Here is a 108,895-nt window from a genome sequence, read left to right as displayed (position 1 = left end):
GGTCTCGCTGAGGGACCTTGGGCACAGCCCTCACACTGGATGGGGTTCTGGCCCCCCAGGGGCAGCCGGCTGAGGTGATGGCCAGGATGACAGGTGAGTAGACATCAACCACAGGACCAGGGGCAGCGTCCAGAAAGGCTGCTTGGCCATCCCAGGCTGTGGGCATCCCGGCTGGACCCAGAGCCTGGGAAGGACACTCAGGAAGGAACCAGAGGCCTTGACTCCACAGCCCAGTGACCTGGGGCTGGCCAGGGGCCCTGCCGGGCGGGCCAGGGCTCAGTTTGGAGGGGCCCGGCCCAGGCAGACCCCACCGGCCTCGCCTGCTGCCGAGGATCCCCTCCTCCGGGCACTGCGCCCTGGATGGGTCTGAAGGCCACACGCTCAGGACCGTAATTACATCTGCGAAATCCCTTCCCAGTGCACCGAATAACGGGTTCCCCCCAACCCCGAGAAGCCTGGAGCAGACTCAGCTCCCGATGCCTTGGGTGCCCAGTGGCCCACGTGGGCTGCCGGCCTGAAGCCCCCGCCCCCGCTCCTGCCCTGGCAGCTCCAACGGCCCCCCCAGCGCTGACCACTCCACCCGCCTTTCTCCCAGAGCAAGCTAATTACGGGGGGCAAGCAAGGGCGCCCAAGAGCACCCCGAGGGGTGGTGAGGCCTAACGAATGGTGATTGTTTAAAAGAAAGAGAACCCCTGGGGCTTAACGTGGAGCCCTCGGAACATGGGCTTGGAGGCACCCCCGGCCCAGCGAGGGGCTGCCGTCAGGAGGCCGGGCGCCCAGGAAGCAGCATCGTGCGGGTCAGTGCTTCCTGGCGACTTTGGCGGTGGGGCTGGAGGGACGAGCAGGGTGCCCCCACCTTTCCTCCCAGGACCCCGCTCTCTGGGCCTTGCGGGCTCCCAGGCCCAGGTCCACACCTCCTGCTGTCCTCACCGTCCCCTGGGAACTTGGGCTCCTCTGGGCCCGCAGGTCACCACCCCACCTGACTGCAGCCATCACGTCAGACCATGGCCCAGGTGCAGACTAAGCCTGTGAGAAGGGGGCTAGGGGCCGAGGGGCTGGACTGGGAGAGGCCGGCAGATGCCGTAGGGAGAGGCAGGCTGGCCTGTGCGGGGCTCCTTCACGAGAGCCGCTTCCTAACAGATTTGTGTCTAATGTGCAAATCAGCAAAGAGGCTGAAGTGGTCACGTTTGAAGCTGACAAGGGTGTGAAGAATCCTGGCCGGTCTAAAGTCTTTCAACCCCCAATTCTGCTGCTTGGAATCCAGTCAAAGGAAGAAGTGGGACAGAGAGGGGCAAGATGGCGGAAGAGTAAGACGCGGAGATCACCTTCCTTCCCACAGATACAGTAGAAATACATCTACACGTGGAACTGCTCGAACAGAACACCCACTGAACGCTGGCAGAAGACGTCAGACCTCCCAAAAGATTCTGAGCTGTGTGGATGAAAGGCTCTTGGTGCTCCAGCCAGGCATCAGGGCTGTGCCTCTGAGGTGAGAGAGCCAACTTCAGGACACTGGTCCACAAGAGACCTACCAGCTCCACGTAATACCAAACGGCAAAAATCTCTCAGAGATCTCCATCTCAACATCAAGACCCAGCTTCACTCAACGACCAGCAAGCTACAGGGCTGGACACCCTATGCCAAACAACTAGCAAGACAGGAACACAGCCCCATCCATTAGCAGGGAGGCTGCCTAAAATCATAAGGCCACAGACACCCCAAAACACACCACCAAACGTGGACGTGCCCACCACAAAGACAAGATTCAACCTCATCCACCAGGCAATAGTCCCCTCCACCAGGAAGCCTACACAACCCACTGAACCAACCTTACCCACTGGGGACATACCAAAAACAACGGGAACTACGAACCTGCAGCCTGTGAAAAGGAGACCCCAAACACAGTAAGATAAGCAAAATGAGACGACAGAAAAACACACAGCAGATGAAGGAGCAGGGTCAAAACACACCAGACCTAACAAATGAAGAGGAAATAGGTAGTCTACCTGAAAAAGAATTCAGAATAATGATAGTAAGGATGATCCAAAATCTTGGAAATAGAATAGACAAAATGCAAGAAACATTTAACAAGGACGTAGAAGAACTAAAGAGGAATCAAGCAATGATGAAAAACACAATAAATGAAATTAAAAATACTCTAGATGGGATCAAAAGCAGAATAACTGAGGCAGAAGAAAGGATAAGTGACCTGGAAGATAAAATGGTGGAAATAACTACTGCAGAGCAGGATAAAGAAAAAAGAATGAAAAGAACTGAGGACAGTCTCAGAGACCTCTGGGACAACATTAAACGCACCAACATTCGAATTATAGGGGTCCCAGAAGAAGAAGAGAAAAAGAAAGGGACTGAGAAAATATTTGAAGAGATTATAGTTGAAAACTTCCCTAATATGGGAAAGGAAATAGTTAATCAAGTCCTGGAAGCACAGAGAGTCCCATACAGGATAAACCCAAGGAGAAACACGCCAAGACACATATTAATCAAACTGTCAAAAATTAAATATAAGGAAAACATATTAAAGGCAGCAAGGGAAAAAAAACAAATAACACACAAGGGAATCCCCATAAGGTTAACATCTGATCTTTCAGCAGAAACTCTGCAAGCCAGAAGGGAGTGGCAGGATATACTTAAAGTGATGAAGGAGAAGAACCTACAACCAAGATTACTCTACCCAGCAAGGATCTCATTCAAATGTGATGGAGAAATTAAAACCTTTACAGACAAGCAAAACCTGAGAGAGTTCAGCACTACCAAACCAGCTTTACAACAAATGCTAAAGGAACTTCTCTAGGCAAGAAACACAAGAGAAGGAAAACACCTACAATAACAAACCCAAAACATTTAAGAAAATGGGAATAGGAACATACATATCGATAATTACCTTGAATGTAAATGGATTAAATGCTCCCACCAAAAGACACAGGCTGGCTGAATGGATACAAAAACAAGACCCATATATATGCTGTCTACAAGAGACCCACTTCAGACCTAGAGACACATACAGACTGAAAGTGAGGGGATGGAAAAAGATATTCCATGCAAATGGAAATCAAAAGAAAGCTGGAGTAGCAATTCTCATATCAGACAAAATAGACTTTAAAATAAAGACTATTACAAGAGACAAAGAAGGACACTATATAATGATCAAGGGATTGATCCAAGAGGAAGGTATAACAATTGTAAATATTTATGCACCCAACATAGGAGCACCTCAATACATAAGGCAAGTACTAACAGCCATAAAAGGGGAAATCGACAGCAACACAATCATAGTAGGGGACTTTAACACCCCACTTTCACCAATGGACAGATCATCCAAAATGAAAATAAATAAGGAAACACAAGCTTTAAATGATACATTAAACAAGATGGACTTAATTGATATTTATAGGACATTCCACCCAAAAACAACAGAATACACATTTTTCTCAAGTGCTCATGGAACATTCTCCAAGATAGATCATATCTTGGGTCACAAATCAAGCCTTGGTAAATTTAAGAAAATTGAAATCGTATCAAGTATCTTTTCCGACCACAACGCTATGAGACTAGATATCAATTACAGGAAAAGATCTGTAAAAAATACAAACACATGGAGGCTACACAATACATTACTTAATAATGAAGTGATTACTGAAGAAATCAAAGGGGAAATCAAAAAATACCTAGAAATAAATGACAATGGAGATACGACGACCCAAAACCTATGGGACGCAGCAAAAGCAGTGCTAAGAGGGAAGTTTATAGCAATACAAGCCTACCTCAAGAAACAGGAAACATCTCGAATAAACAACCTAACCTTGCACCTAAAGCAATTAGAGAAAGAAGAACAAAAAAACCCCAAAGCCAGCAGAAGGAAAGAAATTAAAAAGATCAGGTCAGAAATAAATGAAAAAGAAATGAAGGAAACAATAGCAAAAATCAATGAAACTAAAAGCTGGTTCTTTGAGAAGATAAACAAAATTGATAAACCATTAGCCAGACTCATCAAGAGAAAAAGGGAGAAGACTCAGATCAATAGAATTAGAAATGAAAAAGGAGAAATAACCACTGACACTGCAGAAATACAAAAGATCATGAGAGATTACTACAAGCAACTCTATGCCAATAAAATGGACAACCTGGAAGAAATGGACAGATTCTTAGAAATGCACAAACTGCCGAGACTGAACCAGGAAGAAATAGAAAATATGAACAGACCAATCACAAGCACTGAAATTGAAACTGTGATTAAAAACCTTCCAACAAACAAAAGCCCAGGACCAGATGGCTTCACAGGTGAATTCTATCAAACATTTAGAGAAGAGCTAACACCTATCCTTCTCAAACTCTTCCAAAATATTGCAGAGGGAGGAACACTCCCAAACTCATTCTACGAGGCCACCATCACCCTGATACCAAAACCAGACAAAGATGTCACAAAGAAAGAAAACTACAGGCCAATATCACTGATGAACATAGATGACAAAAATCCTCAACAAAATACTAGCAAACAGAATCCAACAGCACATTAAAAGGATCATACACCATGATCAAGTGGGGTTTATCCCAGGAATGCAAGGATTCTTCAATATACGCAAATCAATCAATGTGATACACCATATTAACAAATTGAAGGAGAAAAACCATATGATCATCTCAATAGATGCAGAGAAAGCTTTCGACAAAATTCTACACCCATTTATGATAAAAGCCCTGCAGAAAGTAGGCATAGAGGGAACTTTCCTCAACATAATAAAGGCCATATATGACAAACCCACAGCCAGCATTGTCCTCAATGGTGAAAAACTGAAACCATTTCCACTAAGATCAGGAACAAGACAAGGTTGCCCACTCTCACCACTATTATTCCACATAGTTTTGGAAGTGTTAGCCACAGCAATCAGAGAAGACAAAGAAATAAAAGGAATCCAAATCGGAAAAGAAGAAGTAAAGCTGTCACTATTTGCAGATGACATGATACTATACATAGAGAATCCTAAAGATGCTACCAGAAAACTCCTAGAGCTAATCAATGAATTTGGTAAAGTTGCAGGATACAAAATTAATGCACAGAAATCTCTTGCATTTCTATACACTAATGATGAAAAATCTAAAAGTGAAATTAAGAAAACACTCCCGTTTACCACTGGAACAAAAAGAATAAAATATCTAGGAATAAACCTACCTAAGGAGACAAAAGACCTGTATGCAGAAAATTATAAGACACTGATGAAAGAAATTAAAGATGATACAAATAGATGGAAAGATATACCATGTTCCTGGATTGGAAGAATCAACATTGTGAAAATGACTCTACTACCCAAAGCAATCTACAGATTCAATGCAATCCCTATCAAACTACCACTGGCATTTTTCACAGAACTAGAACAAAAAATTTCACAATTTGTATGGAAACACAAAAGACCCCGAATAGCTAAAGCAATCTTGAGAACGAAAAATGGAGCTGGGGGAATCAGGCTCCCTGACTTCAGACTATATTACAAAGCTACAGTAATCAAGACAGTTTGGTACTGGCACAAAAACAGAAATATTGATCAATGGAACAGGATAGAAAGCCCAGAGATAAACCCACGCACATATGGTCACCTTATCTTTGATAAAGGAGGCAAGCATATACAGTGGAGAAAAGACAGCCTCTTCAATAAGTGGTGCTGGGAAAATTGGACAGATACATGTAAAAGTATGAAATTAGAACACTCCCTGACACCATGCACAAAAATAAACTCAAAATGGATTAAAGACCTAACTGTAAGACCAGACACTATCAAACTCTTAGAGGAAAACATAGGCAGAACACTCTATGACATACATCACAGCAAGATTCTTTTTGACCCAGCTCCCAGAGAAATGGAAATAAGAACACAAATAAACAAATGGGACCTAATGAAACTTAAAAGCTTTTGCACAGCAAAGGAAACCATAAACAAGACCAAAAGACAACCATCAGAATGGGAGCAAATATTTGCAAATGAAGCAACTGACAAAGGATTAATCTCCAAGATTTACAAGCAGCTCATGCAGCTCAATAACAAAAAAACGAACAACCCAATCCAAAAATGGGCAGAAGACCTAAATAGACATTTCTCCAAAGAAGATATACAGATGGCCTACAGACACATGAAAGAATGCTCAACATCATTAATCATTAGAGAAATGCAATTCAAAACTACAATGAGATATCATCTCACACCGGTCAGAATGGCCATCATCAAAAAATCTAGAAACAATCAATGCTGGAGAGGGTGTGGAGGAAAGGGAACACTCTTGCACTGTTGGTGGGAATGTAAATTGATACAGCCACTATGGAGAACAGTATGGAGGTTCCTTAAAAAACTACAAATAGAACTACCATACGACCCAGCAATCCCACTACTGGGCATATACCCTGAGAAAACCATAGGTCAAAAAGATTCATGTACCAAAATGTTCATTGCAGCTCTATTTACAATAGCCAGGACATGGAAGCAACCTAAATGTCCATCGACAGATGAATGGATAAAGAAGATGTGGCACATATATACAATGGAATATTACTCAGCCATAAAAAGAAATGAAATGGAGGTATTTGTAATGAGGTGGATGGAGTTAGAGTCTGTCATACAGAGTGAAGTAAGTCAGAAAGAGAAAAACAAATACAGTATGCTAACACATATATACGGAATCTAAGGGAAAAAAAAGGCATGAAGAACCTAGTGGCAAGATGGGAATAAAGACACAGACCTACTAGAGAATGGACTTGAGGATACGGGGAGGGGGTGGGGTGAGATGTGACAGGGTAAGAGAGTGTCATGGACATATATACACTACCAAATGTAAAATAGATAGCTAGTGGGAAGCAGCCGCATAGCACAGGGAGATCAGCTCGGTGCTTTGTGACCACCTAGAGGGGTGGGATGGGGAGGGTGGGAGGGAGGGAGAAGCAAGAGGGAAGAGAAATGGGAACATATTGTATATGTATAACTGATTCACTTTGTTATAAAGCAGAAGCTAACACACCATTGTAAGGCAATTATACTTCAATAAAGATGTTTAAAAAAAAAAAAAAAAGGAAGAAGTGGAAACTCCAGCAAATGCAGGTAAAACCACTCAGACCCCTTCCCTGATACTGGAAGTCAGACACAGCCCAGCGGTGAAACGACTCGCTACCTGCAGCAGTGTCTCCTGCGGTGTTTAGAGAAGAATTATGTGAAAATTAACAAAGGGGAACCTCAACTAAAATGCAGTCGGGAGGCCAGAAGGGGAAGCTCTCAGGCAGGTGCCCCTGGGCCTCAACACAGATCCCAGCAGGCGGAGAGTCCCTTGCATCTGCGGCCAGAAGCAGATACTTCACTGCCACCAGCAGGAGGAAGGACGATGTCCCCCCGCCTGGCGGCCTCTCAGCCAATGAAAAGCCACCACATGCCTCCCAGTTCCTCCAGTAGGCTGTTTATAACAACTTGCCCTTCTCCTCTGCTTCACCAGACTTGCTTGTGGTTCACCATAGCTGCCTGTCCTGAACTTCACTTCTTTGCTGCTGCCAAACCAACCCGTTTTGCTGGTAAAATAACTGGCTGTTTTATTGTTTTCGGTGAACAACTGTTAACAGGACAAAGAAAAAGGGGCAGGATACAGACTCTGGGAGTGTGACCATGGAGCAAAGGCTTCCTCGGGCAGTGGCTGGAGGCCTGGGTCAAACTGTCCTCCATGCTGGGGTGCCTGGTCCAGGAGGGGAAGGCGCCTAGGTTCCCCTGACATCATTTCAGAATTGTTAAAACGCACTGTCTCAGATAAAATGTAAGAAAGATTCTGCTATAAAAGTTTTTTTTAAAATTTATTTATTTTATGTATTTATTTTTGGCTGCATTGGGTCTTCGTTGCTGCGCGTGGGCTTTCTCTAGTTGCAGCGAGCGGGGGCTACTCTTCATTGGGGTGCGCGGGCTTCTCATTGCAGTGGCTTCTCTTGTTGCGAAGCATGGGCTCTAGGCGCGCAGGCTTCAGTAGCTGTGGCTCGCGGGCTCTAGAGCGCAGGCTCAGTAGCTGTGGTGCACGGGCTTAGTTGCTCTGCGGCATGTGGGATCTTCCCGGACCAGGGTTTGAACCCATGTCCCCTGCATTGGAAGGTGGATTCTTAACCACTGTGCCACCAGGGAAGCCGTGCTATAAAGTTTTTGATACTTTTTATACATTTCCTTTTGAAATTACTTGACTACAAGTAACTCACTGATCACCACAAGTAACTCACTGCACTGCAGCTCACGGCCCCAGCCCCGCCTGTGCGCGCCCAGGGGTGGGCAGACACCACTGTTAATTAACTGACTGACCCTCTGGCCAAGATCTAAAGGAGAAATGTTATTAATTTTAAAATAATGTGAAGAGGGACTTCCCTAGCGGTGCAGTGGTTAAGAATCCACCTGCCAATGCAGGGGACACGGGTTCAAGCCCTAGTCCGGGAAGATTCCCACATGCCGCGGAGCAACTAAGCCCGTGAGCCACAACTACTGAGCCTGCGCTCTAGAGCCCGTGAGCCACAACTACTGAGCCCTCGTGCCACAACTACTGAAGCCGCACGCCTAGAGCCTGTGCTCCACAACAAAGAGAAGCCACCCCAGAAGAGTAGTTCCGGCTCGCCGCAATTAGAGAAAGCCCCCGTGCAGCAACGAAGACCCAACACAGCCAAAAATAAATAAATAAATAAATAAATAAATAAATAAATAAAAGAATCCGCCTGCCAATGCAGGGGACGTGGGTTCGAGCCCTGGTCCGGGAAGATCCCACATGCCGCGGAGCAACTAAGCCCGTGCACCACAACTACTGAGCCTGCACTCTAGAGCCCGTGAGCCACAACTGCTGAAGCCCACGCACAAGAGAAGTCACTGCAATGAGAAGCCTGCGCACCACAACGAAGAGTAGCCCCTGCTCGCCGCAACTAGAGAAAGCCTGTGCGCAGCAACGAAGACCCAACGCAGCCAAAAATTAAAAAAAATAATAACAATAAAAATAAAAAATAAAATTATTAAAATAATGTGAAGAAAAATATGTGAAAGTTTGACCAAAAAGTAGGCTTTAAGAGCCCATTAGCTGTACCCTTGCTCCTGAAAATATCACCTCACACCAGTTAGAATGGGCATCATCAGAAAATCTACAAACACCAAATGCTGGAGAGGGTATGGAGAAAAGGGAATCCTCTTGCACTGTTGATGGGAATGTAAATTGATACAGCCACTATTGAGAACAGTATGGAGGTTCCTTAAAAAACTAAAAATAAAATTACCATATGACCCAGCAATCCCACTCCCGGGCATATACCTAGAGAAAACCATAATTCAAAAAGACACATGCACCCCAATGTTCATTGCAGCACTATTTACAATAGTCAGGTCATGGAAGCAACCTAAATGCCCATCGACAGACGAATGGATAAAGAAGATGTGGTACATATATACAATGGAATATTACTCAGCCATAAAAAGGAATGAAATTGGGTCATTTGCTGGGACGTGGATGGATCTAGAGACTGTCATACAGAGTGAAGTAAGTCAGAAAGAGAAAAACAAATATCGTATATTAACGCATATATGTGGAACCTAGAAAAATGGTACAGATGAACCGGTTTGCAGGGCAGAAATTGAGACAGAGATGTGGAGAACAAACATATGGACACCAAGGGGGGAAAGGGGCGGGGGGGTGGTGTGATGAGTTGGGAGGTTGGGATTGACATATATACACTAATATGTATAAAATGGATAACTAATAAGGTCCTGCTCTATAAAAAAATTAAATTAAATTAAAAAATTAAAAATTAAAAATAAAATAAGCTACAAGGACATATTGCACAACACAGGGAATAAAGGCTATATTTTATAGGAACTATAAATGGAGCATAACCTTTAAAAATTGTGAATCATTATATTGCACACCTGTAACATATGATATTGCACACCAACTATACTTCAATTTAAAAAAGAAAACAATTAACACTAACATTCTGAGATTTCCTCTCTCCCGATAATTAAATCACCACAGAAAGACAGAGAGGTAATATGTGAATCTGTAGTTGAAAGAGAAGCAGGAAGAGATACATATACAAAAAAAACCAAAAAAGAGCCCATTAGCTGTACCCTTGCTCCTGAAAATTATGTTAAAAAGTAAGCGGGGAGGAGAACCGGTCTGGGCAGGTGCCCCGCTGCAGGATGATCACACCTGCAGCCCGCCGCTCACCTGGGCCGAGGTCACGCCCCCAGGCAGAGCTCCCCACAGCTTGGCCAATCAGCGCCCTCGCCAGGAGCGTGGCCTCGGGGTCCAGGTACCCCTAGAGCTCCTCCGATGCTAGGATGCTGGGAAGACAGACACTCCCTCTGTCTTTCCTCTTCTAAAGGAGGCGTGTTGAGGCTGGAATTTCTGTCCCTTGAAACGAAAACTCGGAGGGTGGCCCCTGAGGGGCTTATAGGTCCACGAACTGGTCGCCCCTCCTGGGCCGCGGTGATACGGCCCGGAAGGTACCAAGGGGAGGACGGCGGGGGTCGCCGTCTGGGCTAAAGTGGTACGCCAGAGGATACCGCGAGGGGGCGCCATCGCCCCCCATCTGGGCGGAGGTGGTACAGCCCGGAAGGTGCCAAGGGGGAAAACCGCGAGGGGCGCCAGCCGAGGTGGTACGGCCCGGAAGGTACCAAGGCTGCGGGGGTCGCCTTCGCCCCACCCCCGACTGGGCTGAAGTGGAACGGCCCGGAGAGTGCCAAGGGGATGACCACGGGGATCGCCCAGCAGCACCATCCCCGACTGGGCTGAGGTGGTACGGCCCGAAGGGTGCCAAGGGGCTGACCATGGGGGTCGCCGTCACCCAGGATAACCACCCCCGCCTGGGCTGAAGTGGTACGGCCAAGAGGGTGCCAAGGGGACGACAGCGGGGGGAATCGCCTAGCAGCGCGGCCCCTCCACCGGCTCAGCAGCGGCGGCCGAGAAGCCCAGACGCTCAGGACACTGCGGAACGAGTCCGCGGGACAGCGGGGAGCTGTGGCAGGCTTCTGGCGCGTCACTTCCAGCTCATGGCTTCCGGGGCCGGTAGTGGCACTTCCGCCCCGCTTCGCCCCGCCTCCGTCCCCGCCCCACCGCCCGCAGGGACCGGGGTGGGGGGGGGTGTCTGTTTGGGGCCCGCCCACCGGGCCCGCCCCGCAGGATTTCGCGCGGGGAGCCGCCGTCGCCGGGACGTGGGCGGGTCGCCGTGTGGAGGCGGGGGCGGCGGGGCCCCGGGTGACCGCGTCCTCCGACCCGGCGCGCGGAAACCCCGCCCGGATGCGGCTGCGGGGCCCAGTGCACGTCCCCGAGGCTGCGGGGCCCGCGCGGCGTCTGGCCCGGGGGCTTCTCGGTGGGTGAAGCGCAGAATTAAGCTGGCGGGGTGGGTCGCCTGCGGGGATCGCCCTTTGCGTCTGGGCCGAAGTCCCCCCCACCAGCCGCCTCCCTTCCCCGGCCCTCGGACCCTCTGCGGGCGCGGCCGCTGGGCCACCCCAGGGCCTTGGCACGCGCGCGCCCGGGCGTCCGACGCCGCCGAGGGGCACCGTCCCTCGCGCCTTCACGACCGGTCCGCTCCTTCAGCGACGACCACATGGAGTTCCCGCCCCGCCTCGCAGGCGTCCGCTCGGATCCCAGGCCTCCACGGCCGGCGCCGAGTTCCCGTCCCGGGTCCGCACGGCGCCTGAGGCGGGGCGGCGGGGCACGGGTGTGGCGGGGCTTGGGGGTCTCCGGAGCGGGTGGGGGGAGCCGCGCCCGTGTCGTGGGGGTGGGCTGTCAGAGGCGGGAGGGGCGACATAGGGTCGGGGGTCCTTGCGTTTTAGCCCCCCCCCACCGATGCACCCCCGAGGTGGGCATGGCCTCGGAGCGGCAGGTGCAACCGCTTCCGAAAGAACCGGGTAAAGATGCTCCGTCCAATCCGGAACCAAAGGGCGCGATCGCCCGCAAATTCATTGCAGTTGGTGTCTTTCTACGCAGGATTTTAGAAAACTGGAAATTATATAATAACTAACATCCTGCCGGGCGCTGGTCCTAGCGGACTGTTACTTTGTAAATTGGGGTGGGAAACTCCCAGTCAGGCCCAGAGCTAAGCCTTCACTGTAGTCCTCCGGTGACTTTCCTGTAGCAGGTTTTACGGGGCCTGTGGGGTCCAGGCAGTGGCCCCGCCCCACCGCCCCAAGCTCATCTTCTGAAGCCTTGAGGACCTTGCTCACCTACCGCTGCTGTAAAAAAAAGAGGAAAAAAAAAAAAAACTATTTAGAGGCAGACTCTTTGTTTAGTGGCTTAAAGTTCTTGGTTTTTTAGTAGAGTGCAATGTACTTTACCAAAAATCTTTAAACTTGTAAGTAACATTGTAAAGCAGAATAAAACAATATTAAACAGCATGAAAAGGAACATTAAGGGAGGGAATAGGAAAGTTTTTACATTAAAGAAGTCCACTTTATTTTTACAGTTTTTTTTTTAATTGAAGTACAGTTGATTTACAATGTTGTGTTAGTTTCTGGTGTACAGCAAGTGATTCAGTTATACATATACACACACATTCTTTTTCAGATTCTTTTCCATTCCATTACAGGTTATTACAAGATATTGTTTGTAGTTCCCTGTGCTATATACAGGTCCTTGTTGTTAAGAAATCCATTTTCAGTGCACATAAATTAGAAAATGAAGAGGAGCCAAAACGCAAAAAAAAAATTTGGAGGACCTGAGATTCGGCTCCCAGAGCTGACCACAGTTGGTAACTTTGCCTGTGTTCTTCTGAACCATTTGTACTTTTTAAACGGGAACGTACTGTGCAGAGGGCTTGTAACTCTGCTCTCACTTAATCTATGACATCTATTTTTGTCAAAACTTGCAGGGCTACAGTGTCCCATTATGTGACAGGGTTTGTAACAGATTTCTTATCTGACACTTCGCTAGTGTCAGCTTCTCAGTCTTAAAAACAAAGCTTTTGAACATCCTTGTATGTACAGTCTTGGGCCTTTGTTGGATTATTTCTTTAGGATAAATCCCTAGAGGTGGAATTTCTGAATTAGTGTATAAAATTTGTAGACTTTCAATACATCTTATCTAAACTGCCCTGCTGACAATTTGAACCAACCTAGATTTCCTCACCAGGCATTTGAGAACATCTTGAGTTGTTTGTTGGAGAACAGGGACTCTTGACCTCAGGCCCTAGAATTTAAGGGTCTGCAGAATTGGATGGGAAAGTTGACATCTTTATTTTCACTAACCTCCACTCAAACTTCCCTTCGGTGGTGAATGTGCCATGGTGGCCCTGGCCCCCCCCGCCGTTTCAGAGCCAGGCACCCTCCCCGCGGGTCGTGAGCCCTCGCTGCAGGGCTGGAGGAGGCTGGGCTATTCAGCCGTGGGAGGGGACTCAGCGCCTGCACGTGACAGAGGTGTCACAGGTGTGCTTCTCGCTACCTGTCGCTGACCTGGTTTCCTTTCAGTCCCACGTGTGCACCTTCTTCTGAGGACAGCTCTGGGCAGGAGTAAAGTTAAGAGTCAACCCTGGCCTGGTGAGCCCCCTACTCCGTGCCGGGTGGAAAAGGCTACGTTTCAGTTCTTGTTAGTTGTGCTATAATCTGAGAGGGTGATAAATCAGACCTTTGTCACCAGGGGCCTGGGTGGGGAGCAGTGCCCCACAAGCCCTGCGTTCAGCCCGGTCTGCCCTGTTTCCAGGCCGACCTGGAAGGTGGGGTCAGTTTTTCGTTGTCGGATTGGGGCCGCTGACCTTCGGTCTTTCGCAGGATGAGAATTGCTTCTCGTGGAGGCACCTTGAGTCACGGGGGCTGAGAAAGTAGAATGGGCGGTGGAAACACGAGCCGGAGCTGGAGAGGGCAGCTGGGGTCTCGGCGGGGCTGGGTGAGCCGGACCTGCTGGGCTCTGGGCCGCTGACCCCCGGCTGCTCCCGGCCTCCACGTGCGATGCCCAGCACAGCCGCGTGGGGCTTCTGCTCAGGATCGGCGCTGTGGCCGGTGACCAGTGGTAAGTGCTGCTGTCACGTGCTCGCCCACCATCCGGGCAGAGAGGACCTGGCCGGCCGTCAGCCGTGGCTATTGCTGGGCGTTTCTCGTCCTCACTCCTGGGCCAAGTCCACAGCACACGTTCATTCTCCGACGGGTGGACGGTCGCGCTTCCCAGCCGTCGTGATGGGCAGTCCGGCTCTGGACGCTCTCGCAGGACTTCTCTGGGGGAACCTCGAGATAGGAAGTGCTGATGTGTAGCGTGCGCAGGTGCGTAGCTCGCAAGAGGCTGCCACACCATTTCCGCAAGTGCTCGTACCAGCCGCCCCGTAGCCGTGTCTGGGGGCCTCTGGATCCACACCTTCCAGCAGCTCTGGGTGTTGTTAGACCTGATGGTTTTTGGCAGTGGGGGTGGGTGGTGTGTCCAGCTCCCTGACCGCTGGTGAGGTTGACCCCCGTGGTCGGACGTGACCCTGCCTCCCCGCATTCTCACCCTCTGTAGCCCCTCCCCTCGAGGCCGGCCTTCTAATGAGCGCCGAACAGCAAACCAGCAAACGAGAAGGGGACGAGGTTACAAAAAGACTCGGGCCTCCTCGGGCGCTTTCTCTCAGCCGCCAGCTCGTTCCAATGCGGGCCAGGTGCCCACTGCGGGCGGCCCCGCGGAGGGGTCTTCCCCCAACAGCTGGCCGGGAGCTGCGCGTGTGGACTTGGAAGCAGGCGCCCCGGCCTTCGGGTGAGGCCTCGGCCATCGTGATGGCCAACTGCCCAGCACAGCTGCTGCCAGAGTCCCAACCACAGAAGTTTGCAGGGTCGTAGGTGTGTCGTTGCTCTGCGCTGCCCGGTGTGCGGTGCCGCCTCACACGGCGCTGGAGAGCTGATACGCATCCTCTCTCGTGCTTATCGGCCGTTTGGAAACGCTCTCCGGCGCTGGTGTTTTTGCCCACATTTCCTATTAAGTTGTAGGAATTCGTTCCCTCTCCTTTGTCACGTCATAACTGTCTCCTCCAGGTTGTCGCTTTGTCATTTAGTGTGTTAATGTTACAGTACGTTATAGTGCGTTTTGATGGCACAAAAGCTCTTAGTTTAGCCAACATAGTCTGTTTTATTTATATTTTCTTTTATGGAGATTGCTTTTGGGGATTGGTTTAAGATACTCTTTTCCAGGAATTCGCTGGCGGTCCAGTGGTCAGGACTCGGCACTTTCACTGCTGGGGCCCGGGTTCAATCCCTGGTCGGGGAACTAAGATCCCGCAAGCTGTGTGGTGCGGCCAGAAAGAAAAAAGACACTCTTTTCCTACACCAGGGTCAGGAAGATATTCTCTTACATTCTCCTCTAAACGTGAGGGCTACACAGCTGCACTGCGCAGCCAGGCTGCCCAGGCTCAAGCCCTGAACTGTGGCCAGAGGCCGTTTCCCCACTTCATGTGTCTCACACGGGTGACAGCGTCCCTCCGCAAGGGTTGCTGTGAAGATTCATTGAGTTAATATGTGTGAAATGCTCGGTCAGACCCTACCTGGTTCCTAGGAAGTGCTCTGTGGATGTTGCTAATTGTTCTTATTTGTCTAGAATTGTGAGATCAGGGTCCAGTTTCTTTTCTCTGGTGTGGATAACGGCCATCCTAGTATCAGCGACAGTGGCCTCCCTTCTCCAACGAGCCACAACCCCGCTGTGTCTTGGATCAGAATTCTGCTTGTGCGGAGTCTCTGGGCCTCCGTTCCAATTTGTTTACTTGTTTCTGTGCCGATACAGCACGTGACCTGGAATCCTCCTATCTGGATAGGCGCCTCCCCTTTCTCCTCCTTCTTCAAGGAAGTTTCCTGTCTTCTCCCCTTTGTACCTCCGTCGAGTGCCCTTTGTAATTAACGCGTACCTTGTAGGGATACACTTTGAGACTAAATATTCTGTTATTTCTAAACTTTCACCCAGCCTGAGTCGACTGTTAGTGTGATCATGGGCATGGTCGCCAAGTGGAGATTTTCTAATTGCATCAGTCATCTGACTTTGTACCAGAAGGAAGAGCTTTCTCCTTTCCCCGTTTAGTGATCATGGTGGATGCGTGGCTTCTAACCCTTTGCTATTATTTACTTTCTCTCTCAAACTGCATCCCTCATGCTGGCCCCTGTGTCCTTCTGATGAGTCCCCGTCGCCCTAGGAGCCCTCCCTCTCCTTCTGGCCCAGCTCCTGCCCCAGCCCTGGAATCAGCCGTTCCTCCAAGGAGGCTGGTTCGGCCCAGCAGAGAATGAGGCTTAGGAGCCGGCTGTGCTGCTGGGGGCGTCCCTGCCTCCAGGCCTCCCGGGGGGGGCAGCGGCGTGCACAGGCGTCCTGCGGCCCCGCCTGCCCCTGCGGCCACCCCTCCTTCCGCGCAGCGCACACCCTTGTCTGCCCCACCTCGAGCTCCCACCCAGACTCCGAGAAGCCGCCCCAGGCCCAGCGCCTGCCCGGGGTGTCATCTGGCGCCTGCGTGTGTTCTCAGCGCCGCCGGCACGGTTACTGGCTGGCTTCCTGTCCTTCGCTCTTCAGTGGGATGATGTCACTCACCCGAGTTGTGGTTTGGTCTGGGTAGTTCTGTCTGTATTGCACGTTAGAGATTTTTGGGTTTAGAGATGTTATTGATTTGATCATTTTTGGTTCCAGAGGGTGTGAACGTTGAAAAGGTGCGTGGCGTTGGCAGGATCTGTGCGTTGTGGATGCTGTAATGATCCGCAGCCCCTGGCCTGGTGCTCAGCCTCTGCCGTCCATCCTCCTCTCCTCGGCTTTCGACACCTGCATTTTCTCACCGTCAGACCTGCACTTGTGGCAGGGAAACTGCAGCGGTGCCGGGTTCAGCGCCTCAGGTCAGGGAGACATGGTGTCTCTGTCTCATTCCTGGTGGTTCCCACTTTGGTGGCTCCATGGAGGGGCGTCCACTCGTTTCTCGGGGGGGTAAAGTTGTGATTGACCCTGGTCACCAGTTAACACCTTGCAGGGGAATAGTCGGAGGACACCGTAGTTTCATTCAGCAGTGGGACGTTTCCTCTCTAGACTTGCCGTTTTTTCATCCCGCTGATTTATTCCTGACAGTTTCTTCGTCTGTTTGTCTGCACGACTGCATCCTGTCCATCTGTCCCTCCTGGAGCAGCCAGGAGGCTGCTCCTCCCCCACTGGCAGCCTGCCGGCCAGGTGGTCTCTGATCTTTGATCCTCACCTGTCCTCAGGCTGAGTCGTGGAAGCTTTTCTCCAGGGCGCCTTGCCTCTCCTTCTGGTGGCCGGGCCGTGGCTGGGGCCTCTTTGGCCCTTGTGGGCTGTGTCCAGAAGCAGGACCCCACGTCACCTTGGTGGCTGCATCCTTGATGCCCGCCACCTCGAGCCCCCTGTGTGCTTCTGGGGGTCTTCGGAGCCTCCACATCAAGTCCTGTCCTGAGTCGGATCTTCTTGGGAGCCCGGGGCCCCTGGTGAGATTTCCACTTCTGCCACCCTGGTCTTGATCCCCAGGGACCCTGTTCTGGTGACTTTTAAAGCAGCACGTCCTGCTTGCCGGTGGGCACTCGGCTCCCCCTGCCCCGTCTCCTGCCTTGGCTCAGCTCCCAGGGCACTGAAGGGTGACCAGAAGCTCGGGGCTGCTCAGCTGCTTTCTCTGTCAAGGCCTCTCCTTGGGGCCCTGATTTCTGTCTTCAAGGTCTATCCTGTGCCTGTTGAATTCCCCAGAGAAGGGTCTTCTGGCGTCCGGCCTGGAGGGCCACCCGCCCGGGTCTCTGCTTTCCCTGCCGCCTCGGCCTCCGTCACAGCCCAGGGGCCTCGTTCCCTGCCTGGTCTCGGCTGCTTCTCTGTAGTGGCCGCTCCTTATTCCAGCCCCCCAGCCCCACCCCCGGAGCCTCTGGAGGAGCCCTCCAGGCCTCAGACCCCCATCGCCTGACAAAGCAAAAGCAAGCAAACAACTAGGAATCCTGGTATGACTTAGTGAGTCTTGTCAAGAAAGAACAAGACAGGACCGTCCATTCCGAAGTTGATTTCATTTGTTTGTTTGTTTGTTTTGGGGCTGGGCCACGTGGCTTGTGGGATCTTAGTTCCCCGACCAGGGATTGAACCCCGGGCCACTGCAGTGAAAGTGCCGAGTCCCAACCACTGGACCGCCAGGGAATTCCCGTGATTTCATTTTTTAAGACATTCAAAGCCCTTGTTCTGACTCCAGAGGCATTTGGACTCCTTCCGGAAGCTACACACACGGAGGTTGCCGACCCCTCCTGCTGCACGTGAAAGCGGGGGGTTTGCCTGTCCCTTGGCTGTCGCGTCCTCGGTCACCAGGCTGGGTGGGCTGCTTGTGGGGTGTCGATGGTCAGGAAGAGGTCACGCGCTGGAGGGAGCCTGAGCATCCGTCCTGGGCTCCCTGGGCACTGCTCTGGACGCAGTGGACAGTAGTGCTGGTCTGTGATGGAGCGCCTGCTGCCTTCCAGTCCGGAACCTGCGGCAGGACACAGAAAGCTCCTGGCGCCACGTGAGACCAGGTCACCAAGGGCAGCCGGTCAGGGAGGCTCTGGTCTGAACAGGCATCTGTCTCCCCAGGTGCTGGCTGGCTCTTTTTCATGTATAAATCCTCAGCTTTCGGAACAGCCTAGCAAACAGCGCGATGCCTGCCACGCTTGCCCGCTTGCGTCCCCCGTCCCAGGCCCACCCACCCCCAGCTTGAGTTCCCAGTTCTTTGCTCTTAACAGCACTTTTTGTGCTTTTATTTCTAATGACACGTCGTGTCTGGACACACCTAAGTGCTGCTGGTGGCGCTGTGTCGTGTGTCTCCTTCCGCGACTCGGCCTCAGCACTTCCGACGGCTGTAAGGTTTGCCCGTCGCCCGTGTGTGGCTTCCCTCTGCCCGCTGGGGGCGTCCGTCCCCACCCGCTGCCGTCTGCGTCCCTGTCGACAGGTGCGTAGGTTCTGTTTGGCTTTTGTTTTGCTGCTGGCAAAAAAGTGCCGCGTTGACCCCATCTGACGGACGCTCTGTCCCCATGCCACCCCGGCCATGGGCTCTGCTGACTCTTTCTTACGTTGTTCCCTGTCACTTGCGGTGACTCCTGAAAGGTCCCATCCCCACCGTTACGGTCTGAATCTGTTTGCATCTGTGCTGCCACCTGCTTTCGGCCTGGGACAGTCGGAGGCGCTGGAGCCTCGTGTGCTGGTTGGGCGGGGGTGTGTGTGATGGATTCTGCTTCTTCAGAGGCTTCCAACACCCTCCACCCTCGGGGCAGACGGGGCAGAACCTCCAGGGCGGGTGAGAGTACAGCCCAGCACGATGACCTCGGGGGTCGTGGGTGCCCCCTGGGCGGAGACCCAGCAGAAACTCGAGGAACGACCCGCACAGGACGGACGTGGCGGACGGCCCGGGGCCCGGTGTGGTCAGCAGTGGGGATGAGTCCCTTGTGGCTTGTTCATCCAGTGAAATACTGCACCGTCACCAGGTGAGCGGCGGCTGTGGAACTGCACGGACCCGTCTTTGTTTCAAAGCAGCTTCTTGTTGAGGAAGGAGAGCGGGCGCCCCGGGCCTCGGGACTCGGCGGCGGAGCTCCGGCGTCCGGCTGGAGCTCCTTGAGCTGCAGAGAAGGAGGCGGAGGCCCGGCTGGCGGTGCTGCCCGGGAAGCTGTGAGTTTCCCAGACGGAAACCGAGTGGAGAACGTGGGGGGAAGCGCCTGCACCTTGCCTCCAGCCTCGTTTTGTGCCGAGAGAGAGGAAAGGCGATGGGACCCTCCCCGGGGGCTTCTGGAGCATCACCTCACAAACAGGTTCGGTTTTGGAGCCTCAGTGGTGGCGGCGGGGCTTGTGTGACAAACCCCGGGTCAGGGTCCCTGAAGAGAGGGGCCTGACGGGGGCTCCCTTGAGAGGCAGAGCCCCCGCAGCCGGTGGGAGCTGTGTCCTGGGGGGGCCCGGCTGCAGGGCTGGGCATCCAGACGGGGTCAGCCAGGGGCCCGGGGGTGGGGCGCCACCTCTCTGCTCTCGGGGACCCCGAGCCACGCACGGGCTTTGTTCCTGTGTTTTCCGTCCGCCCGCGGCTGGGCCGCTGTTCCCAGCTGGGGGGCAGCACGGGCTCCCCACACCCCCGCTGGGCCATGGCCAGTCCAGCCCACGGAGGTACAGCTCCCAGCAGGGTGTGGCCCAGAGAGGACGGCGGGACCGGGCTGGGAAGAGGAAGGGGGACAGGGCGTTAGCGGAGATCTGGCCCCGTCAGCGCCCAGAGGGCTCAAAGGGCTCGTGTGTATTGCGGGGGCAGTGGGGGCCCACGGGCAGGCTACGTGCATCCGTCGTGGTCTGGGGTGCGTTTGGGGAGCTGCCCTGGTGTCCCGAGGGTCGGGGTGCATGTCAGGCCTGGGGGCCCCCTGGGAGCTGGTGCTGCTGAGCTTGTGGGGTGACCGACAGCACTGGGTGGACACGGAGCCGGGGGGCAGCTCAGCCGGGAGCCTGGCTTCAGGTGCGGTCGGGGAGTCACAAGTCCGTCTGGGTCACGCATGCCTGGAAGTTAAGTTAAAGCACGACGGGCGCCCCCCGAATGTCAGCATCGGAGGGACGAGGACGTAGGCAGCCAGCTTGGCTGCCTAGAGGCGGGGGCAGGGGTCTGGGAACTCCAGTTTGGTGTCACTGGGGAGGAGTGGCCAGGGCTCCTGAGCTGGGCAGGTGGTCGTCACTGGGACGCTGCTTAAAGCCAGAACTGGGACTTCCCCGGTGGTCCAGTGGTTAGGACTCGGCGCTTTCACCACCAAGGGCACGGGTTCAATCCCTGGTCGGGGAACTAAGATCCCACAAGCTGTGCAGTGTGGCCAAAAAAATAAATTAAAAAAAAAGAAGGGCCAGAACTTGAAGCACTCACCCACCAGCAAACGGGGGACACCGGGTTGGACTTTGCCTGTGATCTTAGGGAGTGAGGGGTCTCTCTTGAGAAGTCGTGGCCGCAGGCCTGAGCGCCAAGCAGGTGTGGGTCTGCTGAGGGAGCAGCACCCTCTCCTGGGCACCCGCTGAGGTGGTCCCCACGCCCGCTCCAAGGCCCGCCCTCAAGCCCAGGAGGAGGTCCCCCGGCCCAGGATCTGCGCACGCGGACAGCCCCCTCGAGCCAGCGGCAGCTGACCCGCTGAGAGGCTGAGGGTCGTACTGTCAGGGCTTGGGTGATGAACGGTTAGACCGTGAAAGAGACGATGCAAAGAAGGAATCGAAAGTTGAGAGAAACGGGCCAGTTTGAAACGGTAGCAAATAGAACGCGAAGAACGCAGGGGTTGGAACTCGAAACCCGATGGAGGGACAGAAACTCAGAGTCTCTGACGGGGCAGGTCAACCCTCCCCCAAAGGACACCTCAAAACACTGGATGAAATATTAAGAAGTCGGGTGAGGGCGTGGGAGAGCCAGCCTGGTGGGAAGAGCTCGGGGCGAGGGGGCCCCTTCCTCGGCGGCTCTGGTTGGTCCCAGGGTGGGTGGGAAGGTGCGGAGCACTTGTGACAACTTCCGGGGTGGGGGCGGAGACCCCAGGCCTCAGCCGAGCTGCGGGAGGGCAGCCTGGAGGATCAGCTTGAGGCTGGGCCGGCCGCTTGGGGGGTGCGGGGCGCCCCGGGGGTGGGGCGGGGCTGGAAGAGGCGGGGGTTGGCAGGTACTGTAGAAGGAGTTAGGGCCGGGATTGGCTGGAGGGTCAGGTGTGTGGGGAGGGAACGGAGGCCGGTAAAGGCTTTGGTCTCAGAAATTTATTGGAAAAGAAGTCTGAGCCGTCGGGGCGCCCGCTCCTTTGGGGCTGGAAACAAGGCCAGGACCCCGAGTTTGCGTCTTGAAGTTACTCTAAGTGGGTGATTAAACTCGGCAGGACCTTAGCCGCTCACGCAACGCCGTCCTTTCCTTCCCACTCCAGCCCGCGCCCCGCCCAGTGCCGCCCACATGGCCGCTGCCTCCGTCCCCGCGTCCCTGCCCTGCGCTGCCCGCCGCCCCTGAGATGTCGGCATCCGCTAAGCCCGCGGCCCTGGCAGAGCTGGCTCCGGGCCCCGGTGAGAAGCCGGGGGGACGGCCGCTCCTGGCCTGGGGCCCCGTGTTCGGCCACCGGAGTGAGAAGATCGCGTTTGGCCAGAGCGAAGGTGGCCCCGACGAGCAGGTGCTCACGGTCACCGTCACCGAGACGACTGTCATCGAGGCGGACCTGGGCGTGTGGGGTGCCCGCGCCCTCATCTACCTCACACTCTGGTTCTTCTTCAGCTTCTGCACCCTGTTTCTCAACAAGTACATCCTGTCCCTGCTGGAAGGGGAGCCCAGCATGCTAGGTACCCCGGTGGGCGCTGGCGGTGGGATGGAGCTCCCGGCGGGGCGGAGCCCCTCTGCTTAGCTGGCGCCCCCCGTCTCCTCCTCCAGGGGCCGTGCAGATGCTGTCAACCACGCTCATCGGCTGTGTTAAAATATTTGTTCCCTGCTGTTTGTATCAGCACAAAACCCGGCTTTCTTACCCTCCCAACTTCATCATGACCATGTTGTTCGTGGGTCTCATGAGGTAAGCAGCTAACGTTTCTGGTTGAGGGTCTGAGTTTTTTACACGTAAAACACCTTCCCCCGCTGACTGTTACCATCAGGTAATCCTGGGAGGGAGGGGGCCGGGCGGGGGCGGGGCAGACGTGCGCACCCTCTGGGCTCCTACCAGGTCTGCCCCGTGGCTGCAGATGCGCCAACTCATCCCTGTGACGCTGTTGACTGTCTTAGGTTTGCAACAGTGGTTTTGGGTCTGGTCAGCCTGAAAAATGTGGCGGTGTCCTTTGCTGAGACGGTGAAAAGCTCGGCCCCCATCTTCACTGTGATCCTGTCCCGGACCGTCCTGGGGGAGCACACCGGTGAGCAGCCCCCAGCGCCCGGGCCTGCCAGCTCCTCCGGGGGCCGCTCCCACCCACGTCACCCTGGAGCTCAGCTCCCTCCGCTTCCCTCCTGGTTGTTTCTTAGCCTCAGAGGCCGGGGATGGTAGGAGCTGGGTGAAGGAGTGACAGGCAGGTAACCTCGGTGCCATTGCCCATCCCAGGAATCTGCCAGGCACCCTGGCCCCTCCTCCGCACCCCCTCCTGCCCTCCACTGTGGCTCCCCGAAGCTCAGCAGAGGGGACTTGTTACAAATCTCCAACCTGGGCTGCGGGCACGCGCTGCCAGCTGCACGCACGTCCCTGACTTTCCCGCCAACTGTTTAGAGAGTGTGGTTCCGTGAAGACAAGCGGAGTGCAGACTCGTGGACATGACACGTCGTGTTTGACCCCGGGGGTGGGGGTCGCTCACAGAGGGAGACACGTGTTTGCTTCAACTGGGAAAATGACACAAAGGTAAAACAAGGCGGCACCTGCCTCAGGGAGAGAGGAGGATGAGGACAGACAGGGCGCAGCCGGGCTTCTCGCAGACGTGCCCTTGGAGCCGCACAAACGCTTAGGTGACGGTAAAACAGAATCGAGTCAAAATGTAAAAGCAATTCCTGAGATCGTACTCGGCAGGAAACAGCCTGATTGCACATCAAGCTTAACCACGCAGAAGGGATTTATCTCAAGGCCTTAAAAACATCACACTTTTCCAGCTGTGGCGGATACGTGTGTAGAAAACCAGCTGTCTTGCTGAGAACAGTTGGGAAATCTTGATAAAATTTAGCAAAAAGAAGTCTGTTGGGGAGGTGTTGGAGAATGAGGAAGGTGCCAGGACTTGAGGGACCCCAAGGTTTGGGGTCCCCAGAGGAGTGACCCCCTGTGGGGCACCCCTGGCAGAGCCCCGAGTCCACGAAGGCGCCTGCCCCCTGGACGGCCTCCCAGCCGTGGCCCCTGTGTGAGGTCCGCCATCCAGCAGAGGCCTCCTCCCATGCCGACGCTCTCGGCCTCAGGCCACACGGGCCTGTGGGTTTGCTGTGTGGACAGCGCTGTCCTCGGCGGGGGCGGGGGCTACGGCCATCTGAGGGCTGCACCTCTGCTCCTTTTTGCGGAACACGAGAGGCTTGTCCCCTCGTCTGCTTTGAATTTCAAGATAAATGAAATGCAGTGTCTGAAATCAAAGCAGAGGTACCACATGAGGCTGGATGCCCTGTGTGCAAAATGACGTGATTTTCTGTTGCACCGAATGGACTTAGCCTTACCTTCACGTCAAGGCTGTGGGTTAGATTTCAGAACGAAGGCAGGAGCGCTGGACACCCTGAGGGTCTGGGGCCTCCCTCCTCTCCCAGCCTTCCCTGGAGACCACCCTTCACCCTACTCGTTTTGCAGATGAGGCTTCGGGGTCGGGGGGTGGGGTGCAGGGAGCAGGGCTTGGAGCTGCTGGCTCTGGCTGTCGTGTCCCTGGCGCCTGGCTCTGGAGCGGGTGACGGGAGGCATGTGCTATATTTTCCCTCCAGCGAGAAGACTCGAACAAAGTCAGCGTGCAGAGCACTCCTGGGGCGGGGCGGGGGGTAGCCCGGCCCACTGCGAGACACTGCAGCCCGGCCCCTGTGTGCTGTCGCTCCGCAGGGCTGCTGGTCAACCTCTCGCTCATCCCTGTCATGGGCGGCCTGGCGCTGTGCACGGCCACCGAGATGAGCTTCAACTTCTTGGGGTTTTCGGCCGCCTTGTCCACCAACATCATGGACTGGTGAGTCCGAGGGGCGCGTCCCGTGCCGCGTGGGGTTCCGTGTCCCGCGGGAGGGGGGACGGGTGTCACGCCCCAGTGGCGGCTGAGCCGTCTCGCTGGCACCTGTGCACAGCCTGCTCTCAGCGTCACCGCTTCCGAGAGAAGAGAGGCAAGAGCAGCAACGCGGTATCCGAGGGTTTCTTGTTGCCGTTACTTCCGAAGAAAAACAGGCCCGTCTGGAGGCTTTGAAGAATACAGCTGAGTACAAATGAAAAATCGCCTTTCATTTCATTTCTCACACTTTGCTGTGTTTCCTTCAGCCTTTCCCAGAAACACAGTCCAGCTCACGTCATAGTTTGCATCTCGCCTGTTAACTCCGAGCGCAGGATGGTCTCCAGAAGCCTCCTCGCTCACCTGCAGACGCTCCAGACCTCATGACTTAAATCTGCAGGAAACATCTTCACACGAGTCTCCCTCTAGGTTTCTGACTGGCCTGCGGCGTAAACCCCTAGGAGGGGCCCAGGGCCTGTAAACCTCTGCAGCGGGCTCGTTGCTCTGGTTTAGGTCCCCTTGGCCAGAGCTTCTGTGCACCCGGTGTCCAGGGAGCAGTGTCGTTCTTCAGAGTGCTGGGCCCTCTGGTTCCAGGGAAGCTGGACGCTGTCTGGTCTTCCCATGGGCCACGGCGGGCCTTCCCGGCCAGCAGTTTTTTTGTTTTTTTTTTTCATTTCTCCCCTTCTGCTCGGTGCTTGGAGAGCTGGCCCTACCCACCCCATCCCCGCCCTTGCACAGGCTAGCTCTTTTTTTTTAATAGCTACTTTATTTATTTATTTATTTATTTATTTATTTTTAGCTGTGTTGGGTCTTTGTTTCATGCGAGGGCTTTCTCTAGTTGCGGCAAGCGGGGGCCACTCTTTATCGTGGTGCAGGGACCACTCTTCATCGCGGTGCGCGGGCCTCTCACTATCGCGGTCCCTCCCGTTGCGGGGCACAGGCTCCAGACTTGCAGGCTCAGCAGTTGTGGCTCACGGGCCCAGTTGCTCCGCGGCATGTGGGATCTTCCCAGACCAGGGCTGGAACCCGTGTCCCCTGCATTAGCAGGCAGATTCTCAACCACTGCGCCACCAGGGAAGCCCCCCGGCCAGCAGTTTTGTCTCTGTTTTTTCCCCAGGGTCTTCCCGTGCTCACACTGTCTGTCCCGTGGCCGCTGCCGAGCAGAGCTGGGTAACCTCAGGCACGTTCTCAGCCTCCGAGACCTCAGGTTACCCATCTGTGAAAGGGGCAGCTCAGCACGGCTCACAGCAGACGCCAGGGCCATCCCCAAGGAGCTACCGTGTGTCCCTGTTTCCGGAGGACGTGGCACTTCAACCGTGTGAGGTGCCATCTGACCTCTCGTAACCTCTTCTTTCCTTTGTTCTAGTTTGCAGAACGTTTTCTCCAAAAAGCTCCTCAGCGGGGACAAATATAGGTTCTCGTAAGTGTCACTGCTCCATGGAGACCAGACCACCCGGTGCCCTGACCCCTCCCGTTTCATGGTGCCTTTAAAAGAACCTTGTTGAAACTTGGGAGAAAACCCCACCTGCTTCCAACTGCCCCTTGGGCGGCTCGTTTGAGGCTGCCTGTCACCGTCCCGTGGCCGGTGGGTCGCCTGTCAGGCCCGGCCGTCCGTAGCATCTGGGAGGAGATAAATAAACTGGGACACCCTGGCTCCGCGGAGGGCGAGGGCGGGGGCGAGGCGGGGAGAGGATCAGGCGCCTGTCCCCGCAGGGCCGCGGAGCTGCAGTTCTACACCAGCGCGGCAGCCGTGGCCATGCTCGTCCCGGCCTGGATCTTCTTCATGGTGAGTCCGGCGCTGGCGCCTTCCCAGGTCGGGGTGAGCCCTGGGCGCCAGGCGTGCTGAACACGCAGAGGCCGCCACGCGCCCAGGGGGGTCGGGGGGACTGAGCGAAGCAAACCCGTGAGGGTCCTGTGTGGGTCCGGTGCCCACGGGGGCCAAGCTGCAGCCAGCGGTTCCCGGAAACTTTGCTGTGAGGGTTTTTAGGTGCACTTTTTGTTGTTTTTTGGCCGCACCTCAGGGCTTGTGGAATCTTAGTTCCCCGACCAGGGATTGAACCCGGGCCATGGCAGTGAAAATGCCGAGTTTTAACCACTGGACCGCCAGGGAATTCCTGCACTTTTTTTTTTTTTAATTTATTTGTTTGTTTATTTTTGGCTGTGTTGGGTCTTCGTTGCTGCGCGCGGGCTTTCTCTAGTTGCGGCGAGCAGGGGCTACTCTTCGTTGTGGTGCGCGGGCTTCTCATTGTGGTGGCTTCTCTTGTTGCGGAGCACGGGCTCTAGGCGTGCGGGCTCAGTAGTTGCAGCATGTGGGCTCAGTAGTTGTGGCACACAGGCCCAGTAGCTGTGGCTTGCGGGCTCTAGAGCACAGGCTCTGTAGTTGTGGCTCATGGGCTTAGTTGCTCTGCGGCATGTGGGATCTTCCCGGACCAGGGCTCGAACCCGTGTCCCCTGCATTGGCAGGCGGATTCTTAACCACTGCGCCACCAGGGAAGCCCCCCCGCACTTGTTTTTTATTACTACTGTTATTTAAAAACATCGTGACCACCGTTGAACAAGGCCCAGGGCAGAAGCTTATGAAACAGAGAGCAGTATGTCCCCCAGCCCCTCCCAGGCCCGCTCCAAGTGGAGCTGCTTCCCAGACGTGTCTGCGTGGGCACAAACACGCTCCTGTGCTCACGCGTGTCGTGGGATCCCGTCAGTCCTACAGAAGCACAGGTGCGCGTCTATGCAGACCTCTCTTTTTAACACAAGTGGAACTGGGCTGTCCTGTCCTGCGGCCGGGCTCCAGCGTGTGGCTGGACCCTGGGCTGGGGTCTGGGTGTCAGCACCGCGGGCGTCCCTCTGGCTCTGGTGCAGGACTTGCCGGTGATCGGGAGGAGCGGGAGGAGCTTCCGCTACAGCCAGGACGTGCTGCTGCTGCTGCTGGCGGACGGCGTCCTGTTCCACCTGCAGAGCGTCACGGCCTACGCCCTCATGGGGAGGATCTCCCCCGTGACCTTCAGGTAAGGACCGCACCTCCCAAGAGATGAAGTGCCTCCAGGTCACGTGCAGAGGGGAACGCTTGCCATCTGGACGTTTTATAAGAGGTGTTCGTGGTTGTAGAATCACAAATGTAGCGATCGCTGTGGTCACGGGTCGTAATTACTAGGCCGTTCTGTATTGGTGCCGTTTGAAACGTGAACAGGAAAGTCTGGGAAGCAGATCTTTAGGGGAATCCGCAGTGGGATTCTGTGCAGAAGCAGAAACCCTTGGAGTCGTGTGAGTGTACTTCTTCCCGAAACAGCACTGTCCGTGGAATCTCCCGGGACGACGGATTGTCCGGCTTCTGGGCCGCCCGGGGTGGGAGCCGCAGGCCACGTGTGCTCCTGAGCGCCTGCGGCGTGCCAGGTGCCACGAGGAACCAACGTCTGACATTTCTCTAACTTTAATCAGTTCACACTTGAGCAGCCACACGTGGCCGTCGGCTCCCTGCTGGTAACTTAGCACTGAGCTCAGGTCTCACAGGCTTCTTCTCTCTAAGTGGGCGGACTTAGCGAAAGCGTGATTTGACACTGGAGCCTTTTCAGTAACAAATAGAAAGGAATCGGCCGAGGTTGCCAGCAGGCCTGGAAATCCATGCAGTGATGTCAGCGGGTCTGCCCGTCACGTTGTCGTAGAGGCCGACGGGCCTTTGTCCTTTAACTTCAGAACTGTCACTGGAGAGCGGAATTGTACCCAGAAGTGATGGCAGCAGGTGCGTCGCTGCCCTTGGGCCTCCTGGGGTGCACGTGCCCTCTGCCCGAGTCCCGGAGGGGAGCTGCCTGCAGGGCCCTCGAGGGCAGGTTGATTGCTGAGGTCTCCTGAAGCTCTCGCTGTCACAGTCTGTCATACGGTCCTGTTTCCATTTAGGACCAGGAATTATATCCACATACCCCTGAAACTTTGTTTTTCAGTGATTGTTAGTGACGGTTCAAAAAAAGGCAGAAAACAGAAGACCAGTTCTTTTTATTTTATTAAAAAAATTTTTTTTGGCTGCTGTACGGGATATGGGATCTAGTTCCCCGACCAGGGATCAAACCTGGGCCCCCTGCATTGGAAGTGCGGAGTCTTAACCACTGGGCCACGAGGACGGTCCCCAAACCAGTTCTTTTTAAAGAAAATAGCTTTAGGTAGAAAAGTACAAAAATTAAGTTTAAGTTGTCCGCAGTGGCAGCCCAGGAGACAAGCCCTGTCGTGTTCACTTTATCTTCATGAGGTCCCAGCAGTGGCGGAGCAGGGCTGTGTCACTTCCCAGATCCTCTCCCTAATGATCGGTTCTCTCAGGCGCTCTCAGAGGAACCTCCCTCGTTCTGTGGAGAGCACGCTGCAGCACTGAGGGATCAAATGTCATGATGTCTATAATTTACTTAGAAATATTTCCGTCAAAAAAAGGACCAAGCAAAATAAGGCAAAATGCTGAGTGTGAAGATGGGACTCGGCTTTTTGTTGGAAGTGTCGCTACTTCTCGGTGACCTTTTTCCTAGTAGGAAGGACCCCAGCACGAAAGAGTGGGGTTAGCGGCGACGCCTTCGGCCCCCGCCGACCTCCCCGCTGTCCTCTCCCGCAGTGTCGCCAGCACCGTCAAGCACGCCCTGTCCATCTGGCTCAGCGTCATCGTTTTCGGCAACAGGGTCACCAGCCTGTCAGCCGTGGGCACCGTGCTGGTGACAGCCGGAGTCCTGCTCTACAACAAGGCCAAGCAGCAGCAGCGGGAGGCCATGCAGAGCCTGGCTGCGGCCACCAGCCAGTCCCCGGACGGCAGCCCGGAGCCGCTGCTCCCCCCGGACCCCCGGCCACGCCACTGAGCCCCGCAGCCTCAGGGGCGCCGCGCACCACGCCCCTCCTCGCCAGCGGGGCACCCCCTTCGCCTCTCCCGCTCCCTGGACGGCAGGCGTGGGGCCTCCGGCTCCACGGGTCACGGTCCGGGTGTGGGAGGTGCAGGTGGGCAGCCTTTCCCGCTCTTTTCTGGGACGTTCGGTCAGAGCTGGGGGAGCTCGAATCAGGCTCCCAGATGTCAGCCCCTGGGGCGCAGACCACAGCTGCCACTGAGCCGTTGCCGAGCCACGCGAGAACCTCCTCCCGGCGGCCTCTGCGCACCCCCTGCAGCCAGGCCAGGCCCCGACTCCTCTGTGGGTGACGACCGCTGGGGACAGCTGCGAAGCCGGGGCTGCAGCCAGGTGCCAGCGGCCGCCCTCCCCGCTTGTAGCCGGCGGAGAGAACCTGCTTCCCCACGCCAGCCATCGGCGGCCACCGGAGGTACGTCCGGCTCCTCGGCCGTCAGGGAGTCTGTCCGCTGGGCTCAGACAGGCTGCCCCACTGCCCGGACACGGAGGCCACGGCATCGGGGCACAGAGCGGAGAGGGGACAGCTGGGGTGCAGAGACCGGGGTTCCCTGCTCCTGAGGATGGAGTGTCCGGCCCCGGCCTCCCGGCCTCCCGGCCTCCCTGCCTCCCGGCCTCCCTGCCTCCCGCCCGAGGCGGAGCTGCCCGCATCAGCACCACTTAGGGAAGGTCACTCGCGGAGCGAAGGCGGCCCCACCCCTTTCCGTGCCTGCTGCGCTGAGCTTCTCGCCTCCTGGAGGTCCAGCCCTCACCTGCGGCCGGGGCGTCCCCAGAGGCCCCGACGTGGTTTCCAGCCCGAGGCTGCGGGCAGCGCCCCGCGGTGTTTGGCTCAGGGAGGGGGCTCCTGTCCCTTCTGCTCCCCTGGTTGAGAGGCAGGCTGTTCGGAGCGCCCCCCGGGAGCACGCGTCCCCACTCAGCTGGTCAGGAGCCTTGCCTTGTCTCATCAACGAGGCTTTGAGGATTTTCCCTCGTGAATGATGAGCAGGACGAGTGTGGAATATTTACAGTTTTTGTTATGCTGCGTTTAAAATGACAGTGTAGGTTTTTAAAAGGAAACACAGGCATAGGTGGCTTCTGGAACGCATCGTGTATGCCAGGTAAACCACAGTCAGACCCGCGGCCCGGGCCGGCCCTCCTCCTCCAGAGCAGACAGACGGACGGCCAGGTGTTTGAGGCCTGTGGGGGGCTGAGGCTCCACCCCTCGCTTCACCCCTTGCCTCGCAGCCTGTTGGGATTTATGATCGGGACGCAGCCCCCTCCCTCCCACCAGGCTCGAGCTCTGGGGCTTGTCGGGTGCAGCCCTACTCGGGGCCGCAGGCTGGCCACCCGGCCATCTCCAGCCAGCCTGCGGACAGAGCCACCCGAAGGCATAAATCGTTCCCTGAGTCTCAGGCAACAGTCCCAGCTGTTCGGGGCCTGGGCTCCCTGATTGCTTCTCTGGTTTTCCAGTTGGCTTCTCAACTGGAAAATATACAATAGCCCCTCCTGGAGAGCAAATCTCTTGGAAACAAAGAGCAATAACTACATCTCATTAAGTTCTGCTAACTTTAAAAAGCTTGTAATGATGATGGATTAAAATGAGGCCTTTTAAACTACAAACAACCTTTTTACGAAGCTGACCTCCTGCTCCAGAGGACGGCGGGTCACACGCACCTTCACTGTGCAGGGGTTGCTCGTGTGACTTTCCCAGGTTTTATCCCTTTCCTCTTTTTCTGCTTCCCCCCAAAACAAAACTAAAGAGGATTCTTTGGCGGTAGCTGGGGTGGCCGGCTGGTGCATTGATCTGTGAGGACCAGAGAGAAAGCACCGTTTCCCTGGGGCTGCTGCCTCTGCGCTCAGACTGTGGCCACTGTGCCCACGGCTGATGGTGAGACGTGAACAGAAGGGGCACATCTGTGGTCGCCCACGGCAGACTGTCATCTGAGTGTGGTCAGGTGCCAGCCGCCTGTGTCCGAGTGTTGTTAGGGACCTGGGTCCCTGCCTCCCGTGGACGTGCCCCTCCCTCCACTCTCATCCTGTTTTGATGTTCTAGATATTAGGACCAAGAAAGATTTTCCTAAATTATTAGTAAATGAGGCAATTTCTAGCAAAGCTGCTTTTGAGACTTCTCCTCATCCCGGGTGGGAGACCACAAAACATGTGCTGCAGCTGCATTCTGTCTGCATCTCCACCCCTAAGTCGTCCACATGTTGGGCGTTTCCGGGACAGCCCTGCGCCGAGAGTCAAAACCCGCAGCCTGGCAATGGCATTTGTTTAATAACCGTACAGACACGTTTTTAAATTAACTTTGTTTAGTAGTTTTTTAGGATGTTCTTTTCACTGAACCATCGCAGGCGTGCTCGTACCAGTGTTGACACTGGGTGTCGTGTGTTACATTGGGTCCATTCCTCCTGTGTCTTTGGTCGTTGTCCGTGCCTTTGTAAACAAACGCTTGAACCAGGCTTCTGAATCTGGTCATCTGCTTACTTACATTGATACTTAGAGATGTAGAGATCTCTGGCTTTCAAGGAAATTTCCACTACTGAGTGGCATAAAAAAGGCTTTTTAAAAAAAGAATTCTGATAGTCATAATTTCCTGCATATCAGCATTAAAATCATCTGCCTTGGAAAGCTGAGAATACTCTTGCACAATCCAACATGTGTCTTTAATTTGTGAATCAAACAGTAAAAAATTGCTGCACGAGGAATATCATCCACATGGAGCCGTGCTCGTCACCGGCCCTTGAAATACTTTCCCCAAACTGGTGGGCTTTCCCTCCTGTGCGGCGCTGACTGTCCCATGGATGGTCATTTATAGACGGGCCAGAGGGGATCAAAGAAATGCAACATGTCTTTTTACATCTGTCCAGGGGCTGTGCTTCCTGATGCCTGAAAGTATTTTCACTGTTCCCCTGGGTTGGAAAAATTAAACAAGGATGTTATTACAGGTAGAAACTCTCCTCTCTTTTTGCCTTTGACCAACATTGTGCTCAGGGCTCTGTTCTTTTCCAAAACACGTACATGCCCTGGTTGGGACCTCTTTGTTTTCTTAGTTTATAAATAAGAACGTCCCAGCTCCCCTGAAGAGTCTGCCTATTTCTCTATCCCGGCTGAGGAGCCGAGAGCAGAGTCATGAGGTCGTGCTGACCATCGCTTGGCTTACTCGCCCTGCAGCTCAGGGTGCAAAACCTTCCAGTTTGCTGTCTCTGTCGTGTCTCCTCCTCTTCTCCTGAGGGCTGAGATTCTGAGTTTGATGGCCACTGGCTCCATGCCTAGATGTCCAAACTGAGTTGGAAACTGTTCTAATTGGCAAAGTCTTTGGGGTTTTTTGGGTTTTTTTCCCCAGTTTTCATCAGAGGAAAACTGGCATTCAGCTGATGTGCTATTTCTAGACTGCAGATGTGTGAGTAGTGTCTGCTCCCGCCCAGGGCAGTGTTGTGGGCACCACGTTGCAGAGGGCCACAGTGAGAGTGACTTTCCCACACTGAAAAACTTGAAAATTATATCAGTAATTGTCTATATCAGAACCAAATTATATGTGCTTTATACCAAACAAAACTGCGGAGAACTAAAAGTACATTGTGCAAAATGTCTATAGTGTTTTGTATTTCACCTATTTCAGTATTTATGTGATTAGATGAATTCTTTCTAGAAAATGGTGGTTAAATAATTGTCACTGTTAATTCTGCTATGGTAATACATGGATGCTGTACAGTGAATCCTGTGGATGCCCCCTGGTTATTTTCGTCTAAATTAAGCCACCATGGTAGCAACTATCTAGGACTCTTGTTATGCAAAAGTAAAATAAATGTTCAGCGTGTACTTTTTCTTCCTTGTGTAACTCCCCAGCGTTCGCGCTACTGAAATGAACAAGGGTGGGTTCTTATTGCCTTCACCCCTTTTCAGCGTGAAGGGAGTAAAATAAATGGTTTTTTCCTGTCACCAAAAACTCAGGAAGCAAAACAAGCGCTTGAATACAGAAAGTAAACATTTCTTTCCGGGAAGAGAAAGAATTCCAATTCCACCGCCCTTTCTGTGCCCCAATTTCCTGTCGCATTTTTCTACACTTTCCATTTCAGGTCCAGTGAATGTGGGTATTCGTTTACCGTTCTCTTTCCTGAGGTTCTCGAGGTTGAACTGCCAGTTTTCTGTGACCACCAAGGTCCGCAGAGTAACTAGAGCCAGGGAAGAGAACTTCATTCTAAGAGCCTCAACAGGTTAGAGGCCGCACCTCACGATGAGGGTCTTTAAAACCCTTCGCAGGAGAACCTGAGTGCACGGACTTTGAGGGCCCCCCTCCCCCGCCTTAGCACAGCTTAAAACCCCGTGGCAACCGCTCTCCCCGCCCCGGTCTGGCGGGAAGTCTTCCGTAGGCAAGATTCGGAGTCCACCGCGCCACCGCCGGGGTCGGGGTCACGGGGACGGGGAGAAAGGGCGCAGCACCGGGCACCCGACCAGGCCAGGCCCGGACTTCCCCCGAACCCGAGCTGCCCGCAGGGACTCGCCCCGCCCCGGCACCCCGGGCGCCGTCAGCAGTCGGCGCCGAGGCCCGTAATGACGCGCTAGCGCGCCCGGCACTCTGCGCAGGTCTGCTGTCGGCGGCTGGGGGACGGGGGGACGGGGGGACGGGGGGACGGGGGGGGCGGGACCCGCCAGGACCCGCCCTCGGTCGTCATCAGCCCGCGCCGACGCAGGAAGTGACGACGCTCCTGGCGCGCGCCGGGCGGTTTCTTCTCAGGCTCCGGGTCCGGCGGCGGCGGCGTAGGGGTGAGTGGCGGCGGGCCGGGCCGGGCGGGGCGGGGTTGAGGGGGGCGCGGCCGGCTCACCTAAACTCTCGGATCCCGGCGGGCCTCGGGCGCGTGGACCGGGGCGGGCGACACTCCCCGCCTCCTCGGCCATCTCGCCCGGCGCGGAACTCGGAATGGAGGAGGCGGCGGGCCCAGCAGCTCCCCGAGCCAACTTCTGCCGGGCCGAACCCCGGGCTAGCGGGACTGAACCCCAAGAACCGGGAACCCGCGCCCTGGTCTGCGAGCGCGCTCTCGGAGCAACCACCCAGGCCTCCCCGTATCCCGTGCTGGGGCTGCAGCCGTCCGGTGGGCCAGTGGCCCACGCAGACCAGGTCGTCTTTCTTTTTTTTTTTAAATTTATTTTATTTATTTATTAATTTATTTTTGTCTGTGTTGGGCCTTCGTTGCTGCGTGCGGGCTTTTCTCTAGTTGCGGCGAGCGGGGCTACTCATCTTTGCGGTGCGCTGGCTTCTCACTGCGGTGGCTTCTCTTGTTGCGGAGCAGGGTCTCTAGGCGCGCGGGCTTCAGTAGTTGCAGCACACGGGCTCAGTAGTTGTGGCTCGCGGCCTCACTAGTTGGTGGCGCACGGGCTTAGTAGCTCCACGGCATGTGGGATCTTCCCGGACCAGGGCTCGAACCCGTGTCCCCTGCATTGGCAGGCGGATTCTTAACCACTGCGCCATCAGGGAAGCCCCCAGGTTGTCTTTCTAATAAATCCTCCTGACGGCAAAAACAGTGCTTGGTGAGTGCCAGGTACTGAGCTACGAGCTTTACCTGGGTGATCTCGTTTAATCCCCATTGATGCTGTCATATAGGGGGTTTTCTTACCGTTTACGGAATGGTAAGCTGAGATGAAGTAACTAGCCCTGTACAGCACAGGAATGACAGCAAAGAGATTGGAATCCAAGTGGTCATTTTCCAGAGCCCATCACTCTTTTTTTTTTTTTAATCTTTCTTTCTAGTTTTTCAGTTTTTCTAAAATCGAAGTATAGTTGATTTACAATGTTGTGGTAGTTTCTGCTATACAGCAAAGTGGTTCAGTCATACATGTATACACGTTCTTTTTTATCTTCTTTTCCGTTACGGGTTTATCACAGGAAATTGTATATAGTGCGCTGTGCTCTGCAGTAGGACCTTGTTGTTTATCCGTCCTGTGTATAATAGTTTGCTTCTGCTGACCCCAAACTCCCAGTCCTTCCCTCCCCCTCCCACAACCACAAGTCTGTTTTCTATGTCTGTGACTCTTTTTCTGTTTTGTAGATAAGTTCATTTGTGTCTTTTCTTTTTTTTTTTTTTGGCCACGCGTGGCTTCTGGGATCTTAGTTCCCTGACAAGGGATTGAACCTAGGCCCCAGCAGTGAAAGCGCCGAGTCCTAACCACTGGACCGCCAGGGAATTCCCATTTGTGTCATATTTTAGATGCCACATATAAGTGATATCACATGGTATTTGTCTTTCTCTTTCTGACTTAGTTTACTTAGTATGACAATCTTTAGGTCCATCCAAGTTGCTGCAAATGGCATTATTTCATTCTTTTCTTTTAATTTTAATAATACATTTTACTTAACCCAGTATTTCTAAAATATTATTATTTCACCATATAATGATCAGTATAAAATTATTAATGAGGTATTTTACATTTTTTTACACAAAGTCTTTGAAATCCAGTGTGTATTTTATACTTAGAGCAAAGCTTAATTCAGACTGGCCACAGTTGAAGTGCTCAGTAGCTACACGTGGCTAGTGGCTACCATTCTGGACAGCAGTTAATTTAAGGTGTGAATTCTATACACAGTTATAATCCCAGACAAGTAGAGGTCATTTCCAACTGTACCCATGGACAAATTGATAGTGAATTCATGTTTGGAATATTAATTGTATAGCATTTGGACATGGAAAATTTATTCTTGAATTATGAATAAGTGGTTTAAGCGAACCCGATTATTGCATATTATTACATGCAGCTACTGAAATAGGCACTTCCACATATTACCACATTTAATACTTTCAAAAAACCCCTGGCAAAGGATCGTTATCGAGATTGAAACAGTAGACCTGTGCCCAATATCCACTTCACCCTTCTTCTAGTTTGCCTTTCTGAAAGGCAGAGAGTGGAACGCTGAATGCTGTGTTTCCCAGACTCCCGTGAAACTAGGGTTCTCAATGTGATTTAGATTCAGCCAGTCAGATACACATACCTGAGATTTGAAGGCTGGAAGTGAGGCAGAGACTGCATTTGTGGGGGGGGCGCATTTTTGCCATTTCTACAGGCACATGAACTGATTTTTTGGCAGCAGAATTAAAGAGACATGCCATTGTCCAGTCTCTACCTGTGGATATTGAGAAGCAGGGCCCTGGGCATCCATGTTGCTGGGGCAGAACAGAGCAAATACAGCATGGCTTTGGAGTCAGTGGCAGCAGTGGCAGTGTCTTTCTAATTAAGTGGACTTTTGAAAGTTGTGGTTTCCCAAAGATAGCCGTAAATTCTGTGTGTCCTAGAACATTCTGCATCCTAATGGGGTGCTCTGGTGGTCTTTGAGCAGTTGTCTTCCGGTTCCAGTCCCATCCTTCCAAACTCTGGGGTGCTGGAGCTGGGGCTGCTCACTGCGTCTCCGCTTCACCATCTGGCGCCCGCATAGGTTCTGCCAATAGGAGGTAATAGAGGCTTGTCTTGGGTGTCCACAAGATGAGTAGATCTCCACACCTGCCCACCAGGGTCTGGAAAGTTTATATAGAGGCCTTAACGGGGTTCATGCGCACATGTAGTCCGAATGGTCTCAGTAACACACTGCTCTCTCCGGGCAGCGTCCTTGAAAATGTATTTCATTCCTTTTTATGGCTGAGTAATATTCCATTGTATATATGTACCACCTCTTTATCCATTCATCTGTCGATGGACACTTAGGTTGCTTCCATATCTTGGCTATTGTAAATAGTGCTGCTATGAACATGGGGGAGGGGGGGTGTGTATCCTTTTTAATTATAGTTTTGCCTGGATATATGCCCAGGAGTGGGATTGCTGGATCATATGGTAGTTCTATTTTTAGTTTTCTGAGGAACCTCCATACTGTTCTGCATAGTGGCTGAGCCAACTTACATTCCTACTAACAGTGTAGGAAGTTTCCCTTTTTTCCACACCCTCTCTAGAATTTGTTATTGATGGCCATTCTGACGGGTGTGAGGTGGTACCTTGTTGTAGTTTTGATTTGCATTTCTCTAATCATTATCGATGTTGAGCATCTTTACATGTACCTATTGGCCATTTGTTTTCTTCTTTGGAGAAATGTCTATTTAGGTCTTCTGTCCTTTTTTCAATTGGGTTGTTTGGTTTTTTGCTGTTGAGTTGTATGAGCTGTTTGTATATTTTGCAAATTAAGCCCTGTCAGTCACATCGTTTGCAAATGTTTTCAGCCAGTCCGTAGGTTGTCTTTTTGTTTTGTTTACGGTTTCCTTTGCTGTGTAAAAGTTTGTAAGTTTGATTAGGTTCTCTTTGTTTATTTTTGCTTTATTTCTGTTGCCTTGGGAGACTGACCTAAGAAAACACTGGTGCCATTTATGTCAGAGAATGTTTTGCCTGTGATCTCTTCTAGGAGTTTTAGAGTGTCATGTCTTCTGTTTAAGTCTTTAAGCCATTTTGAGTTTATTTTTGTGTATGGTGTGAGGGTGTGTTCTAACTTCATTGATTTACATGCAGCTGCCCAGCTTTCCCAGCACCGCTTGCTGAAGAGACTGTCTTTTTCCTATTGTATATTCTTGCCTCTTTTGTCAAAGATTAATTGACCATAGGTGTGTGGGTTTATTTCTGGCAGAGCCCATCCCTCTTAACAAAGATTTGTACTGAAACGCTCAAAAGTGGCAAGGCAAAAGTGTTCAGAAACAGCATAGCATCAAACCACAGTTTGCTGTGTCCTGACACAGTTTGAATTTTTTGTCTTTTTTGCAGTGTTTTAACTCAAATGGGTGATGAAAAGGACTCTTGGAAAGTGAAAACTTTAGATGAAATTCTTCAGGAAAAGAAACGACGGAAGGAACAAGAGGAGAAAGCAGAGATAAAACGCTTAAAAAACGTAAGCCATGTTTTTTAAGTAAGTGTTTTTTTTAAAGGAGATTTAATTTCTTTGCCCTCATTTTTCCATTAGAACAACGCTTCTTCGGTGAAGTTCTTTTGTACTTCCAAATGTCGCAGGTGAGCCCAAAATCTATTCTAAAAATTAACAAAAACATTCAAATACTCAGTTTACATTGACAGCAGATCGATAACATACTAAAGCTGCATATAGATGACCACAGCTACATGGAAAATAAAGTATTTTGAACCTAAAATCACTAGTGCGGTTGGGCTTGTTTTTCTCATTTCATCATTATATTCTTGACACCATTTCCAAGTATTTTTAGTATAGTAGGAAGCTTCCTTGAAATTAGTATTATTGTTTTACACCTTTCTTGGTTTGCCTAATAACATAGGAAAACTTTAGTAATTTGATAAGGGGCATTGAAAGAAATGCCTCTTCTGATAAGTTTAGCAGCAGACCTTTCTTACGTATTTATGAGTGCTTTTTGAGATACTGTAAAGTATTTGGTGTATAAAATATGCTTTAAGGCTCAGTTCTGGTTAATATAAATAGCTAACATACTTGTCAGAGTTTAATGTCCCTTGTCATATACACTGGTGTTAAATTTCTCAGGTTCTGGGTTACAGAGAGTTATATGAAATTCTAATGTCACGGGATTTGAATGAAAGTTTTTTATATTTTATAACATTGGTCCACTCAAAGTGTGTATGAAAGTTTGTTTTCGGATATTGGCAAGGTTTGAGTATTACTAAAAATAGGCTTATCTGTAAGGAAAATTACTTTCTCCTTGCTTCTTAGTCTGATGACCGGGATTCCAAGCGGGATTCCCTTGAGGAGGGGGAGCTGAGGGACCACCGCATGGAGATAACGATAAGGAACTCGCCGTATAGAAGAGAGGACTCCATGGAAGACAGGTGAGAGAGTGTGGCCCTGGAGGAGCCCACTGGCTGCAGGTGCACTCACCTGAGGAGACAGGCTGAGCCCCGTGACAGGGCCGTGGTCCTGGCTGGCCCTTCTCAGTGTTATTTTGAAAGTTTGAGGTCATGACCTGAGGTTTACCTCTAGATTGAAATGACTCTTGTGTGGTGTCAGTTACCAGCTCTCCCCTCTTCTTAGGAAAAGCCTGAGCGTGTGTTCCTTTCTTTGTGATCATTCTGCAGTGAAGTGAACACCATTCACATGGTACATTTAAAGTATTCTGCTGTATGTTTGTGATGATTTGTATAATTACTGTCTAAAATTATCTACAAATAAACCAAAGTAGCTGATGAAAGATACTTGGAGCAAGGCCTTGAAGCAGAAACGGTCCTGCCGAGGTCTGTATGTCCTGACGTTTCTTCCCGTGCTGTGCTTCGTCCTCACTTGTTTTCTTCTCATGTCCATCATCAAGCAGTTAAAAACAACATAACCGGAAATTAAGGCAAAAAGGCATAGGGTATGAATTCTCCCAAGATTTTGGTTATATAATCAGTTGAAAATATTGTTAAATGACCTTTTGAGATCATTAAGTTTGATTAAAATTGTGGGACCTTTTTTAACAACTTTATTATGGTGTAAATGACAAACTGCACAGATTTCAGGTGTGCGGTTTGATACGTTGTTATATACCTGTAAACTATCCCCACGACCAAGATCATGAATACCCTAAATGTTCCTCAGAGAGGCCTTTTTGTTCCATGTTTCACACTGATTCCCCACTTAACACTTTCCATCTGAATCTGTATTTAATACACAGTTTGGGCTTAGGTTTCATAATGAACATCATCCTTTAGCTGATGGTTGAGATTCACCTGTCTGTTCTGACCCTTCATCTGTCTGGGTTGAAGACACTCCACGATACCCCGGTGCTCCTCACATTACTTTCTCGGGCGTGATGTAATGCTGTGGTGTCTTATTTCAGAGGAGAGGAAGATGATTCTTTGGCTATCAAACCACCCCAGCAAATGTCTCGGAAAGAAAAAGCTCATCACAGGAAAGACGAAAAGAGGAAAGAGAAACGCAGGCATCGTAGTCATTCCACAGAAGGGGGTACAGAGCATTTGCTTTCTTTTGTGTTGTGTTCAGATGTGGTCTCGTTCCTATTTCATGATCTACTGTCTTCTCTAGAGCACAGTTGAAAGCGAAGAGAATCAAATTTTAGCTAAAAAAATTAATTTATTGTAGATCATTCTGAATAGATACTTTGTTTTCCTTCTGTGTTTTCTTCTGTGTGTTTCCCCCTCATTGCATTGTTCTGGGGTAGTTTGTCTACCTACAAAACTGTCTTAATTCAACAAGGGAAAACACAGTCTTCAATGCTACACTGCTTTAACTAAGGAACAGATGCTTGATAAAACTGAAACAATGGGTTTGATCTCATACCAGTATTAAGAGCTTCTTAGGGGTGTTGGGAAAACTGGGCCTGGGGCCTGATATAAATCTCATTGTTAAACTCAGTTGGCTAACATGGTGTATTATGTGATGTAGAAACTAAAAGGAGATAAGCTTTGTCCTGTATCCTTTACAAATGGTGATTTCTTTTTAAATCGTGAAACTAATACAGTCTAATCAGTTTATTTAATACAGAAAATTAGAAAGAAAGATGGAGATCACAGTTCTATTCAGTGATAATCACATTATTTTTGTTTTTTTCTTAACTGGAGGCTTACTGCATAGAGTTTTATATTGTCATCCTTTTTTTTTTTTAACAGAAAGTCATGATTGTTTCTCCAAGTCAATGATTAGATATTTTTTCTTTTCTTCACTGGGTATTTTTAAGTTGAGTTTCTGGAGGTTAAGTTTCTTCGTACGACATGTCCTGTTTCCCACTAGGGAAGCATGCCAGAGTGAAGGAGAAGGAGAGAGAGCACGAGCGTCGGAAGCGGCACCGAGAGGAGCAGGACAAGGCCCGCCGCGAGTGGGAGCGACAGAAGAGGAGGGAGCTGGCGCGGGAGCACTCCCGGAGGGAGAGGTGAGGCCGGCAGCCCGAGCGAGCGGGGTCCTGACTGCTGGCGGTGCCCCCGCCTCAGCCTGTGAGATGGGCTTGCAGGGAGGGATGCGGCTGGACGGAGCTGGGGGTCCAAGAGGAATCGAGAGGCGAGGAGCAAACGTTTGGGCTGGACATAGAGCAGTGGGGGAAGGAGAGAGAGTAGGGAGGGGTGGCAGGTGGCTGGAGGAGGGGAGCGGCTGTCCACACCCGAGCCCGGCGCCCCTGGGGAGAAGGGCGAGGGCTGCTGTCCAGACCTGGGTGGAGCCATTCTGGGGGCAGCCAGTCCCCGCACATGAGTCCTGAGGCAGAGTCAGTGCGGGGAGGCCAGGGGTGTGGGCGATTCCCCGTCTGCTCACTCGGCAGGTGTGTGCTGAGCACCTGCTCTGCACCAGCTCTGTTCCAGGGGGCCTTGTCCAGGAAGGACCAACAAGATGTGTTGCTTAGGGTTGTCTGGGGTCGCAGCAGAAATAGACTCTGGTTCTTCCAAACAAGAAACAAAACGAGAAATAACAAAGGCAATCCCAAAGGCCTTGAAATGGCCCGGGAGCTGGGACACCAGACTCCTGGGCCTTTGTCTCCAGGTGCCTCTGTGTGGGCTTAGAGTTCCAGGAGAGAGCGTCTGTTCACCCCGGATCTGTTCTGCGTGGCCCAGGTGTGAATCCTAGGGCCACCTCTGGGTCCTGCGGTCATTTCCAGAGAGAGCGTGAGAGCTGGGCTGCTCCACGGAAGGGAAGTAGCAGGCTGGAAGGTGCTCACACTCCCAGCAGCCGGGGCCGAACAGAGGGCAGGTACAGCAGGTGTGAGGAGAGCCTTCGTTCTCAGGACTCAGGGAGTGTGAGAGATGCAGCTGGGAGGTTGGGGTCTAAGGCCACTGTGAGGGCAGCAGAGCCTTCAGTGTCCTGGCTGCTGGCACATGACACACCCACGTTTGCTAAGCCCTGTGCTCTGTCCAATGTGGTCCAGTCACACAGCTGTGCAGACAAAGTGGTGACCCCATGGAAGCCAAGCTTGAAAATAAAGAGCACATGGAAAAATGCAGCAGTGGCCACATTGTACAAGGGAGACAAGAGTTCACAGGGTTATTAGCCCAGCGGCTTACTAAACAGCAACAACTGGGAGGAAAAATTCAAGTGCAGGGTTGCTGCAAGATGTTACCTGGAATGTCCAGCTTTCAACAAGAAGTTTTGAGACATACAAAGACATAAGAAGGTTTGACCCCATATTAAGGAAGAAAGACATAATAGCGTTTCCAGATTTGGCAAAGACTTGGAAGCAAGGAACTTGAAGATGGAGCAACAGACTTCATGCCTTCTGAACACAGAGAGGAAAGGATCTTCAATCTCAAGATCTGTGGGACAGCATCCAGTGTACCAGCGCGCGTGTGGCGTGTGGGAGGGATGGGGGGCACAGAGGTGGCTTTTAAATAATGAGTACTTCCCAAATTTGACAGAAACCGTTTTATCTTCCGAGAAACTCAGTGAGCCCCAGGTAGGATAAGTACAAAGTCACAGTCACACTGGGGAAGCTAGTGAGAAATTCATGAAGGGCAGCAGCGAGCGGGGTGCTTCTCATCAGAAACGGGGGGGCCGCAGGCAGGAACCCGGCCAGCCCGGAATTCTGTATCCAGCACAGCCAGCCTCAGAAGTGAGGGACAAATAAAGGCCTTCCCAGGTGAACAGAGGCTGGGGGACAGGTGGACACAGCACTGCAGCCACAGCTGCGGGACATGCGTCGCCCCAAGAGCTCCTGGGATGAGTTTTCAACAGAGACCGTGTGCCAGGCCGTGGAACAAGTCTCAAATTTAAAAGAATTGAGGCCATACAAAGTATGCCCTCTTATCACAGAAGAATTCAATTAGAAGTTAGCAACAGGGCTTCCCTGGTGGCACAGTGGTTAAGAATCCGCCTGCCAATGCAGGGGACACGGGTTCGAGCCCTGGTCCGGGAAGATCCCACATGCCGCGGAGCAACTAAGCCCGTGCACCACAGCTACTGAGCCTGCACTCTAGAGACCGTGAGCCACAACTACTGAGCCCGTGAGCCACAACTGCAGAAGCCTGCGCGCCTAGAGCCCGTGCTCCGCAACAAGAGAAGCCACTGCAATGAGAAGCCCGCACACCGCAACAAAGAGCAGCCCCCACGCGCCGCAACTAGAGAAAGCCCGTGTGCAGCAAAAGACCCAACACAGCCAAAAATAAATTTATATATAAAAAAAAGCAACAGAACGAAACCTGGGGAAATCCTCAAATGTTGGGAATCTAACAACCCGTTTGTGAAAAACCCATGGCGCAAAGAAAAAATTATAAGGAAAAACAAAATATTTAGAACTTTTTTTTTTTGGTCACGACGCAAAGCTTGTAGAATCTTAGTTCCCTGACTAGGTATCAAACCCAGGCCCCAGCAGTGGAAGCGCCAAATCCTAACCACTGGACCACCAGGAAATTCCCTGAAAATATTTTGAACAAGATGAGAGCAAAGACAATGTGTCAAAACCTAGGGATGCAGCTCCAGCTGTGCTTAGAGTGAAGTGTTTCAGCTGTAAGCAGCTAAACCAGAAAGCAGAAAAGGAAGTTGTCCAATCAATAACCTAACCTCCTACCCAAGGAAACCAGAAAAAAAGCAAACTCATCCCAAAGCAAGCAGAAGAAACGTTGGGAGATGCAGAGCAGGCAGAAGCAGGCTTGGGAGGCCGGGGGCGGGGGGCGGCCGCGGGAGGTATGATCAGTGGGTGCTGGGAGTGTCCTGAAGCCGGCTTGTGATGGTTGCCCGATTCCAGGGATGTGTTCAGAGAAACTGAGCTCGCTGGTTGAATTCTATATGTAAGTTATACCTCCACTTTTTGTTTGTTTGTTTGTTTTGCCATACTGCGCGGCATGAAACCGAAACCGCACCCCCTGCACTGGAAGTGCGGAGGCATGACCACTGGGCCGCCAGGGAGGTCTCCTTCCGCTTTTATTTGGGAATAGTTTGGGTTCAGTGGCATTTATACAATAGTGTGTGGAGCCCAGTAGCCTTGGTCCGGCCCCTCCAGTGGTGACGTCTGTTGGGGCAGCACTGGCGGCCCTGGTTGCGCGCTCACCGTTTTTCGCTTGTGCTCCTTTCTGTGTGTATAACGCTGCCTTTTTTGTTTAACGTGTTCGCTTTTCAAGTTGTATTTGGACTTAACCCTGTAGGGACCTGAGAGTTAACAGACTGATGGGTTTCCACTCTTTGGCGTCCGGTGCCGCCGACCCCACGTGTTTCGGTCACTGGTCACTATTTCCTGACCGCCGCACGACAGCTGTTCCCAGGAGCCGCAGGGCGCCCGGCCCAGGTCTGTGGCTCCCCCGCGCTTCCTCAGGTGGGCTCTCCCACCCCTTGGAGGCCCAGGAAGACTTGGCTCCTGGTAGAGGTGGATTTACATTGTGTGCACGGAGGGAAATCCTCTTGGCGAGTCTCGGTAGAGCTGCCGAGCAGAAGGTTCTGGAGCCAGTGGGGTCTGTGCCCCAGGCAGCTGTTACCTCCTTGTAACAGCACTTTCTGCCGTGTGACTCTTTAGGAACGAGGTTCCCAGGACGCGCATGCGTGTATGTTCTGCTTTTCAAAAGCTCTTTGAGGGTTGAACAGCCCGGAGAAGTAGTTTATCAATGCGAGCAAAAGCACTGGGGGCAAAAAGGAGAACTTCCTGTTTCGGGGGTAAATGTGGCGTGTGCTGGTTGCAGGGACCGCCTGGAGCAGTTAGAAAGGAAGCGAGAGCGGGAGCGCAAGCTGCGGGAGCAGCAGAAGGAGCAGAGGGAGCAGAAGGAGCGGGAGCGGCGCGCCGAGGAGCGGCGCAAGGAGCGCGAGGCCCGGCGGGAAGGTGGGGGCGGGGCCAGGAGGTGGGGCGAGGGGCGGGGCCGGCGAGACGTAGGGGCGGGGCCCAGCGGGGAGGTGGGGCGAGGGGCGGGGCCGGGCGACCCTGCGGCTCCTGGGGTGTGGGCTGTCTGGCCCAGACAGCTGTGTCTGGGGTCCACACACTGGGGGTCAGGCCCAGGCTGGAGAGGTGGGTTCTGGCCCCTGCCTTCTGACCAATAGAGAGCAGCCTAGAAAGCCCACCTGGGTCCTCTGGTCGCTTCCTGTGCTCCATTCCGGTGCTGTAGGCGAGTGTTCGCCATGGGAAAGGGGGCTTCCGGCACCAGCTCCTTTCTGTTCTCGTGCGCAGTGTCTGCACATCACCGGACAGCGAGAGAGGACTATGGCGACAAGGTGAAAGCCAGCCACTGGAGTCGGAGCCCACTCCGGCCGCCTCGAGAGAGGTTTGAGCTGGGGGACAGCCGGAAGCCAGGTGAGGCCGCACAGCGCTAGCTGGGCCAGCGTGCGGTGGTCTTTGCGAGGGGCGTCTAGCACAGAAAGTGGCTGCTGCTTCACGTCACGATGCGCTGAACGCTTGCGTGCTGTGTGAGAGGGACTGTGTATGAAATAAGTGTACCAGCTGAAACGCTTGTTACTGGTCCTTTGAAGCGTTGTCTTCCTCCCAGGCATCTGGGTGAGCGGTTCCTCGTACAAACCGAAGTTAGTTTTCGTATGACAAGCGCCATCGCATCTTGTTAGTTTAAAGCATTTCCCCACATTCATCTTCGATGGTTTGTTCCCTAAGTAAAAGAAGAGAAAGTGGAGGAGAGAGACCTGCTGTCCGACCTGCAGGACATCAGCGACAGCGAGAGGAAGACCAGCTCAGCCGAGTCCTCGTCAGGTAGCCGCTCGCCCGGCCCCGCCCAAGTCCGTGGCCACACGGGGGCGAAGCTCACTGCTGGCCGTTTCCTTCCTACAGCGGAATCAGGGTCAGGTTCCGAGGAGGAGGAGGAGGAGGAGGAGGAGGAGGAGGAGGAAGAGGGGAGCAGCAGCGAAGAGTCGGAGGGGGAGGAGGAAGAGGAGGAGGAGGAGGAGGAGGAGGAGACCGGGAGCAACTCCGAGGATGCGTCCGCACAGTCAGCCGGTGAGCACGAGTGCCCGCCCGCCCGCGGTTTAACCCCGTAAGAGCGCAGAAGCTACAGGTGGGTAGTTTGAAATCTCAGTAGAAATATATCCAGAGTGAAAACGCCTGGCTGTCTGGGACTTACACGAGGCTCCCGAGTCGACGACATAGGGCGCCCCTTGCTTCCCTGTCGGCTGAAGCGGACCGCGCTCTGCTTGTGGAGGGTCTGAGCTGACACCTGTTTCTTTTACAGAGGAAGTGAGTGAAGAAGAAATGAGTGAAGAGGAGGAGCGAGAGAATGAAAACCACGTCCTGGTTGGTGAGAGGCCCCCCGAGTGGTGGTTCACCTCTTCCTCATCTGCCCCTCACCTGGGTGCTGACCCACGTTTGAGTCGTGAGTGGGGCAGCGACCTAAGAAATAACCTTTCTCAGAGGCACGTCGTGCCCCGGGAGCTACAGGGAGCGCCTGGCTAGTGCGTCCCAGGACCCAGCTGGCTCGCGGGGAGCTGCTTCCCCCAGCACCCTGCACTTGGCCGCTTGGGCCCGTGGGGGCTGGCGTCCCTTAGAAGGGACAGTGCTGAATGAGCGCCATCCTGAGGGTGCTGGGCTCGGACACCAGGGGAGGCTGGGAAACGCCAGCTCGACTCCGACCACAGGGCCGTTGCTGACCAGGGGCTGCGTGGCCTCCGCAGGCAGCCAGGCCAAGCCCTCTGGCCGGTGGCCGCAAGTTCTGGGCGGGCCTCGGAGCTCGCAACCAGTCAGTGGCTCACAGTGGTCCCAGCCCGGCCAGTGGCCCCAAGACACGGTGCCCTCTGTCCAGGGCGCAGCCCGTGCCTGGCCCCCCGGGGCTCTCAATACGGCTTCTTCCTGCACTCGCTGTCCCCCCCCGCAGAACGGGTGGGGTAGCCACGCTTGCTCGTTCTTGGTTCATAATTGGGTTGAACTTCTGAAGTTCCAGAGTCACGATTTGACCGCGATTCTGGAGAGAGCGAAGAGGGGGAAGAGGAGGTGGGCGAGGGCACCCCGCAGAGCAGCGCCCTCACCGAGGGGGACTTCGTGCCCGACTCCCCAGCCCTGTCACCCATCGAGCTCAAACAGGAGCTGCCCAAGTACCTGCCAGCCCTGCAGGTCAGGTGCCCTCCCCGCCCCAGGCCTGGCTCTGCTTTGCTGCTCGTGGACGGGGCCGGTTGCTGAGAGCAGAAGCTGGGTCCCACTGCGGGTTTCTGTCACTGGGTGGGCCCGGCCACCAGCCTCTCACGTGTCCCCGATCATGGTCCGGCCTCTTGTCCAGCAGTCTTGGGGGGAGGACAGTTCCTGCGTCCGCAGCCAGGACGCCCGCCAGGGGCCCCATGTGGAGGGGGCGGGCAGCCTGGCGGGCGGTCAGCTCTGCGGTCACTTCTGCCTCGGCCTGGGCTGAGTGGGCACCTGCCCCCCTCACCTGGTCGCTGTGCAGGGGTCGGAGGGCAGTGCTATGAGTCAGCGCACATTTTCTGTTGGGAAAAGTCCGTAACAACAATGCTGGAGGGAGGGGGTTGGAGAGGGCAGGTCTCCAGAGGGTGAGCGGCCTCAGGTGCTCCAGGCGCCCCAAGGCTAGTGGCCCAGCCCCAAGTGCCGCCCCAGCTCCTGGGGGTTTCCTGCGCCAGCTGGGGGTGCAGTGCACAGGGCCACCCCTGTCCCAGCCTCATCTTAGGATGAGGTGGCTGGAGGTGGCGGGGTGGGGGGTTGCCCAGGGCCGGCTTCCGGATGAAGGGGCACGTGCTCACTGAGGCGAGGAGAGCGTTCCCAGGCCGCTGCCCACGCGCCCTGCGGGCCCTCCTGACACGTACAGGCGGGGCTTCCCTCTGGGGTGTGGCCCCGCTGCCGCGCCCTCATGCTGGCGCTTCCTCCCAGGGCTGTCGGAGTGTGGAGGAATTCCAGTGCCTGAACAGGATCGAAGAAGGCACTTATGGGGTGGTGTACAGAGCTAAGGACAAGAAAACAGGTGGGGCGAGTCCCAGGATGGTCCCCCAAAGGGAAGGGGTGGTGTGGCGCATGGACCGGGTGGCCCAGAGTGCCAGCCAGCACCACGGGGCGCCGGCACCTTCAGCGTCAGGGTCACTGGGTATAGTTCCCTACTATCCTGGTTGTCGCCCCTCCCCTGGTGCTGGGCCTTAGCCTTGCCTTATCTGACCGGTGCACACCTGAGCAGCTGGCCCCTTGGCGCCTCCAGAGGCCAGAAGTCGGCCTGACCACGAGGCTCTGTGCTGCTTGCTTGCAGCCGCAGGCAGGTGTGCGCCCTTGGCGGGGCCTCAGAGAAGCAGTCGAGGCCCTGAGCACTGGGGGGAGGCCGGTTGGCCATGTCCCGTGATCGTGGGGGAACAGCGATGAAACAGGGAGAACGTGTGGGTGGAAGAATATTTGCTCAATGTTGGTCTTCACGTTGCTTTCTTTGCAGATGAAATCGTGGCTCTGAAGCGGCTGAAAATGGAGAAGGAGAAGGAGGGCTTCCCGATCACATCGCTGAGGGAGATCAACACCATCCTCAAGGCGCAGCACCCCAACATCGTTACCGTCAGGGTGAGGCCGCCGGCCCACGCACCTCTGCCCCGCGGGGCCCCCACGTGCCACACCCCGGTGGCCGTCGCACTTAGGAGGTCCCTGCTGTCGCCCAGTGTCTGGGCCCTGGGATTTCAGGTCTCTTGGGAGAGCCGGCAGTGGCAGGGCTGGCCTGGGACCCCCAGGCCATGGGACCTGCTGTGGTTTCCTAGGAAATCGTCGTGGGCAGCAACATGGACAAGATCTACATCGTGATGAACTACGTGGAGCACGACCTCAAGAGCCTCATGGAAACCATGAAGCAGCCTTTCCTGCCGGGTAGGGCCTGACTCAGTCCCGTTGCTGTGGCCCTAGACCCAGATCCCCCTGAGGGACGTCCTACACTCAGGTCGCCTGGGGGCGGGAGTGCTGACCTTGAACTCTGACCCTGTCGCACTGGGTGTGTGTGAGTGCCCGGGTGCCGGGTGCCTGGAAGCTTGGTGGCTGCTGAGGCAGCCGATGACCCCGGGGACCAGCCGCGTGCTGACCTGTCGCCATCCAGGGGAGGTGAAGACCCTGATGATCCAGCTGCTGCGTGGAGTGAAGCACCTGCACGACAACTGGATCCTGCACCGAGACCTCAAGACGTCCAACCTGCTGCTGAGCCACGCTGGCATCCTCAAGGTGAGCCCTGGGGGCGGCTCGGGGGAGGGGCCGGCTCCCAGGCATGGAGTCGTCCACAGCCCGCCCTCTGTCCTCACAGGTGGGGGACTTCGGGCTGGCGCGGGAGTATGGGTCCCCTCTGAAGGCCTACACCCCGGTGGTCGTGACCTTGTGGTACCGTGCCCCTGAGCTGCTGCTCGGCGCCAAGGTGAGTGTGGGTGTGCAGGAGCCTGCCCTGGGCGCGCTGACCCGCCAGCCCCCTGAGTGCTTCCTGACCCCTAGGAGTACTCCACGGCCGTGGACATGTGGTCGGTGGGCTGCATCTTTGGGGAGCTGCTGACTCAGAAGCCGCTGTTCCCTGGGAAGTCGGAAATCGATCAAATCAACAAAGTGTTCAAGGTGGGTGCCCCTGGGGACATGTGCAGGCGCCCGGGCCAGGTGCCTCTTCCCTGCAGGGCCCAGCTATTTGAGACGCCGCCCTGTTTTAGGACCTAGGGACCCCCAGTGAGAAAATCTGGCCCGGCTACAACGACCTCCCCGCCGTCAAGAAGATGACCTTCACCGAGTACCCGTATAACAACCTCCGCAAGCGCTTCGGGGCTCTGCTCTCAGACCAGGGCTTCGACCTCATGAACAAGTGCGTCCCTCCCTGCGCCCCGCCCTCAGCCCGCCTCCTCCCCGCCCAGCTCCGCCCCTGCCAAGTGCCTTGTTCTCCCAGGTTTCTGACCTACTTCCCTGGACGGAGGGTCAGCGCAGAGGACGGCCTCAAGCATGAGTATTTCCGCGAGACCCCCCTCCCCATCGACCCCTCCATGTTCCCCACATGGCCCGCCAAGAGCGAACAGCAGAGGGTGAAGCGGGGCACCAGCCCCCGGCCACCAGAGGGAGGCCTGGGCTACAGCCAGCTGGTGAGGGGCGGGCTGGCGAGGGGAGCGGGGTCCCCGAGGCGGGGTTGGCCCGGCCGGGGCCCCACGAAGCCGCTGTGTCCACAGGGTGACGACGACCTGAAGGAGACGGGCTTCCACCTCACAACCACGAACCAGGGGGCCTCGGCCGCGGGCCCAGGCTTCAGCCTCAAGTTCTGAGGCTCAGAGCCAACCCTGGACCCACCTTGGGGAGCGCCGACCGCTGAGGCCCAGCTGGGACAGCGGCAGACACTGGAGGCGGCGTCTGGGTCCAGACCCCCGTCCTGCCCTGACCAGGTGCCGCCACTGCCACAGGGCTGCCGTGGACGCGACCTCAAGTCTAGGACTGGCTGCTGGCCTCGTGGGGTTTTCCATGTTTTCATTTTATCTTGGCTTGTAAATTTGTAGAATTAAATCACGTTTTCCTTGCCGTGGGAGGAAAGGCTGTGCTTTTTCAGATGTATCGGACTTGCCCTGCGAGGAGAGGGCGGGCATCCGTACACCCGCACACACACACTCCGCCACGGTGACCGCCAGCGGCCATGCCAGTCGGGTGCTGGCCGTGACTGGGAACAGAGCTGCGGGGGGTTTGGTACTTCTTAATCTTCAGGCTGCTGCTCCAGCACCTTCCTGCCTCACCCAGGGCCCCAGAGCCAGGCGTGCGAGCTCGCAGCCACAGCAGGTTTTTGTACAAGGTGGTTACGTGTTTTAAGATGTAGTAAAATATTCTTGGAGGAAGGGTCTGGCATTTCCTTCTTTAAGCGGCTGGTCCTGTGCTGGGTCCTGGGCCTCCTGGGTGGGGAGCCCCCGCCCCTACACTCGAGGGAGGGGTGAAAGGCAGTCTCTGTGGGCTCAGCTCTTTGCAGCCCGCAAGTCCTCCAGCTACGGTCTGGCTGGACAGGGTGTTGTTTGGGCAGAAGGGGACTTGTCACTGCCCGGGGCCCCCAGCTGCACCGAGCTAGTTCCTCCTGCGGGCACCCCCAGCCTCCCCCCCCCCCAGCCGCCCCCGCTCACCCCACTCCCTTCAGGGAGGCCTTGCAGCCACAGGGCCCACCCCCTTCCCAGCCCTGAGCCCACGCGAGACCCCCGGCCCCACTGGCTCAGCGCGCTGGCCCTGGTGATGCTGCGGGCACCTGGGCCTCGGGTTACCCACCGTTCCCAGGCCCGGCCTGGAGAAGCCCCTCTCGGCCTGTCTCTGTGGACGGCATCCTCCCTGCAAGGAACTGGCTGCAGGCTTCCCCACCCCGTGGGCCAAGACTGGCCGCCCACCCTCCCAAGAAAGGGCCAGGAGACTTGAGAGAGAAAGTGCTTTATCAGCATCCTCAGCCCTGCGGGCGGCGCTCAGCTCCGCAGGCGGACGCGCCAGGAGTAGGTGCTGAGCACGCGCTGCCGCCGGCGCACCACGCACGTGTAGGTGCCCTCGTTGATGGCGTTGGCGATGATGCTCAGGTGCGCGCCGCCCAGCGCCAGGTAGCCGGGGTAGGAGAACTCCAGGGGCTCCTGGTCCTTGTACCAGCTGCGGGGAGGGCGGAGGGCTGGCCAGGGTCCCGAGTCCCCCCGCCCACCCTCGGCGCCCAGGCAGGGTCACTCACTACACTTTGCCTTTCTTGTGGAGGATCTTCTGGCCGCAGCGGAAGGTCACATTCCTGCCCTCGGGCACCAGCCGGGTTTTGGTCCTGGGGGGCGGCGCGGTGGCAGCCACGGTGGGGAAGGGGAACTCTGCTCGTACGGGGTGGGGGGGCGGAGGCCACATCAGTACCCGGCGCCCTGGCCAGACGCAGGCCGGAGAGGCCCAAGCTCACCGTAGCAGAAGTCGCAGCTGCTGGGACACAGCCTCTTCATGAGCCTCTGGCGGGCGTCGCAGAAACCTCTCCGCGCCCAGGACGCGCACACGAACAGCCGGTCCAGGCAGCCTGCAGGGGGGGGCAGCCTGGCCTCAGGGCCCGCCCGCCCCGGTCCCTGGCCCCGCCCACCCCGGCCCCTGACCCCGCCCGCTTCGACCCCGCACTCACCGTAGAGCCGGTGCAGCCCCCACAGCTCGTCCTGCGACAGCGCCTTCCAGCCACGCAGCGTGGCGTTGAGGTGCATGAGCGCCCGGCCGTGCTGGGAGTGCATCAGGCCCAGCGCGTGGCCGATCTCGTGGGCCGCCACGTGCACCAGGTCGGTGAGCCACACGCCTGCGGGCCCCGCCGGTCAGCGCCCGGGACCCGGCCCAGCCCTCCGCCGCCCCCCATCCCCCCGCCCGCCCGCCGGCCTTGCCCCAGAGGCCCGAACAGCTGCTGCAGTGCCGGGAGCCTCCCTCGGGCAGCCGTGGGAAGATAAGAGTGTTCCAGGCTGGCGAGGCGGTGAGCTGGCCCCCAGGAATGCAGCTCCAGCTCCGGCTCCAGCGGTGTGGGGGGAGGGGGCTTCAGGGCTCCCGGAACCCAGGCTTACGACCTCCTCCCAGCCTGCCCCTGCCCGCCTCCCTGATCCCAAATCCCAGCCATGACCCCCCCAAAGCCCTCCCGCTGCGCCCGCCGTGGTGCGGGGGCCCCACGGGAGGCCAGGCCGGCGTCACCTTTCTTCCAGCTGTAGCGTGTGGGGCCCAGGACCCAGTACTCGCTGTCGTCAAAGTGGATGCCGCCGTGCGGGGGGAAGAAGGCGTGGGCCAGCTCGCCCGTGGGGCCGTCGAAGCAGTGGTGCGTCGGGGAGACCAGGCAGTCCGTGTGGTTGACCGGGTAGAAGCCTGCAGGAGCACGGGGCTGAAAGGGGGCCTTGGGGCGGGGCGGGGGCGGGGGCACGGCGCCCACCTATGCGGAAGTCGCTGGGCTGCTCAGGGGCCACCTCGCGGAAGCTGAAGGGGGACACGTCACTCCACATGCGGAAGGCGGCGGCCAGGCCCCGCCGGGTCTCGCTGGGGCTGAGCAGGTTCCTCGGGAAAGAGAGGATCCTGGGGTGGGAGTCATGGTCAGGGGTGGCAGCCAGGCAGCACCGGCCCCCCCTCCAGGGCCAGGGTCGCACCTGTACGTGAGGTTGAAGTGGTCCCAGCGCAGCCGGGTCGGGGTCAGCGTGTAGCGGCGTCTGCGGGGCGCCGGGGGGTGCGGCGGGCCAAGGCTTGGGGTGGCGAGCACACCCGCGGTCGCGGGCACAGCGTCTCCCTTCGAGGGAAGCAAGTGCCCCGTGGGGAGGCAGCAGGGACTGTCCCCAAGCCCCAAGCCGCGAGGAAAAGGGCCTCGAAGGCTGGGAGGGCGCGCGCTCCAGGGAGGGACTCTCTTTTTGTCTTTCGGCATTTTCTGGTTTTCCACCCCGAGCCAGGGTTACTTAACAGCCAGAAAGAAAAACGTTACTAAAAACAGGCCAGGTCGGAGTGGGCGGAGCTGCCGGTAGATGCTGCCCCCCGCCCCCCCATCAACGGACACGGACTCGCCGACTCAGGCCCGGACGCGCAGCCGGGGCCGACCCGCCCGCTCCCGCGCCCGCTCTCACCTGCTCTGCGCTCGCCACGGGCCAGTTCCCCAGGGCCCCCGGCCGGGCCAGCAGCACGAGCGTGGGGAGGAGGCACAGCGCGCCCAGCACGGCTCCGAGCAGGCGGGCCCGGTCGTGGGCCCCCGACGCCGCTGAGGGGACGCAGGCCCCGCGGCCCATGGCGCCTGCGGACTCGCTGTCGGGGCTCAGGCGGCGGGGCAGCGCGGCGGCGGCGGCTCGGGTTACAGCCCTGAGGGGGAGGGCGCGCGGCTGCCCCGAAGGGAACCAGCTGGCCGCCTGCTGTCGGGAGCACCCCCGACACCTCCAGCCTGGGGTGCGGGGACCCGGGCCTATGGGTCGCTGGCGGTGGCCTGGGCAGGGCCGACTGGGCGGGGTCACTTGGCGGGGGTGGGGGTGGGGGTTGCGAGGAGGGCCCCGGACGCCAGGGAAGAGACGGACACCGGGGGCTCTGGCTTAGGCAGGAGTGGTCAGCCGGGTCCCCAAACTCGCTGGGAGTTGACTGACTTGGCAGCTTTTCTCCCAAACGGAGTCCCCCAGGACACCGGATGAGACCCGGCAGTGGGACCTCCATCCTGGCCAGCTCGGGACACGTCCCCTGCAGGCGTTGGCTGACAGGGACCCCGCGAGAGGGGAGGGATGCGACGGGAGGGGACGTGGCAAGTGAGTATCGGGCTGAGGAAGAGGGAGAAGGAGGCGCCTGCGGAGCAAGGCTTGGGGTGCCAGGAGGGAGGGGGCCTGCAGGGGTCAGCGGAAGGACCCATGGAGGGCGATAGGGACAGCGCACAAGGTGCGGGGGGGGCGGGGGGGCGCCGCAGGAATCCCCACCAGGCGCTGCCTGCCGAGCGCGCGCAGGGCCGAAGTCTGAACGGTCCTGGGTTGGGGCTGGGGGACCGGGTGTCCTGGGGGCGGAAGACTCGACGGGACGGCTTTCAGGTCATGCCTGGCAGAGGAGCTGAGCCAGGCGGGATGTAGGCGAGGGCGCCTCTGGGCTTGGGGAACCGGGATCCAGGGCGGGGCGGGACTCCCGCCGGTGCGGAGCGGCCGGGGGGAGGGGAGACGGGGTGGGGGCTGGGCCGAGTCAGAGGAGGCGCGGGGGGTGGAGGGGAGGTGGGGGGGGGCTGGCCCTCCCCGTTCTCCACCCAGGCCTTGAGCCCAGAGTGACAGTGGTGCGCCGGGCCAGCGGGGTCAGCGCCAAGTGGCTGGCTGGCAGCCTTGAGGCTCCGGGGGAGCATTTCGGTGGTTCTTGGAAAGCGCCCGGCCGCGGGGCCCAGACCAGGGCAGTGCCCGCCGCCCCCATGGCTAAACGTTTGCGCCGACAAACCGACCTTCTCCGTCCTGTGCTCTGCCCTACTCCCCAGGTCCGTGTTCCACCTCCCACACTCAGTGGTCCTGAAACCCTGCCGGGGCTTCTGGCTTGAATCAGAGGCCTCGCCCAACTCCCCGCTTAGCCAGGACCGCACAGCCCGCCACGAGACCGGGTTCTGCTTTGGCCAGTCTGTCGTCTCCACAGCCCGCCCCAGGCGCAGGGAGGAGGCGCTGCTGGGGTTTCGGTCCAACCAGTGCTCTTGGACGACACCGCGAGCCCGGGCCCCATCCTTTCTGGCCCAGAGACCGGGATCCTGGCAGGACTCTGGACCCGTGAGTCCTGGGAAGAAGAGCAGGACACGCAGGTCGGGAGAGGCCAGGCGGGGCCTCTGGCCAGCGCTGGGCCAACGGCGGAAGGGGGCCAGGTCGGGATGGTCCGGGGTGGGGGACCCACGGCCCCGCCCCAGGCAGGCAACCAGGCGCAAAGTCCGTTAATCTTTTTATAAAATACAGAAGAGGGGCTTGCGAGGGCGGTCGCGGGGCGTGGCCCCAGAACGAGGCAGGGGACGCGAGCTACACGAAGATCTGGATGCGGTCGCGGATGGGCTGGCGGCAGATGGGGCAGGCGCTGAGCGCAGCGCCGCAGGGCGCGCAGGCGCCGTGACCGCACTGGAACACGAGGCGGATGTGGCTGTCGATGCAGATGGGGCAGGTGATGCGCTCCTCCATCTGCCGGTAGCGGCTCTGCAGCTCCTCCACCAGCTGCCGCGGTGGGCCGGGGGCGGAGGCGGCGCTGACCACCTCCGTGCCGTCTGCGGGAAGGGGTCCCGGTCAGAGGCAAGGGCTGTGGAGGCCCGAGGCTTGGGGGAGAACCGCGGGCAGGAGCGTGAGCCACGACAGGGGACGGAGCCGTGAACCGCGGGGCGAGGTGCAGCGGCCCACACCGGGGGGTGGGGTGGGGTGGGGTGGGCGCCGAGCCCCACCTGGGCGCAACTTCTTGCCGATGACCGCCTGGCACCTGATGCACTTCTTCATCCTGCGGGCGCACTCTGCGGGGGATCGCACGGCTGAGCGAGGCCCCCCATCCCGGTCGCCGCACCCCCGCCCCGCCCCGCCCCGCCCCGCCCCTGCCCCCTGCACTCACCCTCACACACCGTGCGGTGCTGGCAAGGCGAGAACAGCACCAACAGCGCCAGCTCCGAGCACACCAGGCACTCGGCGGCCTCGGGCCCGGACGGCGCAGCGACGTGCAGGTTGGTCACAGTGTTGGGGGCACTAAGCGCCAGCCTTGGGCCCTGGGCCGCGCCCCCGCCCCCGCCAGCCTGCCGCTCCCTGCGTGGTTAGAGGGGGCTTGAAAGGGCCCAGGGCTGCGGGCGGGCCCGCCCCCGGCCCCCGGCCCCCGGCCCCCGGCCCCCGCCCGCTCACCGGAAGCGCTGGGCACAGCCCTGCAGGGCTTTGAGCAGGCGGCCCTCAGCTGCCAGGTCCAGCGGGCTCCGGCCGCGGTGGTTGGCGTAGCTCAGGTCGGCGCCCTCCAGCGCCAAGAAGCAGGCGACCGCCGTGCCAGCCGTCAGCTCCGCGCTGCCCGGAAGGCCCGAGGCCTGTAGCTGGGTGGCAGGACAGACGCCGTGAGGGCGGGCACCTGGGAACGCTGGCCTGGAGGAAGCCTGTCAGGCTTCAGAGGCCTGGGCCCCGCCCGAGACCCCCGGAGCCGCCGGAGGCAGGCGGGTAAAGGCCCCTGCCGGCAGTGGGGCCGGGTCCTGACACACGACCCCCGCCCACACGGCGCCCCGCCCCCTTTCCCAGGCTGGTCTGAAGCACAGAATGTCAGGAACACTGGCCACACAGCGGCGACTGGGGTCGCAGAAGACACCTCCTGCAAACCACTGCGGCCCGGGCTGTCCCACCCTGAGAGGACCTGGTCAGGGCTGTCCCCGAAGGTGGACGTGGGCAGAGGACACAGGGGTCTGCAGCCAGGTGCCACGGCCCACCTCTCAAGCACCCAGAGTCACGCCTCCTCACCCTTGACAGCAGCTGCAAGGCCCCTGGGTCCCCCCCGGCCCCATCAGTCGCCAGGGGCAGCAGCTGGTGACGCTGCAGTGCCACATGCAGAGCTGTGTCCCCCTCTTCGTCCTCGGCGTTGACGCTGCAGCCAGCGTCCACCAGCAGCGGCACCAGCCCCACGTGGGCCTGCTGCACAGCCAGGTGCAGCGGAGACTGGAGCTTACGGTTGCGAACATTCACATCACAATGGCCCTGGGGGGCGGGGGGGGGCACAGGCTCAGCCCAGGGACCCCGGTGGGCCCTGACACCCCGGTCCCCGGGCCCGCCCAGGACCCTGCATCCACACCTCTCGGATGAGAACCTGGGCCACCTCCCTGTGGTCGTTCAGGGCGGCCAGGTGCAGCGCTGTGAACCCATCCTCCTTCTTGGCGTCCACCAGCTGCCGGGCCCGCGCCAGAATCCTTCTGACGGCTCTGTGGGAGCAGGGAGACGCGTCTGGGGTCAGGGGCGACCCCAGAGTGGCCCAGCAGCACAGCAGGAGCTGGCTGCTGGCCATGCGTCCACCCCAAACTCACAGCGTGTGGCCTTTGAGGGATGCATGGTGCAGCAGGGTGAAGCCTTGGCTGTTGGTGGCAGTGACGTCGATGCCCGGCACCTCAGTGAGGACCTCCACGATGCCGCTGGCGCCAGTGCCCGCCGAGATGGCACAGTGCAGGGGCGTGTCAGCATGGGCGTCCTGCCGGTGGTGGGCCAGTGGTCACTTGCCAAAAAGGTCTTGGCCACTGCCTCCTTGACCCCAGGGATAAGGCCAGGGGACCCAGCACTCACGGGCAGGTTGACGTCACAGCCGCGCTCACAGAGGACCCTCACCACCTCCAGGAAGCCCCTCTGCACGGCCACGTGCAGAGCTGAGCTCCGGGTGCCGTTAAGAGTGTTGGCCCCGCAACCCGAGCTCAGGAGCACCCGGGCGGCCTCAGGCTGGTTCCTGGCGGGAGAGGAAGCAGGAGGGGCGCTGTGCCCACTGGCTGGACCTGCGGGCCCGGCCCCCCACGCCCCGGCCAGGCCTCACCCCAGCGCCGCGTAGTGCAGCGCCGTGCTGCCCTCGTCGTCCGGCAGGTCCGCGCCCGCCCGAGCCTGCAGCAGCAGCCGCACCAGCTCCACCTGGCCTAGATAGGCAGCCACCTGCAGGGCGGTCCTGCCATGGTTCTTGGTGTCCACCTGCCAGGAGGACAGAGGGTTAGCCCCCGGCCCCGGCCCCTCCCGCTGGGGCTGGTGGGGCCGGGGCAGGGGTGGGGGGTGGTGGGGGCTGGTCTCAGGAGCTCGCCTGCTCCGGGTGCCGCCGCAGCAGGTCCAGAGCCCGGGCCACGTTGCCCAGGGCCACCTCCACCACCAGCCTCCCCGGATGCTCCAGGTCACTCTTCTGGGCTCGAAGCTTGTCCAGGACGACACTCAGGGAGCCTGGGGAGGGCAGGGCTGAGGTTCGGTGGTGGCCAGGGGCGGCCCCGCCCCCCCCCCCAGCCGCCCGCGCTGGACGCCCTCACTTTTGTTCTCCCGGGCGCGCTCGGCCACGTCCAGGTTGGCGTCCTCCTCAGGTCGGTAGGCCACCAGGCAGGAGGGGCTGAAGGTCCACAGCTTACCGTTGACCAGCACACCCAGGTTCCCATCTCCGAAAACCTTCAGTACTCTCCCGATGTGGCCCAGAGCCTGGGTGGGGAGAGGGCGGGGTCTCAGGTGGGCCTCCCAGGGGTGAGGGAGCTGGGGGTGGGGGGGTAGGGGTGAGGGACTCACGGGGGCCATGTCATCTGTCCACTCGCCATGCCCAGCCTGCAGCCGCTTCACCGTGTCAAGGTCGTCAATGACCCGCACAACTTCACCCACCGAGCAGGAGTTGTGCTGAGTGACAGAGAAGCATGTGAGGGGCCCCGGGCAGGTGTGGCTGCCTGGGGTCGTAGAGCAGGAAGGCGCCCCCATCCAGCTCCACAGGACAGGCTGGCCGGGACAGGACCCCAGCCCCTGCCCGAAAGCACAACCAGAGGATCTGGCCCGATAAAGGCGACAGGTGACCAGGGCAGCCCTTGGTGGCCTAGCCTCAGAGCCATGCGGGTGACAGCCAGAGAGGCAGCGGACATCAGCATCCAGACGGGACAGAAGCCAGCTGGGGGGGTGTGCAGGCCAGGGTGGGCCTGTCCCTGCACACTGACGGGGGAGCGGGCAGCACAGCCAAGACCAGACTAGCCTGGCTCGGGGGAGGGGGGCCCACAGGATGACCGGGAGCCAGGCTGGAACAGCACAGAGGGGACCAGGGCTGCTCCTCCCCCACCCCCAAACCTTTCCTAGCAGCTCCCTCCTCGCCCTTGCCCTCATGGGTACAGACAGAGCTCACGCTACAAGCCATCTGTCCTATGACCCCACCATCCCCCACCCTTGAAGGCGGATGTGCCCCAGCAGTCCCAGAGCTGAGTGCTGGCGCTGCCCCAGCCCAGGTGCCATCACTGGACACGCCGCTGCCTCCCACCCCCTCCATCCCTCATCCGAGGGATACTGCTTCCCAGACAGCTCTCACCACGCCCACCCCGCCCCCAGCCCCGGCCAAGGTCCACCCCGTCCCCCTGTCCTCCTAAGAAAGTACGCCCAACCCACCACCTCCTGCCTGTGAGGCTGCAGAGGCCCCTCTGGCCCTCAGAACAGATGTTCGCGCCCGGCCTGCCGCCCCAGCTTCCAACAGCTCCCCGCGGCCCCCACCCCTGTGCCTCACACCAGGGTCCCCTCTCCCTGGACCTAGTCCCCTCTGGACCCCACCATGCCCTCCCCACTTCCTTCAGGGCCCGAGGGAGGCACTCCCAGGGCCAAGCCAGCACGTTAAAGGGGGTACGGAAGCGAGCAGAGGGGCTCAGCCCGGCCCCCCATGCACCTTGGTGAGAGCCCCAGGGTGGAAGGTCCAGCGGGTCTTGTGGCTGAACTGCACACGCACGTCCCCACGGTCCGTGATGCGGTGTACGGTGCCCATCTGTCCGATACACTGCGGCGGGTCACGGAGGCTGTGGCCAGGTGGAGCAGGAGGGCGGGGGTCCAGAGGATGTGGGGAGGGGCGGCACGGGGACTCGGCAGGTGGGGCGGCTCACCTTGGCCATCCGGGGGTTCCATCCGCCGTGGCCTTCCTGCATGTCCCTCAGGATGTCCGCATCCAGCAGACACTTGACCTTGTCCCCGTGCTGGAAGGGCTGGCCATCAGCACTCACCCTGCGCTGCAGCTCTGCGGGCTTGCCTGGGGGCGAGGTGGCAGGCCCAGCTCACGCGGGTCCCTCCGCCCCCACGCCTCCCCTCCCCTCCGTGACTTCACGGGCCACCCCTGGTGAGGCTCAGCCAGGACAGAAAGCAACTGGGTGGGCGTCAGTGGGGCCCGCCCGTACCGAGCCTCGGCAGATGCTCCCTGTAGTAGAAGCCACCGGCTGCCTCGCCCACACACTTGAGGTCCACCTTGCCCTTGTGGCCCACGCGGTACACGTTGGTAGTGCCGTCGGCCCAGGTCACGCTGGCCACGCTCCGGCCCGTCTCCACATCCCAGCCACGGATGTCCGCCACTCGGCCGGGCTTCCCTTCCCCTCCTGGGAGACAGTGGCCCCACCGGCAGACTGAGCCTGCGCCAGAGGACGAGCCATAGCCGGTGGCAGCCCAGCGCCCACCTGCCCACCCTGGGCCCCCACTCACCATCCTGCGAACCCCACTCCCAGTCGGGGCCCCGAACCACCTTCGCTCCCTGGAAGATGCCCCTTAACGGGATCCTTGGGAGGCCCTGGCGGGGACTCAGCATGACCCTACGAGAGAGAGAGTGGGTCCCAGGCCATGAGGGACACCCACGCGATGGAGCAGGCCCCCTGCTCTGCCGGCCTTGCTCCTCCACTCCCACCCCTGGAATCTAGAGGATGGGGCGCCGCCAGCTCCCAGGCCCACAGGTCAGTGCCCTCCACACACTGGGCCTAGAGTGGGGCTGCGGCCCAGGTCCCTCCAGGAGACCGTTCTTATTTCTTTTTTTTTTTTTTTTTTCCAATTTGGCCACACCAGGCAGCTTGTGGGATCTTAGTTCCCTGACCAGGGATTGAACTGGCACCCTCGTTAATGAGAGTGCAGAGTCCTAACCACCGGACCGCCAGGAAAGTCCCTGGGGGACCTTTCATGATGTCAGGCGAGAAGGGCGCCCCAGGCCCACCCTCACCACACACCCTCTATGTACAGTCACACCAAACCTGCTGCCTCCCGTTAGAGCTGACCCCAGAGCTCAGCGCACGGCCTGGCCCAGGGGAGCTCAGCACGTGGGAAGCAGAGGAGAGAGCAAGGCAGGCTTGGCCAGAGGCGCCCAGACAGCTCATCCTGGCTGCCACACTGGCTGGGGGCGGCTGGGACGTGGAGCCCCTCCCCTCCGTGTGTGGGGGGTGTCAAGAAGGCGAGGGCAACAGTGCGGGGGACAGGGGTGCACCTCTGGGCACCCACCCAGCCCAGTGGACTCCTGCCCAGCCTGGTCCCCCCCGACGACAGCAAAGGAGCCTGCCAGCCAGACCAACGGCACCTCCACAGGCGCAGACGCCGGCAGCACGCCCCAGGCACGCCACCCTCAGCGCCCCGGCCACAGCGGCACTGGGGGACCCCTGGGGAGCCTGGCTCTAGGAGGGGACCAGGACACCGGAGAAGGCCCCAGCCACAGCACCCACCTCCGCAGACCTGCTCAGTGGACACGGTTGCCTTCTGCAAGGGATAGGGACTGGTGTCAAAGCCCAGGCCCCACGGCGTGACCAGGACCCTGGCCACTCCTCAAGGAAATGGCTCAGGAAGGACTCGACCTGTACCCTGGGGAGTGGCCAGCAGGAGGCAGCTCCAGTCCTCTGGGACCAAGGCTGCTCGGGTGTCAGAGGTGCGCTTGCGAGGCCCTGGACATGAGCGGGGAGGACGCAGGGGGGCCGCGCCCACACCCGGGGCGGCGGGGGAACTCACGGGCGCGAGTGGGCCGTCTCGTAGCGCTCGAAGGCGTGGGCCAGCTCGTGCTTGTTCTGCATGTAGCACTGCGTGCAGAGATCGTAGTCGAAGCAGACGCGGCACTTCCAGCGCATGCCCCGCAGCCCGTGCTTCTTGCAGCAGTCGCAGATAATGTTGGGGTGGCGAACGCCTGCGGGCGGGCAGCGTCAGGGGGCGCCGCGCGGCCCCGCCCCTCTGCCCGGCCCCGCCCCCGGGGCACCACGCGCACCGATCTGGGCGTTGTCGAAGAGCAGCAGGTCATGCGCGCCCTGGTAGCCCGCGCGGTAGTTGGTGCGGGTGCCGTGGTCCCACTGCACGACCACCGTGCGGTCGGGGGTCGACGGGCTGCCGTGGCGGCCGAGCTCCACCACCGTGCCCACGCCGCCCTCGCCGCCGTCCTGCTGGCCCCATTTCCAGTCCACGCCGCGCACCACGCGCATGCCCACCTGCACGCCCGCCTGGGGGTCTGGCTCCATAGTGCGAGACCTGCGGGCAGAGGGCACCCTCAGGCCACACTGAGGAGGCCACACGGGCTCGCACCAGTTCTGAGAGGGCTGCCAGGGAGAGATGGATGGGAACGGGGGTGGGGTGGAACACGGGGAATGCCCTGGGGCTGGAGGGGGGCCTGTGCAGTAGGGACCAAAGGGGGCCCACGTGGCCACCCGCCAGCAGCACGGCAGACCAGCTGCAAAAGCGGAGGTGGGCCCGTCCTGGAGGGAGGATGGGACACCTCTTTGGAAAGGGCCTGCCAGCCGCTGTGGGGAGTTGGAGCAGAAGTGTGGGGGCCATCCTGGTGACAGGACTGCAGGTCCCCAGGGAACCAGGGGACAAGACCCGGCTGGGAGGAGGGTCTGCCCGCACTAGCCGATCCGGTTCTGAGTGGCTGGCGTACAGGGGGCCACCAGGATGGCACACATCAACATGAAAGGTAAGACAATAAAACTTTCCGAAGCAAGCAGACTTTCTTTGTGTAGCCAACTGAGAAGCTGGACGGCACTTAAGCCCGCAGAGGCAGCACACGTACGCCACAAAGGCCCTGCACCTGGAGTGTGGAAGGAGGGCCTGCAGATCTCATGCACAAAGCAGACAGCCCAAGAGAAAACAGGAAAACGCTGGAACAGGTGCCCCCAGCAGCTAACACACACAGGGTCTGATGCCACCCACAGCCCAGTGGGCAGTGCTGTGTGGTCCTTCTCCAGAGAAGCGTGGCCCGGCCACCCCAGGCAGGCCCTGACGGAGGTGGCGTTGTTCACAGCAGCGCCCGCCCCGAGTGCTCAAGGGTGAACTGGGTCGTGACACGTGATTTACCTCCAAGGGAGCACAAACCACTGCACTACACACAGCAAAGCTCACAAACGCATGTTAAAGGAAAGAAGCCACGTGCCTGATTCCACCAATAGAAAGTTCACAAACGGGACAGACAAATCCAGGGCACTAGAGTCAGGGAGACAGCGGCGGAAGCAGTCATGGGGGGCTGGGGCCCGGAGGGAACATGCTACTTCCTGATCTGGGTGCCAATTATACATGTGTTCACTTTGCTAACTTGGATCACTTATGCCCTGGGCCTCCCTGTATATGTGATTCCTCAATAAATTTTTTTTATGACATGAATGGATTTGGACAACGCCTAAGATGTTAAATCAACAGGACTTGACGCGGGAGAGAGCTCAGGGCTCCAGGGCTGAAGGGGGCAGTCGCCGCTCCATCTCTGGAGACTGAGCCTCTGCAGTGGAGCAGGCTCTCAGGTAGCGTCGGGACCCCGAGGCTGGGGAGACACTAGCCTGGGGCACCCAGCAGTCTCACTTGGAATGCCAGAGGGAGACCCTGAGGCTGGCTGGGGTGCAGCTGGCTCCTGTTAGCGCCCAGTGGCCCAGTGAAGCCACAGGCCACCAGGCCAGCCCAGAGCTTAGCCAGCAACAAGAAAGGAAAACCACACGGCACCCCTCCAGCTGGACCCCGCCCCCCCAGCCCAAAACTCAGAATCCCAGGCCTGAGCCCACAGGTCATCTGATGGCCACCCTCTGCCCAGCCCCACCTCGAGGTGTGCGCCAGCACAGGGTGTGCAGGGGAGGGGGGCTGCCCACAGGGCGAGGCTCCTGGTCCATGCCCAGCCCAGGGTCCGAGTGAAGGACCCTCAGATCCTCAGCAGCATGGACTGCTCAGTCAGCTCGGCTTCTGCAAGTCCCCCCGCCTCCCGGGCACGCGCCTGTGACCGCTCCTGCCTCACCCCTCCCAGGACCGCCAGGGCTTCCAGACGCAGGTGGACGATCTAAAAGGACGTGCCTTCCCGACCCGACGGCCAGTCTCCTCAGGGAAACCACTCGCTGCTCGTTCACCTGGCCGGCTGCGCCCCCCGGGGCCACGCCGCCTCCGTCTCCTGCCGCCCTCCAGCCACCCTCCCCTCTGTGGTCTCTGGCCCCTGCGAAGATGGGGCACCAGGGCTTCTCCGTGCTTCCTGCCACAGCAAGAAGGCCACACAAGACTGCCTGTGGCTCTTCACTGCCAGTGAGCCCCAGACGAGGGCTGAGGGCCTGTGGGCCACCACCTCGCAGGGCAGGCCGTTCACGTGTGGCCTCGGCCTCCTGCTTGGTGTCTCTCCGTCAGCAGCTGCCACACGTGTCTGACTCAGGCAGAGCAGCGCAGCCTGAGCCAGTGGCCCAGTGGCTTAGTGGTGGCGCTGCCCCTTAGGGCACAGGCCCTGTCACGCCAGGCTGCCAACCTCAGCCAGATCGCACATGCCCTCCTCCCCGCCGGGAGCCTCCAGAATTGGCCGTGGCCCGTGGGCAGTGTCGAGCTGCCTCTCGCCCTTCCCAGGCGCTCCTGTTGAGCCAGTCAGACTGGACCTCGTTCCAGGCAAGCACAGACCCAAACAAGTGTGGGGAGACAGGCCCAACGAGAGACCCCTGCTAGCAAGGGGCACGCCATCTGCAGGGCCAGAAACTGGCCCTATGCTGAGAGAAAGGGGCAGGAAAGGACGCCAGTCCCACGAGCTGGCACTGTGGTCCTTCTGCAGCCACAGTGGCACGCCCTCTGCCTGTGAGCCCAGCCCCTCAGCCTGCCTGGCCAGCTGTCACACCCACCCTCCTGGCGGCCTACAGACCCACTGGCCACGGGCTGCAGAACCATCTCCACCAAGACAGGGGGCGGGGAGTGGACACCCTGAGCAGGATAGCAGGCGTGCCCCGTGCCTGGCTCTGCCCTCAGGGGAATGCGCAGAGAACGAACAGGGGGTGGAGGAGGCCCAGCAGGGCCCGTGGGAAAACAGGACCAAGTCCCAGCCAGCAGCGGCTCCACCAGGGCACCAGGGAAGTCCAGCCTGTCACGAGAAGCGCCTCTGACCAGCACCTGCTGCCTTCACACCCCTATTTTGAGCACAGCCAGACAGTTCTCCAGAGCTGGCCAGCAACCTCCCTGCTCCCCAAGGATGTCCCTCCTGGGAGCCCACTGGCCCACAGGGAACAGAGCCAAATGGACACGCTGAGCCTCGGGGTTCCTCCCACGCAGACCAGTGGCCCTTGAGGAGGACAGTGAGAAGAGAGGAGCATCCCGCCCTGCGGCGCCCACAGCCTGGGGAGCCTCTCTTCACCTCCCCTCCACACTCCATCCCTGGGGGGCCCGGGGCTGGCCCTCGGCCGCAGCACCTGCGCCCAGCCTGGCGTCGCCCGACCTGGGGCCTGAGCAGGGCCCCCAGAGACGCCTCCCTGCTCGCCCTCCTGGCTCCCGGACCTCAGCGCTTGGGCACAGCATAGTAGGACCCTGGTGAAGCAGGCCAGGTGGCTTTCCAGGCCTCTCTGCCACTTTCCTCCCCCCACGTGCCTGGTATTTGTCGCTGTTGTCACCAGGCCCCAGCAGATGGCCGCTCGTGCTCCATGTGACCTCAGGTCCCCAGCCTGCCCAGTGTCAGGGGTCACTACCTCACCACCCAGGTGTGAGGGGAGGGGGTGGCCAGCAGGGAATGGACCGGGGTCAGGAGCAGGGGGGCAGCGAAGAAACCCTGAGGGGCTAGGGAGGAAGGGGACCCCCGTTTCAGTGCGAAATTCACCCAAAGAGTTCTTCCTTTTTCTTCCTTCGCCAGAAATGCCGTACTCTAACGTCTTCCTCAGAGCTCACAGGCCACCCCTGGCTGGCACCAGAACACCCCGAGGCCGTCACTATGAGGGTTTACGATGACCCTGAAGCGCTCCAGGTGCGAGCAGTCGGCACTTACCTTACAGCACACACCAGCCTCTCGTCAACATCCCGGATGCTTAGCTGCTCTTTCCCGGGTCACAGGTTTGCTCAGACACCAAGATTTCCTGTTGGAAACTAGAAGCGATTGCCGACGCAGAACACAGCAAACCAAACAGGTAGCCAGCCAGCAAGTCTGGGGAAACATGGTTTTTAAAAGGCAGTTTTACACTTTTAGCATTTACCATCTCAACCAAACAGGTGGACACCTGGATCTGCTCTGTTGGTTTACTAGTTTCTCTTTTCACAAGAAACTTCCAGCTCTTGGAATGCAAAACTATTTCTAAAGCACATGTTGGAACAGTATAGAAATAAGGTGTTTGCCCTATTTGGACAATTTCATTGGAAAAACTTCAACAAGCTGCAAAGATGAAATCCCATTTAGCTAGGAAGTTGGCAAACTGCCTTTATTGAGAAGAATAAAGTTGCGTGCTGACTGCTCGCGACCAGAGGCTGCCACTCCTTCCCTGGCACCTCCGGCTGGGCTGATGATGCTGTTTAAATCCACACCATGTGTGGCACAGTCAACTGGCAAGACTTGGTGAATCACAGTCTCCGGTCACGCGGCAGCTCTGGCTAAGGCAGAGGTGGCCATCCTGGGTGCCCAGGGAGTCTGGCCCCTCAGAGGCCAGGTGAAGCCTTGAGACCCGACTTGGCCCAGTACAAACACACCAGCTGGGGGAAGGCCCGCAGGAAGCAGAGGGAGGTCATCACCCAAATCTGGGCCACCCAGATGGAAGCCCTCAGGCACCCTGCAGACCGCGGCGTCATGACCCAGCCACTGCACAGGGCCAACCTTGGGCGGGGGCACAACCTTCAGATACTTGTTGCACCTGCAGCAACAGGCCAGCGTGAGAAGGCAAGACGAAGGCACCTGCCAGGAAGGACCAGCTTTGCCAGGGCTCCCACTCTCACGCTGCCTCATCCCCAGCCCCGTTGGGCCCCCCAGAACCCTGTCTGACACCTTTGCTTATTGCCTCTATTGGTTCTGAGCTCAGAGGGAGAGGCAGGATTATTTACCACCCCACCACCCCAGAGACACACTCAAAAACAAGCAAAGCCCCTCTGACATAGCATCAGACAGAATCCGAGCCCCTCAAGAGCTCACCTGTCTAGCTGTTCCGACGCCCCCCGCCCGCCCAGAGACTGGTGGGATGCAGCCCTGACGTCTGGAGACCTGCGGACTGGCCTCGAGCCTTGCTGAGCTTCAGCGCAAGCCCTGTGCCATCCGACCCTGCGGCGGCGGGGAGATGCCAAGACGCACAATCTACACGCCCGCTGTCTACAGGCTCATTCCCGGGCCCGCGACCACGACCCCAGAGCTGCCCCAGGGGCCTGGCTCCTGCCCTGCAGGGCTCCCTGGGGTCTGGGGCCGCCGGGGATGGGGTCGGAGGGCTGGCGAACGGCAAGGCCCTGCGCTGAGCCTTGGACTCGAGCAGCTGGCCTGCGGGGGGGCGGGGCTGGACAGGCTGGGCAGGGCGCCCGCCCCGAAACTGACCCTCCCCTCACTCCCTGGGGTCCGCCCCGCCCCTGTCATTCGTCACCTTCCTCGGGAAGCCGCCCCGGGCCCCCGCCGCTGCCAGTCCCCGGCCCTGCTGCCCTTGTCTACCCCTCCACTTGCCCCGAAGTTTGCGTCCCGCCTGCTTCGCGCGGGGGCTCCGGGGGCCTAAGAAGAGCCGAGTCTGTCAGCCGGCCGACTGCGGCCTCAGTGTGTGCGGCGGCCCGCCCGCAAGCTAGGCTACTCAGAGCCAGCCAACTAGCCAGGCCGCCCCGCCGCGCCGCACAGCGAAGCACCAGGGCCCACCGGCCAAGGCCGCCCGAAGCCCCCGGCGCTCGGGGCTCTGGGGCCGCCGCGAGGCCTGCCGGGACTTGTAGTCCGCAGCCCGCTGAGACCGTGGCCGGGGGGGCGGGACCGAACCACAACTCCCAGGAGGCCCGGCAGCGCCGTGACGTAACGGGGTTGAGGGCGTGAGCTACGGCTCTAGTCCCGCCCCGATTGGGAGGGTGGGGGTGTCCAGCTCTGCTTTCCTGCGAAGGGTTCGGGTCGGCTGTGCGTCGCCTGACTGGGGATGGGCTCGTGTCTGACAACGTGTGCGCAGGTCGTCAGAGGGATGCGGACTGCAGGCTGTGGCGACTCTAGGGCCTCTCACCACCCGGGGCCGCGGCCCGGAGGGCGAGGGCACACTGCCACCACGAGCCGCCCGGGCTACCGAAGACTGCGCACGCGCGGGCCCGGGATGCGCGAACCAGGCGGCCTTGCCTCCGCTGTGGAGGGGCGGGGCCTGAGGCGGAAGTGCGTCACCCTTGCCCTGCCCTACGTGGCGCTGCTGGGTTCGGAGACGCGTTCGGTTGCTGTGGAGACCCGCTAGGCCGGGCCTCCAGGGCGTAGAAATGAGAAGTTGTCACAGCCAACTCCTTTTGACTTGAGTTATCTTAAAATCAAAGTCACATAATTCAAAAAGACACATGCACCCCAATGTTCATTGCAGCACTACTTACAATAGCCAGGTCATGGAAGCTACCTAAATGCCCATGGACAGACGAATGGATAAAGAAGATGTGGCACATATATACAATGGAATATTACTCAGCTGTAAAAAGGAGCGAGGTTGGGTCATTTGTAGGGACGTGGATGGATCTAGAGACTGTCATACAGAGTGCAGTAAGTCAGAAAGAGAAAAACAAATATCATATATTAACGCATATATGTGGAACCTAGAAAAATGGTACAGATGAACCGGTTTGCAGGGCAGAAATAGAGACACAGATGTAGAGAAAAAACGTATGGACACCAAGGGGGGGAAAGTGGCGGGGGTGGTGGTGGGATGAATTGGGAGATGGGGATTGACATGTATATACTAATATGTATAAAATGGATAACTAATAACTTGCTGTATGAAAAAATAAATTTAAAAAAATTTAAAAAAATAAAATCAAAGTCACGCCAGTGCATGGTTTTTTATTCACGCAGAACTTAAGACGTAGTGAACAACAGCAGTCCTGTGCCAGTCTCCCCAGAGGCAAATACTTCCAACCCTTGTAGCTTTTCCTCTGGCAGAAACCTCCACGTTTCTCAACCAGAGACTGCTAGTTTTTTTTTTTTTTTTAATTTATTATTTATTTATTTATTTATTTATGGCTGTGTTGGGTCTTCGTTTCTGTGCGAGGGCTTTCTCTAGTTGCGGCAAGCGGGGGCCACTCCTCATCGCGGTGCGCGGGCCTCTCACCATCGCGGCCCCTCCTGTTGCGGAGAACAGGCTCCAGACGCGCAGGCTCAGTAATTGTGGCTCACGGGCCTAGGTGCTCCGCGGCATGTGGGATCTTCCCAGACCAGGGCTCAAACCCGTGTCCCCTGCATTGGCAGGCAGATTCTCAACCACTGCGCCACCAGGGAAGCCCCCGAGACTGCTAGTTTTTGATGTATTAAATATAGACATTTCTATGGACTTCCCGAAGTAAGGGAGGAAGCAGGCTCTGCAAGCAACTCCCCGCCCGCCCCACCCCCACATTTTCACGACTGTTCACGGTGACGGTGTAAAAGCACGCCTCCATCTTGTACCACCTTTTTTTCCCTTCATACTTACCTAGTATTTCTCTTGTGCCTAGATTTTTACGTGGCTAGTTTTCCTTGCCACTTGCCTATCAATAACATTTTCCGAAGGCTCAAACACCTTAGAGCTGTTTAATTCCTGGAGGCCCCTCCCCCAGAGCCCCCTGGCCCGCGTTCCCTCCAGACTGATGTCTTTCTCAACCCACCGCACAGCTCTGCTGTCTTGACCTTTCCTCTGCTGTCATCCCTGTGACTTGTTGCCTTTTTCCTGTGTTGGTTCCCTGTTTCCTGGGACCCCTTTGTGGTTTACTCTCTTATTTTGCTGAAGTCAGTCCACGAGTAGCTTCCTGGGAAGGGTGTGCGTCTGAAATGTGTTTATTCTACTCTCGTCTCTGATGGTAGGCTATATATAGAATTCTAGATTGGAAATACTTTTCCTTCAAAACTTTTCAAGTCATAGTTGTTAGCTCCCAGCTTCCAGGGCTGCTGTTAAAAAGTCCAAAGCCGTTCTGATTCCTGTCCATTTGTGTGTGATCTGTTTGTTCTCTCTCAAAGCTTTTAGGATCTTCTCTTTATCCTTGGTGTTCTCAACTGACACAACAATATACCTTGATGTGGGCCTTGCTCACTGGACTGTGCACACAGTGGTTCTCTCCATCCTACAGGCTCATATCCTTAGTTTTGGAACTTTGTAAAGAACAAGACTCTTCCATATTCTGTGTTATCTCTTGATGAAATTCCTATTACTCACATTTGGATTGGACCTCTAATTTTCTTTTCTCACCTAGTGTTTACCTCTTTTTCTGGTAGATACTCTTAAATTTACCTTCCATCCCTTCTTTTCGTTAGTTAAGCTCTTTGATATTGTTATTTATAATAAGAAATAGACCTTTGGTCTTTGCCCCTAGCTTCTGGCACAGAGCTCCTAAAACCCTTGAATTTGCTAAGTCAGAAGAGTCATAAAGGAGACGCAAGAGGGAGGAGATATGGGGATATATGTACACATATAGCTGATTCACTTTGTTATACAGCAAAAACAAACACACCATTGTAAAGCATTATACTCCAATAAAGATGTTAAAAAAAAAAGAGAGAGAGAGACACGGGACACAGTCGTAAGTAGATCACTTTCACTGAATTTCCTTGTCCAAGATTCACTTAGGAAGGCAAAGTGTGTTATTTTGAGGGGCATTTGAAGAAAATGGTAACTTTAACATTACCATGGAATACTGTGTGTAAATACTACAAATAATAATTCTGTCTATTAAAGTTAAAAAAAAAAGTCATAAAGGTGCATTTTGATATTCATATCAAGCCTCTTTCAATCACACTTGAGTTTATGTTAACAAGGTGGTCTTTGGAAAGCTCCTAGGAGAGGGGGCTGGTTGCCAGGGGAACCAACCAAGTGATTAGAGGGTTGGGACTCAACCTCACCCTCTGACCTCTGGGGAGGGGGGAGGGGCTGGATATTGAGCTCAATCACCACTGGCCAATAATTTAACCAGTCATGCCCACAAAAACCCAAAAGGATGGGGTTGGGAGCGCTTCTGGGTTGGTGAACATGCAGGAAGAGTGTTGTGCCCCGAGAGAGCATGGAAGCTCCATGCCCTTTGCCACACACCTTGCCCTACACAGCTCTTCCATCTGGTCATCCCTGAGTTATATCCTTTTATAATAAAGTGGTGAACTACTAAGCAAACTGGTTTCCTGTGTTCTGTGTGCTGCTCTAGCAAATCCATCAAACCTGAGGAGGGGGCTTTGGAAGCTCCGATATATAGTCTGTGGGTTGGGAACACAGGTGACAACCTGGATTGTCGGTTACCAAAGAGGTGGATGAATTCATCCATACAGAGCAAAATCCTTGATCTGACAGAAACAAGAGAAGCAGGCGGTGATGAGGTTAAAGAAAAGAACCCTAAATGAAACAACATCAGCTTTAGAACCAAAAAAAAGAAGAGCATAAAGAAAAAGAAACAGGGATTACCTGGTGGCGCAGTGGTTGAGAATCCGCCTGCCAATGCAGGGAACACGATTGGAGCCCTGGTCCAGGAAGCTCCCACATGCCTCGGAGCAATTAATCCCGTGCGCCACAACTACTGATCCTGCGCTCTAGAGCCCACCAGCCACAACTACTGAGCCCACGTGCCACAACTACTGAAGCCCGCGCACCTAGAGCCCACGCTCCACAACAAGAGAGAAGCCATCACAATGAGAAGCCCGCGCACCACAACGAAGAGTAGCCCCCGCTCGCTGCAACTAGGGAAAGCCCACGTGCAGCAACGAAGACCCAACGCAGCCAAAAATAAATAAATAAATGAATAAATTTAAAGAAAAGAAAGAGAGAAAAAGAAACAGACAAGGAGTAGGTGAGGCAGTCCTGGGGCGGTGGTTCCCGCAGGACCAGCTGGGCACCCCCAGTTCTGCGCGCGGTTCTAAAGCCAGCAGCCGCCACACTGTGTCATCTCCTAAGAGGAAAATGAGGCAGAATAGGAGAAGATCCCCAACCACTAAAGCTGGACACAGTAGGAGGAGAAGTTACTCTCACAGAATGAAAATCGAGAGTGATGCCGAAAGCTCGGCCTCTGTGCATCGGTGCCAAATGGAATCTCGGAGACAGAGTTTCGGGTGAAGTAGGAAAAGAATAGCTTTATTGCTTTGCCAGGCACAGGGGAACACTTGCCTTGAAAATCTATGTGTCCCTACCCGGCAGGATTTGATGAGGAGGTACTCATCAATACTCAATACTTCAAGGGAGGGGTTGCTGACAAGATCAGGGTGTGTGCAAGGCTTGTACTCATCTCATCTCAGGTGGTCGGTCTCCGAATCTTGCTGAGCTTCTCAGGTCCCTTTAATCTCGCCTCAGGTGGTTTCCTGGCTGCTCCGCCCTTGATTAGCAACTGTTCGAATCCACCCTTTGGAACTCAGGGAAGGTCATGGACTGGAGTCTTGCCTACAAGAAACGGGGGACAAAAAAGGCTTCTGTGCCCTGGAGCCTACAGGGACCGCCCCCCTCCCGGTTTCAGGAGCAAATTGCCTACTTTTTTACATTTTCAAAAATTGAAGTGTAGTTGATTTCCAATGTTTTGTTAATTTCTGCTGTACAGCAAAGTGATTCAGTTTTATATCTATATATGCATTCTTTTTTCAATATTCTTTTCCATTATGGTTTATCACAGGATAGTGAATATAGTTCCCTGTGCTCTACAGTCGGACCTTGTGGTTTATCCACCCTGTATATAATAGGTTTCATCTGCTAATCCCAGCCTCCCACTCCACCCCTCCCCCAACCCCCTCCCCTTTGGCAACCACAGGTCTGTTCTCTGTGTCTGTGGGTCTGTTTCTGTTTCATAGATAAGTTCATTTGTGCCATATTTTAGAATCCACATATAAGTGATATCATATGGTATTTGTTTTTCCTCTGACTTACTTTGCTTAGTATGATAATCTCTAGGTCTATCCATGTTGCTGCAAACGGCATTGTTTCATTCATTTTTGTGGTTGAGTAATATTCTGTTGTACACATGTACCATGTCTTCTTTATCCGTTCATTTGTTGACGGACATTAGGCTGTTTTCATGTCTCGGCTATTGTGAATAGTACTGCTATGGACGTAGGGGTGCATGTATGTTTTTGGATTAGAGTCTTCTCTGGATAGATGTCCAGGAGTGGGATTGTTGGTAGCTCTATTTTTAGTTTTCCGAGGAACCTCCATACTGTTTTCCACAGTGGTCGCACCAACTTACATTCCCAGCAACAGCGTCAGAGGGTCCCTTTCCTCCACACCCTCTCCAACATTTATTATTTGTACAGTGAGAGCAAGCTGTCTAGAGCAAGGGTCAGAGGTTTGAGGAGGTCTAAGGGAAGCGGCCTTGAAAGAGAAAAAACAGGAAATCACAGGTTTCCCTGAGGCACACAGAGCGGGACAGATGCTGGAGGGACAAATGGACCAATGGTCCAGCACAGAAGGAGTCCGGATGGGAGCGAACTGACGAGCTGTGTGGAAACCTTGATGGGATCAGTCCCGTGCACGATGATCAACCCTCCCCATGGAAAATGCTGAGAAATGACGAGGTGAGAATGCCACGATGTTTACAAAATCCCATGAGCTTTAAGGGCTTGTCTCATTATGGAGGCACATTATGACTATGTAGGTAAAACCATATTTTTAAAAAATCTGTAAATAGGTGTACTTTTTCCAAATCCTGCTCCAAGTTACTTAATAGGATTTCTTTGTATTACTTTCTTTTTTTCCAAAAAAATAGTGCATGACAAGACGGTAAACATGCCATTCTCTTTCAGCTGTAATGCTCTTAAAATTATTCTCGAATATACTGTGATGTCAATAAAGCCTTTTAGTTCATTTGGTTTTAAAAAATTGAGTTAAATTGTAGGACACGGGTCAGTGTCCACACAGACGTGGAGAATTGCTGGGTTATTTACCTTTCTGAGTTCGTGTTGTTTTTTTTTCTGATTCTCCTCATAGATAGTACTCTTTCCTAAGTGCAGCTTTTTTCTCATTTTAGTTCAATTACAGATTTCTAAAGGCCTGTCTTCCGCTTTCTGCACTGACCCCTTTCATCCAGGTCCCTCTCCTCTGTCTGCGTTGCTCTCCCCACTCCCTGCTGTCTCTGGAGCCTTCGTCAGGGGGCCGCTGTACCGGCTGGGATCCAGCTCAACTGAGAGTGTCGGGACACCTCCAAATAAAAGTGGCTTGAAAGGGCAGAGGACGGGGGACTTCCCTGGTGGTGCAGTGGATAAGACTCCATACTCCCAATGCAGGGGGCCTGGGTTCGATCCCTGAAGAGGGAACTAGATCCCACACGCATGCCACAACTAAGAGTTCTCATGCCACAACTAAGGAGCCCGCCTGCCGAAACTAAGACCTGATGCAACCAAATAAATAAATAAATGTTTTTTTTAAAAGGGCAGAGGACGGTTCCCCCTTTAGTAGAGGTGGTCTAGGGCTGGGTGCGGGGTCCCCAGGACTCAGGGACCCCGCCTGACTCTCCTTGGCGGCTCCGGCTTCCTCGACGGGGTCTCCTGCCCAGGCTCAGGTCCCACCTGTGAGCCCGGGAGGGAGCGGGAGGAGGGCCGCCCCGCCGGCTGGCGTCCCCTTGGCCAGAACTTGTTGGTCCAGCTGCTGGGGAGGACCCAGGTCAGCCCGAGGTGGAGTTACTCAGAGATCAGGGAGAACTAGCGTCTCCGCCCTCGGAAGCTGGTGGAAGCCCTGCGTACCTGGGCTGGAGACCCCTCCAGAGGCCTCCCAGCGGAGCTGGAGAATCCTCCACCCTCCAGAGCTGACCATCTTTTCCGTTTCTTCTGGGACTGTTCCATTTCTCCCCTTGAGTGAAGCCTGGGCCTCTTCCTTCCAGGAACAGAAGGGGGGGGGGAGGGGGGGGCGAACCCTGCCTACCAGGGAGGGGCAGGCACCCTGGAGTGTGAGGCACCAGTTGTGACCTGCTCAGGCCACGGTCCCCAGATGAGGGCACTGCTCTCTGTCCCGAGCCTTGTGGGGCTCCCCGGCTAGCCCTCCCATCTTCTCTCCTGCTCCTCTCTCAGGGGCCCCTGCGTGTCCGCCCTCGGGTCAGAGAGAAGCCCACCTGCCGAGATCTCTGCTCCCCCAGCGGCGGTGCCTTTGAGGTTTGCTCCCAACCAACCTTCAGCCATCCAGCCAGAGACACAGCCCTGCCGACGTTTACTACTGTGCACAATACATAAAACAGCATATGTGAGAAACACCACATGTAATAAACAATTACACAACATAGTGTAACACCTGCTGTTACTTTTTTAAAAATATTTATTTATTTATTTATTTATTTATTTTGGCTGCACCAGGTCTTAGTTGCAGCATGCACGATCTTTTAGTTGCGGCATGCGGACTTCTTAGTTGTGGCATGAGAACTCTTAGTTGCGGCATGCATGCAGAATCTAGTTCCCCGACCAGGGATCGAACCTGGGCCCCCTGCATTGGGAGTCTTACCCACTGGACTTCCAGGGAAGTCCCCTAACAACTGTTGTTACTTTAACATAAAAAATGAGAAACAGGACTTTTTGAAACTATATGTTCTTCTGTGTTATTTACTTTTCTGTTACATAAATGCTATTTTTAAACAAAATAACAATGACTAATATGGCATTAGTAATAACAGTAGGACTAATTAAACAAACAATATGTGTGCTAAACATATAACAATATTTTTATGATGTTTCTTTTTGTTTTGTGATACAGTGATTTATCTTGTCTCTTAACTCTTTATATCAAAAATAATAATATTTTGTACTCTTAATATACGTAAATGTAAGACTTTTTTTTTAAACATACAACTTTTTTTTAAAATTAATTAATTAATTAATTAATTATTTTTGTGGCTGTGTTGGGTCTTCGTTTCTGTGCGAGGGCTTTCTCTAGTTGCGGCAAGTGGGGGCCACTCTTCATCGCGGTGCGCGGGCCTCTCACTATCGTGGCCTCTCTTGTTGTGGAGCACAGGCTCCAGACGCGCAGGCTCAGTAATTGTGGCTCACGGACCCAGTTGCTCCGCGGCATGTGGGATCCTCCCAGACCAGGGCTCGAACCCGTGTCCCCTGCACTGGCAGGCAGATTCTCAACCATTGCGTCACCAGGGAAGCCCCCATAAATGTAAGACTTTTACAAAAGAGGACATAAATAAAATAGGGACAGAGAGAAACATGTCGTAATTTTTATTAAACAGATGTTTACAGATTTAATAAGAATCACAACGACACGTTTCTCTCTGTCCCATGATAGAATATTTTTGCTTTCTCTGTCTCTTTTCCAATAATTTTCCAACTTTTCTGAACAGCCAGTGGCCTTTCAGATGTCCTTTCCTTGTTCTTTGTAGTAAAACTTAAAACATGAATACAGACAGGTAAACTGTACTTTCACCACTTCTATTCTACATTGTACTGGAAATTCTAGCCAAAGCAGTTAGAAAAAAAAAGAAAGAAAGAAAGGGCATCTAAATTGGAAAGGCAGAAGTAAAACTACCCGTATGCACAGGTGACTTGATCTTATATACAGAAAATCCTAAATAATTCTCCCATAATGACCACAGCTAATAAGCATATTTAACAAATTGCAGGATACAAGATCAACACAGAAAAATTGGTTATAGGGGCTTCCCTGATGGTGCAGTGGTTAAGAATCCGCCTGCCAATGCAGGGGACACGGGTTCGAGCCCTGATCCGGGAAGATCCCACGTGCCGCGGAGCAACTAAGCCTGTGTGCCACAACTACTGAGCCTGCGCTCTAGAGCCCACAAGACACAACTACTGAAGCCCGCGCGCCTAGAGCCCGTGCTCTGCAACAAAAGAAGCCACCACAATGAGAAGCCCACGCACCACAACGAAGAGTAGCCCCCACTCGCCGCAACTAGAGAAAGCCTGCACACAGCAATGAAGACCCAACACAGCCAAAAATAAAAAATAAATTAAAAATAAAAAGAGAGAGAGAAAAACAACAACAAAAAAAGTGTGGTTACAGCATAGAACAGACATAGAGATCAATGGGGTAGGACCAAGAGTCTGCACAAATATGATACCAAAAGAATAATCAATAAAAGAAAAAAATTGGTAAATTGGACTTCATCAAAATTAAAAGCTTTTGTACATTTGGAAATTCCCTGGCAGTCCAGTGGTTAGGACTCTGAGCTTCCACTGCAGGGGTCTTGGGTTCGATCACTGGTCAGGGAACTAAAATCCCACATGCCAGGCAGTGACGCCAAAAAAAATTAATTAATTAAATTAAATTTTAAAAAATAAGCTTTTGTGCATTAAAGGATATTATCCAAAAAAGTGAAGAGACAACCCACAGAATGGGAGGAAATATTTACAAATCATATATCTGATAAAGGTCTACTAATCAGGAGGCCAGAAGGGCCCGGATCCGGAACCGGATGAGGCTTGCTGCCCCAGTGCCCGCAGCGCTGGGGAAATGGCCACGGGAACAGACCAGGTGGTGGGACTCGGCCTCGTCGCCGTTAGCCTGATCATCTTCACCTATTACACCGTCTGGGTGATTCTCTTGCCATTCATCGACAGTCAGCATGTCATCCACAAGTACTTCCTGCCCCAAGCCTATGCCGTTGCCATCCCACTAGCTGCCGGCCTCCTGCTGCTCCTGTTTGTGGGCGTGTTCATCACCTACATGATGCTGAAGAATCAGAAGGTGACCAAAAAGGCTCAGTGAAGGCCCAGCAGGGATGAGGCTGCCGGCCCCTTCTCTGCTTCTTCTCCAGGGCAGACCAAGGGTGGGGGCCCAGAGGACCCATCCAGGCGCTGAGGGCCCCTCAAGCCTGGCTACCCTGCAGACACCCTCGTGGGATGGAGCTGTTCAGGACTCACCCCTGACTGACCAGAGGCCCTGCTCACCCTTCCAGAAGCCAGGAGGGAGGAGTCCCTGGAAGTCTCCCTCTCACCCTCTTCAGGTTCAGGGCCTGGAAAATGCTGGTCCTCCCCACCTCACTTTTCAGGCTCCCTGTCGCTTTTTCCTCTGGCTTCTACACTCTTGCCTCAGTTTCCCTCATGTCACATGCTGTTGCTGGACTTGGCAGGTTCTGGGGCATCACGTGACCTCTCCCCCCATGTCCTGCTCCTCCACAAAGGCAGCTTTCCCAGGTCTGACATACCCCAGACCCCACAAGGACTTCTGGACCTGGAAAGCCTAGGGGGAGGCCTGACAGGCCCCAGAGCACATTAGGGTGGCCACACGGGGGGCCCCTGGATTGACCGCTTCTCATGGAGGCCCAGCCCCCCAGCCTCAGTGCTGGCCTGTTGGGGAGAGCTGAACAATAAACGTTGATGGTGTGTTAAAAAAAAAAAAAAAAAAAAAAAAAAAAAAAAGGTCTACTAATCAGAATATATACAGAACTCTTACCTAACAGAAAGACAAACAACCCAACTAAAAAATGCACAGAGGAGTAGACTGGGTGAATAGACATTTTTCCAAAGAACACATACAGATGACCAACAGCACATGAAACGATGCTCAACATCATTAGTAATTACAGAAATGCAAATCAGGTGGGAATGTAAATTGATACAGCCATTATGGAGAACAGTATGGAGGTTCCTTAAAAAACTAAAAATAGAACTACCATACGACCCAGCCATCCCACTACTGGGCATATACCCTGAGAAAACCATAACTCAAAAAGAGTCATGTACCACCATGTTCATTGCAGCTCTATTTACAATAGCCAGGACATGGAAGCAACCTAAGTGTCCATCAACAGATGAATGGATAAAGAAGATGTGGCACATATATACAATGGAATATTACTCAGCCATAAAAAGAAACGAAATGGAGTTATTTGTAGTGCGGTGGATGGAGTTAGAGTCTGTCATACAGAGTGAAGTAAGTCAGAAAGAGAAAAACAAATATAGTATGCTAACACATATATATGAAATCTAAGGGAAAAAAAAAAGGTCATGAAGAACCTAGTGGCAAGATGGGAATAAAGACACAGACCTACTAGAGAATGGACTTGAGGATATGGGGAGGGGAAGGGTAAGTTGTGACAAAGTGAGAGAGTGGCATGGACATATATACACTTCCAAACGTAAAATAGATAGCTAGTGGGAAGCAACCGCATAGCACAGGGAGATTAGCTAGGTGCTTTGTGACCACCTAGAGGGGTGGGATAGGGAGGGTGGGAGGGAGGGAGATGCAAGAGGGAAGAGATATGGGAACATATGTATATGTATAAGTGATTCACTTTGTTGTAAAGTAGAGACTAACACACCATTGTAAAGCAATTATACTCCATTAAAGATGTTAAAAAAAAAAAAGAAATGCAAATCAAAACCACAAGGAGGACCAGAGCCTCCCATCAAGCCTCTTAGATAGCCTCAACCACCAGAGGGCAGACAACAGAAGCAAGAAAAACTACAATCCTGCAGCCTGTGGACCAAAAACCACAGTTACAGAAAGATAGAGAAGATGAAAAGGCAGAGGGCTATGCACCAGATGAAGGAACAAGAAAAAACCCCAGAAAAACAACTAAATGAAGTGGAGATAGGCAACCTTCCAGAAAAAGAATTCAGAATAATGATAGTGAAGATGATCCAGGACCTCGGAATAAGAATGGAGGCAAAGATTGAGAAGATGCAAGAAATGATTAACAAAGACCTAGAAGAATTAAAGAACAAACAAACAGAGATCACCAATACAATAACTGAAATGAAAACTACACTAGAAGGAATCAATAGCAGAATAACTGAGGCAGAAGAACGGATAAGTGACCTGGAAGACAGAATGGTGGAATTCACTGCTGCAGAACAGACTAAAGAAAAAAGAATGAAAAGAAATGAAGACAGCCTAAGAGACCTCTGGGACAACATTAAACGCAACAACATTCGCATTATAGGGGTCCCAGAAGGAGAAGAGAGAGAGAAAGGACCAGAGAAAATATTTGAAGAGATTATAGTCGAAAACTTCCCTAACATGGGAAAGGAAATAGCCACCCAAGTCCAGGAAGCACAGAGAGTCCCATACAGAATAAACCCAAGGAGAAACACGCCGAGACACATAGTAATCAAAGTGGCAAAAATTAAAGACAAAGAAAAATTATTGAAAGCAGCAAGGGAAAAACGACAAATAACATACAAGGGAACTCCCATAAGGTTAACAGCTGATTTCTCAGCAGAAACTCTGCAAGCCAGAAGGGAGTGGCATGATATACTTAAAGTGATGAAAGGGAAGAACCTACAACCAAGATTACTCTACCCGGCAAGGATCTCATTTAGATTTGATGGAGAAATCAAAAGCTTTGCAGACAAGCAAAAGCTAAGAGAATTCAGCACCACCAAACCAGCTCTACAACAAATGCTAAAGGAACTTCTCTAAGTGGGAAACACAAGAGAAGAAAAGGACCTACAAAGACAAACCCAAAACAATTAAGAAAATGGTCATAGGAACATACATATCGATAATTACCTTAAACGTGAATGGATTAAATGCCCCAACCAAAAGACATAGACTGGCTGAATGGATACAAAAACAAGACCCATATATATGCTGTCTACAAGAGACCCACTTTAGGCCTAGGGACACATACAGACTGAAAGTGAGGGGATGGAAAAAGATATTCCATGCAAATGGAAATCAAAAGAAAGCTGGAGTAGCTATACTCATATCAGATAAAATAGACTTTAAAATAAAGAATGTTACAAGAGACAAGGAAGGACACTACATAATGATCCAGGGATCAATCCAAGAAGAAGATATAACAATTATAAATATATATGCACCCAACATAGGAGCACCTCAATACATAAGGCAACTGCTAACAGCTATAAAAGAGGAAATCGACAGTAACACAATAATAGTGGGGGACTTTAACACCTCACTTACACCAATGGACAGATCATCCAAAATGAAAATAAATAAGGAAACAGAAGCTTTAAATGACACAATAGACCAGATAGATTTAATTGATATATATAGGACATTCCATCCAAGACAGCAGATTACACGTTCTTCTCAAGTGCGCACGGAACATTCTCCAGGATAGATCACATCTTGGGTCACAAATCAAGCCTCAGTAAATTTAAGAAAATTGAAATCATATCAAGCATCTTTTCTGACCACAACGCTATGAGATTAGAAATGAATTACAGGGAAAAAAACGTAAAAAGGACAAACACATGGAGGCTAAACAATACGTTACTAAATAACCAAGAGATCACTGAAGAAATCAAAGAGGAAATCAAAAAATACCTAGAGACAAATGACAATGAAAACACGACGACCCAAAACCTATGGGATGCAGCAAAAGCGGTTCTAAGAGGGAAGTTTATAGCTATACAAGCCTACCTAAAGAAACAAGAAAAATCTCAAGTAAACAATCTAACCTTACACCTAAAGAAACTAGAGAAAGAAGAACAAACAAAACCCAAAGTTAGCAGAAGGAAAGAAATCATAAAGATCAGAGCAAAAAAAATGAAATAGAAACAAAGAAAACAATAGCAAAGATCAATAAAACTAAAAGTTGGTTCTTTGAGAAGATAAACAAAATTGATAAGCCATTAGCCAGACTCATCAAGAAAAAGAGGGAGAGGACTCAAATCAATAAAATCAGAAATGAAAAAGGAGAAGTTACAACAGACACCACAGAAATACAAAGCATCCTAAGAGACTACTACAAGCAACTTTATGCCAATAAAATGGACAACCTGGAAGAAATGGACAAATTCTTAGAAAGGTATAACCTTCCCAGACTGAATCAGGAAGAAACAGAAAATATGACAGACCAATCACAAGTAATGAAATTGAAACTGTGATTAAAAATCTTCCAACAAACAAAAGTCCAGGACCAGATGGCTTCACAGGTGAATTCTATCAAACATTTAGAGAAGAGCTAACACCCATCCTTCTCAAACTCTTCCAAAAAATTGCAGAGGAAGGAACACTCCCAAACTCATTCTATGAGGCCACCATCACCCTGATACCAAAACCAGACAAAGACACTACAAAAAAAGAAAATTACAGACCAATATCACTGATGAATATAGATGCAAAAATCCTCAACAAAATACTAGCAAACAGAATCCAGCAACACATTAAAAGGATCATACACCACGATCAAGTGGGATTTATCCAGGGATGCAAGGATTCTTCAATATACGCAAATCAATCAATGTGATACACCATATTAACAAATTGAAGAATAAAAACCATATGATCATCTCAATAGATGCAGAAAAAGCTTTTGACAAAATTCAACACCCATTTCTGATAAAAACTCTCCAGAAAGTGGGCATAGAGGGAACCTACCTCAACATAATAAAGGCCATATATGACAAACCCACAGCAAACATCATTCTCAATGGTGAAAAACTGAAAGCATTTCCTCTAAGATCAGGAACGAGACAAGGATGTCCACTCTCACCACTATTATTCAACATAGTTCTGGAAGTCCTAGCCACGGCAATCAGAGAAGAAAAAGAAATAAAAGGAATACAAATTGGAAAAGAAGAAGTAAAACTGTCACTGTTTGCGGATGACATGATACTATACATAGAGAATCCTAAAACTGCCACCAGAAAACTGCTAGAGCTGATTAATGAATATGGTAAAGTTGCAGGATACAAAATTAATGCACAGAAATCTCTTGCATTCCTATACACTAATGATGAAAAATCTGAAAGAGAAATTATGGAAACACTCCCATTTACCATTGCAACAAAAAGAATAAAATACCTAGGAATAAACCTACCTAGGGAGACGAAAGACCTGTATGCAGAAAACTATAAGACACTGATGAAAGAAATTAAAGATGATACCAACAGATGGAGAGATATACCATGTTCTTGGATTGGAAGAATCAACATTGTGAAAATGAGTATACTACCCAAAGCAATCTACAGATTCAATGCAATCCCTATCAAATTACCAATGGCATTTTTTACGGAGCTAGAACAAATCATCTTAAAATTTGTATGGAGACACAAAAGACCCCGAATAGCCAAAGCAGTCTTGAAGGAAAAAAATGGAGCTGGAGGAATCAGACTCCCAGACTTCAGACTATACTACAAAGCTACAGTAATCAAGACAGTATGGTACTGGCACAAAAACAGAAACATAGATCAATGGAACAAGATAGAAAGCCCAGAGATTAACCCACGCACCTATGGTCAACTAATCTATGACAAAGGAGGCAAAGATATACAATGGAGAAAAGACAGTCTCTTCAATAAGTGGTGCTGGGAAAACTGGACAGCTACATGTAAAAGAATGAAATTAGAATACTCCCTAACACCATACACAAAAATAAACTCAAAATGGATTAGAGACCTAAATATAAGACTGGACACTATAAAACTCTTAGAGGAAAACATAGGAAGAACACTCTTTGACATAAATCACAGCAAGATCTTTTTTGATCCACCTCCTAGAGTAATGGAAAAAAAAACAAAAATAAACAAATGGGACCTAATGAAACTTCAAAGCTTTTGCACAGCAAAGGAAACCATAAACAAGACGAAAAGACAACCCTCAGAATGGGAGAAAATATTTGCAAATGAATCAACGGACAAAGGATTAATCTCCAAAATATATAAACAGCTCATTCAGCTCAATATCAAAGAAACAAACACCCCAATCCAAAAATGGGCAGAAGACCTAAATAGACATTTCTCCAAAGAAGACATACAGATGGCCACGAAGCACATGAAAAGATGCTCAACATCACTAATTATTAGAGAAATGCAAATCAAAACTACAATGAGGTATCACCTCACTCCTGTTAGAATGGGCATCATCAGAAAATCTACAAACAACAAATGCTGGAGAGGGTGTGGAGAAAAGGGAACCCTCTTGCACTGTTGGTGGGAATGTAAATTGATACAGCCACTATGGAGAACAGTATGGAGGTTCCTTAAAAAACTAAAAATAGAATTACCATATGACCCAGCAATCCCACTACTGGGCATATACCCAGAGAAAACCGTAATTCAAAAAGACACATGCACCCGAATGTTCATTGCAGCACTATTTACAATAGCCAGGTCATGGAAGCAACCTAAATGCCCATCAACAGACGAATGGATAAAGAAGATGTGGTACATATATACAATGGAATATTACTCAGCCATAAAAAGGAACGAAATTGAGTCATTTGTTGAGACATGGATGGATCTAGAGACTGTCATACAGAGTGAAGTAAGTCAGAAAGAGAAAAACAAATATCGTATATTAATGCATGTATGCGGAACCTAGAAAAATGGTACAGATGAGCCAGTTTGCAGGGCAGAAGTTGAGACACAAATGTAGAGAATGGTCATATGGACACCAAGGGGGGAAAACTGCGGTGAGGTGGGGATGGTGGTGTGCTGGATTGGGCAATTGGGATTGACATGTATACACTGATGTGTATGAAACTGATGCCTAATAAGAACCTGCAGTATAAAAAAACAAACAAAACAACTAATACTAAACTTTCATTGGGTTATTTGTATGGAAATATGTTAATATAAATGTTTAAAAAAAAAAAAAACAAAAAAAAAAAACCACAAGGAGGCACCAGTTCACACCCACTAGGATAACTATACAGTACTTTTTAAAAACTAATAATAACAAGTATTGGTGAGGATTTGCAGAAATTGGTACCCTCATCCATTGCTGGTGGGAAAGTAACATGGTGCAGTTGATGTGGCAAACAGTTTGGCTCTTCCTCAAATAGTTAAACATAGAATGACCAGCAATTCCACTCTTACGGAAATACTCAGTTGAAAACAGGCACTCAAACAAATACTTGTGCACACATGTTCGCGGCAGCACTACTCACAAGAGCCAAAAGGTGGAAGCAACCCAAATGCCCATCAGCAGATGAAGGATAATCAAAGTGTGGTCCATCTATCCAGTGGAGTATTATTCAGCCACATAGGGATGCAGCCCCGACACAGGCCACACCAAGGAGGAGACTCTAACACATTCGTCTGAGTGAAAGAGCCAGACACAAAATAGTACATATTGATGATGCCATTTATATGAAATGAAATATCTAGAACAGATAAATCCAAGGGCCTAGAGGGAGAGCAACTGGCAACTGCTAATGGGTGTGGGGTCTCCTTTTGGGGGGATGACATTTGTGAACTAGTTACTGGTGGCGTTGGACATCATTGTGAATGTCCGAAACACCACTGGATCATACACATTAAAATGGTTAATTTTATGTCCTGCGAATTTCACCTAAATTAACAATAAATAATGGAGGTATTTTTAAAAATAAATTTATTTATTTTATTTATTTTATTTTTGGCTGCGTTGGGTCTTCATTGCTGTGCACGGGCTTTCTCTAGTTGCGGCGAGCGGGGGCTACTCTTCGTTGCGGTGCGCGGGCTTCTCATTGCGGTGGCTTCTCTTGTTGTGGAGCATGGGCTCTAGGCGCACTGGCTTCAGTAGTTGTGGCTTGTGGGCTCAGTAGTTGTGGCTTGTGGGCTCAGTAGTTGTGGCTCACGGGCTCTAGAGCACAGGCTCAGTAGTTGTGGTGCACGGGCTTAGTTGCTCCACAGCATGTGGGATCTTCCCGGACCAGGGCTCGAACCTGTGCCCCCTGCATTGGCAGGTGGATTCTTAACTACTGCGCCACCAGGGAAGCCCCAATGGAGGTATGTTAAAAGGACACAGGGGCTGATTGAAATAGCTCCCAAAGGCCGAGCTTGGACAATTTGAGCAAGAAAATAAATAATGATAATATAGGACTATAAGTCATAGAATAAGTTAAATATCTAAGATTCTATACTGATATAAATAATTGAATAAATAAGTAAATTGGGGAGAAGGCACAGCTCTTCCTTAACTGAAAAACTCTAACTAATAAATATGGAAGGAATGAGAGAAATTGAAAACACCATTAGACAGACACCACAGTGATCACTGTAGGCGAGACCCATGGGTAGATGCTGAAATTAGTGTTGAGGGCGTGTGATGAGAAAGAGGATGCTTTCAGAATCTCTCAGCATCTCCCCACTAGATATTTACTGATGACTAAGAGAAAAACAGTGACTTTACCATGGAGAAATCCACCTTATCCTGGCATCAAGGTTAACGTCACTGGCCATGAGACAGATGGACGCCGTGTTGTCCCCGTTACGATGCCGGAGGACACATCGCTTCTTGCCAAAATGTATGAGCTCATTCTCATCCGGAGAAAACATCAGACATGTCCAAATTAAGGGGCATTCAACAAAAGAGCTGACCGGTGCCCTGCAAAAGTGTCAAGGTCACAGTAAACAGGCAAACACTGAAGACCCAGAACTGACGGGAGTGGACAAAGGAGCCATGACAACCAAACGCAACGTGGGTCCGGAGGCAAAGGGCATAGTGGGAAAGTGGCCAACATCTGAATAAGTCCTATAGTTACTAGTGTTGTGTCAAAGGTAGCTGCCTGCTTTTCAGAATTGTTCTAAGGCTGTGTTAGTTGTGAACATTAGGAGGACCTGGATGGAGGGTATATGGGAACTCTCTGTACTAATTTTTCAACTTTTCTGAAATTCTAAAGTATTTCAAAATAAAAAGTTGCACACACACAATGGGATATCACTACCCACTCACTAGCTTTAAAAAGACCGAAAATACCTAGCGTTGGCCAGGATGTGGAGCAACTGGAGGTTTCACACCTTGCTGGTAGAAATATAAAATATATAAACGATAAAACAGCCACTGAGGAAAATGACCTGGCAGACGTGACAGCGTCAATCATATTCCTTACCCCATGTCCCCTAAATTCCACCGCACCCAAGTCTTCACCTAAGATAAAGATACAGAGCCACACAAACCTGAACATGCATGTTGGTAGCAAGCAGCTCTTCCAAGAGTGGCCAACCCTGCCAGGCGTGCAGCAGGAGGGGATGACTCACGAGCTGTGTGGCGGGATGCCGCCTGGTGACCCAAGGCAGTGAACAGCTGAAGGGCCTGGACATCCTCACGCTGAGTGAACGAGCCCGACACAGAGGAGGGCGGACAGTGCGATTCCATTCACGTGAAGTCCAAGAACTGGCAAGGCTCCAGTGAGTGGAGTGGGCAGGGAGGGCTTGCCAGGGCTTTGTGGGAGGTGGGTGGTGCAGCTGCCCATTTGTCGAGATTCATCCAACTGTACTCTAAAAATGGAGGCACTTTACTTAAAAAACCATACCTCAATAACATTTTTCTTAAGGTAGGTAAAGTTCATACATTAAAAGAGCAAGAACAGGGCTTCCCTGGTGGTCCAGTGGTTAAGACTCTGAGCTTCCTCTGCAGGGGGCGCGGGTTCGATCACTGGACTGGGAACTAAGATCCCGCAGGCATGCCAAACGGTGTGGCCAAAAAGAAAAAAAAAAAAAATTAACACAACATTGTCAATAAACTGTACTTGAATAAAATAAATTTTAAAAACAAGCAAGAACACCCAGAAGACTTCTGGAAAATGAAAGTCCTGAAGGGGTACTCGCCTTGCCGGCGGGTAGAGCGTATTCAGACCCGGATAATTAGAACGGGGTGGGGCAGTCTGAGAGCGGAACAGAGCAGGACACGCTGTGGAACTCTCGTGCACAGAGCGGCTAAGTCCCCGGGGAAAGGGGACCATGTGAGGAATGCGGCTGAATCCCGAGCAAGTCCCAGTTTGACCAAAATTAGACACAGAATAAACAGAACCACGGAAGGACTGCGGGAACCAAAGGAGAATCCCTCCTTAACCTCAGGCCTGGGAAGATTTTTGTCAACATGACCCCAGAGCCAGAGCTGATAAATAAAGGGTGCTAGTTTTTCCACGTAAAAATCAAGCATTTTTGCCTCACAAGCAAGGCCAGAAGGCCCCAAACTGGGAGAGCTATGCGCAACTTACATTATAGACGAAAGGCTGAGCAACACACATTGGGAAGACGGAGAGAACATGGGCCCAGGACACAAAGGGACAGAAAAAGAGGAGGTTAAAAAGGTGACAGCAGGGCTTCCCTGGTGGCGCAGTGGTTGAGAATCTGCCTGCCAATGCAGGGGACACGGGTTCGAGCCCTGGTCTGGGAAGATCCCACATGCCCCGGAGCAACTGGGCCCGTGAGCCACAACTACTGAGCCTGAGCGTCTGGAGCCTCTGCTCCGCAACAAGAGAGGCCGCGATAGTGACAGGCCCGCGCACCGCGATGAAGAGTGGCCCCCACTCGCCGCAACTGGAGAAAGCCCTCACACAGAAACGAAGACCCAACACAGCCAAAAATAAACATAATAAATAAATAATAAATAAAAGTTTAAAAAAAAAAAAAAAAAGGTGACAGCGGAGCCTGTGCTCCGCAACAAGAGAGGCCGCGATGGTGAGAGGCCTGCGCACCGCGATGAAGAGTGGCCCCCGCAGGCTTCCCTGGTGGCGCAGTGGTTGAGAATCTGCCTGCCAATGCAGGGGACACGGGTTCGAGCCCTGGTCTGGGAAGATCCCACATGCCGCGTAGCAACTGGGCCCGTGAGCCACAACTACTGAGCCTGAGCATCTGGAGCCTCTGCTCCGCAACAAGAGAGGCCGCGATAGTGAGAGGCCCGCGCACCGCGATGAAGAGTGGCCCCCACTCGCCGCAACTAGAGAAAGCCCTCGCACAGAAACGAAGACCCAACACAGCCAAAAATAAACATAATAAAAAATAATAAATTAAAAAAATTAAAAAAAAAAAAGAGTGGCCCCCGCTTGCCACAACTAGAGAAAGCCCTCGCACAGAAACGAAGACTCAACACAGTCATAAATAAATAAATAAATAAATAAAAGAACGTGAATTTCTTTAAAAAAAAAAAAAAAAAAAAAGGTGACAGTCCATGTACTTCTTTAGGCCAGGACCCTGACACCTCCCGGACGCTGGGAGCGCCGGGGCCGCGGGGCCGCAGTTCACCGCGAGGCCGGCAGGTGGCGGTGCCGCCGGGCCCGCCGGGCCGCAGCCGCGCGCCCCCTGCCGGACGCGCCCGGAGGCACCGGGCCGGGGCGCGGGGCCGGGGCTCCTGCAGGTGCCGGAGGGAGGCGCCCCTCCCCGGCGATGCCTGCGGTTGCTGAAGACGCTAGACGCCGAACCCAAGGCTGGTTCTCCATCCACGGGCGCTGCCACACAACCTCCACGTGCACCCCTCAGGCCAGAGGGGGAGCATTTACTAGGCTGCAACTGTGAACGCGGGGGGCGGGTACACCCCCATCTCCCGGGGCGCGAAGATGCCTGTGCAGGGAACCAGCGCCGCGGACCACGGCGGGGCCTGGGGCTGGGGCAGGAGGGAGCCCGTTCACCCAACACACTGTTACAGCGAGTTATAGCCAGGTCGGCCCCTGACAAAAATAAATCAACGATTAGGAAGGAAGAGCCTCATTTTCAGCAACGAGGTGTTTTCGATCACTCGAAAGGCCTTCTCAGTGAAACGATGGAAAATCGTTTGAATTTTGGAATGGAAAACGATGTAAAATACAGAAAGCGTCATTTTGAATGCATGACCGAGCTCAGAGAAAGGTCAGGAGGGAAACAGCAACCCCAAATGCAGAAAAACCGGGAGCATAAAGAGGGGGCTGAGCCCCAGGACGTGCCGCGTGGAGGGGAGGTGGGCAGGGGCGGGGGGCAGGCAGGGAGGAGTGGGCCGGAGGAGGGGGCGTGGTCAGCTGCGGGTTGGGGAGGGGTGCAGCTGAGGACACTGCTGGGCTTAGCATGGCTGCGGGGGCGGGGGGCATTCTGTATTCTTTCCCATTTCTCCCAGCCCAGCGGGCCCAACGCTTAAAAATAACTACGTCACAAGTGAGTGGATTCTGCCTGTGTAGCCGGCGTGGCTGCAGGTTTACAGAAGAAGGAGCTGGGGACACAGAGTGAACATAACAGACAGCCCGAGCCAACCTAGAAGTGCGTCCTGGGAGAGTAATGTTAACGATAATGATTTCAAGGAAAAAACAGCACATTAGTGTGAAAGGAAATTGACTTTCGACTCCAAGTGAGGCAACCAACAAAATTATGAGATTTAGCATAACTTTTTGCACAAAGGGAGAAGGAATTCCAGAGCTTTCTTCTGGCTTCACAAAGAAATCGCACAGGTGCCCTTCTGAAAAGAGAGATGTTGACTTATTAGTTTTGTTTTTTGATTTTTTAAAATCCCACAGCATTTGTTGTCATCTGACATAAGGGTGATCAAAACAATATGAATAAATGTTTCAAACCTAAGTGTCCATTGCCAGAGGAATGGATAAAGAAGATGTGGTATATATACACAATGGAATATTACTCAGCCATAAAAACGACTGAAATTCTGCCATTTGCAACAACATGGATGGACCTAGAGATTATTATGCTTAGTGAAATAAGTCAGACAGGAAAAGACAAATACTGTATGTTATCACTTATATATGGAATCATTTTTTTGGCCACACCACACGTCTTGCGGGATCTTAGTTCCCCCACCAGGGATCGAACCCAGGCCCTGGCAGTGAAAGTGGCAAGTCCTAACCACTGGACCGCCAGGGAATTCCCTATATGTGGAATCTTAAAAATAAAACAAACTAGTGAATATAACAAAATAGAATCAGACTCACATATACGAGAACAAACTAATGGTTACCAGTGGGGAGAGGAGAGGGAGAAGGACAAGATAGGGGTATGGGATTAACAGACGCAAACTCCTATGTATAAAATAGATAAGCAACAAGGATTTACTGTTTAGCACAGGGAAATATAGCCATTATTTGGTAATAACTTTACTTAATTTTAAAAAATATATTTATTTATTTACTTATTTGGCTGTGCCAGGTCTTAGTTGCGGCACGTGGGATCTTTAGTTGCAGCATGCGGACTCTTAGTTGTGGCATGTGGGATCTAGTTCCCTGACCAGGGATGAAACCCGGGCCTCCTGCATTGGGAGTGTGAAATGTGGAGTCTTACCCACTGGACCACCAGGGAAGTCCCGGTAATAACTTTCAGTGGAGTATAATCTATAAAAACGTCGAATCGCTATGTTGTACACCTGAAACTAATATAATATTGCAAATCAACTATGCAGCAATAAAATAAACAATATGAATCAATGTTTCAGACACCTAAAAAAAACTGTGTGGCCTTCCCAACAATTTCTCACTTCGCTGATAAATTCTGGTTGGAGACACTTTGGAGCAGAGTGATATTATCTGCTTCTAGCATGATCCACCCTGTTGTTTCCTTGACTTTGTTTTCGAATGAATTTCTTCTGCATCACGTAATACGAGGTTCATACACTCATCAAAACCAACAGGTCAGGGGCTTCCCTGGTGCTGCAGTGGTTAGCCTGTCAGTGCAGGGGTCACGGGTTCAAGCCCTGGTCCAGGAAGATCCCACATGCCACGGAGCAACTAAGCCTGTGTGCCACAACTACTGATCCTGCACTCTAGAGCCCACCAGCCACAACTACTGAGCCCACGTGCCACAACTACTGAAGCCCACGTGCCTAGAGCCCGTGCTCTGCAACAAGAGAAGCCACCGCAATGAGAAGCCCACGCACCGCAACAAAGAGTAGCCCCCACTGGCCACAACTTGAGAAAGCCCATGTGCAGCAATGAAGACCCAATGCAGCCAAAAATAAATAAATAAATAAATAAACAGGTCAGGGACTTACCTGGTGGTGCAGTGGTTAAGAATCTGCCTGCCAGTGCAAGGGACATGGGTTCGAGCCCTCATCCGGGAAGCTCCCACATGCCGCGGAGCAACTAAGCCCGTGCGCCACGACTACTGAGGCCCATGTGCCTAGAGCCTGTGCTCCGCAACAAGAGAAGTCACCGCAATGAGAAGCCCGCGCACCGCAACGAAGAGTAGCCCCCGCTCGCCGCAGCTAGAGAAAGCCCGCGTGTAGCAACGAAGACCCAACGCAGCCAAAAATTAATTAATTAACTTAAAAAAAAACAGGTCAGCCCTCTACCGGCATATTCACTTGCTCCTGAAGCCAAGGTCTGTCCTGCCAGAGTGAAGCTAAGGTTGAGGCCTGCACTGTCACCGTCCTGGCCCTGTGGTCACAGAGCAGCGTGGGGGGTGCCCACGAAGACCGCGTGGACGCTTCACACTGAGAGATGTCAGTTCAGTGTTATCAGGGCAAAGACCCAATCAGGAGGCTGGATCTGGGGGGAGACGGGTCCACTCTCGGAAGTCCAGGGGTCAGAGGAGGCATCTTTGTGCCAACTGCAGGCCCGGGGGCAGCTTTATAGCATTGGAAGGAGAACAGGAGAAGTTTATCCCCATTCTCCACACTAACTGGAGAGGAGAGACGTGTACATTCCCAGAGCCCGAATTTCTGAGGACACAGCCGAGCAGGGGCGGCTGAGACGCCCTTTCACTGTCCCTCCGGATACATCTCCTGCAGCAGCTGGGAACTAAGCAGGGCCGGAGGCTGGAATGCCCCGGTTCACCTTCCAGAAAGACAGGCCTGCAGAGATTAGGGAAGGGCAAAATAGATCCTTTCTAAACACAAATGGGGCGTGGTGAGCGATACATTTTTCTTCCACGTTAAGAATGAAAAAGATGATTACATATGCAGCGAGAACGAGAGCACTGTGGACGTTTTTATGCCGATACATTTGAAAATGTAAACAAGATGGGCAATTTCCTAGGGCGTCTGGGTAGCTTTCCGTCAGTAAAGTGGCCTGAGACGAGGTGGGCAGGGGCCGGGCTGATGAGGGCCAGCAGAGCCGCAGATGCCCTGAGCCCAGGCTGATCAGCAAGGCCCAGCCCTCATCCAGCCTGCCTGAGGCCCTCGGCCACCACTGGCTCCATGAGGGCATCTGTACAAAAGCAGAAACGGGCCAGAGGGGATCTGAGTGACCTCACACATGGGCCTCCTCTCCGGTCCTTGGAAACAACACAGCAGATTCTACTCTCTGCTCACCACTTTTTTTTGCTCAATTCAATGCATTTTCAGCAAAAGCTATCATGTTGCCGAGGCCTGTGCTGATCTGTACTGTGAGGAGGGCAGGAAGGGAGGGAGGGACCCACCGAGAGCCCTGTAGGTCCCTCCACAGGGAAGACCCCCGGCTGGGACCTGCCCCATGTCCCAGCCTCGTGGACCCCCTGAGCCTCAGTTTCCGCCCCTGCCTGCTGCCCAGCTCATGGTCAGGCGTCCCTTTGGGCCCAACTGCTGTCCCCTGGTACTGCCGGTTCCTGGCTCATCCATACTAGGGAGGGAAGGGAGCCAGGTCCCAGGCCAGGTCCTGTCCTGCGTGTCCTGGGAGCCTCGGGCACAGGGTCTGCCCCTTATGGTCCACAGCATGCTGTGCTCTGACAGAGCTGCTGGGGGCCCGGAGAAGCCAGCCACCCCGAGCTCCGAGCTGCACAGGCAGGATCCCTGGCGGGGGCCCTGGAGACCAGGACCTTCCTCTCCTGACTCTGCAGGGGAGAAAACAGGTGCCAGCCACCTGCCCACTCTGCCCTGGGGACATGCCTGCAAACGCCCAGGGCATCTCTATCCTCAGGGAGCAGAGAAGCAGGGATGTCTGGGCAGGAAAACAGTGGGGGCTGGGTGCCCACCTGTCCCCTCTGCCCCGGCCGCCTCACTGCAGATGCAAAGCAGGCGGTGAGTTGTACGAAGGCTCTCAGCGTGCACTGGGAGGGGGGCCTGGGGCACCCGGGGACCCAGGCAGCCTCTGTCTAGTGTCCCCTCCGCTCTCCCTCCCCTCACAGGGCATGGGGTGTGGGTCGTCCCCCCCAGGTTCACCTACCGCGGACGGGGCACTGGAGCCCTGAGGCCACACAGCGGTCTGGGCCATCCAGCCAGTGGTTGGAGGCAACTTCAGGTCCCGCAGGTGAGAAACGCAGCCCCACGGAGACCAGCCCGAGCTTGTCGACCTGCTTCTCAGAGCCCAGCTCTGCCAAGAGGGGAGCACTGCGCCCCGAAAAGGCCCCCTTCCCCGGATGTCAGGCTGCACCCCCAAGCCCCCTGGTCCTCTGGGGTGTGAGCAAGGCTGGCCTGCGGGAAGAGAGGACCCTCGGCAGCCGGAGATGCAAAGGCAGCAGAGGGGGTGGTTCCTGGCCCCTGAGGACACCGTGAACGCCGAGGCCGGGAGGGGCCGAGGACGAGCTGCCGCCCCGAACCCTCTCCTTTTCATACAACCCACACAGCGGTCACCCGCGTGTCCCCGTGACCTCCGTGCTCAGGGTCCGAGCGGCCCAACACCAGCTTCTTTCTCCCAGCCAGATGGGCTGGGGGGGATCACCTTGTCTGGAGGCAGGGGGTTCCCCGGAAGTTGCTGTTGTTGCTTCAGGCTGGTCCAACCTCCCCTGCTGGGCGGAACCATTTCCCACAGGCCCTGGAGCTCGGACCCCCGCCAGTGAGGTGCGACCTGGGTGAAGTCACCTGTACGCCCCCTCCCCGAGTGGGGGGGACTACAGGGATGCCGGGGGCGGCCAGCAGCCTTCTGGGCTCGGGCGGCAGGCGGGGTTCGGAGAGGATGAAGGCCGTGGAGGCTTCCGCGGACAACCTTTGACAGTCAGTCTGAAGCCTCCAAGCAGGAAGCCCAGAAGCCAACACCGTCTGACATTGACTTTTCTTTTATTTGTGGTTGTGATATGATGTATCCTGTAAATGGATTTAAAGAAAATGTCCAGGAAATAACCACACAGCTGGTGACCTCCGGAAAGCAGCCCTTCAGACAGGGAAGCGTGTCCGAGCTGGCCCTGTGGGAGCTGGACGGAGGCCTCTCCCCTCCTTGCCCGCCCCATCCTCAGGGCCAGCCCCAGCTGGACCTCCCAACAGTGGAGTCCCCGCTTGCTCACCCAACAGGAGACCCGGGAAACCACGTCTTCCTTGCACAGAAATGGTTTCTCCTTCCTTGTGGTCTCTGCCTCACCTCGCTGGCCCCTCACAGGAAGCTCAGCCCTGGGGTTCGGTCTGTGTCCACAGTCCACAGCTGGGGAAGGGGGCGGGCCTCTGGACCCCAGCCAGGGTGGGGGGCGGGTGGGGCTGGGGGAAGATGCTCCGGTCTTCAGGGAGGGGACGTCAGGCAGAGGGAGTGACCTGGGGGTTCTAGGAAAGGGAAGGGGTCAGGGTGGAGGGATGGGAGGTGGAGTTGGCAAGGTCAGCGGGGCCTGCAGGCCACGCATTCGGTGGGACTCTGAGTTGCAATGGTCAGAAAGCTGGTGTTCCAGTGTCTGCACAGAGGGGCTTTCCTGGCCCCTGTGCTTTTGAAGTCCAGGGGTGGGCTTGCTTTAGGCAAGGTTGGATCCAGACACTTGGTGCAAATACTCTGGCAGGTTTCTTTTCTTCCTTTCTTTCTTTTTTTTTTTTTTAAATACTTATTTATTTATTTGGCTGTGTTGGGTCTTAGTTGTGGCATGCGGGATCTTTCGTTGCGGCGCGTGGGCATCTCTCTAGTTGTGGCTCGCAGGCTCAGTAGTTGCGGTGTGCAGGCTTAGTTGCCCCGTGGCATGTGGGATCTTAGTTTCCCGACCAGGGATCGAACCCGTGTCCCCTGCATTGGAAGTCGGATTCTTAACCACTGGACCACCAGGGAAGTCCCTCTGGCAGGTTTCTTGCCTCTCTCAGGGGGTGGCTTCATCCTCAGACCAGCTCTTCCCCTGATATACCTTTCGGTCAGCAGCTGGACGTCTACCTCTGCCAGTAGAGCAACCACACTTTCCCGTAAGCTTCGGCAAAGGCCTTGAGGCCAAGGGGACAGTCTGACTGGCCAGGCCTGGGTGCTCCACCAGCCCCTGGGCGAGGTGGATGAGCCCACCCAAAGCCCCAAAGCCTGAGAGCAGAGAATAGAGGCCCGCAAAGGGAAATGGAGGCGCTAGCACTGGGTGTCAGGACAAGCGTGGGGCAGGAAGGTGCCACCTGCCCGCGACATGGTGTGGGGTGTGGGGGCATTGGGTTTGCCTTCAACTCACGTGTTGGTCCCTCTCTGTCTGCTGCCCCTCCCCTGTCTTCACTCCAGCCTGGCTGTGCCCAGCACCGGCTTCCGTGTCTGCACAGCCGGGGCTCCATCCTCTGGTTTCCAGTGCAATTGCCTAGGAAGTTGGCTCCAGCCAGAAGGAGGGTCTCTGTGCAGTGAGGGAGCTACCCTGATGGGTGGGGAGCAGCTTAAAGGTGGGCCATCTGGTCTTTGCGGTCTTGCCCACGTGCCCTTTCTGGTGGGAGGGAGGCCACTGGTGCCACGCTCGGCTACCTGGGGAAGGTGGGTACTGACCTTGACTTCCTCCTCACCTTCCCTTAATGGGGCAGGAATGACAGCAGCCCTGGATGCTCCTGCAAACCCCATTAGCTCCTACTTCTGGGCAGGGAGCTGTCAGGGGGCTCTGGCTGGGGGATCTCAGGGCTGGTAGATCCAGGATCTGGGATGGGCTGTCTCTATGGGGCCAGGGGAAGGGGCCCAGAATCCATCCACGTTCCTCAGAGGCTGTGGCTGGTGGCACAGGGGGCTCCAGCCCCTCCACAGAGCTAAGCCTTGGTACTGGGCCTTCGGAGGACAACAGACGGCGACCCCGCTGGCCACTGGCAGGGGCAGCTGCAGAGGTGGGTATGGGGCCTGATGTGGGGTGAAGGGTGGGGTCCCCCGTGATCTCTGGGGACAGTTAGTTTGCTACACCAGCCCAGAACCCTCAGCTGGGAAGCAGAGCTTCCTCACATCCGCCCTCCCCAATCCTGCACGGGGACACGTAGGGCACAGCCCTCCCCCTCCCCTCACCTGCTCTTTGCCCAAAGATGCCCTGCACAGAGAAAATGCCCAGGTGGGGGAACAGCAGAGCTGGCAACTCCATGCCTGGCCCTTCCACCTAGCCAGGAGCTGCCAGACCAGGAAAAGCTCAGCACTGGTGAGCCCCCAGCCCCAGAACAGGCTAAGGGCATGGGCACCAGGCTCCGCAGGGAGGCCTCAGGCTGGATCTAACTGGATTCTCTCCCCTCTCCCCCATCAGCTGCAAAAGCTCTGAACAGTCCCGTTTCTGCCCAGCTCCTCTCTGGAGTGGGCAGGTGGAATGGTCACCTGGCTGCTCTCTGGCCCAGAAGACCTGGCAGTGGAGACCTGGGCCACCGTAGAGCATGGCCCCCTCTGAGCACTGTCCCGTCCCTACCCCTCGGGCAGAGAGGCCGCGGCGACCTCAGCTTCCCCAGAAAACCGGTGTGAGCAAGCTGGTCGAGGCCCCAGGGAGCTCGGGGTGAGGACGCGGGGTCCCTGGATCACTGTCACTTTCTGCCCCCTGAGTTCCCCACAAAGCTGGGCAGGAGTCTGAGCCCAGGGCCCTCCCTGCCTGGGGAGGGGGTAGAAGCCAGGGGCAGGGCCAGGGGTGCCTCTCTCCAAACCTTCGCCCCCAGCCCTCCCCAACTAGGTGCAGCGGCCTGGGGAGACCCTGCTTGGGGTCTCAAGGAGCTGGAGAGGCCTGGTGTTGGGGGCAGGGTTTTCTGGCTGGTGTGCTGGGTCTGGGTAGGGGACCGCTGACCCTTGGCTTCAGGCTCTGGTACAGGGCTTGCGATCTGGTGCTGACCCGGAATTTGGCGGGATGACCCGGAAATAGTGAGGCGGGGGTGGAGGTGGGGTGCTCCTTGGGTGGGTGTATGGGGACCAAGGACTCAGTGAGTGCTGCAGCCCACCTAGTCCCTCCTCTCTCTCCCCCAGATGAGAACAGCACCTGGAAGTGGCTGCCGGGAGACTACAGCCCACAGGACAGTTGCCAGGGACCCCTCCTCGCCTCCCTGCCCAGGGCTCAGAGGTGTGCTGCCTGCACATGATGTGCTCCTACTTCACATCCAGTCACATCAGGCAGGCCTGGCTAGGTGTCCCCTGGTCCTGGAGAGGTGTCTTGAGCACGGGACGGTTAGGTTGGAGGGGATGGAGGGCCTACGGTCTCAGACCTCCTGGACACCAGAGTGCGGGAAGGTATGTGTCCCTCCTTCCCCGGGTAGTGATGCCCACCCGCTGCACCAGGTGGGCTTGTGGCGGGGCTGTTCCCTTTGTCCAGCCCTGGCCCTCTTCCCGGGCGATCCGGAGGGTTGCCCCAGGGCCATATCTGTGGGGAGGCGGGGGAAGGATTAATTAGAGCCGAGAGTGGTCCATCCTGTAGCTAGCTGCCTCTTCGGTGCGGAGTGAATAGTTTCAGCAGAGAAAGTCTCATCTCTCTGGCGCCCCTCCCAGGTCGGCGCTGTCCACCTCTAAAGGAGCAGAAGCCCTGAGGGCGAAGGAGTTTCCGTCCTCACCCGCTCCAGGTCACGGCAGATGGGACCCTTTCTTTGCCGGTCCCCACCGCGGGTCTGGGATGGGGCGGCGTGGAGCCGCGCGCGCTCGCTCCAGGCCGCTGCTCCCCACCATCCGGAGGCACGGCATCCTTGCCAGGTGTGGCCAAGGAGAGTCGCGGAGCTGTCCCCGGGCGCCACGACTCGAGACCCCAGCCCGCCGCGGCCCACGGGAAAGCCCGGGAAAAGCCTGGCAGGAGCAGGGAAAGGGCAGGACTCCGAAGGGCGCTCACACGGCGACAGGCCGAGGGGCACAGCCGCCTCGGCGGCGCCAGCCCCCTCCCCACCCACGCGGCCACCCCCTCTCCTTCGAGATCCGCCCACCGCAGGGGCCGCGGCCTGGCGAGGGTTAAGGGGGGCGGGGCGCTGGGTGGCCCCGCCTCCGCCGCCGCGCCGGGTCCGAGCGCGCACGGGGCGCGGGGGCGGGTCGGAGCGGGCGGCGGCGGAGGGCGCGGCGAGCCGGGCGAGCGCGGGGAGTGGCGGTGCGGCCGGCGCGACCCACTGCCCGCGCCCGTGCGCCCTCGAGCCCGCGCCCCGCCGCCGCCCGGCCCAGCCGCAGGATGCGCGCTCCACTGTTGCTGCTGCTGCTGGCCGCCTGCGCGCCGCCGCCCTGCGCCGCGGCCGCCCCGACGCCGCCGGGCTGGGAGCCGTCGGCCGACGCGCCCTGGTGCCCCTACAAGGTGCTGCCCGAGGGCCCCGAGGCGGGCGGCGGGCGCCTGTGCTTTCGCAGCCCGGCGCGCGGCTTCCGCTGCCAGGCGCCCGGCTGCGCGGCGCACGCCTCGGCCGGTCGCTCGCTGCGCGCCAACGTCCTGCGCAACCGCAGCGTGCTGCTGCAGTGGCGCCTGGCGCCGGCCGAGGCGCACCGCGTGCGCGCCTTCGCGCTCAACTGCTCGTGGCGCGGCGCCTACACGCGCTTCCCGTGCGAGCGCGTGCTGCTCGGCGCCTCCTGCCGCGACTATCTGCTGCCCGACGTGCACGACGGCGTGCGCTACCGCCTGTGCCTGCAGTCGCTGCCGCTGCGCGCCGAGCCCGCCGTCGCCCCGGAGCCCGTCGCGTCCGCCGAGTGCGTGGAGTTCGCCGCCGAGCCGGCCGGCATGCGGGAGATCGTTGTGGCCATGACGGCGGTGGGCGGCTCCATCTGCGTCATGCTCGTGGTCATCTGCCTGCTCGTGGCCTACATCACGGAGAACCTCATGCACCCGGCCTTCGGGCGCCCGGGCCTGCGCAGGCAGCCCTGAAGCGCGAGGCGCCCGCCAGCCCGGGCTCTGCCTGCCCGACTAGGGTGCGGGAGGCCCCAGGCCCTTGGCCCGCTCTCCCCTCCCCGCTCCTGCTCCCTCCTTAGGATCTCCACGCAGGGCTTGCTGGAGATAGATGGGGCACCGGCCGGCCCTTCCCAGGGCCTTGGAATCACCGCACGACCTTTCCAGCTGAGCAGCCGCCTCTGAAACTCCAGCTCAGGACTGGCCCTTGGGCCTGAGCGGAGATGCCAGCCACGTGCAGGGCTCTCCCCTCTCTCCAGAGCCCTTGGGGGGGACCGTCAGAACACAGAGACCCTTCTTGCAAGAGCCATTGGCACCCCCGGGCCGTCACCCTGCGCCTCCAGCCTGTGCCGAGTTGGAAAAAACTAGGCTGTCGTCATGGCTTGGTCACTGTGTGCTTTGCCAACTCAAGGGGGCCACTTGGAGCCTGTCCTCTCCCCGCCCCACCCCAATGGGCTTAGGTAGCTTTGTGCCTTAGTATCTCGGGCCCACTGCGGGAGCCCGCCACCCTTCCAGTGCTGTCCAAGAGGGTCTGTGGCCCCGAGACTGGCAGCTTGTGCGTGCTTCTGGCCAGAGCCCCCCTGGGGACCCTCCCTTCAAGCTTTGCAGGAGCATCCAGTTTGGGTAAGAAGCGTCCTGCGGTGTTTCCCTATGTGGGCATCTGACAAATTGGGAGCCATGACTTAGCTCAGCAGGCAGCCCAGCGTCCAGCTGTTGTTTCCGGGGGTGAGTGTTCCCTGACCTCGGGGGAAGCTGGTAGTTCACCAGGGCTGGGCTCCCTCCCCTTCCTTTTGTGTGTCTGGTGAGGACTTTCCATGGTGACTGGGGGCAGGTGGCTGGGAACACGGGGCCTGGTCTGAAAGAGCAGTGCCGTATCCAGAGGGTGAAGGATAGATGCCAACTTGCCCAGCTGGACCTTCCACTGTGATCTGGATCCCAAGCCTCAACCACGGCATGACGGACAGCACCACGCCACCCCATCCCTGAGCCAGTGGCCAGCTGCCCCGGATCTGGCTGGGTGCTGCCCCCTGCCCACCTACCCGCTCGCTGTGGACTGAAGGCCAGCCTTGCCCCTCTCCGGGCAGACCTGAGCGTCTTGGCCGAGGTTCCCTCCTATGCCAGCCACCTGACGATGCTGGGCACTGGGAGGGGCGAAGCATGGCTCGCCCGGCTCTGCGTGAGCCCCTGACTGTGGCTGTCCTGGACCCGGCACATCTGGAGTCGCTGTGGCTAACTCCCCCTCCCCCAGCAGCCACCAGCGACCCTCACACCAGCAGCCTGGCTGGTGCCCCCGCAGCGCCCACTCCCTACCTCTCTGCCCTTGCTCTGCCCGTCCCTGGCGTGGCACTGGTCAGGCGTGAGCCTGGCGCCAGTGTCTAAATGTCCATCATTCTTAGACCAAAACCACTGTCTTGTGTACTTATTTGGGAGGGGGGGAGAGAAGGGTGAGGGGGAGAGTTGAACCCCTTTTTCCCAGCTCCTCAGGCATCAGCCCAGTGGTTGGCCCTGGACCCTTTGCCAGGTCACGTGGGGTGAGCCCAGGCCGGGAGCACAGGCACCCTGCCCTTGCGGCTTGTGGCAGAGGGACAGGCAGGGTGTCTCCCAGCTGGCCTGTCCGCCTTCAGAGCTTGGACAAGCGTCTTCTCCCGGGCCTGCTCTGTGGGGCGGGGGTGGGGAGCGGCACCTGCTGCAGTTGGAAATAGCCCCGCCTCAGGGATGGCCCGCTTGAGCTGTGACAGGCAGCAGTGAAGCGGCTCCAGAAGGGCCCCCTCCCCGGCCTGGGCCTCCCCGTGCGGTGCTAGAGCTGGGGGGTGGGGGCCAGAGGACGGACCTGGGGCCCCTGTGTGTGGCACACACTGCGTCACCCCCTGCATTCCCTGCTGGGCCTCCCCCACCTGGGCTAGGCCGTCCTTGAGATCCTGGAGCTGGCTGTGACCCTGAGGAGCAAACAGCTGGGGGCGGGCCATGCTCTGAAGAGTGACTCATCCCTCCCCTCCCGCCAAGGGGGCGGGGTGCAGTGAAGTGTCTAGACAGCCAGCGGGAGTGGAAGGGGTTCCAATTCCTGCAGCCTAGCTCCCTGGGGGACCTTTTCCTCCTGCAGCCCTAGGCCACCCGTGACAGGTGCTCAGGTGTCTCCCACAAGGGTGGGGCTGGCAGCCCTGGTCCCAGGCCCTGGTGCCCTGCTGTCCATCCTCTAGCTCCTGTGTGCAGCTGGGTTCACAGCGGGCCACGGTGAAGTTCTTGGAGGCCTGCCCTGGGCCCTTCCCCCAGCCCTGCGCCTGATTTGGGGCCCTGTCTGTGGCCCTGATTGGGCTCCCGCCAGCTAGAGCCACAGGCCTGTACTACCAGCCGATTCCCGAGGCTGCTCAGCACCGACCCGCAGTCCTCTGCTCCGGAGATGCCTCTTCAAGGGCTCCCTTCAAGGGCTTCTCGGAGGCCCAGTGTCCAGCCCAGCAGGGTCCAGCGGAGGAGTCCTGGCCTGGGAGACGGCATGGAGCTGGGGTCCACGAGGAGCACTTCTGCCTCTGAACCACTGTCACCCCTGAACACTGCTCCTTCCCCAGGTGGCCCTTCCATTCTCCTGGGGGTGCAGGGGACACCCAGGCTCCTCCCCTACTGAGCCCCCAGTCCTCCATCCCCACCACGTCCTGGAGGAGCACCCTCCGACCCCCCAGGTCGCTCTCTCTCTGACTCGTGGCTGGTGGGTAGACGTGCGGCTTCCCTGTGCCCTGGAGGTGGGGATCCGGATGCCTTGTTCCTCAGTCAAGACTTATGGTGCCTGAAGGTAACTTCCTTAAGCTTATGATTTTCTGACGTGGAGTAGAAAGAACTGCTCTGATTCTAAAACACTGAAGGGTTGCCTGGGCTGTTGGCCTGGCCCTGCCTTTTAAGAGCCACGCAGCCTTTCAGTGCCTCAGTCTCCTTGTCTGTGAAGTGGAAACAGTCACAGGACCTAACTCAGAGGCGTGTTTGGAGGCTTATGTGAGATCAGCCAGGCGGAGAAGAGTAAGTGGTCCGTGCTTGTTCCTGTCTCTGCCACAACTTGATGTGCATCCAGGCCGAGACAACCCCCGCTCCGCCTGCCCACGGCTGCATCCCTAGCCTGACCCTGCTCGGAATCCTGAGGTCCTTGAAATTCCACCGTCAAACACACTCCCTGCTCACTCCCCAAAGCTGACCCACAGCTTGTGTTCCTCGCTCAGCCAGCAGGAGGGATTCACGGTCATTCTGTGGGTGCATGCCCAATGCCCTGTGTAGCAGGCTCTGGGGCCCCAGCAGTGACACCAGAGGTAAGATGTCCAGGCCCCTCCCCACGGCCCCCAGGGCAGCTGCTAACTCCCCCGGTCCCCCGGACATTCAGGCCTCCGGCCTCCTAGGAGAAGCTGGTTTCATCAGTGCTGGCTCGTGAGGACCTCACACTCCCAGGGGCCGCTAAGCCGGGGGGTGGGGGCGGACACCCAAACGCGCAAGCAGGATCAAGGGCAATGGAGGAAATATTTCTCCACTGGGGCAGGGCTGTGGGGCTGGCGTTTCCCTAGTGATCTCAGGATTGGGGGTCTGGGCTGTTGGAGCTGGTCTACAGGGACAGCCAGGGAGCTGCTGGAGACCCTGGCCTGGGGGATGGGCAGTTTGGCCACTTCAGCCTGAGTCTAGAGAGTCCTGGGTCCCTGACACCCAGAGCCTCCTCCAGCCGCCTCTCTCTGGGGACTCGAAGCGTGACCCCAGCAAGCGCCGGCCAGGAGGGTAGGAAGCATCCACATCCCAGGGTGGGGTCAGGCTGTACCTTCTGAAGTCAGGAGCCCAAGGGCCACACACACTACCTCTTTCTTTCAAGGTCCCAGATATCCCCCCTCCTTTAGAGATCTGTTATTTCATTTCTATGCTGTACCGGCTATCTTTTCAAACTTTCATTTTTTCTAATGACCTCAGTAAAACGTTCCCTCCATTTCTGATGCAGGGTGTTCTTTCATAACTTTCATAGTTTTCCTAACTCTGTTTAGCGTATGATGAAATATTCAGTTAAAATGTCTACTTGTTTTTGGGGCATGCCTTTCTGGCTTGTCTTCTCTACCTACAGGGATGTCAGCACGCTTCTTTTCTCTTTTTTCTTATGCAGTCTGGGTGGGAGTCACTCGCTGCTCTGTCTCCTTGGTCACGTGTAACGAAGCTGGGTTTCCCTTGCTCTTAGGTGGGGAGTGGGTGGGCTGGGATAGCGTTCAGAACTTCCCAGCTCTGCTGTTAACCACTGCGTTCATTACATGGCCTCACACGTCTGGGATCTGCCTTTCCTTCCCCTCCCCAACTTTTATCTGGACTCTCTCCTTCCTTTGTCCTGGGTGTCTCTGTCCTGCTCAGTTTGGATTCCAGTGCGACAAATTCTCCCCATGCCCATTCCCTTCTTCCCTCATAGCAACCACTCCGATGTTGTGCTGCTGATCTTGTTTTTAATTTTTACTCAACACCGTGTCTTTGAGATTTATCCATGTTGCAGAATGCACAAATTTTTAATTGTTTCTGTTCATTGCATGCAATTTCTAGTGTGTGTCCACCAGGCTGACTTGTCCTCAGCCCTGAGGGAACACAGGTAGCTGCCATTGCTAATCACAATGTCACCATGAAAACGCTCATCCACACTCCTCAGGGACCCGTGTGAGGATTTCTCTAGGTGAGCGGCAATGGATCTTAGGGGTGTGTGTACCTGACTGCACCAATATTATCAGTTTGTCCTTAACGGCCAAAGCAGTCAACACTCCCACCAGCAGGGCAGATAGGTTTCTACTTCCGCAACTTCTCACAAGTACTGTGTATTGTTCAGTTTTGTAGCCTTTGCCCATCTGTTGGCTGTGTAGCAGTAACTAGATTTGATTTTAATTTGCTTTCTTCTGATCACTGGAGAGGCTGCACACCACTTACTATTCCTGTTAGCCATTTGAATTTCCCTGCGGAATAACTGCTTATTCATAATTTTTGTACATTTTCCCATTGCTGTGGCTTTTTCCTCTTGATTTTCAAGAGGTCCACAAATACTCAGTGCTGTCCAATAGGACTTTCTGAAATTATGAAAATGGTATCTGTGCTGTATTAGTTTCCTGGGGCTGCTGTAACAAAACCACAAACTGGGTGTCTTAGAACAACAGAAATTTATTCTCTCATGGTTCTGGAGGCTGGAGGTCCGAAATCAAGGTGTTGCCAGAGGTGGCTCCTTCCAGAGGCTCCGAGGGAACATTTCACACCCGTTTCACGCCTCTCTCCAGTGTCTGGAGTGGCCGGCAATCTTTGGGGCTCCCTGGCTAGTGGACACATCACTCCAATCTCCAGGGACACCCGTCATGGCCTCCTCCTGTCTGTCTGTCTCCTCTGAGCCTCTGTGTCTGAATTTCCGTCTCCTTTCTCTTATAAAGACACCACTCACTGTATTATTGCCCGCTCTAATCCATTATAATTTTTAAGTATTTCATTTACTTATGTATTTATTTGGTTGCACCAGGTCTTAGTTGTGGCTCACCAGCTCCTTAGTTGTGGCATGTGAACTCTTAGTTGCGGCATGCATGTGGGATCTAGTTCCCTGACCAGGGACCAAGCCCGGGCCCCCTGCATTGGGAGCACAGAGTCCTAACCACTGCACCACCAGGGAAGTCCCCTAATCCATTATAATTTAATTTTATTCCATCTGCAAAGACCCCTATTTTCAAATAAGGGCACATCCACAGGTACCAGGGGTTAGGGTATCAACATATTCTTTTGAGGAACACGATTCACAGTAGTCACTAGTCTAGTCAGTAGCTACTAGTCATTGTGGCTATTGAGGACTTGAAATGTGACTAGTGTAACCAAGAAACCACATCTTAAGTTTTAATTAATTTAAACGTAAGTTTAAGTAGCCGTATATATTTAGTGGGGCTGTACTGAACAGCACAGTTCTAGATACATACCTTTGACTATTTATTTTTTAATTAATTAATTTATGGCTGCGCTGGGTCTTCATTGCTGTGCACGAGCTTTCTCTAGTTGCGGCTAGTGGGGGCTACTCTTCATTGTGGTGTGTGGGCTTCTCGTTGCGGTGGCTTCTCTTGCTGCAGAGCACGGGCTCTAGGCACACGGGCTCAGCAGTTGTGGCTCATGGGCTCTAGAGTGCAGGCTCAGTAGTTGTGGCACACGGGCTTAGGTGCTCTGCAGCATATGGGATCTTCCCAGACCAGGACTCGAACCCATGTCCCCTGCACTGGCAGGCGGATTCTTAATCACTGCGCCACCAGGGAAGCCCCTCTTTGACTGTCTAGATGTTGCAAATATTTTCTCCTATACTGTGAAAATTGTTAACAGTGTCCTTTGTTGAAAACAAATACTTAATTTTGATGACAGCATCAGACCTATCCTTTTTTTCCTATATGTTGTATGCATTTTTTTTTTTTGGTCTTAAGCAATCCTTGCACATCCAGAGAATACATAAATATTCCCCACGAGAATATTTTTTTCAACTGGCTTTATGACTTTACTTTTCATATTTAATTGTCTAGAGGTCACATTGTATATGGTGTGAGGTAGGGATCCAACTTTTTATATCAGCACACAGCCGATTTCCCCAATCCAGTCTGCAGAACAATCCATCCTTTTCCAGTATGTGGTGGCCCCATATCATACACCACATCCCCACAGGGGCATGGGTCTATTTATGGGCTATTGTATTCTATTGGTCTGTTTGTCTTTTCGTACAGCGGTACCATATTATCTTCATTATTATAACCTTAACATCTGTAGGGTGAGTTTCCACATTGTACTCTCTTTATTTTAAATTTATATGTATATTTTTAAAAAATATTTATTTATTTATTTATTTATTTAGGCTGCACCAGGTCTTAGTTGCAGTATGCAGGATCTTCGTTGTGGCATGCAGGATCTGTTTTTTCAGTTGTGGCATGCAGACCCCTTGGTTGCGACATGCAGGATCTAGTTCCCTGACCAGGGATTGAACCTGGGCCCCCTGCATTGGGAGCACAGAGTCTTACCCACTGGACCACCAGGGAAGTCCCACATTTCACTCCTTTAAAATGGACTTAGTGAGACTTCTGATTCCAGCCAAGATGAAGTAACAGGGACCAGAATTACCCTTTCACCTGAAACAACTAAAAAATCATACAAAATATGTGAAACAACAATTCCATATACATTGGCTATAATGCAATGAAGGGCCATGACCTCTGACAGAAAGGAAAGAAATGAACTGAGTTCTGTGACTGCTCCAGCTTACTGTCTGGAGGATTTTCAGGATGCAGAGCAAGGAGGAGAGACTCAGGCAGAGCCCAGTATTGTCCTGAGTTGAGTGGATGGATCTGGGAGGCCAGGGAGGCCAAGATGGCTGGAGTTTGGGGGGCAGAACACACAATAAGAAAGAGGATGTGAAGATCTATAGCTTAGGACTGACTAGTGTGTGTGTGAGGGAATCACCAGGCCAAGAAAGGCGCCAACAAACAGGATTAGAGGCAAGACTCCCCAGAGTTCAAGCAGGGCCAGGAGCAGTGTCTCTGACAACCAGCCAGAGTGCAAACCCAGCCCCAGGGCACCGATTTTACATGTATCAGCCGCTGGAGGTTGCCCCACAGCTCACTGATGCTCTGTTTATTTTTTCTCTTTCATTTTGTTTCGCTTTTCTGTTTCATTTATACTTTTTATTTGTATGTCTTCAATTTCACTAACCTTCTCTTCTTCAATGTCTAATCTACCATTAAACCCATCCAGTATATTTTACATATCAGATATTTTAGTGCAATGTATAAGAGAACAAGTTGGTAAATTGTACTTTATCAAACTTAAGAACTTTTGTCCTTCGAAAGACATTGATAAGACAACAAGACAACCTGCAGAGAGAAAATATCTAGAAATCACATATCTGGAATATACATACATAAACTTAATAACAACACAATGATACATGCACAAATGATTTGGACATCTCAGCAAAGAAGACATAGTAATGGCAAATAAGCACCCGAAATTATGCTCCATTTCATTAGTCACTAGGTAAATACACATTAAAAACACACTGAGATACCATGAGGTACCTCGTCTAAAAATGTCTAAAACTAAAAAAAAAAAAAAAAAAAAAGTCTAAAACTGAAAAGACTAATCACATCAAATGCTGGCAAGGATGTGGAGAACCTGGAACACTGCTCATGGGAATGTAAAATAGTGCATCCACGGGACTTCCCTGGCAGTAAGACTCCACACTTCCAATGCAAGGGGCACAGGTTCGATCCCTGGTCGGGGAACTAAGATCCCACGTGTGGCGTGGCGTGGCCAAGAAAATATGAAGGAAAAAAAAATAGTACATCCGCTTTGTAAACAATTTAGCAGCAGTTTCTTAAAAAGTTAAACGTACATCTAAACATATGATCCAGTCATCCTACACCCAAGCATTAAGCCAAGAGAAATGAAAGAATATGTCCACACAAAGACTCATTCATGGGGACTTCCCTGGTGGCGCAGTGGTTAAGAATCCCCTGCCAATGCAGGGGACGCGGGTTTGAGCCCTGGTCCGGGAAGATCCCACATGCTGTGGAGCAACTAAGCGCGTATGCCACAACTACTGAGCCTGCACTCTAGAGCCCGAGAGCCACAACTACTGAGCCCGTGAGCCACAACTACTGAAGCCTGCATGCCTAGAGCCCGTGCTCCGCAACAAAAGAAGCCAGCGCAACGAGAAGCCTGTACACCACAACAAAGAGTAGCCCCCGCTCGCCACAACTAGGGAAAGCCCACGCACAGCAATGAAGACCCAACGCAGCCAAAAAAAAAAAAAAAAAGAGAGACTCATTCATGCATGTTCACAGCAGCCTTATTTGTAATAGCTAGAAGCTGGAAACAACCCAAATGTCTATCAACAGGTTAATGGATAAACAAAATGGGGTATATCCATATAATGGCATACTTCTCAGCAACAGAAATGAACTATTTATACATGCAACATTATGGGTGAATCTCAAAATGATTATGCTGAGTGACAGAAACCAGACCCCCCCACCGAAAAAAAAAAGTACTCTATGATTCCATTTATATAAAATTCTAAAATTTACAAACTAATCTATACAACAGGAAGCAGCTCAGTGGTCACCTGGTGAGATGGGGGGGCAGGTGGAGGGGAGCGCAGGGAGG

The 108,895-nt window shown here is 54.8% G+C and overlaps 6 protein-coding genes across 18 annotated transcripts; 4 read left to right on the top strand and 2 right to left on the bottom strand.

Moving 5' to 3' along the window:
• Positions 1-10,709: 10,709 nt before the first annotated feature.
• Positions 10,710-33,230, top strand: LOC118899189 (solute carrier family 35 member E2B-like). 6 transcript variants are annotated; one of them, XM_036860540.1, is made up of 9 exons: positions 10,710-10,789; positions 21,825-22,227; positions 22,316-22,451; positions 22,658-22,785; positions 24,417-24,537; positions 25,934-25,987; positions 26,281-26,353; positions 27,427-27,572; positions 29,156-33,230. In XM_036860540.1, the coding sequence occupies exons 2-9, from the start codon at positions 21,906-21,908 to the stop codon at positions 29,391-29,393; spliced, it is 1,218 nt and encodes a 405-aa protein (XP_036716435.1). In that variant the 5' UTR covers positions 10,710-10,789; positions 21,825-21,905; the 3' UTR covers positions 29,394-33,230. The 6 variants fall into 6 exon arrangements, with proteins under 6 accessions (XP_036716435.1, XP_036716405.1, XP_036716415.1 ...); XM_036860510.1 differs by having other exon boundaries at positions 10,717-10,872; XM_036860520.1 differs by lacking the exon at positions 10,710-10,789 and adding an exon at positions 11,114-11,365.
• Positions 33,231-34,080: 850 nt separating this feature from the next.
• On the top strand, positions 34,081-50,680 carry LOC118899290 (cyclin-dependent kinase 11B). Of its 4 annotated transcripts, none has more exons than XM_036860782.1 (20): positions 34,081-34,175; positions 38,139-38,262; positions 39,067-39,182; positions 40,169-40,296; positions 41,080-41,218; positions 44,937-45,073; positions 45,416-45,538; positions 45,851-45,946; positions 46,025-46,189; positions 46,422-46,487; positions 47,121-47,296; positions 48,059-48,149; positions 48,603-48,724; positions 48,916-49,021; positions 49,245-49,366; positions 49,446-49,553; positions 49,628-49,744; positions 49,834-49,982; positions 50,064-50,253; positions 50,338-50,680. In XM_036860782.1, the coding sequence occupies exons 2-20, from the start codon at positions 38,152-38,154 to the stop codon at positions 50,428-50,430; spliced, it is 2,355 nt and encodes a 784-aa protein (XP_036716677.1). In that variant the 5' UTR covers positions 34,081-34,175; positions 38,139-38,151; the 3' UTR covers positions 50,431-50,680. The 4 variants fall into 4 exon arrangements, with proteins under 4 accessions (XP_036716677.1, XP_036716659.1, XP_036716670.1 ...); XM_036860764.1 differs by having other exon boundaries at positions 46,422-46,562; XM_036860775.1 differs by lacking the exon at positions 34,081-34,175 and adding an exon at positions 34,266-34,527 and having other exon boundaries at positions 46,422-46,562.
• An 863-nt stretch (positions 50,681-51,543) lies between these two features.
• MMP23B (matrix metallopeptidase 23B) lies at positions 51,544-54,048 on the bottom strand. Its single transcript, XM_036869551.1, has 8 exons — positions 53,716-54,048; positions 53,251-53,387; positions 53,040-53,179; positions 52,808-52,975; positions 52,263-52,427; positions 52,053-52,163; positions 51,843-51,969; positions 51,544-51,766 (listed from the first exon to the last, which is right to left on the bottom strand). The coding sequence occupies exons 1-8, from the start codon at positions 53,872-53,874 to the stop codon at positions 51,592-51,594; spliced, it is 1,182 nt and encodes a 393-aa protein (XP_036725446.1). The 5' UTR covers positions 53,875-54,048; the 3' UTR covers positions 51,544-51,591.
• A 1,454-nt stretch (positions 54,049-55,502) lies between these two features.
• MIB2 (mindbomb E3 ubiquitin protein ligase 2) lies at positions 55,503-68,104 on the bottom strand. 5 transcript variants are annotated; one of them, XM_036829238.1, is made up of 20 exons: positions 67,800-68,104; positions 66,236-66,391; positions 62,258-62,514; positions 62,008-62,179; positions 60,730-60,836; positions 60,432-60,626; positions 60,144-60,286; positions 59,933-60,040; positions 58,810-58,914; positions 58,563-58,725; positions 58,346-58,479; positions 58,091-58,239; positions 57,850-58,006; positions 57,597-57,757; positions 57,368-57,494; positions 57,040-57,273; positions 56,446-56,624; positions 56,165-56,352; positions 56,004-56,069; positions 55,503-55,832 (listed from the first exon to the last, which is right to left on the bottom strand). In XM_036829238.1, the coding sequence occupies exons 3-20, from the start codon at positions 62,502-62,504 to the stop codon at positions 55,594-55,596; spliced, it is 2,874 nt and encodes a 957-aa protein (XP_036685133.1). In that variant the 5' UTR covers positions 62,505-62,514; positions 66,236-66,391; positions 67,800-68,104; the 3' UTR covers positions 55,503-55,593. The 5 variants fall into 5 exon arrangements, with proteins under 5 accessions (XP_036685133.1, XP_036685147.1, XP_036685141.1 ...); XM_036829252.1 differs by having other exon boundaries at positions 59,933-60,028; XM_036829246.1 differs by lacking the exon at positions 67,800-68,104 and adding an exon at positions 67,364-67,751.
• Positions 68,105-77,710: 9,606 nt separating this feature from the next.
• Positions 77,711-78,630, top strand: LOC118884871 (dolichol phosphate-mannose biosynthesis regulatory protein). Its single transcript, XM_036833031.1, has one exon. The coding sequence runs from the start codon at positions 77,760-77,762 to the stop codon at positions 78,012-78,014; it is 255 nt and encodes an 84-aa protein (XP_036688926.1). The 5' UTR covers positions 77,711-77,759; the 3' UTR covers positions 78,015-78,630.
• A 20,416-nt stretch (positions 78,631-99,046) lies between these two features.
• On the top strand, positions 99,047-101,123 carry FNDC10 (fibronectin type III domain containing 10). Its single transcript, XM_036867173.1, has one exon. It carries the CDS (start codon positions 99,047-99,049, stop codon positions 99,722-99,724), a length of 678 nt encoding a protein of 225 aa, XP_036723068.1. The 3' UTR covers positions 99,725-101,123.
• Positions 101,124-108,895: the final 7,772 nt, after the last annotated feature.

Source organism: Balaenoptera musculus, chromosome 1 (assembly GCF_009873245.2).
Source record: "Balaenoptera musculus isolate JJ_BM4_2016_0621 chromosome 1, mBalMus1.pri.v3, whole genome shotgun sequence".
NCBI classification, from domain to species: domain Eukaryota; kingdom Metazoa; phylum Chordata; class Mammalia; order Artiodactyla; family Balaenopteridae; genus Balaenoptera; species Balaenoptera musculus.
The sequence above is the reverse complement of the archived record's forward strand: the minus strand, read 5'-3'. Positions and strand labels throughout refer to the sequence as shown.

Excerpts from the sequence above, each read along its gene's own strand:
- LOC118899189 (XM_036860503.1), top strand. The coding sequence starts at position 19,680 with ATGGGACCCTCCCCGGGGGCTTCTGGAGCATCACCTCACAAACAG. Across the intron at positions 22,228-22,315 it reads AGGGGAGCCCAGCATGCTAG|GGGCCGTGCAGATGCTGTCA; the intron begins GTACCCCGGTGG and ends CTCCTCCTCCAG. Across the intron at positions 24,538-25,933 it reads TCCACCAACATCATGGACTG|TTTGCAGAACGTTTTCTCCA; the intron begins GTGAGTCCGAGG and ends CCTTTGTTCTAG.
- LOC118884871 (XM_036833031.1), top strand. The coding sequence starts at position 77,760 with ATGGCCACGGGAACAGACCAGGTGGTGGGACTCGGCCTCGTCGCCGTT.
- MIB2 (XM_036829238.1), bottom strand. The coding sequence starts at position 62,504 with ATGGAGCCAGACCCCCAGGCGGGCGTGCAGGTGGGCATGCGCGTGGTG. Across the intron at positions 60,837-62,007 it reads GAGACGGCCCACTCGCGCCC|GGTCATGCTGAGTCCCCGCC; the intron begins GTGAGTTCCCCC and ends TCTCTCTCGTAG. Across the intron at positions 60,627-60,729 it reads GGAGTGGGGTTCGCAGGATG|GAGGGGAAGGGAAGCCCGGC; the intron begins GTGAGTGGGGGC and ends ACTGTCTCCCAG.
- LOC118899290 (XM_036860764.1), top strand. The coding sequence starts at position 38,152 with ATGGGTGATGAAAAGGACTCTTGGAAAGTGAAAACTTTAGATGAAATT. Across the intron at positions 45,947-46,024 it reads CTCAGCCGAGTCCTCGTCAG|CGGAATCAGGGTCAGGTTCC; the intron begins GTAGCCGCTCGC and ends TCCTTCCTACAG. Across the intron at positions 50,254-50,337 it reads GCCTGGGCTACAGCCAGCTG|GGTGACGACGACCTGAAGGA; the intron begins GTGAGGGGCGGG and ends CTGTGTCCACAG.
- FNDC10 (XM_036867173.1), top strand. The coding sequence starts at position 99,047 with ATGCGCGCTCCACTGTTGCTGCTGCTGCTGGCCGCCTGCGCGCCGCCG.
- MMP23B (XM_036869551.1), bottom strand. The coding sequence starts at position 53,874 with ATGGGCCGCGGGGCCTGCGTCCCCTCAGCGGCGTCGGGGGCCCACGAC. Across the intron at positions 52,976-53,039 it reads GCCCAGCGACTTCCGCATAG|GCTTCTACCCGGTCAACCAC; the intron begins GTGGGCGCCGTG and ends GTGCTCCTGCAG. Across the intron at positions 51,970-52,052 it reads CAGCTGCGACTTCTGCTACG|AGTTCCCCTTCCCCACCGTG; the intron begins GTGAGCTTGGGC and ends CCGTACGAGCAG.